The sequence below is a fragment of the Coregonus lavaretus genome (assembly GCF_964263955.1).
Source record: "Coregonus lavaretus genome assembly, contig: HAP1_SCAFFOLD_129, whole genome shotgun sequence".
NCBI classification, from domain to species: domain Eukaryota; kingdom Metazoa; phylum Chordata; class Actinopteri; order Salmoniformes; family Salmonidae; genus Coregonus; species Coregonus lavaretus.
The window spans coordinates 877589-1021767 of record NW_028156273.1 but is presented as its reverse complement, the minus strand read 5'-3'; the positions used below and the strand labels follow the sequence as shown (position 1 = coordinate 1021767).

General features: G+C 38.7%; 2 protein-coding genes across 3 annotated transcripts; both read right to left on the bottom strand.

Moving 5' to 3' along the window:
* Positions 1-55474: 55474 nt before the first annotated feature.
* On the bottom strand, positions 55475-63840 carry LOC311126525 (uncharacterized protein). Of its 2 annotated transcripts, none has more exons than XR_014613001.1 (2): positions 63271-63840; positions 55475-56565 (listed from the first exon to the last, which is right to left on the bottom strand). XR_014613001.1 is itself a non-coding variant. In XM_084200520.1 (2 exons), exons 1-2 carry the CDS (start codon positions 63606-63608, stop codon positions 55832-55834), a joined length of 1059 nt encoding a protein of 352 aa, XP_084056646.1. In that variant the 5' UTR covers positions 63609-63840; the 3' UTR covers positions 55475-55831. The 2 variants fall into 2 exon arrangements, 1 of the variants encoding a protein (XP_084056646.1); XM_084200520.1 differs by having other exon boundaries at positions 63284-63840.
* A 6040-nt stretch (positions 63841-69880) lies between these two features.
* Positions 69881-132781, bottom strand: LOC311126524 (uncharacterized protein). Its single transcript, XM_084200519.1, has 2 exons — positions 132210-132781; positions 69881-70721 (listed from the first exon to the last, which is right to left on the bottom strand). Exons 1-2 carry the CDS (start codon positions 132529-132531, stop codon positions 69955-69957), a joined length of 1089 nt encoding a protein of 362 aa, XP_084056645.1. The 5' UTR covers positions 132532-132781; the 3' UTR covers positions 69881-69954.
* Between the last annotated feature and the right edge of the window lie 11398 nt (positions 132782-144179).

Below are 144179 nucleotides of genomic sequence, written 5' to 3'. Positions count from 1 at the left end.
GATGGAGATCAATGTGTTATAGATGGAGATCAATGTGTTATAGATGTAGATCATCAATGTGTTATAGATGTAGATCATCAATGTATTATAGATGTAGATCATCAATGTGTTATAGATGTAGATCATCAATGTGTTATAGATGTAGATCAATGTGTTATAGATGTAGATCATCAATGTGTTATAGATGGAGATCAATGTGTTATAGATGTAGATCATCAATGTGTTATAGATGTAGATCATCAATGTGTTATAGATGTAGATCATCAATGTGTTATAGATGTAGATCATCAATGTGTTATAGATGTAGATCAATGTGTTATAGATGTAGATCATCAATGTGTTATAGATGGAGATCAATGTGTTATAGATGTAGATCAATGTGTTATAGATGTAGTTCATCAATGTGTTATAGAGGTAGATCATCAATGTGTTGTAGATGTAGATCATCAATGTGTTATAGATGTAGATCAAGGTGTTATAGATGTAGTTCATCAATGTGTTATAGATGTAGATCATCAATGTGTTGTAGATGTAGATCATCAATGTGTTATAGATGTAGATCAATGTGTTATAGATGTAGATCATCAATGTGTTATAGATGTAGATCAATGTGTTATAGATGTAGATCATCAATGTGTTATAGATGTAGATCATCAATGTGTTATAGATGTAGATCAATGTGTTATAGATGTAGATCAATGTGTTATAGATGTAGATCAAGGTGTTATAGATGTAGATCAATGTGTTATAGATGTAGATCAATGTGTTATAGATGTAGATCAATGTGTTATAGATGTAGATCAAGGTGTTATAGATGTAGATCAATGTGTTATAGATGGAGATCATCAAGGTGTTATAGATGGAGATCATCAATGTGTTATAGATGGAGATCAATGTGTTATAGATGTAGCTCATCAATGTGTTATAGATGTAGGTCATCAATGTGTTATAGATGTAGGTCATCAATGTGTTATAGATGTAGATCAATGTGTTATAGATGTAGATCATCAATGTGTTATAGATGTAGATCATCAATGTGTTATAGATGTAGATCATCAATGTGTTATAGATGTAGAACATCAATGTGTTATAGATGTAGATCATCAATGTGTTATAGATGTAGAACATCAATGTGTTATAGATGTAGAACATCAATGTGTTATAGATGTAGATCATCAATGTGTTATAGATGTAGGTCATCAATGTGTTATAGATGTATGTCATCAATGTGTTATAGATGTAGATCAATGTGTTAAAGATGGAGATCAATGTGTTATAGATGTAGATCATCAATGTGTTATAGATGTAGATCATCAATGTGTTATAGATGGAGATCAATGTGTTATAGATGGAGATCAATGTGTTATAGATGTAGATCATCAATGTGTTATAGATGTAGAACAATGTGTTATAGATATAGATCAATGTGTTATAGATGTAGATCAAGGTGTTATAGATGTAGATCAATGTGTTATAGATGGAGATCAATGTGTTATAGATGTAGATCATCAATGTGTTATAGATGTAGATCATCAATGTGTTATAGATGGAGATCAATGTGTTATAGATGGAGATCAATGTGTTATAGATGTAGATCATCAATGTGTTATAGATGGAGATCAATGTGTTATAGATGTAGATCATCAATGTGTTATAGATGTAGATCAATGTGTTATAGATGTAGATCATCAATGTGTTATAGATGTAGATCAATGTGTTATAGATGTAGATCATCAATGTGTTATAGATGTAGATCATCAATGTGTTGTAGATGGAGATCAATGTGTTATAGATGTAGATCATCAATGTGTTATAGATGTAGATCATCAATGTGTTGTAGATGTAGATCATCAATGTGTTATAGATGTAGATCATCAATGTGTTGTAGATGTAGATCAATGTGTTATAGATGTAGATCATCAATGTGTTATAGATGGAGATCAATGTGTTATAGATGTAGATCATCAATGTGTTATAGATGGAGATCATCAATGTGTTATAGATGTAGATCATCAATGTGTTATAGATGTAGATCAATGTGTTATAGATGTAGATCATCAATGTGTTATAGATGTAGATCATCAATGTGTTATAGATGTAGATCAATGTGTTATAGATGTAGATCAATGTGTTATAGATGTAGATCAATGTGTTATAATGTAGATCATCAATGTGTTATAGATGTAGATCATCAATGTGTTATAGATGTAGATCATCAATGTGTTATAGATGTAGATCATCAATGTGTTATAGATGTAGATCAATGTGTTATAGATGTAGATCAATGTGTTATAGATGTAGATCAATGTGTTATAGATGTAGATCAATGTGTTATAGATGTAGATCAATGTGTTATAGATGTAGATCAATGTGTTATAGATGTAGATCAATGTGTTATAGATGTAGATCATCAATGTGTTATAGATGTAGATCAATGTGTTATAGATGTAGATCAATGTGTTATAGATGTAGATCATCAATGTGTTATAGATGTAGATCATCAATGTGTTATTGATGTAGATCATCAATGTGTTATAGATGTAGATCAATGTGTTATAGATGTAGATCAATGTGTTATAGATGTAGATCATCAATGTGTTATAGATGTAGATCAATGTGTTATAGATGTAGATCATCAATGTGTTATAGATGGAGATCAATGTGTTATAGATGTAGATCATCAATGTGTTATAGATGGAGATCATCAATGTGTTATAGATGTAGATCATCAATGTGTTATAGATGTAGATCAATGTGTTATAGATGTAGATCATCAATGTGTTATAGATGTAGATCATCAATGTGTTATAGATGTAGATCAATGTGTTATAGATGTAGATCATCAATGTGTTATAGATGTAGATCAATGTGTTAGATGTAGATCAATGTGTTATAGATGTAGATCAATGTGTTATAGATGTAGTTCATCAATGTGATATAGATGTAGATCAATGTGTTATAGATGTAGATCAAGGTGTTATAGATGTAGATCAATGTGTTATAGATGGAGATCATCAATTTGTATAGATGGAGATCATCAATGTGTTATAGATGGAGATCAATGTGTTATAGATGTAGATCATCAATGTGTTATAGATGTAGGTCATCAATGTGTTATAGATGTAGATCATCAATGTGTTATAGATGTAGATCATCAATGTGTTATAGATGTAGATCATCAATGTGTTATAGATGTAGATCATCAATGTGTTATAGATGTAGATCAATGTGTTGTAGATGTAGATCAATGTGTTATAGATGTAGATCATCAATGTGTTATAGATGTAGATCAATGTGTTATAGATGTAGATCATCAATGTGTTATAGATGTAGATCATCAATGTGTTATAGATGTAGATCAATGTGTTATAGATGTAGATCAATGTGTTATAGATGTAGATCATCAATGTGTTATAGATGTAGATCAATGTGTTATAGATGTAGATCAATGTGTTATAGATGTAGATCAATGTGTTGTAGATGTAGATCAATGTGTTATAGATGTAGATCATCAATGTGTTATAGATGTAGATCATCAATGTGTTATAGATGGAGATCATCAATGTGTTATAGATGTAGATCAATGTGTTATAGATGTAGATCATCAATGTGTTATAGATGTAGATCAATGTGTTATAGATGTAGATCATCAATGTGTTATAGATGTAGATCATCAATGTGTTATAGATGTAGATCATCAATGTGTTATAGATGTAGGTCATCAATGTGTTATAGATGTAGGTCATCAATGTGTTATAGATGTAGATCAATGTGTTAAAGATGGAGATCAATGTGTTATAGATGTAGATCATCAATGTGTTTTAGATGTAGATCAATGTGTTATAGATGTAGATCATCAATGTGTTATATATGTAGATCAATGTGTTATAGACGTAGATCAATGTGTTATAGATGGAGATCAATGTGTTATAGATGTAGATCATCAATGTGTTATAGATGGAGATCAATGTGTTATAGATGGAGATCAATGTGTTATAGATGGAGATCAATGTGTTATAGATGTAGATCATCAATGTGTTATAGATGTAGAACAATGTGTTATAGATGTAGATCATCAATGTGTTATAGATGTAGATCATCAATGTGTTATAGATGTAGAACAATGTGTTATAGATGTAGATCATCAATGTGTTATAGATGTAGAACAATGTGTTATAGATGTAGATCATCAATGTGTTATAGATGTAGATCAATGTGTTATAGATGTAGATCATCAATGTGTTATAGATGTAGATCAATGTGTTATAGATGTAGATCATCAATGTGTTATAGAGGTAGATCATCAATGTGTTGTAGATGTAGATCATCAATGTGTTATAGATGTAGATCAAGGTGTTATAGATGTAGTTCATCAATGTGTTATAGATGTAGATCATCAATGTGTTGTAGATGTAGATCATCAATGTGTTATAGATGTAGATCAATGTGTTATAGATGTAGATCATCAATGTGTTATAGATGGAGATCAATGTGTTATAGATGTAGATCATCAATGTGTTATAGATGGAGATCAATGTGTTATAGATGGAGATCAATGTGTTATAGATGTAGATCATCAATGTGTTATAGATGTAGATCATCAATGTATTATAGATGTAGATCATCAATGTGTTATAGATGTAGATCATCAATGTGTTATAGATGTAGATCAATGTGTTATAGATGTAGATCATCAATGTGTTATAGATGGAGATCAATGTGTTATAGATGTAGATCATCAATGTGTTATAGATGTAGATCATCAATGTGTTATAGATGTAGATCATCAATGTGTTATAGATGTAGATCATCAATGTGTTATAGATGTAGATCAATGTGTTATAGATGTAGATCATCAATGTGTTATAGATGGAGATCAATGTGTTATAGATGTAGATCAATGTGTTATAGATGTAGTTCATCAATGTGTTATAGAGGTAGATCATCAATGTGTTGTAGATGTAGATCATCAATGTGTTATAGATGTAGATCAAGGTGTTATAGATGTAGTTCATCAATGTGTTATAGATGTAGATCATCAATGTGTTGTAGATGTAGATCATCAATGTGTTATAGATGTAGATCAATGTGTTATAGATGTAGATCATCAATGTGTTATAGATGTAGATCAATGTGTTATAGATGTAGATCATCAATGTGTTATAGATGTAGATCATCAATGTGTTATAGATGTAGATCAATGTGTTATAGATGTAGATCAATGTGTTATATATGTAGATCAAGGTGTTATAGATGTAGATCAATGTGTTATAGATGTAGATCAATGTGTTATAGATGTAGATCAATGTGTTATAGATGTAGATCAAGGTGTTATAGATGTAGATCAATGTGTTATAGATGGAGATCATCAAGGTGTTATAGATGGAGATCATCAATGTGTTATAGATGGAGATCAATGTGTTATAGATGTAGCTCATCAATGTGTTATAGATGTAGGTCATCAATGTGTTATAGATGTAGGTCATCAATGTGTTATAGATGTAGATCAATGTGTTATAGATGTAGATCATCAATGTGTTATAGATGTAGATCATCAATGTGTTATAGATGTAGATCATCAATGTGTTATAGATGTAGAAAATCAATGTGTTATAGATGTAGATCATCAATGTGTTATAGATGTAGGTCATCAATGTGTTATAGATGTATGTCATCAATGTGTTATAGATGTAGATCAATGTGTTAAAGATGGAGATCAATGTGTTATAGATGTAGATCATCAATGTGTTATAGATGTAGATCATCAATGTGTTATAGATGTAGATCATCAATGTGTTATAGATGTAGATCAATGTGTTATAGATGTAGATCAATGTGTTATAGATGGAGATCAATGTGTTATAGATGTAGATCATCAATGTGTTATAGATGGAGATCAATGTGTTATAGATGGAGATCAATGTGTTATAGATGGAGATCAATGTGTTATAGATGTAGATCATCAATGTGTTATAGATGTAGAACAATGTGTTATAGATATAGATCAATGTGTTATAGATGTAGATCAATGTGTTGTAGATGTAGATCAATGTGTTATAGATGTAGATCATCAATGTGTTATAGATGTAGATCAATGTGTTATAGATGTAGATCATCAATGTGTTATAGATGTAGATCATCAATGTGTTATAGATGTAGATCAATGTGTTATAGATGTAGATCAATGTGTTATAGATGTAGATCATCAATGTGTTATAGATGTAGATCAATGTGTTATAGATGTAGATCAATGTGTTATAGATGTAGATCAATGTGTTGTAGATGTAGATCAATGTGTTATAGATGTAGATCATCAATGTGTTATAGATGTAGATCATCAATGTGTTATAGATGGAGATCATCAATGTGTTATAGATGTAGATCAATGTGTTATAGATGTAGATCATCAATGTGTTATAGATGTAGATCAATGTGTTATAGATGTAGATCATCAATGTGTTATAGATGTAGATCATCAATGTGTTATAGATGTAGATCATCAATGTGTTATAGATGTAGGTCATCAATGTGTTATAGATGTAGGTCATCAATGTGTTATAGATGTAGATCAATGTGTTAAAGATGGAGATCAATGTGTTATAGATGTAGATCATCAATGTGTTTTAGATGTAGATCAATGTGTTATAGATGTAGATCATCAATGTGTTATAGATGTAGATCAATGTGTTATAGACGTAGATCAATGTGTTATAGATGGAGATCAATGTGTTATAGATGTAGATCATCAATGTGTTATAGATGGAGATCAATGTGTTATAGATGGAGATCAATGTGTTATAGATGGAGATCAATGTGTTATAGATGTAGATCATCAATGTGTTATAGCTGTAGAACAATGTGTTATAGATGTAGATCATCAATGTGTTATAGATGTAGATCATCAATGTGTTATAGATGTAGAACAATGTGTTATAGATGTAGATCATCAATGTGTTATAGATGTAGAACAATGTGTTATAGATGTAGATCATCAATGTGTTATAGATGTAGATCAATGTGTTATAGATGTAGATCATCAATGTGTTATAGATGTAGATCAATGTGTTATAGATGTAGATCATCAATGTGTTATAGAGGTAGATCATCAATGTGTTGTAGATGTAGATCATCAATGTGTTATAGATGTAGATCAAGGTGTTATAGATGTAGTTCATCAATGTGTTATAGATGTAGATCATCAATGTGTTGTAGATGTAGATCATCAATGTGTTATAGATGTAGATCAATGTGTTATAGATGTAGATCATCAATGTGTTATAGATGGAGATCAATGTGTTGTAGATGTAGATCATCAATGTGTTATAGATGGAGATCAATGTGTTATAGATGGAGATCAATGTGTTATAGATGTAGATCATCAATGTGTTATAGATGTAGATCATCAATGTATTATAGATGTAGATCATCAATGTGTTATAGATGTAGATCATCAATGTGTTATAGATGTAGATCAATGTGTTATAGATGTAGATCATCAATGTGTTATAGATGGAGATCAATGTGTTATAGATGTAGATCATCAATGTGTTATAGATGTAGATCATCAATGTGTTATAGATGTAGATCATCAATGTGTTATAGATGTAGATCATCAATGTGTTATAGATGTAGATCAATGTGTTATAGATGTAGATCATCAATGTGTTATAGATGGAGATCAATGTGTTATAGATGTAGATCAATGTGTTATAGATGTAGTTCATCAATGTGTTATAGAGGTAGATCATCAATGTGTTGTAGATGTAGATCATCAATGTGTTATAGATGTAGATCAAGGTGTTATAGATGTAGTTCATCAATGTGTTATAGATGTAGATCATCAATGTGTTGTAGATGTAGATCATCAATGTGTTATAGATGTAGATCAATGTGTTATAGATGTAGATCATCAATGTGTTATAGATGTAGATCAATGTGTTATAGATGTAGATCATCAATGTGTTATAGATGTAGATCATCAATGTGTTATAGATGTAGATCAATGTGTTATAGATGTAGATCAATGTGTTATAGATGTAGATCAAGGTGTTATAGATGTAGATCAATGTGTTATAGATGTAGATCAATGTGTTATAGATGTAGATCAATGTGTTATAGATGTAGATCAAGGTGTTATAGATGTAGATCAATGTGTTATAGATGGAGATCATCAAGGTGTTATAGATGGAGATCATCAATGTGTTATAGATGGAGATCAATGTGTTATAGATGTAGCTCATCAATGTGTTATAGATGTAGGTCATCAATGTGTTATAGATGTAGGTCATCAATGTGTTATAGATGTAGATCAATGTGTTATAGATGTAGATCATCAATGTGTTATAGATGTAGATCATCAATGTGTTATAGATGTAGATCATCAATGTGTTATAGATGTAGAACATCAATGTGTTATAGATGTAGATCATCAATGTGTTATAGATGTAGAACATCAATGTGTTATAGATGTAGAACATCAATGTGTTATAGATGTAGATCATCAATGTGTTATAGATGTAGGTCATCAATGTGTTATAGATGTATGTCATCAATGTGTTATAGATGTAGATCAATGTGTTAAAGATGGAGATCAATGTGTTATAGATGTAGATCATCAATGTGTTATAGATGTAGATCATCAATGTGTTATAGATGGAGATCAATGTGTTATAGATGGAGATCAATGTGTTATAGATGTAGATCATCAATGTGTTATAGATGTAGAACAATGTGTTATAGATATAGATCAATGTGTTATAGATGTAGATCAAGGTGTTATAGATGTAGATCAATGTGTTATAGATGGAGATCAATGTGTTATAGATGTAGATCATCAATGTGTTATAGATGTAGATCATCAATGTGTTATAGATGGAGATCAATGTGTTATAGATGGAGATCAATGTGTTATAGATGTAGATCATCAATGTGTTATAGATGGAGATCAATGTGTTATAGATGTAGATCATCAATGTGTTATAGATGTAGATCAATGTGTTATAGATGTAGATCATCAATGTGTTATAGATGTAGATCAATGTGTTATAGATGTAGATCATCAATGTGTTATAGATGTAGATCATCAATGTGTTGTAGATGGAGATCAATGTGTTATAGATGTAGATCATCAATGTGTTATAGATGTAGATCATCAATGTGTTGTAGATGTAGATCATCAATGTGTTATAGATGTAGATCATCAATGTGTTGTAGATGTAGATCAATGTGTTATAGATGTAGATCATCAATGTGTTATAGATGGAGATCAATGTGTTATAGATGTAGATCATCAATGTGTTATAGATGGAGATCATCAATGTGTTATAGATGTAGATCATCAATGTGTTATAGATGTAGATCAATGTGTTATAGATGTAGATCATCAATGTGTTATAGATGTAGATCATCAATGTGTTATAGATGTAGATCAATGTGTTATAGATGTAGATCAATGTGTTATAGATGTAGATCAATGTGTTATAATGTAGATCATCAATGTGTTATAGATGTAGATCATCAATGTGTTATAGATGTAGATCATCAATGTGTTATAGATGTAGATCATCAATGTGTTATAGATGTAGATCAATGTGTTATAGATGTAGATCAATGTGTTATAGATGTAGATCAATGTGTTATAGATGTAGATCAATGTGTTATAGATGTAGATCAATGTGTTATAGATGTAGATCAATGTGTTATAGATGTAGATCAATGTGTTATAGATGTAGATCATCAATGTGTTATAGATGTAGATCAATGTGTTATAGATGTAGATCAATGTGTTATAGATGTAGATCATCAATGTGTTATAGATGTAGATCATCAATGTGTTATTGATGTAGATCATCAATGTGTTATAGATGTAGATCAATGTGTTATAGATGTAGATCAATGTGTTATAGATGTAGATCATCAATGTGTTATAGATGTAGATCAATGTGTTATAGATGTAGATCATCAATGTGTTATAGATGGAGATCAATGTGTTATAGATGTAGATCATCAATGTGTTATAGATGGAGATCATCAATGTGTTATAGATGTAGATCATCAATGTGTTATAGATGTAGATCAATGTGTTATAGATGTAGATCATCAATGTGTTATAGATGTAGATCATCAATGTGTTATAGATGTAGATCAATGTGTTATAGATGTAGATCAATGTGTTATAGATGTAGATCAATGTGTTATAATGTAGATCATCAATGTGTTATAGATGTAGATCATCAATGTGTTATAGATGTAGATCATCAATGTGTTATAGATGTAGATCATCAATGTGTTATAGATGTAGATCAATGTGTTATAGATGTAGATCAATGTGTTATAGATGTAGATCAATGTGTTATAGATGTAGATCAATGTGTTATAGATGTAGATCAATGTGTTATAGATGTAGATCAATGTGTTATAGATGTAGATCAATGTGTTATAGATGTAGATCATCAATGTGTTATAGATGTAGATCATCAATGTGTTATAGATGTAGATCAATGTGTTATAGATGTAGATCAATGTGTTATAGATGTAGATCATCAATGTGTTATAGATGTAGATCATCAATGTGTTATTGATGTAGATCATCAATGTGTTATAGATGTAGATCAATGTGTTATAGATGTAGATCAATGTGTTATAGATGTAGATCATCAATGTGTTATAGATGTAGATCATCAATGTGTTATAGATGTAGATCAATGTGTTATAGATGTAGATCAATGTGTTATAGATGTAGATCATCAATGTGTTATAGATGTAGATCATCAATGTGTTATTGATGTAGATCATCAATGTGTTATAGATGTAGATCAATGTGTTATAGATGTAGATCAATGTGTTATAGATGTAGATCAATGTGTTATAATGTAGATCATCAATGTGTTATAGATGTAGATCAATGTGTTATAGATGTAGATCATCAATGTGTTATAGATGGAGATCAATGTGTTATAGATGTAGATCATCAATGTGTTATAGATGTAGATCAATGTGTTATAGATGTAGATCATCAATGTGTTATAGATGTAGATCAATGTGTTATAGATGGAGATCATCAATGTGTTATAGATGTAGATCATCAATGTGTTATAGATGTAGATCAATGTGTTATAGATGTAGATCATCAATGTGTTATAGATGTAGATCATCAATGTGTTATAGATGTAGATCAATGTGTTATAGATGTAGATCAATGTGTTATAGATGTAGATCAATGTGTTATAATGTAGATCATCAATGTGTTATAGATGTAGATCATCAATGTGTTATAGATGTAGATCATCAATGTGTTATAGATGTAGATCATCAATGTGTTATAGATGTAGATCAATGTGTTATAGATGTAGATCAATGTGTTATAGATGTAGATCAATGTGTTATAGATGTAGATCAATGTGTTATAGATGTAGATCAATGTGTTATAGATGTAGATCAATGTGTTATAGATGTAGATCAATGTGTTATAGATGTAGATCAATGTGTTATAGATGTAGATCATCAATGTGTTATAGATGTAGATCATCAATGTGTTATAGATGTAGATCAATGTGTTATAGATGTAGATCAATGTGTTATAGATGTAGATCATCAATGTGTTATAGATGTAGATCATCAATGTGTTATTGATGTAGATCATCAATGTGTTATAGATGTAGATCAATGTGTTATAGATGTAGATCAATGTGTTATAGATGTAGATCATCAATGTGTTATAGATGTAGATCATCAATGTGTTATAGATGTAGATCAATGTGTTATAGATGTAGATCAATGTGTTATAGATGTAGATCATCAATGTGTTATAGATGTAGATCATCAATGTGTTATTGATGTAGATCATCAATGTGTTATAGATGTAGATCAATGTGTTATAGATGTAGATCAATGTGTTATAGATGTAGATCAATGTGTTATAATGTAGATCATCAATGTGTTATAGATGTAGATCAATGTGTTATAGATGTAGATCATCAATGTGTTATAGATGGAGATCAATGTGTTATAGATGTAGATCATCAATGTGTTATAGATGTAGATCAATGTGTTATAGATGTAGATCATCAATGTGTTATAGATGTAGATCAATGTGTTATAGATGGAGATCATCAATGTGTTATAGATGTAGATCAATGTGTTATAGATGTAGATCATCAATGTGTTATAGATGTAGATCATCAATGTGTTATAGATGTAGATCAATGTGTTATAGATGTAGATCAATGTGTTATAGATGTAGATCAATGTGTTATAATGTAGATCATCAATGTGTTATAGATGTAGATCAATGTGTTATAGATGTAGATCATCAATGTGTTATAGATGGAGATCAATGTGTTATAGATGTAGATCATCAATGTGTTATAGATGTAGATCAATGTGTTATAGATGTAGATCATCAATGTGTTATAGATGTAGATCAATGTGTTATAGATGGAGATCATCAATGTGTTATAGATGTAGATCAATGTGTTATAGATGTAGATCATCAATGTGTTATAGATGTAGATCATCAATGTGTTATAGATGTAGATCAATGTGTTATAGATGTAGATCATCAATGTGTTATAGATGTAGATCATCAATGTGTTATAGATGTAGATCATCAATGTATTATAGATGTAGATCATCAATGTGTTATAGATGTAGATCATCAATGTGTTATAGATGTAGATCAATGTGTTATAGATGTAGATCATCAATGTGTTATTGATGTAGATCAATGTGTTATAGATGGAGATCATCAATGTGTTATAGATGGAGATCATCAATGTGTTATAGATGTAGATCATCAATGTGTTATAGATGTAGATCAATGTGTTATAGATGTAGATCATCAATGTGTTATAGATGTAGATCATCAATGTGTTATAGATGTAGATCATCAATGTGTTATAGATGTAGATCATCAATGTGTTATAGATGTAGATCAATGTGTTATAGATGTAGATCATCAATGTGTTATAGATGTAGATCAATGTGTTATAGATGTAGATCATCAATGTGTTATAGATGTAGATCATCAATGTGTTATAGATGTAGATCATCAATGTGTTATAGATGTAGATCAATGTGTTATAGATGGAGATCAATGTGTTATAGATGGAGATCAATGTGTTATAGATGTAGATCATCAATGTGTTATAGATGTAGATCAATGTGTTATAGATGTAGATCATCAATGTGTTATAGATGTAGATCAATGTGTTATAGATGGCGATCATCAATGTGTTATAGATGTAGATCATCAATGTATTATAGATGGAGATCAATGTGTTATAGATGTAGATCATCAATGTGTTATAGATGTAGATCAATGTGTTATAGATGTAGATCATCAATGTGTTATTGATGTAGATCAATGTGTTATAGATGGAGATCATCAATGTGTTATAGATGGAGATCATCAATGTGTTATAGATGTAGATCATCAATGTGTTATAGATGTAGATCAATGTGTTATAGATGTAGATCATCAATGTGTTATAGATGTAGATCATCAATGTGTTATAGATGTAGATCAATGTGTTATAGATGTAGATCATCAATGTGTTATAGATGTAGATCAATGTGTTATAGATGTAGATCAATGTGTTATAGATGTAGATCAATGTGTTATAGATGTAGATCATCAATGTGTTATAGATGGAGATCATCAATGTGTTATAGATGGAGATCATCAATGTGTTATAGATGGAGATCAATGTGTTATAGATGTAGATCATCAATGTGTTATAGATGGAGATCAATGTGTTATAGATGGAGATCAATGTGTTATAGATGGAGATCAATGTGTTATAGATGGAGATCAATGTGTTATAGATGTAGATCAATGTGTTATAGATGTAGATCATCAATGTGTTATAGATGTAGATCATCAATGTGTTATAGATGTAGATCATCAATGTGTTATAGATGTAGATCAATGTGTTATAGATGTAGATCATCAATGTGTTATAGATGTAGATCAATGTGTTATAGATGTAGATCAATGTGTTATAGATGTAGATCATCAATGTGTTATAGATGGAGATCAATGTGTTATAGATGGAGATCAATGTGTTATAGATGTAGATCAATGTGTTATAGATGTAGATCAATGTGTTATAGATGTAGATCAATGTGTTATAGATGTAGATCATCAATGTGTTATAGATGTAGATCATCAATGTGTTATAGATGTAGATCATCAATGTGTTATAGATGTAGATCATCAATGTGTTATAGATGTAGATCATCAATGTGTTATAGATGGAGATCATCAATGTGTTATAGATGTAGATCATCAATGTGTTATAGATGTAGATCATCAATGTGTTATAGATGTAGATCATCAATGTGTTATAGATGTAGATCAATGTGTTATAGATGTAGATCAATGTGTTATAGATGTATATCAATGTGTTATAGATGTAGATCAATGTGTTATAGATGTAGATCAATGTGTTATAGATGTAGATCATCAATGTGTTATAGATGTAGATCATCAATGTGTTATAGATGTAGATCATCAATGTGTTATAGATGTAGATCATCAATGTGTTATAGATGTAGATCAATGTGTTATAGATGTAGATCAATGTGTTATAGATGTAGATCAATGTGTTATAGATGTAGATCAATGTGTTATAGATGTAGATCATTAATTTGCTCCCTTTAAGGATCATCATTTGATTCCCCTGAATTTACAAGCTGTTAAAAAACTCTAAGGGTATTCGAGGCTATTGGAAATGAAACAAAACACTTCCTAAAGATCCTATTTTCAATGCAAACATCAAATCGTTAGCCAAATATATTTTTGCGAGACAAGATTTGGGTCATGGGAGTAAATGGGAATTCTTCTAATATAAAGTCTGAGTTTTAGCTATTAAACGTGCCAAAGAGCTGAAGCACCTTAGAGAAGAAGAAAACATATGAGCAATCTTGACAGTCTTCTAAAGAAAGACACTTTATCTGAAGAAGAAGAAGAGTCTGAACTTAAATCTTTACAACTTGAGTTAGAACAGTTTTACACGGATCAAATGTTGCTTCTGTCAGATCAAGAGCAAAAAGGATTGAAGAGGGGGGAAAGAAACACGCGTTAAGAGAAACTACAAAAGAAAATCTATAACGGCACTCAAAAAGAATGACGCATTATGCAAAGATCCCATTGAAATATCAACGTTTGTCAATTCCTTTTATGAAAACGTTTACAACTCACAATTTCAGGAAGATGGTTGTGAAAGCTACATTTGCCACATTCAGAACGACAGTATGTCCCTGTGATTGAGGATGAATTCGACTCAGTTTGCAAATAACAAAAGAGGCTTTGAATTCAATGAAAGGAGGGAAATCAGCTGGCCCTGATGGCCTGTCAGTTGAATTTTCTAGGCAGTTTGGGGAGTTACTAGAAGAGCCTATTTGTTCCGTCTAATCAGGGACTAATTCAGACCTGGGACACCAGGTGAGTGCAATTAACTACCAGGTAGAAACAAAAACCAGAAGTGTTTCGGCCCTCCAGGACTGACATTGGCCATCCCCGGTCTACCATAATGTTGTCCATGTGTTGTTGATTAATCTTTACATTTTTTGTACATTTTCAGAAACATATTTTTTTTGTAAACAAAGACAGAAGTATGAGAATTGCTGCCAGCTTACTGGATGAATATATCATAGATTTTCTGTGAACATAAGGCACATTAAATTATGATATTATTTGTTACCATCAGCTCCTGTATTCTATATACTCCAACCATACTAACACTAGTTGAAGGGGGAAGAGAGATTGAATATATCCCTGTGTTATACTTAACACAATATACTTTTGCTTGTAGATGTACAGTACCAGTCAAATGTTTGGACACACCTACTCATTCAAGGGTTTTTCTTTATTTTTTTACTATGTTCTACATTGTAGAATAATAGTGAAGACATCAAAACTATGAAATAACACATATGGAATCATGTAGTAACCAAAAATGTATTTTTATTACCAGTGTGTTATCCAATTACCAGAAGTGTAATAATAATCAATACAGATAGTTAATCAAAATGATACATTAGCTATTGCTTCCTTAATATATTGCCTGCAGGTATTGGTTAATCTACCGTGACATCATGAGCTGTAATGTTCAGCTCTATCACGCAGGACGAGACTGAACACAGCTCTCATTGCTGTAACATTACAGTACAAACGGTGCCATTTTGTAACCTTTTTTTTTTTACATCAAACAGTGTTTTTGAACATAACATTGATAGGTAGACTGGTATAAAGCAAGTGCTGGTATCCACATATCATTCAAAGCGTTCGTTAACATACACATAAACCATGTAGTATCAATGCCACGGTAGGGTCTACGTCTCTCTCTCTCGCTCTCTCTCTCGCTCCGTTGCCATGACAACAGTCGGTCAGCTGTGTTTGTTTCCTCTTTTAAATTTGAATTTAAAATCTTCAAAAAATATATAATATCCAACAACAACAAACAAAAAAGGTGGATAGTTCTCCATCCTCCTCTAATTCAGAAAATATTTTCATTGTCATGCCATGCTTGGTTCAATAGCTATTGATAAGAGAAAACTTAATATTTAGTTAAATAGAGACCTGATATTTTACTTTGATATTTTAGTCGTTTAGAAGATGCTCTAATGCAGAGTGCATCCATCAACAGTTAAGATTACATTCCCTGAAATCAGGCATTAGAATTATAAATGTTATGTTGATATCACTGGTTGTCATTTTTTTCAGACAGTTCCCCTCTGTGGAATAAACTTCGTAACCCTAACCCACTCCGATGGACGGCAGTGTCCTAACCCTAACCCACTCCGATGGACAGCAGTGTCCTAACCCTAACCCACGCTGATGGACGGCAGTGTCCTAACCCACTCTGATGGACAGCAGTGTCCTAACCCTAACCCACTCCGATGGACGGCAGTGTCCTAACCCTAACCCACTCCGATGGACAGCAGTGTCCTAACCCTAACCCACTCCGATGGACAGCAGTGTCCTAACCCTAACCCACTCCGATGGACGGCAGTGTCCTAACCCTAACCCACTCCGATGGACAGCAGTGTCCTAACCCTAACCCACGCTGATGGACGGCAGTGTCCTAACCCACTCTGATGGACAGCAGTGTCCTAACCCTAACCCACTCCGATGGACGGCAGTGTCCTAACCCTAACCCACTCCGATGGACAGCAGTGTCCTAACCCTAACCCACTCCGATGGACAGCAGTGTCCTAACCCTAACCCACTCCGATGGACAGCAGTGTCCTAACCCTAACCCACTCCGATGGACAGCAGTGTCCTAACCCTAACCCACTCTGATGGATGGCAGTCCTAACCCACTCCGATGACAGCAGTGTCCTAACCCACTCTGATGGATGGCAGTGTCCTAACCCACTCCGATGGACAGCAGTGTCCTAACCCACTCCGATGACAGCAGTGTCCTAACCCACTCTGATGGATGGCAGTGTCCTAACCCACGCTGATGGACGGCAGTGTCCTAACCCACTCCGATGGACAGCAGTGTCCTAACCCTAACCCACTCTGATGGATGGCAGTCCTAACCCACTCCGATGACAGCAGTGTCCTAACCCACTCTGATGGATGGCAGTCCTAACCCACTCCGATGACAGCAGTGTTCTAACCCACTCTGATGGATGGCAGTGTCCTAACCCACTCCGATGGACAGCAGTGTCCTAACCCACTCCGATGACAGCAGTGTCCTAACCCTAACCCACTCTGATGGATGGCAGTCCTAACCCACTCCGATGACAGCAGTGTCCTAACCCACTCTGATGGATGGCAGTGTCCTAACCCACTCCGATGGACAGCAGTGTCCTAATCCACTCCGATGACAGCAGTGTCCTAACCCACTCTGATGGATGGCAGTGTCCTAACCCACGCTGATGGACGGCAGTGTCCTAACCCACTCCGATGGACAGCAGTGTCCTAACCCTAACCCACTCTGATGGATGGCAGTGTCCTAACCCACTCCGATGACAGCAGTGTCCTAACCCACTCTGATGGACAGCAGTGTCCTAACCCTAACCCACTCCGATGGACAGCAGTGTCCTAACCCTAACCCACTCCGATGGACAGCAGTGTCCTAACCCACTCCGATGACAGCAGTGTCCTAACCCACTCTGATGGACAGCAATGTCCTAACCCACTCTGATGGACAGCAGTGTCCTAACCCTAACCCACTCCGATGGACAGCAGTGTCCTAACCCTAACCCACTCCGATGGATGGCAGTGTCCTAACCCACTCCGATGGATGGCAGTGTCCTAACCCACTCCGATGGACAGCAGTGTCCTAAACCACTCCGATGGACGGCATTGTCCTAACCCTAACCCACTCCGATGGCGTGAATCACCTAGTCAAGGGCTTGATGATTAGTTGACAAGTTGAATCAGGTGAGCTAGCTGTAGGATGGATCAAACACATGGAACGGTTGTGAAAAGAAACAAACGATAGCAATACAAACAAAGGAAAACGCACATGGTTTGCTGTCATTTTAGCTGCTTGGTGTGATTGTGTGTTAGCTTTAGTGTAGCTAGCTAGCTAAGGAGAAATAGCGTGCTTGGCAAACAACCATGCCAAAAAGAATGGACAACCAGAATCTCAGAACTAGCGACTGGTTTTTGCCCGGACTATAATGTACGGTGGTAGGATGAAATAAAACCCAGGTTAAAATAAAGTTCATGAAAAATGCTGTTCATCTTTTTTTAATATCTTGGCAACTGTTTTATACACAGAACAAAACTATAAAACGCAAACATGGAACAATTTCAAAGATTTTTACTAAGTTACAGTTCATATAAGGATATCAGTCTATTCAAATAAATAAATTAGGCCCTAATCTATGGATTTCACAACGAGTTGTTAATCGTTTCCTTGTTGTTAGCGTGGTTCATCTTAGGCCCACGATAGAGATGACAAGTTTCAAGATGATAGGCCACTGTGGAGTGGATTTACAGTGGTTTAAATGGACACTTAAAATATGATATGATATGATATGCCATTTAGCAGACGCTTTTATCCAAAGCGACTTACAGTCATGCGTGCATACATTTTTTGTATATGGGTGGTCCCGGGGATCGAATCCACTACCCTGGCGTTACAAGCGCCGTGCTCTACCAGTTGAGCTACAGAGGACCACCCCCCAAAAAAATCAACATTTTGTCAAATTTTTGAAGTATTAAAAAAGATATTTTAGCATATTAGCGTATGTGTTCATATGCGTCCACTGATATAGTGTGGCCATCTTTAAATGCATCAACGTGTCACGACATCCGCCGAGGCTGCCTCCCCTCCTTGTTCGGGCAGGTTTCGGCGTTCGGCGTCACCGGCTTACTAGCCACTGCCGATCCGTTTATCATCACTCCACTTGTCTTGTCTTCAAATCACACACACCTGGTTCTTATTCCCTCATTAGTCATGGTATAAGTGTTCTCTCTGCTTCCTTGTCTGTGTGGGTGATTGTTTATTGTGGAGGTTTGTGAAGCTCGGTGGAGCTCGTGTGTTGTGTATCGACAGGAGTATTTTCCCCGTGTGCCTTGTATTTTCCAGTGCGCCTGTTTTGTGCCCTGGAGTGTATTTGACGCATTTCTGCGTAAACCTGTATTTTGCGGATTAAAGCCTGTTATTCTGTGATTTTACCCTCCTGCGCCTGACTTCTTCAACACCACCTCATCACACAACGTTATTTTCTCAAACTCTTTAGGGACTGTTGTGATGAGTCCAAAGAACACATTGGGAGTGAATCTGACTTTCAGTCCAGGAGAAGAAAATGTGTTATGATTATGAAACCTTAGTGTTACATCACTAAGCCAAACTTAACCTGGTTCATCATGGTAATGTCTTTGACGACCCTAAAAAGTTTCAAGTTGATAGGCCATTGTGGAGTGGATATATAGGCCATTGTGGAGTGTGTGTCCATTTATTTAAATGGACACACAAAATCAGATTTCCTGATTTATCAATAACTCAGCCATCTCTCAAGCTAAGTTAGGAGATGTACCATGGGCCCACATACCGAATTTGGTGTTATTTGGATTTACGGTTTATGAGAAGAAGTCTTTCAAAGGTTTTCAAAAATGTCCCAAGACCATACTGTATTATGATATGATTCATTCATATTAATGACATGATTTGATTCTCATATATTTGATATGGCTCTGGCTGTGTTTACAGGAAAGCTCGACAAAAAGGAATACTAGCAAGTTCATTTTAGCTTGACGGGTGCCTGTTAGTAGTAAGATAGCAAAGTAGCTTTGTTTCCAAGTGTATGAGTGTCTAAAAGATCATAAGAACTAGCTGTCTTACAGTGGGTTTTGACCAGAGACGCCGCCTCCTCTTGACAACGCTTCGCTCCAACGCTCCAACGCTTCACTTCGAAGCTCCAACGCTTCACTCCGAAGCTCCAACGCTTATGAATATATTTTTGTATGTGTCAATTTCGAAAAGCCCACCCAACTAAAAAAGGATCCATCCCATCTGGCATTTTCCAGAACTGCCAGATGGCCAATCTGCCTCTGCATAGACATCTGTTTTCCAGAACTGCCAGATGGCCAATCTGCCTCAGCATAGACATCTGTTTTCCAGAACTGCCAGATGGCCAATCTGCCTCAGCATAGACATCTGTTTTCCAGAACTGCCAGATGGCCAATCTACCTCTGCATAGACATCTGTTTTCCAGAACTGCCAGATGGCCAATCTGCCTCTGCATAGACATCTGTTTTCCAGAACTGCCAGATGGCCAATCTGCCTCAGCATAGACATCTGTTTTCCAGAACTGCCAGATGGCCAATCTGCCTCTGCATAGACATCTGTTTTCCAGAACTGCCAGATGGCCAATCTGCCTCTGCATAGACACCTGAACCAATTTAGGATTTTTTCACACAATAGGGAAACACATTGCAAACCCTTTGGTTTTCTCATGAAGCACTTATACAAATGTATTTAAATATTAGATGTTTAAAAACAATTTCAAAAGCTCTTTCACGACGTGATTTAGAAACATAATTCCATTATTATATATTTTAAGACAAAACGTTTTTTTTTTTTTTTTTATTGAAGTGTGATATTATATGGAAACGTACAAAGAGAAGCATGTGTTGATTGATTAGTGCAGATTTTTCATGAGTGAGAATTTAAATAGTATCCTACTGCTCAGCTGGTAGAGCATGGCACATGCAATGGCAGGGTTGTGGGTTCGATTCCCACGGGGGACCAGTACGAATGAAAATGTATGTACTCACTACTGTAAGTCGCTCTGGATAAGAGCGTCTGCTAAATGACTCACTTTTTATTTTTATTTTTTACATCTGCATAAGCATTTAAGGCAATTTCATATTCATTCACTTAAACAGATATAAAAATGAACAGCTAGGTCTATACTCCTCTAGGTATATAGCGTAACAATATATATATGTATATAATGACCATCCACTAGTGGCTAACACAATTAAACTATATGAATATAATTTTTTATTCAGAAAAATATGTTGCATTAATGAAATCCTTTTTTACACTCATCAACAGTGTTTTTGCTGACATGGTGGAATAATACTGATGGGAACATTCAGTGTGAATGTTTTTCATGACAACATCTTATCAACGTTATCAGAACAAATGGAAATCAGATTGTCGGATTCCGCATTAAGGTATAAAACTGAAGCATCCATTTAAAACTTAGTCTCACCATCAGATATGGTGATTAGAGGAAGTCCAGTGGCAGGAAATGGGAGAAGATGGAGCTTGATGAAACATGGCGACATTCTGCTAATTTTCTCTCCGATTAAACATTCAATCTCAATACAGTTTTCTGTTCTCAAAAATACAATCTGTTACGAACAAGAGTGCACTAAGTTTTTGTAGAGTCCACCCTTTTCTAAATGTTTCTAAGAATGTCATTGTTAAGGAGTGCAAGGGGCGAATTGAGTTTTTGCACACTTCATAGAGTAGGCGTTCCCTAACGGAAATATGCAAATAAAATGCTAAAACGCGCTGATATTATGTTGCCAACTTGTGTTCGGGCTCTGCGCAACGGCTTGTTTGTTTTGCCCACTATGATTCATTTTCTCCCATTGGAAACGACGGCAATGATACATCTTGGGCTAGTAGTCATCAGCGGGCGCATTCAAGCGGATCACTTTTGTCAAGAAGTTGACCAACGTTAGTCACCGCCTTCAAAGTGTGTTGCATTATGGGTACAAAAAACATTAAAATATTCTACTTGCGACAATATAGCGAATGTTTTTATTGTATTTATCTGGATGTAATGTTGTGCCCCATGTTATAGCCTACAATGTTTATTGTCTGTAACGTTGTCACCAAACAAATTCAACCATTGTTGATTGGCTATTCATTTGAAGTGTGACTGAAATGTAATACAGTACCTATTGTAGGCTACACATGGGTTATTGCCAATTTTAGAGTCAAGAGGTTTATTCAGTAAAATTGTATTCTACAGCTCAACGTTAAATGAAATGTCCCTTTTAAATCAGTAATTTCACTTGAATGCATTAAATGGCATGCAGATATAAAATATAAAGGGCCAGTTTCCCAGACACAGAGCCTAGTCCAGACTAATGTTCTATAAAACATTAAGGGCCAGTTTCACAGACACAGAGCCTAGTCCAGACTAATGTTCTATGTAGAACATTAAGGGCCAGTTTCCCAGACACAGAGCCTAGTCCAGACTAATGTTCTATAAAACATTAAGGGCCAGTTTCCCAGACACAGAGCCTAGTCCAGACTAATGTTCTATAAAACATTAAGGGCCAGTTTCCCAGACACAGAGCCTAGTACAGACTAATGTTCTATAAAACATTAAGGGCCAGTTTCCCAGACACAGAGCCTAGTCCAGACTAATGTTCTATAAAACATTAAGGGCCAGTTTCCCAGACACAGAGCCTAGTCCAGACTAATGTTCTATAAAACATTAAGGGCCAGTTTCACAGACACAGAGCCTAGTCCAGACTAATGTTCTATAAAACATTAAGGGCCAGTTTCACAGACACAGAGCCTAGTCCAGACTAATGTTCTATAAAACATTAAGGGCCAGTTTCACAGACACAGAGCCTAGTCCAGACTAATGTTCTATAAAATATAAAGGGCCAGTTTCACAGACACAGAGCCTAGTCCAGACTAATGTTCTATAAAACATTAAGGGCCAGTTTCACAGACACAGAGCCTAGTCCAGACTAATGTTCTATAAAACATAAAGGGCCAGTTTCACAGACACAGAGCCTAGTCCAGACTAATGTTCTATAAAACATAAAGGGCCAGTTTCACAGACACAGAGCCTAGTCCAGACTAATGTTCTATAAAACATAAAGGGCCAGTTTCACAGACACAGAGCCTAGTCCAGACTAATGTTCTATAAAACATTAAGGGCCAGTTTCACAGACACAGAGCCTAGTCCAGACTAATGTTCTATGTAGAATTTCCATTAAGTTTGTTTTTAGGACAAGGCTTAATCAGTGTCAGGAAACCGCGTTTGACTGCTTGGCATATTGTTTACCCAGTAACTAATGTAAACTGATGTAGAGTCTAATCCTGTTCTGTACACTGAGGCATATTGTTTACCCAGTAACTAATGTGGACTGATGTACAGTCTAATCCTGTTCAATTAAAGCAATACACTGCTATCATATCCATCAATTAAAGAAATACACAGCTGTGATATCCCACCATTCTACCCAGACATACCCATTGGGTTACCTCCCACCATTCTACCCAGACATAGCCATTGGGTTACCTCCCACCATTATATACAGACATAGCCATTGGGTTACTTCCCACCATTCTATCCATTTTAAACTATTTGTTAATGATCATGTCTCAAGATGAAAAAACAAACAAAAAGCCTATTTTTGATGAAGTTTTCATATAAACAATTTGATTTCCTGTGGCATAAACAAAAACACAAATTCTCAGTCAAAAACATAAGTCAGAACACAGCCTCTCTATTCTCTCATGTGATTTCTGGTCCTCTGACTGGGAAAATGTCTTTCCACAATGAGAGCAGTGGAAAGGCTTCTCTCCTGAATGTGTTCTTTCATGTGATTTAAGGTTCTCCAACTGGTTAAAACAGTTTCCTTATTGGGAACAGTGGTAGTGCTTCTCTTCTAGGTGTGTCCACTCATGTGAATTCAGATTCCCTAACCAGGTAAAACTCTTTCCACATTAGGAGCAGTGGTACGGCTTTTCTCCTGTGTGTGTCCACTCATGCTTTTTTAGGTGCCCTAACTGAGTAAAACTCTTTCCACAATGGGAACATTGGAATGGCTTTTCTCCAGTGTGTATTCTCTCATGTCTTTTCAGGTTAGCTAAAACAGTAAAACTCTTTCCACACTGGGAACATTGGAAAGGCTTTTCTCCTGTGTGTGTTCTCTCATGAGCTTTTAGGTCCACTAATCGCGAAAATCTATTTTCACATTGGAAGCAGTGGTAAGGCTTTTCTACTGTGTGCGTCCACTCATGCTGTTTTAGGTTCCCTAACTGAGTAAAACTCTTTCCACAGTGGGAACAGTGATAAGGCTTTTCTCCAGAGTGTAGTTTCTCATGCCTTTTCAGGTTAACTAACACGGTAAAACTCTTTCCACACTGGGAACATTGGAAAGGCTTTTCTCCTGTGTGCGTCCTCTCATGCCGTTTTAGGTACCCTAACCAGCTAAAACTCTTTCCACAGTGGGAGCAGTGATGTTGTCTCGCTGGTTTGGACGTCTCTGGGTCTGGTTCCCCTGAAGGACTCTTCCCGCTGTCAGAGTGAGAGTCTGGTCTCTCTCCTGTCATAGACAGAGAATTTGGTTAAACAGAGACCTGAATGAAACCTCCACATGATAAAACTGTCTTCCTATTAGGTTTAATCCAGACTAGATCCCTCAATAAAAGAGCAGAGCACATCATCACAGAATGGCTGTAGAAATAAATCAATTTGAATTCAATCACTTTTTGACAGCATCACATTTGATTCAATATATTTACAGTGAGGGAAAAAAGTATTTGATCCCCTGCTGATTTTGTACGTTTGCCCACTGACAAAGACATGATCAGTCTATAATTTTAATGGTAGGTTTATTTGAACAGTGAGAGACAGAATAACAACAAAAAAATCCAGAAAAACGCATGTCAAAAATGTTATAAATTGATTTGCATTTTAATGAGGGAAATAAGTATTTGAACCCTCTGCAAAACATGACTTAGTACTTGGTGGCAAAACCCTTGTTGGCAATCACAGAGGTCAGACGTTTCTTGTAGTTGGCCACCAGGTTTGCACACATCTCAGGAGGGATTTTGTCCCACTCCTCTTTGCAGATCTTCTCCAAGTCATTAAGGTTTCGAGGCCGACGTTTGGCAACTCGAACCTTAAGCTCCCTCCACAGATTTTCTATGGGAATAAGGTCTGGAGACTGGCTAGGCCACTCCAGGACCTTCATGTGCTTCTTCTTGAGCCACTCCTTTGTTGCCTAGGCCATGTGTTTTGGGTCATTGTCATGCTGGAATACCCATGCACGACCCATTTTCAACGCCCTGGCTGAGGGAAGGAGGTTCTCACCCAAGATTTGACGGTACATGGCCCCGTCCATCGTCCCTTTGATGCGGTGAAGTTGTCCTGTCCCCTTAGCAGAAAAACACCCTCAAAGCATAATGTTTCCACCTCCATGTTTGTAGGTGGGGATGGTGTTCTTGGGGTCATAGGCAGCATTCCTCCTCCTCCAAACACGGCGAATTGAGTTGATGCCAAAGAGCTCGATTTTGGTCTCATCTGACCACAACACTTTCACCCAGTTCTCCTCTGAATCATTCAGATGTTCATTGGCAAATTTCAGACGGGCCTGTATATGTGCTTTCTTGAGCAGGGGGACCTTGCGGGCGCTGCAGGATTTAAGTCCTTCAGGCGTAGTGTGTTACCAATTGTTTTCTTGGTGACTATGGTCCCAGCTGCCTTGATATCATTGACAAGATCCTCCCGTGTAGTTCTGGGCTGATTCCTCACTGTTCTCATGACCATTGCAACTCCACGAGGTGAGATCTTGCATGGAGCCCCAGGCCGAGGGAGATTGACAGTTATTTTGTGTTTCTTCCATTTGCGAATAATCGCACCAACTGTTGTCACCTTCTCACCAAGCTGCTTGGCGATGGTCTTGTAGCCCATTCCAGCCTTGTGTAGGTCTACAATCTTGTCCCTGACATCCTTGGAGAGCTCTTTGGTCTTGGCCATGGTGGAGAGTTTGGAATCTGATTGATTGATTGCTTCTGTGGACAGGTGTATTTTATACAGGTAACAAGCTGAGATTAAGGCACTCCCTTCTCTGGATTATTTTGTTGTTATTCTGTCTCTCACTGTTCAAATAAACCTACCATTAAAATTATAGACTAATCATTTCTTTGTGAGTGGGCAAACGTACAAAATCAGCAGGGGATCAAATACTTTTTTCCCTCACTGTATATATGTTTTACTTTCCATACATGTTTGGCCATGGAAGAAGTGATGGGAAAGTTACTTTTTGGACCGGAATGCCAAAACATTCAGGAGATAAAAGATGCTCAAACTTTTTGCATACCCAACCATACCATGAAACCATCCATGTCTTCATCACTGGAAAATATAAACGGTTTCAGTTTGATATCATTTAAAATCTTCCAAAACAGTGATGTCAAACTATTTCATTATCTCTTGAAAAAAATGTTTTTTTAATTAAAAGTATGTTGCTTTGCTGCCTCTGGTACTGGGGGACCTTGAACATGGGCAAGACATCGTGAAAACAGCAGATTATCAGGTCCAATGTTCAACCCAGTGTCCAAAAACTGGGTCTCCAAACACACATAAAAAAAGCACCCAGGAAATGGTTAAGAAGAGATGCTGGACTGGAGTCACCAGCGAAGAGTCCAGATCAGAAACATAAAAAAACCTAATGGCGAGAGCTGAAAACAGCAGTTGGTGGACGGCACCAATGTTCCCTCTAAGAATTATTTCCTCACTGAGCAAATTTGAATGTTTAAAAAAATTCTGTGCAACTTCCGGCGCGCGTTTACTGTGAACACTGAGGCTGTACCCGCTTTAAGTTACAGTTTTAACAGTGGCCCAGTAGGCTTCTGTGGCTATTTGATCATAATGTAGGCATACCAGAGTGGCCTACTATCAAAAACAATGGAGAAAATGCATCCCATAACATTTTAACATAGAAATAGCTGTTCTATCATTCAGCCTACAGTAGCAGCCAATGTGTGGTGTTCAATGTAGGCCTACATTCCATGAGACTTTTGAAAAAAACATGCAGGGCTTGACATTAACCTGTTTATCCACTTGTCCTTCAGACAAGGAGGTTGTTGTTGTTGTGTTGTTTGATGCAAGAAACCACTTTACAAAATAAATCTATATATATCAGTAAAAAGACTATAACTGATTGATAGGTCTACCTTGTAACTTCTGTGAACTTTGCTCATGAGTTTTTGGTCATGGACTTTCAAGGCACAAGGCAATGTTTCTTGAAGTGCAACATGACATCTTATTAAAAGCGATTCATATACACCCCCAGAAGAATATTACACTTTCTGTTTTACAATTTGACAAGCGAGCACTTAGATATGGCCATTTTCACGTTTGTAAAAATTCTTAGAATGTTTGGGAATTACCTATACTAAGGCATTGGTGAAAATTCTATAGCAATATAGAGTGGGGAAGCGGCCAAGCGTTTGGACAATTAATAGACACTGCAGTAAATAAAACCTAGCATCTGTCTCCCACAGGACCGGAGTCTACACAGACCAGTGCGCCATAGCCAATCAGAGCTACAGTAGGCCTTTATGCAAACAAGCCATTTGCCACACAGGGCCTGCCATCATTCACTTTGAACTGGACTGTGTGTTTACAGGCAGTTGCAACAGCACAACTTTAGATCATTAGAACGCATTTGGGCAAAAGCCACAAAATACACCTGAATGGATTTCTGTAAATATGTAAATACCACGGGAGCCCTCTTCCATTTGGGAACTATACAGTCCTATTGATCAAACAACCATGAAAAGCTAGGCTATATTTCCCTAAACATGCACAACAACAACATCAACAAGATCAACAACTAATGCTAGTCTGATTGTATTGACATTCCCAGCCTTAGTTACATTCGTCCGTTTTTGTCCAGAATATTGAGTCATTGAAACTGAAACAGGGCATCCCAAATGGGGGCAGCAAACAACGTACCAGGCCAGCTGTGATTTACAACCTGAGAGCAATATGTTTTGGACTACCAAGAAATGTATTGGTGAATTATATTAGTCATGCATTGAACTGCATCCATCAGGGCTCTTAACATTATGTTTTGATGTATTTCTGATACCTTTTAAGGGATCTTAACATTATATTTTGATGTATTTCTGATACCGTTTAAGGGGTCTTAGATGTTAATAAGACCCCTTTTTCATCCGTTTGACAAGAAATCAAAGCCTTTTGCTTATTTCTAATTTATAGGATGGAAAATGGTTGAAAGATGTATATATTGCCTTAATTTCTTAGCTTTCATTTGACACGAACTTCACACTGGTGCTCATGGGTCCATTTACAAGGAAATTACCATATCGGTTTTACCATTTAGAAATTAAAGCACTATATGTATCTAGTCCCCCCCCATTTAAAGGTGTCATAAGTATTTGGACAAATTCACTTAGGCCTGTATGTGTATTAAAGTAGTCAAACGTGTAGTATTTGGTCCCATATTCATAGCACACGATGACTACATCAAGTTTGTGACACTACAAACTTGTTGGATGCATTCGCAAATTTGTTTTGGTTGTGCTTCAGATTAGGTTGTTCCCAATAGAAATGAATAGTAAATAATGTATTGTGTCATTTTGGGAGTCACTTTTACTGTAAATAAAGAACAGTATATGTTTCTGAACACTTCTATATTCATATGGATGCTACTGTGATTACGGATAATCATGAGTGAATCATGAATAATGATGAATTGAGAAAGTTAGAGGCATACAGTGAGGGGGAAAAAAGTATTTGATCCCCTGCTGATTTTGTACGTTTGCCCACTGACAAAGAAATGATCAGTCTATAATTTTAATGGTAGGTTTATTTGAACAGTGAGAGACAGAATAACAACAAAAAAATCCAGAAAAACGCATGTCAAAAATGTTATAAATTGATTAGCATTTTAATGAGGGTAATAAGTATTTGACCCCCTCTCAATCAGAAAGATTTCTGGCTCCCAGGTGTCTTTTATACAGGTAACGAGCTGAGATTAGGAGCACACTCTTAAAGGGAGTGCTGCTAATCTCAGCTTGTTACCTGTATAAAAGACACCTGTCCACATAAGCAATCAATCAATCAGATTCCAAACTCTCCACCATGGCCAAGACCAAAGAGCTCTCCAAGGATGACAAGATTGTAGATCTACACAAGGCTGGAATGGGCTACAAGACCATCGTCAAGCAGCTTGGTGAGAAGGTGACAACAGTTGGTGCGATTATTCGCAAATGGAAGAAACACAAAAGAACTGTCAATCTCCCTCTGCCTGGGGCTCCATGCAAGATCTCACCTCGTGGAGTTGCAATGATCATGAGAACGGTGAGGAATCAGCCCAGAACTACACAGGAGGATCTTGTCAATGATCTCAAGGCAGCTGGGACCATAGTCACCAAGAAAACAATTGGTAACACACTACACCGTGATGGACTGAAATTCTGCAGCGCCCGCAAGGTCCCCCTGCTCAAGAAAGTACATATACAGGCCCGTCTGAAGTTTGCCAATAAACATCTGAATGATTCAGAGGAGAACTGGGTGAAAGTGTTGTGGTCAGATGAGACCAAAATCAAGCTCTTTGGCATCAACTCAACTCGCCATGTTTGGAGGAGGAGGAATGCTGCCTATGACCCCAAGAACCTCATCCCCACTGTCAAACATGGAGGTGGAAACATTATGCTTTGGGGGTGTTTTTCTGCTAAGGAGACAGGACAACTTCACCGCATCAAAGGGACGATGGACGGGGCCATGTACCGTCAAATCTTGGGTGAGAACCTCCTTCCCTCAGCCAGGGCATTGAAAATGGGTCGTGGATGGGTATTCCAGCATGACAATGACCCAAAACACACAGCCAAGGCAACAAAGGAGTGGCTCAAGAAGAAGCATATTAAGGTCCTGGAGTGGCCTAGCCAGTCTCCAGACCTTAATCCCATAGAAAATCTGTGGAGGGAGCTGAAGGTTTGAGTTGCCAAACGTCAGCCTTGAAACCTTAATGACTTGGAGAAGATCTGCAAAGAAGAGTGGGACAAAATCCCTCCTGAGATGTGTGCAAACCTGGTGGCCAACTACAAGAAACGTCTGACCTCTGTGATTGCCAACAAGGGTTTTGCCACCAAGTACTAAGTCATGTTTTGCAAATGCAAATCAATTTATAACATTTTTGACATGCGTTTCTCTGGATTTTTTTGTTGTTATTCTGTCTCTCACTGTTCAAATAAACCTACCATTAAAATTATAGACTGATCATGTCTTTGTCAGTGGACAAACGTACAAAATCAGCAGGGGATCAAATACTTTTTTCCCTCACTGTAAATATCATACCACCCCAAAATACTAACCTCCCCTGTTATTGGTAATGGTGAGTGGTTAGCATGTCTTAGTGGTCTGATGTTTATGCCTCTGTAATGGGGAAAGGTTAGCATGTTTTAGGGGTATGAGGTTTATGCCTCTGTAATGGGGAAAGGTTAGCATGTTTTAGGGGTATGAGGTTTATTCCTCTGTAATGGTGAGAGGTTAGCATGTTTTAGGGGTATGAGGTTTATTCCTCTGTAATGGTGAGAGGTTAGCATGTCTTAGGGGTATGAGGTTTATTCCTCTGTAATGGTGAGAGGTTAGCATGTCTTAGGGGTATGAGGTTTATTCCTCTGTAATGGTGAGAGGTTAGCATGTTTTAGGGGTATGAGGTTTATTCCTCTGTAATGGTGAGAGGTTAGCATGTCTTAGGGGTATGAGGTTTATTCCTCTGTAATGGTGAGAGGTTAGCATGTCTTAGGGGTATGAGGTGTATTCCTCTGTAATGGGGAGAGGTTAGCATGTTTTAGGGGTATGAGGTTTATTCCTCTGTAATGGTGAGAGGTTAGCATGTTTTAGGGGTATGAGGTTTATTCCTGTAACCTTCTTACTCATCATTATTCAGGATTCATTCGTGATAATCCATAACCATGGTAGCATCCACATTCATGTAGAAACATGTCATATGTTTACAATAATAAATACCCTTACATAAAAGGTGACATGTACAAATTACCTCGACTAACCTGTACCTCCGCACATTGACTCGGTCGTTTTTTGGGGGGGAATCTACACTTAACTATTTATATTTTTGACAACTTTTACTCCACTACATTCCTAAAGAAAATAATGTACTTTTTACTCCATACATTTTCCCTGACAACCAAAAGTACTCGTTACATTTCGAATGCTTAGCAGGACAGGAGCTTAAAATAAGCTTATAGTTTGGGTTCTGGTGAGGTGAGACAGTTTAACTAAGCTCATTGGGCATTTATAAAGTTATATTCTCCAAGAATCAATGGCTAGGCCTCTATACCATTACTTTAAAAGTCCAAACATGTATGTACTAATCGCAGATTGCCCCTTTAACAATTCCTACAGTACTGAACAACATATTTAAAATTGTAAAACTTCGGTGAAATGCCCCTTTGTGGCTTTAAAACCACACATTAGTTCAACAATTGCAGAGTTTGTGCCCGGGTTTTTTAAGACAGTACTCACTAGTGTCAATCAGATCTTCAGTCTCCTCTTCCTCCTCCTCTTTCACTCCCAAAACGTCGTCGTCCTCCTCTTTTATTGAGATAGCCTCCTCTTCCTCTTTCACTCTTAAATGTTCTTTCTCTTCTTTCACTGTATAATCCTCCTCTTCTTCTTTCAGTGTGATAGACTCCTCTTTCACTCTAAAATCTTCTTTCATTGTATAATCCTCCTCTTCTTCTTTCAGTGTGATAGACTCCTCTTTCACTCTAAAATCTTCTTTCATTGTATAATCCTCCTCTTCTTCTTTCAACGTGAAAGCCTCTTCCTCTCCTTTCACTGTAATATACTCCTCTTCTTCTTTCACGACAATGTTCAGCCCCAGAGCTTCTTTCTCCGTCCAGCAGACCTCCTCTTCTTTAACACGGGGGGAGTATCTTCGTGAGTTCATCATGGTCGGGCTAGCTAATATTAGCATTAGCCTAGTATAATCAATCTTAACAAATGTGTAAATTTAACAAGCGAATTACGTTTAAATTAACTAGTAAACAGCATTGTGTTAAAAACACCGAGCTCCATATACACAAAAAAAAATTCTAAAGAGCTTCAACGTATTTGGTTTTATGTTGGATACCAAGGTGTCTGAATAAACCATTAACCGTGTTGTTGTTGAAGCAGCGTCCGGTGTCATGTGGTCCACTAGATTCTTCTTCTTCTTCTACGGGTTTATTGGCGAACTGCACTCAAAAAGGTGTATTGTCGCCACCAACTGGACGGGGCTGAAAACATTCACTAAAGACAAGTAAATTCCACTGTGGGGAAGAGAACATTAACACGAATCCACACAAACTACGAAATAATATTCCAGCTCCTTCAGTCATTCGGAGCATCAAATCCCCTGATCAGGCTGTGGATCCTGAGAGGATGGGACAGCACAAATCAGTCATCCACGTAGCTCCTCAAATGTTACATATTTTTAATCTCAGAAATATCTCAGCTGCAGAAACAATGATGTCAATCTTTCTTGACGTTTAAAAAAAAAACGTGCGCAGTGCCGTTTATCACCATCGCTATAACTGACACAAAGTCCACGTTCTTCACTTTACGCAGGTCTGGATCCTGCTGGTGACCGTCAGGCCTCGGTGCACGTTGCTGTATATCTCTCCATCAGGCCTCGGTGCACGTTGCTGTATATCTCTCCTCTAATTCACTACCGTCAGGCCTCAGTGCACGTTGCTGTATATCTCTCCATCAGGCCTCGGTGCACGTTGCTGTATATCTCTCCTCTAATTCACTACCATCAGGCCTCGGTGCACGTTGCTGTATATCTCTCCATCAGGCCTCGGTGCACGTTGCTGTATATCTCTCCTCTAATTCACTACCATCAGGCCTCGGTGCACGTTGCTGTATATCTCTCCATCAGGCCTCGGTGCACGTTGCTGTATATCTCTCCTCTTATTCACTACCATCAGGCCTCGGTGCACGTTGCTGTATATCTCTCCATCAGGCCTCGGTGCACGTTGCTGTATATCTCTCCTCTAATTCACTACCGTCAGGCCTCGGTGCACGTTGCTGTATATCTCTCCTCTAATTCACTACCGTCAGGCCTCGGTGCACGTTGCTGTATATCTCTCCTCTTATTCACTACCATCAGGCCTCGGTGCACGTTGCTGTATATCTCTCCTCTAATTCACTACCATCAGGCCTCGGTGCACGTTGCTGTATATCTCTCCTCTAATTCACTACCGTCAGGCCTCGGTGCACGTTGCTGTATATCTCTCCTCTAATTCACTACCATCAGGCCTCGGTGCACGTTGCTGTATATCTCTCCTCTAATTCACTACCGTCAGGCCTCGGTGCACGTTGCTGTATATCTCTCCTCTAATTCACTACCGTCAGGCCTCGGTGCACGTTGCTGTATATCTCTCCTCTAATTCACTACCATCAGGCCTCGGTGCACGTTGCTGTATATCTCTCCTCTAATTCACTACCATCAGGCCTCGGTGCACGTTGCTGTATATCTCTCCTCTAATTCACTACCATCAGGCCTCGGTGCACGTTGCTGTATATCTCTCCTCTAATTCACTACCGTCAGGCCTCGGTGCACGTTGCTGTATATCTCTCCTCTAATTCACTACCGTCAGGCCTCGGTGCACGTTGCTGTATATCTCTCCTCTAATTCACTACCATCAGGCCTCGGTGCACGTTGCTGTATATCTCTCCTCTAATTCACTACCATCAGGCCTCGGTGCACGTTGCTGTATATCTCTCCTCTAATTCACTACCATCAGGCCTCGGTGCACGTTGCTGTATATCTCTCCTCTAATTCACTACCATCAGGCCTCGGTGCACGTTGCTGTATATCTCTCCTCTAATTCACTACCGTCAGGCCTCGGTGCACGTTGCTGTATATCTCTCCACTAATTCACTACCATCAGGCCTCGGTGCACGTTGCTGTATATCTCTCCTCTAATTCACTACCGTCAGGCCTCGGTGCACGTTGCTGTATATCTCTCCTCTAATTCACTACCATCAGGCCTCGGTGCACGTTGCTGTATATCTCTCCTCTAATTCACTACCATCAGGCCTCGGTGCACGTTGCTGTATATCTCTCCTCTAATTCACTACCGTCAGGCCTCGGTGCACGTTGCTGTATATCTCCCCTCTAATTCACTACCATCAGGCCTCGGTGCACGTTGCTGTATATCTCTCCTCTAATTCACTACCGTCAGGCCTCGGTGCACGTTGCTGTATATCTCTCCTCTAATTCACTACCATCAGGCCTCGGTGCACGTTGCTGTATATCTCTCCTCTTATTCACTACCGTCAGGCCTCGGTGCACGTTGCTGTATATCTCTCCTCTAATTCACTACCGTCAGGCCTCGGTGCACGTTGCTGTATATCTCTCCTCTAATTCACTACCATCAGGCCTCGGTGCACGTTGCTGTATATCTCTCCTCTAATTCACTACCGTCAGGCCACGGTGCAAGTTGCTGTATATCTCTCCGTCAGGCCACGGTGCAAGTTGCTGTATATCTCTCCGTCAGGCCTCGGTGCACGTTGCTGTATATCTCTCCTCTAATTCACTACCGTCAGGCCACGGTGCACGTTGCTGTATATCTCTCCTCTAATTCACTACCATCAGGCCTCGGTGCACGTTGCTGTATATCTCTCCTCTAATTCACTACCATCAGGCCTCGGTGCACGTTGCTGTATATCTCTCCATCAGGCCTCGGTGCACGTTGCTGTATACAGTGGGGAGAACAAGTATTTGATACACTGCCGATTTTGCAGGTTTTCCTACTTACAAAGCATGTAGAGGTCTGTAATTTTTACCATAGGTACACTTCAACTATGAGAGACGGAATCTAAAACAAAAATCCAGAAAATCACATTTTATGATTTTTAAGTAATTAATTTGCATTTTATTGCATGACATAAGTATTTGATACATCAGAAAAGCAGAACTTAATATTTGGTACAGAAACCTTTGTTTGCAATTACAGAGATCATACATTTCCTGTAGGTCTTGACCAGGTTTGCACACACTGCAGCAGGGATTTTGGCCCACTCCTCCATACAGACCTTCTCCAGATCCTTCAGGTTTCGGGGCTGTCGCTGGGCAATACGGACTTTCAGCTCCCTCCAAAGATTTTCTATTGGGTTCAGGTATGGAGACTGGCTAGGCCACTCCAGGACCTTGAGATGCTTCTTACGGAGCGACTCCTTAGTTGCCCTGGCTGTGTGTTTTGATTCGTTGTCATGCTGGAAGACCCAGCCACGACCCATCTTCAATGCTCTTACTGAGGGAAGGAGGTTATTGGCCAAGATCTCGCGATACATGGCCCCATCCTCCCCTCAATACGGTGCAGTCGTCCTGTCCCCTTTGCAGAAAAGCATCCCCAAAGAATGATGTTTCCACCTCCATGATTCACGGTTGGGTTGGTGTTCTTGGGGTTGTACTCATCCTTCTTCTTCCTCCAAACACGGCGAATGGAGTTTAGACCAAAAAGCTCTATTTTTGTCTCATCAGACCACATGACCTTCTCCCATTCCTCCTCTGGATCATCCAGATGGTCATTGGCAAACTTCAGATGGGCCTGGACATGCGCTGGCTTGAGCAGGGGGACCTTGCGTGCGCTGCAGGATTTTAATCCATGACGGCGTAGTGTGTTACTAATGGATTTCTTTGAGACTGTGGTCCCAGCTCTCTTCAGGTCATTGACCAGGTCCTGCCGTGTAGTTCTGGGATGATCCCTCACCTTCCTCATGATCATTGATGCCCCACGAGGTGAGATCTTGCATGGAGCCCCAGACCGAGGGTGATTGACCGTCATCTTGAACTTCTTCCATTTTCTAATAATTGCGCCAACAGTTGTTGCCTTCTCACCAAGCTGCTTGCCTATTGTCCTGTAGCCCATCCCAGCCTTGTGCAGGTCTACAATTTTATCCCTGATGTCCTTACACAGCTCTCTGGTCTTGGCCATTGTGGAGAGGTTGGAGTCTGTTTGATTGAGTGTGTGGACAGGTGTCTTTTATACAGGTAACGAGTTCAAACAGGTGCAGTTAATACAGGTAATGAGTGGAGAACAGGAGGGCTTCTTAAAGAAAAACTAACAGGTCTGTGAGAGCCGGAATTCTTACTGGTTGGTAGGTGATCAAATACTTATGTCATGCAATAAAATGCAAATTAATTACTTAAAAATCATACAATGTGATTTTCTGGATTTTTTTTTTTTTTTTTAGATTCCGTCTCTCACAGTTGAAGTGTACCTATGATAAAAATTACAGACCTCTACATGCTTTGTAAGTAGGAAAACCTGCAAAATCGGCAGTGTATCAAATACTTGTTCTCCCCACTGTATCTCTCCTCTAATTCACTACCGTCAGGCCTCGGTGCACGTTGCTGTATATCTCTCTGTACAGTCCCAAGCTGTACAGCAACATGCACCTCCACTGTGCCTTCTTCAGGGTGATACCCAAACGTTGGTGGTGTGGTGTCGAGAAAACGTTGCTAATTATGCTGTGAAAACAAGGAAATCCGCTGACGCTGTACTTTGATTATAAAGGTTTATTTATATCAAAGGGTTCCAGCATCAATTTACAGATATCTGCAGATATCTGGAGAACAACGACCGAAATCTGTAATATGTTGTTCTCCCCGTCCTTTGTTCAAAACATGGTATTTATATCCTATGTAACATAATATGGCGTGATTTTAATAGACCAATCCCCGGCCTCTACATAGCAGACTCTCCTCTGTTTTAGGGGGCCCCTATAATAATGTTTTCCAGATGTTTCCGCAAGCAGAGCCAAGTTCCTCTAACACACCATTTGCAAACGTCAGCAAAATCATAAACTGTTTAGATACTACAGTGGTTTAGCCAATAAATTACCAGGAGCTTGTAAATGTTGGTGGTTTAGCCAATAAATTACCAGGAGCTTGTATATAGAGCGTGCGACTCTCTATTTAATTTGTAGAGCCTACAGTTTACTCACTACTAACTCATGCTTTTTATTAGACTCCACCACAGTTACAACACTTCATTCCTTTGCAATTGTCTTCCGGCATAATCTCCATCAAAGTGATTATCCCCACACGTGGGCTCATCCCGTCTGCAGACAGAGCAGCAGTAGAACTCATCCCGTCTGCGGACAGAGCAGCAGTATAACTCATCCCGTCTGCGGACAGAGCAGCAGTATAACTCATCCCGTCTGCGGACAGAGCAGCAGTATAACTCATCCCGTCTGCGGACAGAGCAGCAGTATAACTCATCCCGTCTGCGGACAGAGCAGCAGTATAACTCATCCCGTCTGCGGACAGAGCAGCAGTATAACTCATCCCGTCTGCGGACAGAGCAGCAGTATAACTCATCCCGTCTGCGGACAGAGCAGCAGTATAACTCATCCCGTCTGCGGACAGAGCAGCAGTATAACTCATCCCGTCTGCGGACAGAGCAGCAGTATAACTCATCCCGTCTGCGGACAGAGCAGCAGTATAACTCATCCCGTCTGCGGACAGAGCAGCAGTATAACTCATCCCGTCTGCGGACAGAGCAGCAGTATAACTCATCCCGTCTGCGGACAGAGCAGCAGTATAACTCATCCCGTCTGCGGACAGAGCAGCAGTATAACTCATCCCGTCTGCGGACAGAGCAGCAGTATAACTCATCCCGTCTGCGGACAGAGCAGCAGTATAACTCTGAGGAAGATGAAGGCTGTACAGAGCACCTGGACGTCCTGTTGAAAGAGCCAGACTTCTCGGAGTGAGGGATGTGTACTGCTCAGCTTTGACAGCTAGGGGAGCCCTCGAATGGATGTTGAGCTGGATGTCCCGTTGAAAGGGAAGAGAGGGGTTTGTACCGCTATCATTGACCACTAGGGGAGCCCTAGAGTGGATGTTGAGCGGGACATCCCGTTGAAAGAGCGAGAAGTCTTGGGGAGAGAGGGGTTTGTACCGCTATCATTGACCGCTGGGGGAGCCCTAGAGTGGATGTTGAGCGGGACATCCCGTTGAAAGAGCGAGACGTCTTGGGGAGAGAGGGGTTTGTACCGCTATCGTTGACCACTAGGGGAGCCCTAGAGTGGATGTTGAGAGGGACATCCCGTTGAAAGAGTGAGACGTTTTGGGGAGAGAGGGATGTCTACTTTTGTGGATGCAAGGATGTCTCCGTCAAGGAAAGCCACTACGTTTCATAATAATTGTTTGTTTTCTAACAGGCTTATATGTTGTTTTGGACTGTTTAAGACATTAAGATTAGACTCGGCTGTTATTGTTGCAAACAATTATTTCTGATGTAGCAGTCGGGCTAACTAGCATGCTAGCTAACCATCATAATGGGTTTCGTTAGCTAGCCAATATAGCTAACTTGTGTCGTCAACCAGATTAGCATCTGAAATCAAATTATTTTGAGTGTAATGTAGTTGATTGGTGACAATGGTTTGAACATACACTGAGTGTACAAAACATTAGGAAGACCTTCCTAATATTGAGTTGCAGCCCCTTTTGCCCTCAGAACAGCCTCAATTCATCAGGGCATGGACTCTACAAGGTGTCGAAAGCGTTCCACAGGGATGCTGGCCCATGTTGACTCCAACGCTTCCCACAGTTGTGTCAAGTTGGCTGGATGTCCTTTGGGTGGTGGACCGTTCTTGATACACACGGGAAAATGTTGAGCGTGGAAAAACCCAGCAGCGTTGCTGTAGTAACATCTAAAAATAACGAGGTTCTAGCTTCAGCATGTTTACTAGCCTAGTCTGCGCATGTCATACATAGGTACGGATCCCCAGAAGGGCCATCCTACTACAGTTGCAGTTCTTGACACACTCAAACCGGTGCGCCTGGCACCTCCTACCATATCCCGTTCAAAGGCACTTAAATATTTTGTCTTGCCCATTCACTCGCTGAATGGGCACACATATACAATCCCTCAATTGTCTCAAGGCTTGAAAATAATTGAACCTGTCTCCTCCCCTTCATCTACACTGATTGACGTGGATTTAACAAGTGACATCAATAGCTTTCAACTGGATTCACCAGTCAGTCTATGTCATGGAAAGAGCAGGTGTTCCTAATGTTTTGTACATTCAGCATTATATGAGTTTTATAACATGATTATAACCCAAAATAAATGTGGAATAGCATGTATATTTAGACTTCAGTTGTGCTCATGGAAACGCCTTTCTGGGAGTTGCAATGCAGTCTGGGAGTTGTATAGTATAACTGGTTATATTCTAAAGTGGTGGAATCTTCTATGTAATATTTTACACGACCTCAGAACGCAGTTAGCTGTGCTTGTATGATATCAACTCTGTGTTGGCATTGTAATTGGTAGGCTTCCCAGCTGGCACCAGGGATAGGGCCGCAAATTTAGTTTTGAGCAAATGTAGGTTTTAGAACATTGACTTGTTTGTTCGCAGAATTTGGTCAGCAAGCTCGTTTTGATGAATGGATAAAAAACATAAAGCTAATTAAACCCAACGTTAGCTGGCTGACAGTGGAACTAAACCAGCTAACAAGTCTTACGTTAAGGTTAGCTGGCTGACAGTGGAACTAAACCAGCTAACAAGTCTTACGTTAAGGTTAGCTGGCTGACAGTGGAACTAAACCAGCTAACAAGTCGTACGTTAAGGTTAGCTGGCTGACAGTGGAACTAAACCAGCTAACAAGTCTTACGTTAAGGTTAGCTGGCTGACAGTGGAACTAAACCAGCTAACAAGTCTTACGTTAAGGTTAGCTGGCTGACAGTGGAACTAAACCACCTAACAAGTCTTACGTTAAGGTTAGCTGGCTGACAGTGGAACTAAACCAGCTAACAAGTCGTACGTTAATGTTAGCTGGCTGACAGTGGAACTAAACCAGCTAACAAGTCGTACGTTAAGGTTAGCTGGCTGACAGTGGAACTAAACCAGCTAACAAGTCTTACGTTAAGGTTAGCTGGCTGACAGTGGAACTAAACCACCTAACAAGTCTTACGTTAAGGTTAGCTGGCTGACAGTGGAACTAAACCAGCTAACAAGTCGTACGTTAATGTTAGCTGGCTGACAGTGGAACTAAACCAGCTAACAAGTCGTACGTTAAGGTTAGCTGGCTGACAGTGGAACTAAACCAGCTAACAAGTCTTACGTTAAGGTTAGCTGGCTGACAGTGGAACTAAACCAGCTAACAAGTCTTACGTTAAGGTTAGCTGGCTGACAGTGGAACTAAACCAGCTAACAAGTCTTACGTTAAGGTTAGCTGGCTGACAGTGGAACTAAACCAGCTAACAAGTCTTACGTTAAGGTTAGCTGGCTGACAGATATATACATATAGTGAACAAATCATGACAGCTGTGATGGAAACAGGAAGTTTTGGTACAATTTTATACATGCCAACAGATCATTTGTTCATTTGACATGACAGTATCTTTTTGTGTTGGTAAAATTAGTTATGCGAGAAATGCAATAATTTGTTCATTTGACAAATCTGTTGAAATCACACTGGATGTATTAGACTTTAGAATTGCATTGGGGGGGGGGCGAACCTATTTCACTGCACAGCCTTACCTATGGATTGTGGATCAATGACATGGGGGTATCGGTCTACTCCACGGGGGTATCGGTCTACTCCATGGGGGGTATCGGTCTACTCCATGGGGGTATCGGTCTACTCCATGGGGGGTATCGGTCTACTCCATGGGGGTATCGGTCTACTCCATGGGGGGTATCGGTCTACTCCATGGGGGGTATCGGTCTACTCCATGGGGGGTATCGGTCTACTCCATGGGGGGTATCGGTCTACTCCATGGGGGTATCGGTCTACTCCATGGGGGTATCGGTCTACTCCATGGGGGGTATCGGTCTACTCCATGGGGGTATCGGTCTACTCCATGGGGGGTATCGGTCTACTCCATGGGGGTATCGGTCTACTCCATGGGGGGTATCGGTCTACTCCATGGGGGGTATCGGTCTACTCCATGGGGGTATCGGTCTACTCCATGGGGGGTATCGGTCTACTCCATGGGGGGTATCGGTCTACTCCATGGGGGTATCGGTCTACTCCGTGGGGGTATCGGTCTACTCCGTGGGGGTATCGGTCTACTCTGTGGGGGGTATCGGTCTACTCCGTGGGGGTATCGGTCTACTCCATGGGGGGTATCGGTCTACTCCATGGGGGGTATCGGTCTACTCCATGGGGGGTATCGGTCTACTCCATGGGGGGTATCGGTCTACTCCATGGGGGGTATCGGTCTACTCCATGGGGGGTATCGGTCTACTCCATGGGGGTATCGGTCTACTCCATGGGGGGTATCGGTCTACTCCATGGGGGTATCGGTCTACTCCATGGGGGGTATCGGTCTACTCCATGGGGGGTATCGGTCTACTCCATGGGGGTATCGGTCTACTCCGTGGGGGTATCGGTCTACTCCGTGGGGGTATCGGTCTACTCTGTGGGGGGTATCGGTCTACTCCGTGGGGGTATCGGTCTACTCCATGGGGGGTATCGGTCTACTCCATGGGGGGTATCGGTCTACTCCATGGGGGGTATCGGTCTACTCCATGGGGGGTATCGGTCTACTCCATGGGGGGTATCGGTCTACTCCATGGGGGGTATCGGTCTACTCCATGGGGGGTATCGGTCTACTCCATGGGGGGTATCGGTCTACTCAGTGACACCCAGAGAACATGAGCTCTTATTGCGGGACTCTGAAACTGTTGTGGAAAATAACCACTATACTTTATTACAAATAAGGTCTTACAGAGTTTTTTGTTGCATCAAGAAAATGACTTTATTAAAGTTTTCAACAAAGCCGATACCAGTCTGCAGAGTGGCCACACCCCCTTACAGTCTCCCTCCGTCTTATATAGTCCTCTTCAGATTTTCCCGCTCTTTTATTGCTCCGCCCACTTCCTTTGTCTCTGAGAGCGGCTAAACTCAACTTTCATTAAGTTCAGAGTACTACAATCAATCCATAAACACTCGTGTTTAGTTTAAACTCTGTTCAACCCTGGCTCTTTTCACCGTGTTTGAAGACAGAAACAAACGGGCCCAAGCCAGTTTCAGTCTTTGATACGATAAGACAACCATGGATCTAAGTAAGAGCAAACAATCTGACCCTAGGGCAGGTTCCCTCTCTACTCAAACACACACAGTGAAATTAAATAACCCAATAGAATTCGTTGTTACTGGGCCAGGAATTGTAACTTTATGCTCTTGATTAACTCAGTTCTCCCTCATAGTCCATTAAGCTCTACAGTTCATTAATAATAATTCACCACAAAACCACTGTGAATTGAGCCACATTTATTGTGCCAGTCACCCTACTACGTGTATTGAACACTATTCCAGAGGGAAAAAAACAATACAACCGGGATGTTCTGTAGTCTGATAACTCTGAGGAGGACGTTGGGGGGGGGGGGGGAAAGCTATTGGGTACTGAGTAGACTGATATCCCATTTCATTGATCCCCAATCCTTAGGTAAGGCTGTACAGTGCAATATGAATTTCAATACGTACAATAGGCTGACTGCGGAGGTGATTAGCCACAGTCAAAGTCCCTCAATAAGAGCTACGACGCTAATATTTGTGTAAACTCTACACAGTTGTGTTCTGTGGGTGTCACCGAGTAGAATTCATTGCTCCAACACTCCAACCTTGTTTAACATTATCTAGTCTAAATATGGCATGATTACACCAATTGTAACCTCGTGAGTCACTTTCAAATAGGGACTTTTATTTTGAAGGCGAACCGCAAATTCCACTATTGTGGCTACCTAGCTAATACTTACTCACATGGATTCCTAAGAATATTGAAAAAGACTTTCTACTGGTTATTGTTTCAGGCTGGTTGCATTGGTGCTAGCTAGGTACCAAGCTAAAGCTAGCTAGCTACCCCAGAAGTTGCTAATAACATCTGTATCAAAATATATTTGCAAACGTTTTTAATCCTGCTCATTTGATCCTGAACTTATTTCAAATGCTCCCACGGACGTTTTCCCATTCTTCAGAACAAATAATAAAATAAAAAAGTTCACATTTTTTCGGCATAATGTTGTGCTTGGAGGACAGCTGTGATGGTGCTCGAATCGGGATCAAATCCTCTGTTCTCAACGAGAGAGATTACCATCTCTTCAAAAGTATCTATCCCATCTCCTCAAAAGTATCTCTGGTGTCGGGCTCTCTTTCCACTTTCCCCTGAAAACTGGAACATATGGTAGTTGGGGACTCGGCAGAGGCTACTTTCAGCCATAATAAACAACAACTTCATTAAATGTGAGAATTAAAGTTTATTCAACAATTTGTGTTAAAATTTTCAACAAACGACTTTCATATGAATGTTAAATTCGACCATTGGGGCATGCAACGGTAGTGTGTGCTTTCGACATCGGCCGACTAGCCAAGCTAGCTAACCTTGGACAATACCAATAGCTAGCAGGCAATCTCGTCAGCTGTTAAGATGAACAACCAGTTAAATAGAAGTTAAGTAGTTCATTCAGCAATGTGTCAATTATGAAGAACCGAGCAGTTTTAAAATCCTATTTCTTGGTCTTGTAGTGCTTGGAACCTGTGGTGTGGTACAGTTCGGATGTCCCTATTTCTTGGTATTGCTGCATATTGAACTTGACTGTGCCTTCTCTGGTATTCCTGCAGTGCTTCAGTTTAAGCTGGATCCTTGCTGTCAATAGGTGGTTGTCTGACCAGCGTCCTCTCCCCTCTGACGTCCAGCGGTGAGCGCCCAGCGTCCTCTCCTCTCTTCACTCTGACCTCCAGCAGTGAGCGCCCAGCGTCCTCTCCCCTCTCCCCTCTGACGTCCAGCGGTGAGCGCCCAGCGTCCTCTCCTCTCTTCACTCTGACGTCCAGCAGTGAGCGCCCAGCGTCCTCTCCCCTCTCCCCTCTGACGTCCAGCGGTGAGCGCCCAGCGTCCTCTCCCCTCTGACGTCCAGCAGTGAGCGCCCAGCGTCCTCTCCCCTCTGATGTCCAGCAGTGAGCGCCCAGCGTCCTCTCCTCTCCCCTCTGACGTCCAGCAGTGAGCGCCCAGCGTCCTCTCCTCTCTTCACTCTGACGTCCAGCAGTGAGCGCCCAGCGTCCTCTCCTCTCTCCCCTCTGACGTCCAGCAGTGAGCGCCCAGCGTCCTCTCCTCTCTTCACTCTGACGTCCAGCGGTGAGCGCCCAGCGTCCTCTCTTCACTCTGACGTCCAGCAGTGAGCGCCCAGCGTCCTCTCCTCTCTTCACTCTGACCTCCAGCAGTGAGCACCCAGCGTCCTCTCCTCTCTTCACTCTGACGTCCAGTAGTGAGCGCCCAGCGTCCTCTCCCCTCTGACGTCCAGCAGTGAGCGCCCAGCGTCCTCTCCTCTCTTCACTCTGACGTCCAGCGGTGAGCGCCCAGCGTCCTCTCCTCTCTGACGTCCAGCGGTGAGCGCCCAGCATCCTCTCCTCTCTTCACTCTGACGTCCAGCAGTGAGCGCCCAGCGTCCTCTCTCCTCTCCCCTCTGACCTCCAGCAGTGAGCGCCCAGCATCCTCTCCTCTCTTCACTCTGACCTCCAGCAGTGAGCGCCCAGCGTCCTCTCCTCTCTTCACTCTGACCTCCAGCAGTGAGCGCCCAGCGTCCTCTCCCCTCTGACCTCCAGCAGTGAGCGCCCAGCGTCCTCTCCTCTCTTCACTCTGACGTCCAGCAGTGAGCGCCCAGCGTCCTCTCCTCTCTTCACTCTGACCTCCAGCAGTGAGCGCCCAGCGTCCTCTCCCCTCTCCCCTCTGACGTCCAGCGGAGAGCGCCCAGCGTCCTCTCCCCTCTGACGTCCAGCAGTGAGCGCCCAGCGTCCTCTCCCCTGTGACGTCCAGCGGTGAGCGTCAAGCGTCCTCTCCTCTCTTCACTCTGACGTCCAGCGGTGAGCGCCCAGCGTCCTCTCTTCACTCTGACGTCCAGCAGTGAGCGCCCAGCGTCCTCTCCTCTCTTCACTCTGACCTCCAGCAGTGAGCGCCCAGCGTCCTCTCCTCTCTTCACTCTGACGTCCAGCAGTGAGCGCCCAGCGTCCTCTCCTCTCTTCACTCTGACCTCCAGCAGTGAGCGCCCAGCGTCCTCTCCCCTCTCCCCTCTGACGTCCAGCGGAGAGCGCCCAGCGTCCTCTCCCCTCTGACGTCCAGCAGTGAGCGCCCAGCGTCTTCTCCCCTCTGACGTCCAGCGGTGAGCGCCAAGCGTCCTCTCCTCTCTTCACTCTGACGTCCAGCAGTGAGCGCCCAGCGTCCTCTCCCCTCTCCCCTCTGACCTCCAGCAGTGAGCACCCAGCATCCTCTCCTCTCTTCACTCTGACCTCCAGCAGTGAGCGCCCAGCGTCCTCTCCTCTCTTCACTCTGACCTCCAGCAGTGAGCGCCCAGCGTCCTCTCCCCTCTGACCTCCAGCAGTGAGCGCCCAGCGTCCTCTCCTCTCTTCACTCTGACGTCCAGCAGTGAGCGCCCAGCGTCCTCTCCTCTCTTCACTGACCTCCAGCAGTGAGCGCCCAGCGTCCTCTCCTCTCTTCACTCTGACCTCCAGCAGTGAGCGCCCAGCGTCCTCTCTTCACTCTGACCTCCAGCAGTGAGCGCCCAGCGTCCTCTCCTCTCTTCACTCTGACCTCCAGCAGTGAGCGCCCAGCGTCCTCTCCTCTCTTCACTCTGACGTCCAGCGGTGAGCGCCCAGCGTCCTCTCCCCTCTGACCTCCAGCAGTGAGCTCCCAGCGTCCTCTCCTCTCTTCACTCTGACGTCCAGCGGTGAGCGCCCAGCGTCCTCTCCCCTCTCATCTCTGACGTCCAGCAGTGAGCGCCCAGTGTCCTCTCCCCTCTCCTCTCTGACGTCCAGCAGTGAGCGCCCAGCGTCCTCTCCCCTCTGACGTCCAGCAGTGAGCGCCCTGCGTCCTCTCCTCTCTTCACTCTGACCTCCAGCAGTGAGCGCCCAGCGTCCTCTCCTCTCTTCACTCTGACCTCCAGCAGTGAGCACCCAGCGTCCTCTCCTCTCTCCACTCTGACGTCCAGCGGTGAGCGCCCAGCGTCCTCTCCTCTCTTCACTCTGACGTCCAGCGGTGAGCGCCCAGCGCCCTCTCCCCTCTGACCTCCAGCAGTGAGCGCCCAGCGTCCCTTCCTCTCTTCACTCTGACGTCCAGCGGTGAGCACCCAGCGTCCTCTCCCCTCTGACGTCCAGCAGTGAGCGCCCAGCGTCCTCTCCCCTCTGACCTCCAGCGGTGAGCGCCCAGCGTCCTCTCCTCTCTTCACTCTGACGTCCAGCGGTGAGCGCCCAGGGTCCTCTCCCCTCTGACCTCCAGCGGTGAGCGCCCAGCGTCCTCTCCTCTCTGACGTCCAGCGGTGAGCGCCCAGCGTCCTCTCCTCTCTTCACTCTGACCTCCAGCGGTGAGCGCCCAGTGTCCTCTCCCCTCTGACGTCCAGCAGTGAGCGCCCAGCGTCCTCTCCTCTCTTCACTCTGACCTCCAGCAGTGAGCGCCCAGCGTCCTCTCCTCTCTTCACTCTGACGTCCAGCAGTGAGCGCCCAGCGTCCTCTCCTCTCTTCACTCTGACCTCCAGCAGTGAGCGCCCAGCGTCCTCTCCCCTCTGACGTCCAGCAGTGAGCGCCCAGCGTCCTCTCCCCTCTTCACTCTGACCTCCAGCAGTGAGCGCCCAGCGTCCTCTCCCCTCTCCCCTCTGACCTCCAGCGGTGAGCGCCCAGCGTCCTCTCCTCTCTTCACTCTGACGTCCAGCGGTGAGCGCCCAGCGTCCTCTCCTCTCTTCACTCTGACCTCCAGCGGTGAGCGCCCAGTGTCCTCTCCCCTCTGACGTCCAGCAGTGAGCGCCCAGCGTCCTCTCCTCTCTTCACTCTGACGTCCAGCAGTGAGCGCCCAGCGTCCTCTCCTCTCTTCACTCTGACCTCCAGCAGTGAGCGCCCAGCGTCCTCTCCCCTCTCCCCTCTGACCTCCAGCGGTGAGCGCCCAGCGTCCTCTCCTCTCTTCACTCTGACGTCCAGCGGTGAGCGCCCAGCGTCCTCTCCCCTCTGACCTCCAGCAGTGAGCGCCCAGCGTCCTCTCCTCTCTCCCCTCTGACGTCCAGCAGTGAGCGCCCAGCGTCCTCTCCTCTCTCCCCTCTGACGTCCAGCAGTGAGCGCCCAGGATCCTCTCCTCTCTTCACTCTGACCTCCAGCAGTGAGCGCCCAGCGTCCTCTCCTCTCTTCACTCTGACCTCCAGCGGTGAGCGCCCAGCGTCCTCTCCCCTCTCCCCTCGGACCTCCAGCGGTGAGCGCCCAGCGTCCTCTCCCCTCTGACGTCCAGCGGTGAGCGCCCAGCATCCTCTCCTCTCTTCACTCTGACCTCCAGCAGTGAGCGCCCAGCGTCCTCTCCTCTCTTCACTCTGACCTCCAGCGGTGAGCGCCCAGCGTCCTCTCCCCTCTCCCCTCGGACCTCCAGCGGTGAGCGCCCAGCGTCCTCTCCCCTCTGACGTCCAGCGGTGAGCGCCCAGCGTCCTCTCCTCTCTTCACTCTGACGTCCAGCAGTGAGCGCCCAGCGTCCTCTCTTCACTCTGACCTCCAGCAGTGAGCGCCCAGCGTCCTCTCCTCTCTTCACTCTGACGTCCAGCAGTGAGCGCCCAGCGTCCTCTCCTCTCTTCACTCTGACCTCCAGCAGTGAGCGCCCAGCGTCCGTTACAGCCTTATTCTAAAATGGATTAAATTGTTTTTTTCCCCTCATCGGTCTACACACACCCCATAATGACAAAGCAAAAAAAGGTTTTTAGAAATTGTTGCAAATGTATAAAAAAAAGAACTGAAATATCACATTTACCCTTTACTCAGTACTTTGTTGAAGCACCTTTGGCAGCGATTACAGCCTCGATTATTCTTGGGTATGATGCTACAAGTTTGGCACACCTGTATTTGGGGAGTTTCTCCCATTTTTCTCTGCAGATCCTCTCAAGCTCTGCCAGGTTGGATGGGGAGCGTCGCTGCACAGCTATTTTCAGATCTCTTCAGAGATGTTCGATTGGGTTCGAGTCCGGGCTCTGGCTGGGCCACTCAAGGACATTCAGAGACTTGTCTCGAAGCCACTCCTGCGTTGTCTTGGCTGTGTGCTTAGGGTCGTTGTCCTGTTGGAAGGTGAACCTTCGCCCCAGTCTGAGGTCCTGAGCGCTCTGGAGCAGGTTTTCATCAAGGATCTCTCTGTACTTTGCTCCGTTGATCTTTCCCTTGATCCTGACTAGTCTCCCAGTCCCTGCCACCACAGCATAATGCTGCCACCACCATGCTTCACTGTAGGGATGGTGCCAGGTTTCCTCCAGACGTGATGTTTTGCATTCAGGCCAAAGAGTTCAATCTTGGTTTCATCAGACCAGAGAATCTTGTTTAGGTGCCAGAGGAACTCTGGAGCTCTGTCAGAGTGACCATCAGGTTCTTGGTCACCTCCCTGCCCAAGGCCCTTCTCCCCCGATTGCTCAGTTTGGCCGGGCGGCCAGCTCTAGGAAGAGTCTTGGTGTTCCAAACTTCTTCCATTTAAGAATGATGGAGGCCACTGTGTTCTTGGGGACCTTCAATGCTGCAGAAATGTTTTGGTAACCTTCCCCAGATCTGTGCCGACACAATGCTGTCTCGGAGCTCTACGGAAAATTCCTTCGACCTCATGGCTTGGTTTTTGCTCTGACATCCACTGTCAACTGTGAGACCTTATATAGACAGGGGTGTGCCTTTCCGAATCATGTCCAATCAATTGAATTTACTACAGGTGGACTCCAATCAAGTTGTAGAATCATCTCATGGATGATCAATGGAAATAGGATGCACCTGAGCTCAATTTCGAGTCTCATAGCAAAGGGTCTGAATACTTATGTAAATAAGGTATTTCTGTTTTTATTTTCAATACATTTGCAAAAATGTCTAAACCTGTTTTCGCTTTGTCATTATGGGGTATTGTGTGTAGATTGATGAAGGTAACAAACAATTTAAGCCATTTTAGAATAAGGCTGTAATGTAACAGTACCCATGTTCCCCACCACCAGCTATAATAACCTTAAGGCGCGTCATTGGAAGTCCTTTCCCTCAGCAGGGCGGTTTCGATCCCATCTGCCCAGCAAAGTGCTACGTGTCATCAGCATCTGGCTTCGAGGAGCATTCCTCGGAGACCAGGCCATACCCCAAACTATTTAAGAAAATTCCATATTGCATTTTGTCTCTGTTGTTCATACAGTTAAGCCTGTACTCAATTTAACTCATAATCAAGCTTTGATTATTTTGAATCGGCTGTGTAATGAAGTAAAAATATATATAAACTGGAAGAGGGTGTTACGGTAAAATAAGAGGAGGAAGAGGGTGTTACGGTAAAATAAGAGGAGGAAGAGGGTGTTACGGTAAAATAAGAGGAGGAAGAGGGTGTTACGGTAAAATAAGAGGAGGAAGAGGGTGTTACGGTAAAATATGAGGAGGAAGAGGGTGTTACGGTAAAACTAAGAGGAGGAAGAGGGTGTTACGGTAAAATAAGAGGAGGAAGAGGGTGTTACGGTAAAATAAGAGGAGGAAGAGGGTGTTACGGTAAAATATGAGGAGGAAGAGGGTGTTACGGTAAAATAAGAGGAGGAAGAGGGTGTTACAGTAAAATATGAGGAGGAAGAGGGTGTTACGGTAAAACTAAGAGGAGGAAGAGGGTGTTACGGTAAAATAAGAGGAGGAAGAGGGTGTTACGGTAAAATAAGAGGAGGAAGAGGGTGTTACGGTAAAATATGAGGAGGAAGAGGGTGTTACGGTAAAATAAGAGGAGGAAGAGGGTGTTACAGTAAAACTAAGAGGAGGAAGAGTGGATGCGGGTGCGTTTGCACGCTCGGCCCATTTCTTCCCCAGTCAACCATGTGGTGTGCATTTTTGTGTTTGAAAAGGTGCGGCGTTAAGTGAGTGAGAGGGGAAATGGTTGCATATCCCAGAGCCGACCGGGGGTCTATGAGCAGGGGTACTGAGAGAGAGCTTTCAATTTTGTGTAGATGAGGGATATACATTTTTAAATATAGTATACATCTAATCTAATTTTTCATTGTCCTATCATGGTGGAAAGATCCCTAACCCTATAACCTGGACACCCACCTGAGCGACCCATACACCAAAGAGAAGTTCCCATCTCTTTTATGGACCTGCTGTGAATATGCACCCTAAACAGAGAAATAAATGCGGTCAGAGACCTACTTGAGCAGCACCGCCCCCTCAAGATTCTGAGCCTGCCTGGCAGGGTTGGTCCTACAAAGCCACAGCCCCCTGATGGGAGAGCATAATATACAAGGAAATTCTCAAAGCTGCTAATGAGAACCTTGACGACCTTTTACCTAGCCGGTGGGGATTCCGGTGGGGTACGCCCACCCAGGTAGTGGCAGTGCTGGCAACACTGGCTGCAGTAAACCATGGGGAGGGGGTCACACTCGGACAATCAGAGAGGGGGTTTATCATTGTAGCCCAGGTGGCACAAAATAATCAAAGGTCTGACCGCATGGAGATGCTTGGGAAAATGGTTACAACAGGGGATCAGAGTGTTTGTGTCTCAGGTGAAGAGGGTGGATCTGATCTCCATCATCTAGGACTTGACATAGATTAAGTAGATTAATCAAATCTCACATTGTTATCAATTTCTACTCAATTTGCATGCTTTCTCAGTCAGTTTTAACTGTATGTGCACTCGTAAATCAAGTTATTTCTCGAGTTGGGCTCTGGGATATAACAGCTGTTGAGTATCTGTTTTTATGGTGGACTGTGGAGGAGGGGGGTTGAGTGTGTTGGAGTATGTGAGTATGTGCTTGTCTGGCATCTGTTGTGGGGGGGTGGGGATGTTGGGGGGGAGGGAATGGGATGGACCACGGAAATGATTTGCTAGGATAATAATTGCTTGTCAATGAATTAAATGTAATACAATGGCAATCCGGGTTATATGTTAGAATCCTACACGTGAACTGCCGACATTATCACGCATATTAATTGATAATGATGGAAAATAGGATATGCATAATTAAAAAAAAAATAGTTATATAGATATAGAGGTGAAAGCATTGGAAATGCTTTTGGCGGTTAATCTGCTTCTGTTTTGTGGGTGGCACTGTGTGCTGTTTTCGATGGATGGGTCCTGGCCTCTCGTGGCCTTGGGGATCCGGAGGGACGTGGGTGGGATGCCGATCACTGGGATGGCAGCTCAACTTGGGATGGGGAGGGGCTTTAGCGGGGGAATTAGTGGAGAACAATTGAAGGGTTACTCCGTAGCAATGCAAATATCACGGTACAGCTATATGGACACTCAATCATTACGCTATTTTTTATTGGTAAATTTACAAACATATATAATGATAAATAGACTTGAAACTTGTATCTCATTATGGTGTATGGTGAAATAAGTATAGCCAGTTATAATTGTAATGGCTTAGCTGATAATAACAAAAGAAGAACAATATTTACATGGCTCAAAGAGAAGGAATATAATATCTATTGTATACAGGAAACTCATTCAACAATTCGAGATGAAGTAGCGTGGAAAAAAGAATGGGGGGGGGGGGGGAAATATACTTCTCCCATGGGCAAAGAAATTCAAAAGGGGTGATGATATTAATTAATAGTAATTTCGATCCGAATGTGCAAATTGTACAAATAGATACACAAGGTAGATGGATTATTTTAAATATGTTATTGGACCAGAAACAGATATGGCTCATTAACCTTTACGGACCAAATAATGATGATCCACAATTCTTTGACAATATATATAATACATTATCAATCAATCAATCAATCAATTTTATTTTATATAGCCCTTCTTACATCAGCTAATATCTCGAAGTGCTGTACAGAAACCCAGCCTAAAACCCCAAACAGCTAGTAATGCAGGTGTAGAAGCACGGTGGCTAGGAAAAACTCCCTAGAAAGGCGAAAACCTAGGAAGAAACCTAGAGAGGAACCAGGCTATGAGGGGTGGCCAGTCCTCTTCTGGCTGTGCCGGGTGAAGATTATAACAGAACCATGCCAAGATGTTCAAAAATGTTCATAAGTGACAAGCATGGTCAAATAATAATCAGGAATAAATCTCAGTTGGCTTTTCATAGCCGATCATAGCCTGCAAGCAACTCAAGACAATATTATTATGGTGGGGGATTATAATACTGTTTTAAATAGCTCAATGGACCGTAAAGGAAATCACACCACAAACAATCACCCACATGCTCTTAAGGAAATTGTGAATGTCATGGATACATTAGAACTAGTAGATATATGGAGGCTTAAATATACTGATCTAGTGAGATATACATGGCGGAGACTGAATCAAGCTAGTCGTCTTGACTTCTTTCTTATCTCATTCTCGTTGGCACCAAAAGTAAAAAAAAAAGTGTTGATAGGGGACAGAATGCGGTCGGACCATCATATAATAGGCATATACATTACTCTTACTGAATTTCCACGTGGGCGAGGATATTGGAAATTTAATCAAAGCCTATTGGATGATAATTTATTTATAATTAGAACAAAGGAATTTATAACTGACTTTTTCCAACATAACATAGGTACAGCGAATCCCCTTATTGTATGGGACACCTTTAAATGTGCCTTTAGAGGCCATGCAATTCAGTACTCATCTCGAAAACAAAAGCAATTTAGGTCAAAAGAGTTTATACTAAGAAAGGAAATAGAAAGTCTAACAGAACAGATAGATGGCAATAAAAACTGTAACATAGAGGCTCAGAATAAATTAGAGGAAAAACAAAAAGAAATGGAGAAACTTATTCAAGAAAGATCAAGTGTAATATATTATAAAAATAAAGCAAACTGGATGGAATATGGGGAAAAATGCACAAAATTCTTTTTTAATCTTCAACATAGGAATGCTACCAAAAAGAACTTAATGAAACTGGTTACAATTGACGGAGTCACCCATAATTCACCAAATGATATTTTGAAGGAAGAAACAAAGTACTTTAAGCATATGTTTTCTTTTCAGTCGCCTCCATCTCCTCTAACTGAAGCTAATTGTAGAGATTTTTTTTCTATTGATAATGTCAAATTACAGAAAGACTCATGTGAAGGTGAAATTACAGAGGAGGAACTTCTGGATGCAATTAAAGACTTTAAGTCTGGGAAAACTCCAGGGTTGGATGGCATACCAGTCGAGGTATACCAAACCTTTTTTGATATACTAAGAGGACCGTTATTAGCATGTTTTAACCACTCCTATGTAAATGGTAGATTATCTGACACTCAAGAAGAAGGTCTGATCTCATTATTACTGAAACAGGATACAAGTGGAAAATATAAAGATCCAGTCCATTTAAAAAAAATTGGAGGCCCCTTACACTTCAGTGTTGTGATGCAAAAATTCTAGCAAAATGTGTAGCGCGCATAGAATTAAAAAGGTATTGTCGGACATTATTCATTATAATTTTTTACATGGGCGAGACATTGGAGATAATATAAGGCAAGTACTGGAAACAATAGAATACTATGAAAAATCTGGGAAACCAGCCCTGGTATTCATAGCAGACTTCGAAAAGGCATTTGATAAAGTACAACTGGGGTTTATATATAAATGACTGGAGCATTTCAATTTTGGACAATCTCTTATAAATTGGGTTAAAATCATGTATAGTAACCCTAGGTGTAAAATAGTCAATAATGGTTACTTCTCAGAAAGTATTAAACTGTCAAGAGGAGTAAAACAAGGTTGTCCATTATCGGCATATCTATTTATTATGCCCATTGAAATGTTAGCTGTTAAAATCAGATCCAACAATAATATTAAGGGATTAGAAATCCAGGGCTTAAAAACAAAGGTGTCATTGTACGCTGATGATTCATGTTTTCTTTTAAATCCACAACTTGAATCCCTCCACAGCCTCATAGAGGATCTAGATACATTTTCTAACCTCTCTGGGTTACAACCAAATTATGATAAATGTACTATATTACGTATTGGATCACTAAAAAATACAATTTTTACATTACCATGTAGTTTACCAATAAAATGGTCTGATGGTGATGTGGATATACTCGGAATTCATATCCCAAATGAAATAAATGATCTCACTCCAATACATTTTAATAGAAAGTTAGCAAAAATAGATAAGATCTTGCTACCATGGAAAGGTAAATACCTGTCAATTTGTGGAAAAATCACCCTGATTAACTCTTTAGTATTATCCCAGTTTGCCTATTTGCTTATGGTCTTGCCTACGCCTAGCGAACAGTTTTTTAAATTATATGAGAAAAAAATATTAAATTTTATTTGGAACGGCAAGCCAGACAAAATTAAACGGGCCTATTTATATAATGAATATGAATTCGGAGGACAGAAATTATTCAATATTAAAAGCATTAGACCTATCACTAAAAGCTTCAGTCATACGAAAGTTATACTTAAATCCGAACTGGTTCACTAGCAAATTAGTAAGATTGTCTCACCCAATGTTCAAGAATGGCCTTTTTCCCTTTTATTCAGATTACAACCTCTCACTTTAAGTTATTTGAAAAGGAAATAATCTCCCAAATATCACTATTTCTAAAACAAGCCATAGAAAATTGGTTGCAATTTCAATTTAATCCTCCAGAAACGACAGAACAAATAATGCAACAAATATTGTGGTTAAACTCAAATATACGAATTGATAAAACAAACTATTTTTTTGGACAAAATATTTTAAAAAATGTATAATCTTCGTAAATGATATTATTAGTAGGACTGGTGGAGTTATGTCGCACATGCAGCTAACAAAAACATATGGAAATGTCTGCTCTACCCAAAATTAAACCAAATAATTGCAGCCTTACCGCAAAAATGGAAAAGGAAAGTGGAAGGGGGAGAAAGTAAGGGACTTGTCTGTCGGCCTTGCATTAAAGAACATAATTGGTTAAAGAAAATTGTGATAAATGTCAAAATATACCAGTTTCATTTAAGGACCAAAGGATTGACAGCTTTCCGTGGCATATCATAGTGTTTATGAACTGACACGCAAAACGAAGCTGGATTCAAAACTTAGAATTTTTCAATTTAAATTATTATATAAAATTCTTGCTACCAATAGAATGTTATTTATATGGGGGATACAATCTTCCCAGCTCTGCAGATTTTGCTGCGAAGAGACAGAATCATTAGATCATTTGTTTTGGTACTGTCCATTTGTAGCTTGTTTTTGGACACAGGTCCAGGAATGGCTAAAGGATTGCAATATTTACCTGGAGCTAACCCTGCAGATAGCACTACTGGGTGATCTGAAAAGTCATAGTCAAATCGATCAATAATATAATAATACTTTTAGCAAAAATGTTTATTTTCAATTTACGATCTGTAGAAACAATGAGAATAGAAAGGTCAGAACTTTTGTAAAACATCACATGAAGGATGGGACTAATAACAACAACTAATAACAACAAGATAACTAATGTAAACTGTGTCCATAATAAGTATATAGGTTATAGGTTGAGAGCTTTTGTGAAAGAGCAAAGTTAGGAAAATATGGCATATAGAAGCAAACCAGATGGACATCATGAAAATGATCGGAGGAAGTTCAGGAGTAAAAACAAAAAATATATAATTATTGTAAAATTGACTGTGTCCATAAAATGTATATAGTAAGTATAAGCTGGAAGTAGAGGCCTAAGCGTTGTTGTTCACTAGTTTACTCCAATTAGGGAAGGGGTGGTGGGGTTGGAAAGTAATAAAGGGAAATATAATTTTAAAAAGGATATATATGTATGTATATTCAGACGGGCCTGTATATGTGCTTTCTTGAGCAGTGGGACCTTGCGGGCGCTGCAGGATTTCAGTCCTTCACGGCGTAGTGTGTTACCAATTGTTTTCTTGGTGACTATGGTCCCAGCTGCCTTGAGATCATTGACAAGATCCTCCCGCGTAGTTCTGGGCTGATTCCTCACCGTTCTCATGATCATTGCAACTCCACGAGGTGAGATCTTGCATAGAGCCCCAGGCCGAGGGAGACTGACAGTTATTTTGTGTTTCTTCCATTTGCGAATAATCGCACCAACTATTGTCACACAATATTGACAGTGGTGAGGCTTCTCTCCTGTGTGTATTATTATATGTTCTTTCAGATTCCCTAACCGGGTAAAACCCTTTCCACACTGGGAGCATTGGAAGGGCTTTTCTTCTTTGTGTGTCCTCTCATGTTTTTTTAAGTCCTGTGATCGTGAAAATCTTTTTTCACACTGGGAGCATTGAAAAGGCTTTTCTCCTTTGTGCGTCCTCTCATGCTGTTTTAGGTTCTGTAACTTGGTAAAACGCTTTCCACAGTGGGAGCAGTGGTGTCGTCTCACTGGTTTGGGCGTCTCTGGGTCTGGTTCCGCTGTAGGACTCTTCCCGCTGTCAGAGTGAGAGTCTGGTCTCTCTCCTGCCAAAGACAAAGTATTTAGTTAAACAGAGTTAAACAGAGACCTGAATAAAACCTCCACATGATAAAACTATCTTCCTATTAGGTTTAATCCAGACTAGATCCCTCAATAACCTGAGGTCATTTTTCAGAAAATGTCCATAATTTCAAAAACACTTATGAGGAGGCTGAAAGAGACAGTTGTATGGAACCATTATACATCCAGCGTAAGCGAAAAATAGTTTTGGTATCTCAGATTGCTCTGGCAATTCTCACATGTAAACTTAATTGTAATGAAGTATGTTTGGCATGCTCATTACATTTGTATCACAAATAATTTGCGATAATCACAATGAAGGCGACCATTTTAGGCCCTTTTTAGACCTATACATGCCTCCTGTAAGATCCTATGATCTGTGAACCGTCCATGATCCAGACAACATATTGGTGTCATTGTACTCCTCATAGTGTTCTCTACAATAATGTGTACTGATGTACTTGTAGAGTATATTGTTCCAAACAATAAGCTAAATAAAAAAAAGGGTACTTTTAGAGAGAGATAATGATATTGTAATATTGAATGAATGAACGTGAATGTGTATTTCAGAATCTAGACAGACTCTATGTTTTAGAGTACACTATGAGGGGTATAATGACATCAACATGTCTGGATCATGTAAACTTATGTTTATAATTGTGTTTAAGAAAATAAAGACAAAAGGGCATAGACAACATTATTGGAACCCTGGAGCCGGTATTTGGAACCCTGGGGCCGGTATTTGGAACCCTGGAGCTGGTATTTGGAACCCTGGAGCCGGTATTTGGAACCCTGGAGCCGGTATTTGGAACCCTGGAGCCGGTATTTGGAACCCTGGAGCTAGTATTTAGAACCCTGGAGCAAGTATTTGGAACCCTGGAGCTAGTATTTGGAACCCTGGAGCTAGTATTTGGAACACTGGAGCTAGTATTTGGAACCCTGGAGCTGGTATTTGGAACCCTGGAGCTGGTATTTGGAACCCTGGAGCTGGTATTTGGAACCCTGGAGCTAGTATTTGGAACCCTGGAGTGAGTATTTGGAACCCTGGAGCTAGTATTTGGTTGCCTTTGGCCAAGATAACTGTAGCCCAACCGTCTACCCAGAGAGACTGTTCCGCTACAGTAGCATCCAGGGGACACAGCACCCACAGGTCCCATCCAACAGAACTACAACACCCACAGGTCCCATCCAACAGAACTACAACACCCACAGGTCCCATCCAACAGAACTACAACACCCACAGGTCCCATCCAACAGAACTACAACACCCACAGGTCCCATCCAACAGAACTACAACACCCACAGGTCCCATCCAACAGAACTACAACACCCACAGGTCCCATCCAACAGAACTACAACACCCATAGGTCCCATCCAACAGAACTACAACACCCACAGGTCCCATCCAACAGAACTACAACAGAGCTCCAAAAACAGTCAGCTGAGAGAATCCCAGGAGCTCAGCCAGAGAGCTGAGATAGCACACAGGCCAGATAAGACACCTCCTGAACATCATCTGCAGTCGAGTGATGCATTCATTTAGTTTGATTCATTTGATTGTTATCATTTAAATCATGTCTAGTCCAGATAGAATAACAGATACTAAAGGCTTAAAAATTAAACATGGAAACATTCGTAGCCTTCTACCCAAAATAGGCTCAGAGACATGGGTAGAAACTCATGAGCCTTCCATATTAACAATTTCAGAGACATGGTTGAACTAAACATTTCATTACGCCCCAACAGATCCACAGATGGCACAATCTGAATTGCAGTCCACACGGCCCTCTCCCACTTGGACAAAAGGGAAAAATAACTAAATGTGAGAATGCTGTTCAGACTACAGTTCAGCGTTCCAACACCATAGTCACCTCCAAGCTCATAAAGCTCGGGACCCTGGGACTGAACCCCTCCCTCTGCAACTGGACATCCTGACGGGCCCCCAGGGGGTTATGGTAGGCAAAAACACCTCCGCCACGCTGACTATAAACACAGGGGCCCCTCAGGGGTGTGTGCTTAGTCCCCTCCTGTACTCTCTGTTCACGCCACGACATCAGTAAGACCAAGGAGCTGATGGTGGACTACAGGAGGAAGAGGGGAGACCACGCCTCCATCCACATCGACGGGGCTGTAGTGGAGCGGGTCGAGAGCTTTAAGTTCCTTGGCGTCCACATCACTAAGGACTCAACATGGTCCACACACACACGCACAGTCGTGAACAGGGAACGGCAGCGCCTCTTCCCCCTCAGCAGGCCGAAAATATTTGGTATGGGCCCTCGGATCCTCAAAAATGTTATACAGCTGCACCATCGAGAGCATCTTGACTGGCTGCATCACCGCTTAGTATGGCAAATACAACACCCTCGACCCGCAAAGCGCTACAGAGTGTGGTGCGGACAGCCCAGTACATCTCTGGGGCCGAGCTCCCTGCCATCCAGGACCTGCAGATCAGGTGGTGCCAAACACTCCAGCCAACCAAGCAAAAAAGACTGTTCACCCTGTTACCGTCCGGCAAACGGTACAGGAGCATCGGCTCTCGGACCAACAGGCTCCGAGACAGCTTCTAACACCAAGCCATACGACTGCTAAATAGTCAATTAAATGGTACCCGAACTATCTACACTGACTCCATCTTGCACTGACCCTATGCACACTCACTAGACTACATACAGTGGGGGAAAAAAGTATTTAGTCAGCCACCAATTGTGCAAGTTCTCCCACTTAAAAAGATGAGAGAGGCCTGCAATTTTCATCATAGGTACACGTCAACTATGACAGACAAATTGAGAAGAAAAAAATCCAGAAAATCACATTGTAGGATTTTTTTATGAATTTATTTGCAAATTATGGTGGAAAATAAGTATTTGGTCAATTTTCCCCACTGTATATACACACACACACACACACACAACATTGACAGTCCCACACAAAACACACACATTCACTGCATACGCACACATACACATTACACACACACACACACTTACGCACACTTTTACACTCAATCTGCTGCTGCTACTCTTATTATTATTATATATTATTATATTATTATTATTATATTATTATTATATTATTATATATTATTATTATATTATTATTATAATATTATTATTATATTATATATTATTATTATATTATTATATTATTACTATTATTATTATATTATTATTATATTATTGATGCCTAGTTACCTTGCCTTCATGAATATACAGTGAGGGAAAAAAGTATTTGATCCCCTGCTGATTTTGTACGTTTGCCCACTGACAAAGACATGATCAGTCTATAATTTTAATGGTAGGTTTATTTGAACAGTGAGAGACAGAATAACAACAACAAAAATCCAGAAAAACACATGTCAAAAATGTTATAAATTGATTTGCATTTTAATGAGGGAAATAAGTATTTGACCCCTCTGCAAAACATGACTTAGTACTTGGTGGCAAAACCCTTAAATAGTTTTTTGTATATATATATATATATTTTTTAATAACATTCCAAAAATGTCTAAACACCTGTTTTCGCTTTGTCATAATGGGGTATTGAATATAGATTGATGATTAAAAAAATATTTTCATCCACTTTAGAATAAGGCTGTAACGTAACAAAATGTGGAAACAGTCAAGGGGTCTGAATACTTTCCTAATACACTGTACCTACCTGAAATACCTCGCATCTCTGCACATTGATCTGATACTCCCTGTATGTATATAGCTCCAGTCTTGTGTATTTTATTTTATTCCTCATTAGTATTTTATTTTTTAAACTGCATCGTTGGGAAGGGCTCATAAGGGTTCGTAAGCATTTCACGGTAAAGTCTATAACAATCAGGGGTTCCATATGATATATAGTTTAAAGTCTACACCAATCAGGAGTTACATATTATATATAGTTTAAAGTCTACACCAATCAGGGGTTACATATTATATATAGTTTAAAGTCTACACCAATCAGGGGTTACATATTATATATAGTTTAAAGTCTACACCAATCAGGGGTTACATATGATATATAGTTTAAAGTCTACACCAATCAGGGGTTACATATGATATATAGTTTAAAGTCTACACCAATCAGGGGTTACATATGATATATAGTTTAAAGGTGGAGGTGGGGGAGTAGCAACCTGTCCTTGATAAATTACTGTCTATGAAGAGTTCACCTGAGATTATTTGTTAAGATAAACTGAACAAAAATATAAACGGAACACGCAACAATTTCTAAGATTTGACTGAGTTACAGTTCATATAAGGAAATCAGCCAATTGATATAAATAAATTAGGCCCTAATCTATGGATTTCACATGACTGGGGATACAGATATGCATGTGTTGCTCACAGATAACTTGACAAAAAAAAAAAGTAGGGGCGTGGTTCAGAAAACTATTCAGTATCTGGTGTGACCACCATTTGCCCAATCGTACACGTCGATCCAGAGCATCCCAAACATGTTCAATGGGTGACATGTCTGGTGAATATTGATGATTTAATTGATGACTTTGATATTCATAAAACTGGCAGATTCCAACAGCCCAAAACGCATGGGATTAACCTTCTCACTGAATTGACAAGGTGCATGATAAACTTGGAGAACAGTGAAAGTTAAGGGCCGTCACCTGCACTGGGTTTAGCTGACGTAATACATCCTGTTGAGAGAACAACCCGGGCTAAGTACCATAGAAACAAAAGATCCAACTGATTGGGAGTCCTATAGAACATTAAGAAGATTCACGTGTGAGAGAGGTCCACGCACAATCTATACATACGTGCCAAAAGTATGTGGACACCTGCTCGTCAAACATCTCATTCCAAAATCATGGGTGTTAATATGGAGTTGGTCCCCCCTTTACTGCTATAACAGCCTCCACTCTTCTATTGGAAAGCCTGTGGAAGGCTTTCCAATAGATGTTGGAACATTGCTGCTGGGACTTGCTTCCATTTAGCCACAATAGCATTAGTGAGGTCGGACACTGATGTTGGGCGATTAGGCCTGGCTCGCAGTCGGCGTTCCAATTCATCCCAAAAGGTGTTTGATGGGGTTGAGGTCAGCGCTCTGTGCAGGCCAGTCAAGTTCTTCCACACCGATCTCGACAAACAATTTCGAAATGGACCTCGCTTTGTGCACAGTGGCATTGTCATGCTGAAACAGGAATGTGCCTTCCCCAAACTGTTGCCATAAAGTTGGAAGCACAGAATCGTCTAGAATGTCATTGTATGCTGTAGCGTTAAGATTTCCCTTCACTGGAACTAAGGGCCTTGCCCTACCATGAAAAACAGCCCCAGACCATTATTTCTCCTCTACCAAACTTCACAGTTGGCACTATGCATTGGGGCAGGTAGCGTTCTCTTGATTCATCACTCCAGAGAAAGCGTTTCCACTGCTCCAGAGTCCAATGGCGGCAAGGTTTACAACACTCCAGCCGACGCTTGGCATTGCGCATGGTGATCTTAGGCTTGTGTGTGGCTGCTCGGCCACGGAAACCCATTTAATGAAGCTCCCGACGAACAGTTCTTGTGTTGACGTTACTTCCAGAGGCAGTTTGGAACTCGGTAGTGAGTGTTGCAACCGAGGACAGATGATTTTGTGGCACTTTGTGGTCCCGTTCTGTGAGCTTGTGTGGCCTACCACTTCGCGGTTCAGCCGTTGTTACTCCTATACGTTTCCATTTCACAATAACAGCACATACAGTTGACCGGGGCAGCTCTAGCAGGGCAGAAATTTTACAAACTGACTTGTTGGAAAGGTGGCATCCTATGACGGTGCCACGTTGAAAGTCACTGAGCTCTTCAGTAAGACCATTCTACTGCCAATGTTTGTCTATGGAGGTTGCATGGCTGTGTGCTCGATTTTATACACCTGTCGGCAACGGGTGGAGCATGTTACTGTACAGGCACTGCGTTCCAATTGAGGCTTTTATAATTGAGGCTTTTATCAATGACAAAACCTGCCATTTTCAACCCATTTATGGGATGACAGGCGCTGTGAATGGAAAGGTCTACTTCTCTTATCCGCACTTTTTAAAATAAGGATAAGAGATTTAAATGCCTTTTTTTATGATTTGATGAATTTCTATCAAATCAATGGTTGACTTTTTTTCCCCCATATCAAAGGTTGTGAAAGGAGGCAATTTTAGAATAATCAGCACTTGTTTGGGTGTATGAGTATCCATATACACAAGAACTGGTCCTCTGTAGCTCAGCTGGTAGAGCACGGCGCTTGTAACGCCAAGGTAGTGGGTTCGATCCCGGGACCACCCATACGTAAAAATTTATGCACGCATGACTGTAAGTCGCTTTGGATAAAAGCGTCTGCTAAATGGCTTATTATTATTATTATTATTATGAAAAAGTTTTTGCGAACAAGAGATTTCAATACATTTATATGATTTCGTAATTTCTATTAAATCACCACTTTACTTTTGATGCAAATCAAAGATAAAAAAAAATAGGCCAGATGTTTGTTGCTAAATGACTTAAATGTAAATGTTAACATTTTTGCTTGATGTTTCTATGACAATCCATGAAAAACGTTATTGCAGATGAGATTTAAATGCATTTTTTTATGACTTTATGTATTTCTATCAAATCAACACGTCGATGCAAATCAAAGGTTGTAAAAGTAGGCAAGGCTTGTTTTGAATAATTTAATATAATGTGAATATATTATAACGTTGGATATAAAACCAACTTTACCTCGGTTACTTACTGGTGTTAATCAGATCTCCCGTCTCCTCCTCCTCTTCTTTCAACGTGACAGTTATCTCCCCCTCCACTCCAAAAACTGTCTCCTCTTTTTCTACATTACAGATATACAAATATTTGGTAACATCCTCCTCTTCTTTCACTCTGAACTCTCCTTCTTTCTCTTCTTCTTTCACTGTAACAGCCTCAACCTCAAATTCTTTTTTAACTGTAACATCCTCCTCTTCCTCCTCCTCCTCTTTCACGACAATGTTCAGCCCCAGAGCTTCTTTCTCCGTCCAGCAGACCTCCTCTTCTTTAGTACGGGGTGAGTATCTTAGTGAGCTCATGGTCGGGGAAGTTAGCTAGTTAGCATTAGCCACTAGCCTAGTGTTAAGCTAACTTAACCAGCCAGCTAGCTAGCTAACAACGTAAATATGAAATTAAATTGGGTAACTTGTAGACGTGTTTTTAAAACACAAATGGCTAATATACACCGAAACATTGTAAAGACATTGAACATTTCGGCGAGGTGGCTAACTAACTAGCTGCTGCTGCTGCGGTTGTTGAAGTCCCGTCCACTAAGATCTACGTCACGCTACAAGTATCGCCTGAAAGACGAACATCGCCAACTGCTGACTAAAGTGGGGTAACACAGTTAAGGAAAATATTTTATTTTCATTTATTTAATTGATGTGCAATATTATGTTGACACGTACAAAGAGAAGCATGTGTTGATTCATTAGTGCAGATTTTTATTTTTAACATACTATACTACTGCATATCTGCATTTAAGATAATTTCATATTCATCCAATTAAACAGATTATATTAAAATTAACAACTAGGTCTATACTGCTCCTACATGGTGTAACAATACATCATATAGATGTATATAATGAACAGACTAGGTCTATACTGGTCCTACATGGTGTAACAATACATCATATAGATGTATATAATGAACAGACTAGCTCTATACTGCTCCTACATGGTGTAACAATACATCATATAGATGTATATAATGTCCACCCACTGATGACCTTCCATGGTTTATTTATAGTCAGACCAAAATATTTGTGCATTAATAAAATCCTTTCAACAATCATCATCAGTGTTTTCTCTGACATGGGTGAAATAATATAGTGATGGGACTATTTATGAGGTTGTGAATGTTTTTCATGAAAACATCTTATCAACGTTATCAGAACAACGTCATCACATTGTCATTGACTTTTAGCACAGACAAAAGGGGAAACCCAGACACATCACTGGGGTTAGAAATCTGAAAGATCCTTAAAAAACTTAAGCTGTGTTCAAATACTCATACTTTAACCGTACTATTTGTGACCTAAATTGAGTATATAGTATGCTTACAGTATCCCAGAAGTGGACACTAATTCCGTGCTTTTAGGGCCCATAATGCAATTGTTGAGAAAATGGGCGTGACTTCACATCGTTTTCAGATTGGAAGAAAATGGCGGAAAATATGCAGCCGAGAGCGGATACAAATTCATTGCTGTAACTAATTTGGAGAAATGAAAAGAAAATGTTGAGCAATGTAATAAAGTAATGCCTTTTCAAATAAGTTACCTTACACGTTATGTTGGCTGACAATTTGTTAGTTACGCTACCCTTATGAACCGCACAGCATATCATTACATCAGTATGTACCGGTATGTTAGCTAGCTACCTAACGTTAGTTGGCGTCAATCTTGCCAGTATATTAACTATATGCTAACTATCTAACTACCCAACGGTTATTGACTTGATTATTCCCGTCATTCTTAGTTTAGCTAAGTGGTATAGTCGTCGTGCGTTCTTAATGGCCATTCGGTCCTCTGTAGCTCAGCTGGTAGAGCACGGCGCTTGTAACGCCAAGGTAGTGGGTTCGATCCCCGGGACCACCCATACACAAAAAAAAAAAAAAAAAATGTATGCACGCATGACTGTAAGTCGCTTTGGATAAAAGCGTCTGCTAAATGGCATATTATATTATTATTATTATAATTCGGTCGCTTTCATAAATTCGCTCTGGCTGTCTACTCCGATTTCAGAGCACCCTCGTCTCGTCTGAGTGTCCCAGACCAGAGCGCAGAATAACTGATGAATCTACGAACGCTCAACACCAGTTGAATATGGCCGGTGTCAGTAAACGTCGTTAAAAACGCGTAATTAAATTGTTGCCAGCAGTTACAGTCACAGTAATATGAAAACTGCCTAACCAGCTCTGCTAGGGCGAGTAAAGTGGTCAGAGTGAGATGTTCTCTAATGTGTCTGGAAGTAACTAGCCAAGTTAGCCAGTTAGCTTGGGTGCTTGACTGCCGTTGTGAAGTCAGAACGGATCACCGCTACTCCTCGACCAGAGCGTCCAGTGTCCGCTCTGAATTTACAAACGGACGATCTGACAACGCTATGAATTTACAAACGGACGATCTGACAACGCTCTGAATTTACAAACGGACGATCTGACAACGCTATGAATTTACAAACGCCCAGAGCGCACTCAGGTAATCCAGATTGAATTTAAGAACACAATGTCTAGCTAGTAATTTGTTATGCTAACAAGCTAGCAAGATGTTGCATAGCAACAGCATCAACTTCCGGTAGACAGGGGAAGCGCTAGTATGCTCAACAGAAAGGAGACCGTTCGTTTACAGTATACTAAAATGAACTAACAGTATGTAGTATATACTCATTAAGTATGTAGTATGTTAGCATGATGGAGCTTGATGAAACTTGGCTGACATTCTGCTAATTTTCTCATCGATGAAACATTCAATCTCAATAAAGTTCTGTTCCCAAAAATAAAACCTGTTACGAACAGAGTGCACAACATTTTTGTAGACTTGACCCTTTCTAAAAGGTATTTTTTTAATGCCATTGTTTAGGAGTGCAAGTGCGTTATTGCACACCGTAAACTTCAGAGTAGGCGTTCCCTAACGCTAAAAAGAGCCAATAGAATCTTGCTAGCTCGTGATTGGCTGTGCCCATCTTCTTGTTTGTTCCGCTCACTATGCTTCATTTGCTCCCATTGGAGAAAACGACGCCAACGATACATCTTGGGTTAGTTATCAGTACCTCCGCCTTTAGCTTGTTGACTAGTACACAAATTAACTCAATGAAACAAAAGACCTCGATTCAAGAGGTTTCAAGGTTAGAATAAAATAAAATAAAAAACAGTCTATTAATCTAATCATTTACATTCGAGAATATCCAAATCATTTGGATGAACATCTAAAGGTTCATACTTGCGTTCAATCAATCAAAAATCTATAATCGAAATAAAAGACACATTTGAAAATGTCAATCTGATTTTAGACATTATTGTACGAAGCTCCTCCCACCCCTGCTCCTTATTGGTTGCCACACCTCAGTCAACCTCATCAACCTGAAAGGGGAGGGGCTAGCCCTTTAAATGCCCCCACCTGCAGTCATTAGTCCTCTTTCAGCCAAACCAGCATGGAACCCTAGAGATGCCTTATTGACTGTGAATATTGCATGAATGTGGTGGCCAAGGTACACACATATATATATATATATGAAGTATGTGACCACCCCTTCAAATTAGTGGATTCGGCTATTTCAGCCACACCTGTATAAAATCAAGCACACTGCCTTAAGTAGAATGGCCTTACTGAAGAGCTCAATCTTTCAACGTGGCACCGTCATAGGATGGGTTTCCATGGCCGAGCAGCCGCACACAAGCATAAAATCACCATGCGCAATGCCAAGCATCGGCTGGAGTGGTGTAAAGCTCGCCGCCATTGGACTCTGGAGCAGTGGAAACGCGTTCTCTGGAGTGATTAATCACGCTTCACCATCTGGCAGTCCGACGGACTAATCTGGGTTTGGCGGATGCCAGGAGAACACTACCTGCCCCAATGTATAGTGCTAACTGTAAAGTTTGGTGGAGGAGGAATAATGGTCTGGGGCTGTTTTTCATGGTTTGGGCTAGGCCCCTTAGTTCCAGTGAAGGGAAATCTTAACGCTACAGCATATAATGACATTCTAGACGATTCCGTGCTTCCAACTTTATGGCAACAGTTTGCGGAAGGCCCTTTCCTGTTTCAGCATGACCATGCACAAAGCGAGGTCCATACAGAAATGGTTTGTCGAGATCGGTGTGGAAGAACTTGACTGGCCTGCACAGAGCCCTGACCTCAACCTCATTGAACACCTTTGCGATAAATTGGAACGGCGACCGAGGGCCTAATCGCCCAACATCAGTGTCCGACCTCACTAATAATCGTGGCTGAATGGGAGCAAGTCCCAGCAGCAGTGTTCCAACATCTAGTGCAAAGCCTTCCCAGAAGAGTGGAGGCTGTTTATAGCAGTAAAAGGGGGACCAATTCCATATTAATGCCCATGATTCCATATTAATGCCCATGATTCCATATTAATGCCCATGATTCCATATTAATGCCCATGATTTTGGAATGAGATGTTTGACAACAGTTGTCCACATACTTTTGGTCATAGTGTATCTCTTCAGTATTGTTATAGTACATTTATATTGTTTGTAGTTACCTCTGATTTAAGAGCTCTAAATAATATTCAAAGCCTGCTTATTGCTAGAAACCTTACCAAGTGTTGATTCATATTGTGTGTATAAATAGATTTGGGACTTTGTTGAAGTGTATTTAATTTACTGCCGATGTAGATATGCCTTGTTTGACTCTGTTTCCCTTCGATAACCATCCTTTCATCTACAATCATCTATCCACCAATGAAGCCAAACCTGTTTTAATAAAAAGGTCAAAAGGCTACCTACCAATTGTGTTACCTCCCAACCATCCATTCTGCCCAGACATACCATTGTGTTACCTCCCACCCATCCATTCTACCCAGACATACCCATTGGGTTACCTCCCACCCATCCATTCTACCCAGACATACCCATTGGGTTACCTCCCACCCATCCATTCTGCCCAGACATACCCATTGTGTTACCTCCCACCCATCCATTCTACCCAGACATACCCATTGGGTTACCTCCCACCCATCCATTCTACCCAGACATACCCATTGGGTTACCTCCCACCCATCCATTCTACCCAGACATACCCATTGGGTTACCTCCCACCCATCCATTCTACCCAGACATACCCATTGGGTTACCTACCACCCATCCATTCTACCCAGACATACCCATTGGGTTACCTCCCACCCATCCATTCTACCCAGACATACCCATTGGGTTACCTCCCACCCATCCATTCTACCCAGACATACCCATTGGGTTACCTCCCACCCATCCATTCTACCCAGACATACCCATTGGGTTACCTCCCACCCATCCATTCTACCCAGACATACCCATTGGGTTACCTCCCACCCATCCATTCTGCCCAGACATACCCATTGTGTTACCTCCCACCCATCCATTCTACCCAGACATACCCATTGGGTTACCTCCCACCCATCCATTCTACCCAGACATACCCATTGGGTTACCTCCCACCCACCCATCCTCCCCAGACATACCCATTGGGTTACCTCCCACCCATCCATTCTACCCAGACATACCCATTGGGTTACCTCCCACCCATCCATTCTACCCAGACATACCCATTGGGTTACCTCCCACCCATCCATTCTACCCAGACATACCCATTGGGTTACCTCCCACCCATCCATTCTACCCAGACATACCCATTGGGTTACCTCCCACCCATCCATTCTACCCAGACATACCCATTGGGTTACCTCCCACCCATCCATTCTGCCCAGACATACCCATTGGGTTACCTCCCACCCATCCATTCTACCCAGACATACCCATTGGGTTACCTCCCACCCATCCATTCTACCCAGACATACCCATTGGGTTACCTCCCACCCATCCATTCTACCCAGACATACCCATTGGGTTACCTCCCACCCATCCATTCTACCCAGACATACCCATTGGGTTACCTCCCACCCATCCATTCTACCCAGACATACCCATTGGGTTACCTCCCACCCATCCATTCTACCCAGACATACCCATTGGGTTACCTCCCACCCATCCATTCTACCCAGACATACCCATTGGGTTACCTCCCACCCATCCATTCTACCCAGACATACCCATTGGGTTACCTCCCACCCATCCATTCTACCCAGACATACCCATTGGGTTACCTCCCACCCATCCATTCTACCCAGACATACCCATTGGGTTACCTCCCACCCATCCAACCTACCCAGACATACCCATTGGGTTACCTCCCACCCATCCATTCTACCCAGACATACCCATTGGGTTACCTCCCACCCATCCATTCTACCCAGACATACCCATTGGGTTACCTCCCACCCATCCATTCTACCCAGACATACCCATTGGGTTACCTCCCACCCATCCAACCTACCCAGACATACCCATTGGGTTACCTCCCACCCATCCATTCTACCCAGACATACCCATTGGGTTACCTCCCACCCATCCATTCTACCCAGACATACCCATTGGGTTACCTCCCACCCATCCATTCTACCCAGACATACCCATTGGGTTACCTCCCACCCATCCATTCTACCCAGACATACCCATTGGGTTACCTCCCAACCATCCATTCTACCCAGACATACCCATTGGGTTACCTCCCACCCATCCATTCTACCCATTGGGTTACCTTTATATTTGTGAGTCGGGTTTCATATAAACAATGTGATTTCCTGTGGCATGAACAAAAACACACATTTCCAGTCAAAAACACAAGTCAGAACACAGCCTCTCTATTCTCTCATGTGATTTCAGGTCCTCTGACTGGGAAAATGTCTTTCCGCAATGAGAGCAGTGGAAAGGCTTCTCTCCTGAATGTGTTCTTTCGTGTGATTTCAGGTGCTCTAATTGGTTAAAACGCTTTCCACATTGGGAGCAGTGGTAAGGCAACTCTCCTCTGTGTGTCCACTCATGCGAATTTAGACTCCCTAACCAGGGAAACCGCTTTCCACATTGGGAGCAGTGGTAAGGCTTCTCTCCAGAGTGTATTCTGTTATGTATTTTCAGGTTCCCTAACTGGGTGAAACTCTTCCCACACTGAGGACATTGGTAAGGCTTTTCTCCTGTGTGTGTCCTCTCATGACCTTTTAGGTCCCCTGATCTTGAAAAGCTCTTTTCACATTGGAAGCAGTGATAAGGCTTTTCTCCTGTGTGTGTCCTCTCGTGCTCTTTTAGGTGCCCTAACCGGGTAAAACTTTTTCCACACTGGGAACATTGGAATGGCTTTTCTCCAGAGTGTAGTTTCTCATGCCTTTTCAGGTTAACTAACACGGTAAAACTCTTTCCACACTGGGAACATTGGAAAGGCTTTTCTCCTGTGTGCGTCCTCTCATGCCGTTTTAGGAACCCTAACCAGCTAAAACTCTTTCCACAGTGGGAGCAGTGATGTTGTTTTGCTGGTTTGGGCGTCTCCAAGTCTGGTTCCCCTGAAGGACTCTTCCTGCTGTCAGAATGAGAATCTGGTCTCTCTCCTGCCAAAGACAGAGTATTCTGTTAAACAGAGACCTGAATGAAACCTCCACATGATAAAAACTGTCTTCCTGTTTGGGTTGCAAAAAAATGGTAGCTTTCCGAAAATCCCCAGGTTTTTCAGAAATCCTGATTGGAGGAATTCCTGCTTATTCCCTCCTGATTCTGGGCAACTTGCAAACGGGTTTTCTGGAAAACCAGGGAAATTGGGGAAAGTGACCAGATATTTATAATCCTGCTTCCTACGAGGTTAAATCCAGACTAGATCCCTGAATAACCCAAGGTCAGAACATTTGAGGTCAGGATTTCAGAACATTTCCAATTTCCGTCATAATAAATATAGCTGCAAGCAGCAATGTAACAGGATGCTGTCTTATGAGCAGGCTGCATGGAAGCATTATCCATCCTCCCTTGTGGACAATTCAAAACACTTTATGGGTAAGTTTCAAGTTGATAAAGCAAAGAGAAGTGGAGTTATTAGGGTTTAATTTAAGACACTTAAAGATTTTTTAAAAACAAATACGCATTCTCATCTTTTGACATCATTTAGCTTTTCTCAAATATACTAGAGACAGACATGATTAACATACTACTACTACTACTACTACTAGTGACAGACATGATTAACAGACTACTACTACTAGAGACAGACATGATTAACAGACTACTACTACTAGAGACATACATGATTAACAGACTACTACTACTACTAGAGACATACATGATTAACAGACTACTACTACTACTACTACTAGAGACATACATGATTAACAGACTACTACTACTACTAGAGACATACATGATTAACAGACTACTACTACTACTAGAGACAGACATGATTAACAGACTACTACTACTACTACTACTACTAGAGACAGACATGATTAACAGACTACTACTACTAGAGACAGACATGATTAACAGACTACTACTACTAGAGACAGACATGATTAACAGACTACTACTACTAGAGACAGACATGATTAACAGACTACTACTACTAGAGACAGACATGATTAACAGACTACTACTACTAGAGACAGACATGATTAACAGACTACTACTACTAGAGACAGACATTAACAGACTACTACTACTAGAGACAGACATGATTAACAGACTACTACTACTAGAGACAGACATGATTAACATACTACTACTACTAGAGACAGACATGATTAACAGACTACTACTAGAGACAGACATGATTAACAGACTACTACTACTACTACTACTACTACTACTACTAGAGACAGACATGATTAACAGACTACTACTACTACTAGAGACAGACGTGATTAACAGACTACTACTACTACTAGAGACAGACATGATTAACAGACTACTACTACTAGAGACAGACATGATTAACAGACTACTACTACTACTACTAGAGACAGACATGATTAACAGTCTACTACTACTACTAGAGACAGACATGATTAACAGACTACTACTACTACTAGAGACAGACATGATTAACAGACTACTACTACTACTACTAGAGACAGACATGATTAACAGACTACTACTACTACTAGAGACAGACATGATTAACAGTCTACTACTACTAGAGACAGACATGATTAACAGACTACTACTACTACTAGAGACAGACATGATTAACATACTACTACTACTATTAGAGACAGACATGATTAACAGACTACTACTACTAGAGACATACATGATTAACAGACTACTACTACTAGAGACAGACATGATTAACAGACTACTACTACTACTAGAGACAGACATGATTAACAGACTACTACTACTAGAGACAGACATGATTAACAGACTACTACTACTACTAGAGACAGACATGATTAACAGACTACTACTACTAGAGACAGACATGATTAACAGACTACTACTACTACTAGAGACAGACATGATTAACAGACTACTACTACTACTAGAGACAGACATGATTAACAGACTACTACTACTAGAGACAGAAATGATTAACAGACTACTACTACTACTACTAGAGACAGACATGATTAACAGACTACTACTACTAGAGACAGACATGATTAACAGACTACTACTACTAGAGACAGACATGATTAACAGACTACTACTACTACTAGAGACAGACATGATTAACAGACTACTACTACTACTAGAGACAGACATGATTAACAGACTACTACTACTATAGACAGAAATGATTAACAGACTACTACTACTACTACTAGAGACAGACATGATTAACAGACTACTACTACTACTAGAGACATACATGATTAACAGACTACTACTACTAGAGACAGACATGATTAACAGACTACTACTACTACTAGAGACAGACATGATTAACAGACTATCACTACTAGAGACAGACATGATTAACAGACTACTACTACTAGAGACAGACATGATTAACAGACTACTACTACTACTAGAGCCAGACATGATTAACAGACTACTACTACTACTAGACACAGACATGATTAACAGACTACTACTACTACTAGACACAGACATGATTAACAGACTACTACTACTAGAGACAGACATGATTAACAGACTACTACTACTACTACTAGAGACAGACATGATTAACAGTCTACTACTACTACTAGAGACAGACATGATTAACAGACTACTACTACTACTAGAGACAGACATGATTAACAGACTACTACTACTACTACTAGAGACAGACATGATTAACAGACTACTACTACTACTAGAGACAGACATGATTAACAGTCTACTACTACTAGAGACAGACATGATTAACAGACTACTACTACTACTACTAGAGACAGACATGATTAACAGACTACTACTACTATTAGAGACAGACATGATTAACAGACTACTACTACTAGAGACATACATGATTAACAGACTACTACTACTAGAGACAGACATGATTAACAGACTACTACTACTACTAGAGACAGACATGATTAACAGACTACTACTACTAGAGACAGACATGATTAACAGACTACTACTACTACTAGAGACAGACATGATTAACAGACTACTACTACTAGAGACAGACATGATTAACAGACTACTACTACTACTAGAGACAGACATGATTAACAGACTACTACTACTACTAGAGACAGACATGATTAACAGACTACTACTACTAGAGACAGAAATGATTAACAGACTACTACTACTACTACTAGAGACAGACATGATTAACAGACTACTACTACTAGAGACAGACATGATTAACAGACTACTACTACTAGAGACAGACATGATTAACAGACTACTACTAGAGACAGACATGATTAACAGACTACTACTACTACTAGAGACAGACATGATTAACAGACTACTACTACTATAGACAGAAATGATTAACAGACTACTACTACTACTACTAGAGACAGACATGATTAACAGACTACTACTACTACTAGAGACATACATGATTAACAGACTACTACTACTAGAGACAGACATGATTAACAGACTACTACTACTACTAGAGACAGACATGATTAACAGACTATCACTACTAGAGACAGACATGATTAACAGACTACTACTACTAGAGACAGACATGATTAACAGACTACTACTACTACTAGAGCCAGACATGATTAACAGACTACTACTACTACTAGACACAGACATGATTAACAGACTACTACTACTACTAGACACAGACATGATTAACAGACTACTACTACTACTAGAGACAGACATGATTAACAGACTACTACTACTACTAGAGACAGACATGATTAACAGACTACTACTACTACTAGAGACAGACATGATTAACAGACTACTACTACTACTAGAGACAGACATGATTAACAGACTACTACTACTACTAGAGACAGACATGATTAACAGACTACTACTACTAGAGACAGACATGATTAACAGACTACTACTACTACTACTACTACTACTAGAGACAGACATGATTAACAGACTACTACTACTACTAGAGACAGACATGATTAACAGACTACTACTACTACTAGAGACAGACATGATTAACAGACTACTACTACTACTAGAGACAGACATGATTAACAGACTACTACTACTACTAGAGACAGACATGATTAACAGACTACTACTACTACTACTAGAGACAGACATGATTAACAGACTCCTAATACTACTAGAGACAGACATGATTAACAGACTACTACTACTAGAGACAGACATGATTAACAGACTACTACTACTAGAGACAGACATGATTAACAGACTACTACTACTAGAGACAGACATGATTAACAGACTACTACTACTAGAGACAGACATGATTAACAGACTACTACTACTAGATACAGACATGATAAACAGACTACTACTACTAGAGACAGACATGATTAACAGACTACTAGAGACAGACATCATTAACAGACTACTACTACTAGATACAGACATGATTAACAGACTACTACTACTAGAGACAGACATGATTAACAGACTACTACTACTACTAGAGACAGACATGATTAACAGACTACTACTACTACTAGAGACAGACATGATTAACAGACTACTACTACTACTAGAGACAGACATGATTAACAGACTACTACTACTACTAGAGACAGACATGATTAACAGACTACTACTACTACTAGAGACAGACATGATTAACAGACTCCTAATACTACTAGAGACAGACATGATTAACAGACTACTACTACTACTACTAGAGACAGACATGATTAACAGTCTACTACTACTACTAGAGACAGACATGATTAACAGTCTACTACTACTACTAGAGACAGACATGATTAACAGACTACTACTACTACTAGAGACAGACATGATTAACAGTCTACTACTACTACTAGAGACAGACATGATTAACAGACTCCTAATACTACTAGAGACAGACATGATTAACAGACTACTACTACTACTAGAGACAGACATGATTAACAGACTCCTAATACTACTAGAGACAGACATGATTAACAGACTACTACTACTACTAGAGACAGACATGATTAACAGACTACTACTACTACTAGAGACAGACATGATTAACAGACTACTACTACTAGAGACAGAAATGATTAACAGACTACTACTACTACTACTAGAGACAGACATGATTAACAGACTACTACTACTAGAGACAGACATGATTAACAGACTACTACTACTAGAGACAGACATGATTAACAGACTACTACTACTACTAGAGACAGACATGATTAACAGACTACTACTACTACTAGAGACAGACATGATTAACAGACTACTACTACTATAGACAGAAATGATTAACAGACTACTACTACTACTACTAGAGACAGACATGATTAACAGACTACTACTACTACTAGAGACATACATGATTAACAGACTACTACTACTAGAGACAGACATGATTAACAGACTACTACTACTACTAGAGACAGACATGATTAACAGACTATCACTACTAGAGACAGACATGATTAACAGACTACTACTACTAGAGACAGACATGATTAACAGACTACTACTACTACTAGAGCCAGACATGATTAACAGACTACTACTACTACTAGACACAGACATGATTAACAGACTACTACTACTACTAGACACAGACATGATTAACAGACTACTACTACTAGAGACAGACATGATTAACAGACTACTACTACTACTACTAGAGACAGACATGATTAACAGACTACTACTACTATTAGAGACAGACATGATTAACAGACTACTACTACTAGAGACATACATGATTAACAGACTACTACTACTAGAGACAGACATGATTAACAGACTACTACTACTACTAGAGACAGACATGATTAACAGACTACTACTACTAGAGACAGACATGATTAACAGACTACTACTACTACTAGAGACAGACATGATTAACAGACTACTACTACTAGAGACAGACATGATTAACAGACTACTACTACTACTAGAGACAGACATGATTAACAGACTACTACTACTACTAGAGACAGACATGATTAACAGACTACTACTACTAGAGACAGAAATGATTAACAGACTACTACTACTACTACTAGAGACAGACATGATTAACAGACTACTACTACTAGAGACAGACATGATTAACAGACTACTACTACTAGAGACAGACATGATTAACAGACTACTACTACTACTAGAGACAGACATGATTAACAGACTACTACTACTACTAGAGACAGACATGATTAACAGACTACTACTACTATAGACAGAAATGATTAACAGACTACTACTACTACTACTACTAGAGACAGACATGATTAACAGACTACTACTACTACTAGAGACATACATGATTAACAGACTACTACTACTAGAGACAGACATGATTAACAGACTACTACTACTACTAGAGACAGACATGATTAACAGACTATCACTACTAGAGACAGACATGATTAACAGACTACTACTACTAGAGACAGACATGATTAACAGACTACTACTACTACTAGAGCCAGACATGATTAACAGACTACTACTACTACTAGACACAGACATGATTAACAGACTACTACTACTACTAGACACAGACATGATTAACAGACTACTACTACTACTAGAGACAGACATGATTAACAGACTACTACTACTACTAGAGACAGACATGATTAACAGACTACTACTACTACTAGAGACAGACATGATTAACAGACTACTACTACTACTAGAGACAGACATGATTAACAGACTACTACTACTACTAGAGACAGACATGATTAACAGACTACTACTACTAGAGACAGACATGATTAACAGACTACTACTACTACTACTACTACTACTAGAGACAGACATGATTAACAGACTACTACTACTACTAGAGACAGACATGATTAACAGACTACTACTACTACTAGAGACAGACATGATTAACAGACTACTACTACTACTAGAGACAGACATGATTAACAGACTACTACTACTACTACTACTAGAGACAGACATGATTAACAGACTCCTAATACTACTAGAGACAGACATGATTAACAGACTACTACTACTAGAGACAGACATGATTAACAGACTACTACTACTAGAGACAGACATGATTAACAGACTACTACTACTAGAGACAGACATGATTAACAGACTACTACTACTAGAGACAGACATGATTAACAGACTACTACTACTAGATACAGACATGATAAACAGACTACTACTACTAGAGACAGACATGATTAACAGACTACTAGAGACAGACATCATTAACAGACTACTACTACTAGATACAGACATGATTAACAGACTACTACTACTAGAGACAGACATGATTAACAGACTACTACTACTACTAGAGACAGACATGATTAACAGACTACTACTACTACTAGAGACAGACATGATTAACAGACTACTACTACTACTAGAGACAGACATGATTAACAGACTACTACTACTACTAGAGACAGACATGATTAACAGACTACTACTACTACTAGAGACAGACATGATTAACAGACTACTACTACTACTAGAGACAGACATGATTAACAGACTCCTAATACTACTAGAGACAGACATGATTAACAGACTACTACTACTACTACTAGAGACAGACATGATTAACAGTCTACTACTACTACTAGAGACAGACATGATTAACAGTCTACTACTACTACTAGAGACAGACATGATTAACAGACTACTACTACTACTACTACTAGAGACAGACATGATTAACAGTCTACTACTACTACTAGAGACAGACATGATTAACAGTCTACTACTACTACTAGAGACAGACATGATTAACAGACTCCTAATACTACTAGAGACAGACATGATTAACAGACTACTACTACTAGAGACAGACATGATTAACAGACTACTACTACTCGAGACAGACATGATTAACAGACTACTACTACTAGAGACAGACATGATTAACAGACTACTACTACTAGAGACAGACATGATTAACAGACTACTACTACTAGATACAGACATGATAAACAGACTACTACTACTAGAGACAGACATGATTAACAGACAACTAGAGACAGACATCATTAACAGACTACTACTACTAGATACAGACATGATTAACAGACTACTACTACTAGAGACAGACATGAATAACAGACTACTACTACTAGAGACAGACATGATTAACAGATTACTACTACTAGAGACAGACATGATTAACAGACTACTACTACTACTAGAGACTGACATGATTAACAGACTACTACTTAATAGAGACAGAAATGATTAACAGACTACTACTAGAGACAGACATGATTAACAGACTACTACTACTTCTAGAGACAGACATGATTAACAGACTACTATTACTACTACTACTAGAGACAGACATGATTAACAGACTACTACTACTACTACTAGAGACAGACATGATTAACAGACTACTACTACTACTACTACTAGAGACAGACATGATTAACAGACTACTACTACTAGAGACAGACATGATTAACAGACTACTACTACTACTAGAGACAGACATGATTAACAGACTACTACTACTACTAGAGACAGACATGATTAACAGACTACTACTACTATAGACAGAAATGATTAACAGACTACTACTACTACTACTAGAGACAGACATGATTAACAGACTACTACTACTACTAGAGACAGACATGATTAACAGACTACTACTACTACTAGAGACAGACATGATTAACAGACTACTACTACTACTAGAGACAGACATGATTAACAGACTATCACTACTAGAGACAGACATGATTAACAGACTACTACTACTAGAGACAGACATGATTAACAGACTACTACTACTACTAGAGCCAGACATGATTAACAGACTACTACTACTACTAGACACAGACATGATTAACAGACTACTACTACTACTAGACACAGACATGATTAACAGACTACTACTACTACTAGAGACAGACATGATTAACAGACTACTACTACTACTAGAGACAGACATGATTAACAGACTACTACTACTACTAGAGACAGACATGATTAACAGACTACTACTACTACTAGAGACAGACATGATTAACAGACTACTACTACTACTAGAGACAGACATGATTAACAGACTACTACTACTACTAGAGACAGACATGATTAACAGACTACTACTACTAGAGACAGACATGATTAACAGACTACTACTACTACTACTAGAGACAGACATGATTAACAGACTACTACTACTACTAGAGACAGACATGATTAACAGACTACTACTACTACTAGAGACAGACATGATTAACAGACTACTACTACTACTAGAGACAGACATGATTAACAGACTACTACTACTACTAGAGACAGACATGATTAACAGACTACTACTACTACTACTACTAGAGACAGACATGATTAACAGACTCCTAATACTACTAGAGACAGACATGATTAACAGACTACTACTACTAGAGACAGACATGATTAACAGACTACTACTACTAGAGACAGACATGATTAACAGACTACTACTACTAGATACAGACATGATAAACAGACTACTACTACTAGAGACAGACATGATTAACAGACTACTAGAGACAGACATCATTAACAGACTACTACTACTAGATACAGACATGATTAACAGACTACTACTACTAGAGACAGACATGATTAACAGACTACTACTACTACTAGAGACAGACATGATTAACAGACTACTACTACTACTAGAGACAGACATGATTAACAGACTACTACTACTACTAGAGACAGACATGATTAACAGACTACTACTACTACTAGAGACAGACATGATTAACAGACTACTACTACTACTAGAGACAGACATGATTAACAGACTCCTAATACTACTAGAGACAGACATGATTAACAGACTACTACTACTACTACTAGAGACAGACATGATTAACAGTCTACTACTACTACTAGAGACAGACATGATTAACAGTCTACTACTACTACTAGAGACAGACATGATTAACAGACTACTACTACTAGAGACAGACATGATTAACAGACTACTACTACTAGAGACAGACATGATTAACAGACTACTACTACTAGAGACAGACATGATTAACAGACTACTACTACTACTACTAGAGACAGACATGATTAACAGTCTACTACTACTACTAGAGACAGACATGATTAACAGTCTACTACTACTACTAGAGACAGACATGATTAACAGACTCCTAATACTACTAGAGACAGACATGATTAACAGACTACTACTACTAGAGACAGACATGATTAACAGACTACTACTACTCGAGACAGACATGATTAACAGACTACTACTACTACTAGAGACAGACATGATTAACAGACTACTACTACTAGAGACAGACATGATTAAAAGACTACTACTACTAGATACAGAAATGATAAACCGACTACTACTACTAGAGACAGACATGATTAACAGACAACTAGAGACAGACATCATTAACAGACTACTACTACTAGATACAGACATGATTAACAGACTACTACTACTAGAGACAGACATGAATAACAGATTACTACTACTAGAGACAGACATGATTAACAGACTACTACTACTACTAGAGACAGACATGATTAACAGACTACTACTTACTAGAGACAGAAATGATTAACAGACTACTACTAGAGACAGACATGATTAACAGACTACTACTACTTCTAGAGACAGACATGATTAACAGACTACTATTACTACTACTACTAGAGACAGACATGATTAACAGACTACTACTACTACTACTAGAGACAGACATGATTAACAGACTACTACTACTACTACTACTACTACTACTACTAGAGACAGACATGATTAACAGACTACTACTACTAGAGACAGACATGATTAACAGACTACTACTACTACTAGAGACAGACATGATTAACAGACTACTACTACTAGAGACAGACATGATTAACAGACTACTACTACTACTAGAGACAGACATGATTAACAGACTACTACTACTAGAGACAGACATGATTAACAGACTACTACTACTACTAGAGACAGACATGATTAACAGACTACTACTACTACTAGAGACAGACATGATTAACAGACTACTACTACTACTACTAGAGACAGACATGATTAACAGACTACTGCTACTACTACTAGAGACAGCATTCATTAACAGACTACTACTACTACTAGTGACAGACATGATTAACAGACTACTAGTACTACTAGAGACAGACATGATTAACAGTCTACTACTACTAGAGACAGACATGATTAACAGACTACTACTACTACTAGAGACAGACATGATTAACAGACTACTACTACTAGAGACAGACATGATTAACAGACTACTACTACTACTACTACTAGTGACAGACATGATTAACAGACTACTACTACTAGAGACAGACATGATTAACAGACTACTACTAGAGACAGACATGATTAACAGACTACTACTACTACTAGAGACAGACATGATTAACAGACTACTACTACTACTAGAGACAGACATGATTAACAGACTACTACTACTACTACTAGAGACAGACATGATTAACAAACTACTACTACTAGAGACAGACATGATTAACAGACTACTACTACTACTAGTGACAGACATGATTAACAGACTACTAATACTACTAGAGACAGACATGATTAACAGTCTACTACTACTACTAGAGACAGACATGATTAACAGACTACTACTACTAGAGACAGACATGATTAACAGACTACTACTACTAGAGACAGACATGATTAACAGTCTACTACTACTACTAGAGACAGACATGATTAACAGACTCCTAATACTACTAGAGACAGACATGATTAACAGACTACTACTACTAGAGACAGACATGATTAACAGACTACTACTACTAGAGACAGACATGATTAACAGACTACTACTACTAGAGACAGACATGATTAACAGACTACTACTACTAGAGACAGACATGATTAACAGACTACTACTACTAGATACAGACATGATAAACAGACTACTACTACTAGAGACAGACATGATTAACAGACAACTAGAGACAGACATCATTAACAGACTACTACTACTAGATACAGACATGATTAACAGACTACTACTACTAGAGACAGACATGAATAACAGACTACTACTACTAGAGACAGACATGATTAACAGATTACTACTACTAGAGACAGACATGATTAACAGACTACTACTACTACTAGAGACAGACATGATTAACAGACTACTACTTACTAGAGACAGAAATGATTAACAGACTACTACTAGAGACAGACATGATTAACAGACTACTACTACTTCTAGAGACAGACATGATTAACATACTACTACTACTAGAGACAGACATGATTAACAGACTACTATTACTACTACTACTACTACTAGAGACAGACATGATTAACAGACTACTACTACTACTACTAGAGACAGACATGATTAACAGACTACTACTACTACTACTACTACTACTAGAGACAGACATGATTAACAGACTACTACTACTAGAGACATACATGATTAACAGACTACTACTACTACTAGAGACAGACATGATTAACAGACTACTACTACTAGAGACAGACATGATTAACAGACTACTACTACTACTAGAGACAGACATGATTAACAGACTACTACTACTAGAGACAGACATGATTAACAGACTACTACTACTAGAGACAGACATGATTAACAGACTACTACTACTACTAGAGACAGACATGATTAACAGACTACTACTACTACTAGAGACAGACATGATTAACAGACTACTACTACTACTACTAGAGACAGACATGATTAACAGACTACTACTACTACTACTTTAGACAGCATTGATTAACAGACTACTACTACTACTAGTGACAGACATGATTAACAGACTACTAGTACTACTAGAGACAGACATGATTAACAGACTACTACTACTACTAGAGACAGACATGATTAACAGACTACTACTACTACTAGAGACAGACATGATTAACAGACTACTACTACTACTACTACTAGAGACAGACATGATTAACAAACTACTACTACTAGAGACAGACATGATTAACAGACTACTACTACTACTAGTGACAGACATGATTAACAGACTACTACTACTACTAGAGACAGACATGATTAACAGTCTACTACTACTACTAGAGACAGACATGATTAACAGACTACTACTACTAGAGACAGACATGATTAACAGACTACTACTACTACTACTAGAGACAGACATGATTAACAGACTACTACTACTAGAGACAGACATGATTAACAGACTACTACTACTAGAGACAGACATGATTAACAGACTACTACTACTACTAGAGACAGACATGATTAACAGACTACTACTACTAGAGACAGAAATGATTAACAGACTACTACTACTACTACTAGAGACAGACATGATTAACAGACTACTACTACTAGAGACAGACATGATTAACAGACTACTACTACTAGAGACAGACATGATTAACAGACTACTACTACTACTAGAGACAGACATGATTAACAGACTACTACTACTACTAGAGACAGACATGATTAACAGACTACTACTACTAGAGACAGAAATGATTAACAGACTACTACTACTACTACTAGAGACAGACATGATTAACAGACTACTACTACTACTAGAGACATACATGATTAACAGACTACTACTACTAGAGACAGACATGATTAACAGACTATCACTACTAGAGACAGACATGATTAACAGACTACTACTACTAGAGACAGACATGATTAACAGACTATCACTACTAGAGACAGACATGATTAACAGACTACTACTACTAGAGACAGACATGATTAACAGACTACTACTACTACTAGAGCCAGACATGATTAACAGACTACTACTACTACTAGACACAGACATGATTAACAGACTACTACTAGACACAGACATGATTAACAGACTACTACTACTACTAGAGACAGACATGATTAACAGACTACTACTACTACTAGAGACAGACATGATTAACAGACTACTACTACTACTAGAGACAGACATGATTAACAGACTACTACTACTACTAGAGACAGACATGATTAACAAACTACTACTACTACTAGAGACAAACATGATTAACAGACTACTACTACTAGAGAAAGACATGATTAACAGACTACTACTACTACTACTACTACTACTACTAGAGACAGACATGATTAACAGACTACTACTACTAGAGACAGACATGATTAACAGACTACTACTAGAGACAGACATGATTAACAGACTACTACTACTACTACTACTAGAGACAGAAATGATTAACAGACTACTACTACTACTAGAGACAGACATGATTAACAGACTACTACTACTAGAGACAGACATGATTAACAGACTACTACTACTACTAGAGACAGACATGATTAACAGACTACTACTACTACTAGAGACAGACATGATTAACAGACTACTACTACTACTAGAGACAGACATGATTAACAGACTACTACTACTACTAGAGACAGACATGATTAACAGACTACTACTACTACTAGAGACAGACATGATTAACAGACTACTACTACTACTACTAGAGACAGACATGATTAACAGACTCCTAATACTACTAGAGACAGACATGATTAACAGACTACTACTACTAGAGACAGACATGATTAACAGACTACTACTACTAGAGACAGACATGATTAACAGACTACTACTACTAGAGACAGACATGATTAACAGACTACTACTACTAGAGACAGACATGATTAACAGACTACTACTACTACTAGAGACAGACATGATTAACAGACTACTACTACTACTAGAGACAGACATGATTAACAGACTACTACTACTACTAGAGACAGACATGATTAACAGACTACTACTACTACTAGAGACAGACATGATTAACAGACTACTACTACTACTAGAGACAGACATGATTAACAGACTCCTAATACTACTAGAGACAGACATGATTAACAGACTACTACTACTACTACTAGAGACATACATGATTAACAGTCTACTACTACTACTAGAGACAGACATGATTAACAGTCTACTACTACTACTAGAGACAGACATGATTAACAGACTACTACTACTACTACTAGAGACAGACATGATTAACAGACTACTACTACTACTAGAGACAGACATGATTAACAGACTCCTAATACTACTAGAGACAGACATGATTAACAGACTACTACTACTAGAGACAGACATGATTAACAGACTACTACTACTAGAGACAGACATGATTAACAGACTACTACTACTAGAGACAGACATGATTAACAGACTACTACTACTAGAGACAGACATGATTAACAGACTACTACTACTAGAGACAGACATGATTAACAGACTACTACTACTAGAGACAGACATGATTAACAGACTACTACTACTAGAGACAGACATGATAAACAGACTACTACTACTAGAGACAGACATGATTAACAGACAACTAGAGACAGACATCATTAACAGACTACTACTACTAGATACAGACATGATTAACAGACTACTACTACTAGAGACAGACATGAATAACAGACTACTACTACTAGAGACAGACATGATTAACAGATTACTACTACTAGAGACAGACATGATTAACAGACTACTACTACTACTAGAGACAGACATGATTAACAGACTACTACTTACTAGAGACAGAAATGATTAACAGACTACTACTAGAGACAGACATGATTAACAGACTACTACTACTTCTAGAGACAGACATGATTAACAGACTACTATTACTACTACTACTACTACTAGAGACAGACATGATTAACAGACTACTACTACTACTACTACTAGAGACAGACATGATTAACAGACTACTACTACTACTACTACTAGAGACAGACATGATTAACAGACTACTACTACTACTAGAGACAGACATGATTAACAGACTACTACTACTACTAGAGTAGCCTTTCTAGGGAGTTTTTCCTAGCCACCGTGCTTCTACACCTGCGTTACTAGCTGTTTGGGGTTTTAGGCTGGGTTTCTGTACAGCACTTCGAGATATCAGCTGATGTACGAAGGGCTATATAAAATAAAATTGATTGATTGATAGAGACAGACATGATTAACAGACTACTACTACTAGAGACAGACATGATTAACAGACTACTACTACTACTAGAGACAGACATGATTAACAGACTACTACTACTAGAGACAGACATGATTAACAGACTACTACTACTACTAGAGACAGACATGATTAACAGACTACTACTACTACTACTAGAGACAGACATGATTAACAGACTACTACTACTACTACTAGAGACAGACATGATTAACAGACTACTACTACTACTAGAGACAGCATTGATTAACAGACTACTACTACTACTAGTGACAGACATGATTAACAGACTACTAGTACTACTAGAGACAGACATGATTAACAGTCTACTACTACTAGAGACAGACATGATTAACAGACTACTACTACTACTAGAGACAGACATGATTAACAGACTACTACTACTAGAGACAGACATGATTAACAGACTACTACTACTAGAGACAGACATGATTAACAGACTACTACTACTAGAGACAGACATGATTAACAGACTACTACTACTAGAGACAGACATGATTAACAGACTACTACTACTACTAGTGACAGACATGATTAACAGACTACTACTACTAGAGACAGACATGATTAACAAACTACTACTACTAGAGACAGACATGATTAACAGACTACTACTACTACTAGAGACAGACATGATTAACAGACTACTACTACTAGAGACAGACATGATTAACAGACTACTACTACTACTAGAGCCAGACATGATTAACAGACTACTACTACTACTAGACACAGACATGATTAACAGACTACTACTACTACTAGACACAGACATGATTAACAGACTACTACTACTACTAGAGACAGACATGATTAACAGACTACTACTACTACTAGAGACAGACATGATTAACAGACTACTACTACTACTAGAGACAGACATGATTAACAGACTACTACTACTACTAGAGACAGACATGATTAACAAACTACTACTACTACTAGAGACAGACATGATTAACAGACTACTACTACTAGAGACAGACATGATTAACAGACTACTACTACTACTACTACTACTACTAGAGACAGACATGATTAACAGACTACTACTACTAGAGACAGACATGATTAACAGACTACTACTAGAGACAGACATGATTAACAGACTACTACTACTACTACTACTAGAGACAGAAATGATTAACAGACTACTACTACTACTAGAGACAGACATGATTAACAGACTACTACTACTAGAGACAGACATGATTAACAGACTACTACTACTACTAGAGACAGACATGATTAACAGACTACTACTACTACTAGAGACAGACATGATTAACAGACTACTACTACTACTAGAGTAGCCTTTCTAGGGAGTTTTTCCTAGCCACCGTGCTTCTACACCTGCGTTACTAGCTGTTTGGGGTTTTAGGCTGGGTTTCTGTACAGCACTTCGAGATATCAGCTGATGTACGAAGGGCTATATAAAATAAAATTGATTGATTGATAGAGACAGACATGATTAACAGACTACTACTACTAGAGACAGACATGATTAACAGACTACTACTAGAGACAGACATGATTAACAGACTACTACTACTAGAGACAGACATGATTAACAGACTACTACTACTACTAGAGACAGACATGATTAACAGACTACTACTACTACTACTAGAGACAGACATGATTAACAGACTACTACTACTACTACTAGAGACAGACATGATTAACAGACTACTACTACTACTACTAGAGACAGCATTGATTAACAGACTACTACTACTACTAGTGACAGACATGATTAACAGACTACTAGTACTACTAGAGACAGACATGATTAACAGTCTACTACTACTAGAGACAGACATGATTAACAGACTACTACTACTACTAGAGACAGACATGATTAACAGACTACTACTACTAGAGACAGACATGATTAACAGACTACTACTACTAGAGACAGACATGATTAACAGACTACTACTACTAGAGACAGACATGATTAACAGACTACTACTACTAGAGACAGACATGATTAACAGACTACTACTACTAGAGACAGACATGATTAACAGACTACTACTACTACTACTACTAGTGACAGACATGATTAACAGACTACTACTACTAGAGACAGACATGATTAACAAACTACTACTACTAGAGACAGACATGATTAACAGACTACTACTACTACTAGAGACAGACATGATTAACAGACTACTACTACTAGAGACAGACATGATTAACAGACTACTACTACTACTAGAGCCAGACATGATTAACAGACTACTACTACTACTAGACACAGACATGATTAACAGACTACTACTACTACTAGAGACAGACATGATTAACAGACTACTACTACTACTAGAGACAGACATGATTAACAGACTACTACTACTACTAGAGACAGACATGATTAACAAACTACTACTACTACTAGAGACAGACATGATTAACAGACTACTACTACTAGAGACAGACATGATTAACAGACTACTACTACTACTACTACTACTACTAGAGACAGACATGATTAACAGACTACTACTACTAGAGACAGACATGATTAACAGACTACTACTAGAGACAGACATGATTAACAGACTACTACTACTACTACTACTAGAGACAGAAATGATTAACAGACTACTACTACTACTAGAGACAGACATGATTAACAGACTACTACTACTAGAGACAGACATGATTAACAGACTACTACTACTACTAGAGACAGACATGATTAACAGACTACTACTACTACTAGAGACAGACATGATTAACAGACTACTACTACTACTAGAGACAGACATGATTAACAGACTACTACTACTACTAGAGACAGACATGATTAACAGACTACTACTAGAGACAGACATGATTAACAGACTACTACTACTACTACTAGAGACAGACATGATTAACAGACTCCTAATACTACTAGAGACAGACATGATTAACAGACTACTACTACTAGAGACAGACATGATTAACAGACTACTACTACTAGAGACAGACATGATTAACAGACTACTACTACTAGAGACAGACATGATTAACAGACTACTACTACTAGAGACAGACATGATTAACAGACTACTACTACTACTAGAGACAGACATGATTAACAGACTACTACTACTACTAGAGACAGACATGATTAACAGACTACTACTACTACTAGAGACAGACATGATTAACAGACTACTACTACTACTAGAGACAGACATGATTAACAGACTACTACTACTACTAGAGACAGACATGATTAACAGACTCCTAATACTACTAGAGACAGACATGATTAACAGACTACTACTACTACTACTAGAGACATACATGATTAACAGTCTACTACTACTACTAGAGACAGACATGATTAACAGTCTACTACTACTACTAGAGACAGACATGATTAACAGTCTACTACTACTACTAGAGACAGACATGATTAACAGTCTACTACTACTACTAGAGACAGACATGATTAACAGTCTACTACTACTACTAGAGACAGACATGATTAACAGACTCCTAATACTACTAGAGACAGACATGATTAACAGACTCCTAATACTACTAGAGACAGACATGATTAACAGACTACTACTACTAGAGACAGACATGATTAACAGACTACTACTACTAGAGACAGACATGATTAACAGACTACTACTACTAGAGACAGACATGATTAACAGACTACTACTACTAGATACAGACATGATAAACAGACTACTACTACTAGAGACAGACATGATTAACAGACAACTAGAGACAGACATCATTAACAGACTACTACTACTAGATACAGACATGATTAACAGACTACTACTACTAGAGACAGACATGAATAACAGACTACTACTACTAGAGACAGACATGATTAACAGATTACTACTACTAGAGACAGACATGATTAACAGACTACTACTACTACTAGAGACAGACATGATTAACAGACTACTACTTACTAGAGACAGAAATGATTAACAGACTACTACTAGAGACAGACATGATTAACAGACTACTACTACTTCTAGAGACAGACATGATTAACAGACTACTATTACTACTACTACTACTACTAGAGACAGACATGATTAACAGACTACTACTACTACTACTACTACTAGAGACAGACATGATTAACAGACTACTACTACTACTACTACTAGAGACAGACATGATTAACAGACTACTACTACTAGAGACAGACATGACTAACAGACTACTACTACTACTAGAGACAGACATGATTAACAGACTACTACTACTACTAGAGACAGACATGATTAACAGACTACTACTACTACTACTCCTACTAGAGACAGACATGATTAACAGACTACTACCAGAGACAGACATGATTAACAGACTACTACTACTACCAGAGACATACATGATTAACAGACTACTACTACTACTACTAGAGACAGACATGATTAACAGACTACTACTACTACTACTACTACTACTACTACTAGAGACAGACATGATTAACAGAATACTACTACTACTACTAGAGACAGACATGATTAACAGACTACTACTACTACTAGAGACAGACATGATTAACAGACTACTACTACTACTACTAGAGACAGACATGATTAACAAACTACTACTACTAGAGACAGACATGATTAACAGACTACTACTACTACTAGTGACAGACATGATTAACAGACTACTACTACTACTAGAGACAGACATGATTAACAGTCTACTACTACTACTAGAGAAAGACATGATTAACAGACTACTACTACTAGAGACAGACATGATTAACAGACTACTACTAGAGACAGACATGATTAACAGACTACTACTACTAGAGACAGACATGATTAACAGACTACTACTACTAGAGACAGACATGATTAACAGACTACTACTACTACTACTACTAGTGACAGACATGATTAACAGACTACTACTACTAGAGACAGACATGATTAACAGACTACTACTACTACTAGAGACAGACATGATTAACAGACTACTACTACTACTAGAGTGAGACATGATTAACAGACTACTACTACTAGAGACAGACATGATTAACAGACTACTACTAGAGACAGACATGATTAACAGACTACTACTACTACTAGTGACCGACATGATTAACAGACTACTACTACTACTACTACTACTAGAGACAGACATGATTAACAGAATACTACTACTACTAGAGACAGACATGATTAACAGACTACTACTACTACTAGAGACAGACATGATTAACAGACTACTACTACTAGAGACAGACATGATTAACAGACTACTACTACTACTAGAGACAGACATGATTAACAGACTACTACTACTACTACTACTAGAGACAGACATGATTAACATACTACTACTACTACTACTAGAGACAGACATGATTAACAGACTACTACTACTACTAGAGACAGACATGATTAACAGACTACTACTACTACTAGAGACAGACATGATTAACAGACTACTACTAGTGACAGACATGATTAACAGACTACTACAACTAGAGACAGACATGACTAACAGACTACTACTACTACTAGAGACAGACATGATTAACAGACTACTACTACTACTAGTGACAGACATGATTAACAGACTACTACTACTAGAGACAGACATGATTAACAGACTACTACTACTAGAGACAGACATGACTAACAGACTACTACTACTAGAGACAGACATGATTAACAGACTACTACTACTAGAGACAGACATGACTAACAGACTACTACTACTACTAGAGACAGACATGATTAACAGACTACTACTACTACTAGAGACAGACATGATTAACAGACTACTACTACTACTACTCCTACTAGAGACAGACATGATTAACAGACTACTACCAGAGACAGACATGATTAACAGACTACTACTACTACCAGAGACATACATGATTAACAGACTACTACTACTACTACTAGAGACAGACATGATTAACAGACTACTACTACTACTACTACTACTAGAGACAGACATGATTAACAGAATACTACTACTACTACTAGAGACAGACATGATTAACAGACTACTACTACTACTAGAGACAGACATGATTAACAGACTACTACTACTAGAGACAGACATGATTAACAGACTACTACTACTACTAGAGACAGACATGATTAACAGACTACTACTACTACTACTACTAGAGACAGACATGATTAACAGACTACTACTACTACTACTACTAGAGACAGACATGATTAACATACTACTACTACTACTACTACTACTACTAGAGACAGACATGATTAACAGACTACTAGAGACAGACATGATTAACAGACTACTACTACTACTAGAGACAGACATGATTAACAGACTACTACTACTAGAGACAGACATGATTAACAGACTACTATTACTAGAGACAGACATGATTAACAGACTACTACTACTACTAGAGACAGACATGATTAACAGACTACTACTACTATTAGAGACAGACATGATTAACAGACTACTACTACTACTACTCCTACTAGAGACAGACATGATTAACAGACTACTACCAGAGACAGACATGATTAACAGACTACTACTACTACCACCAGAGACAGACATGATTAACAGATTACTACTACTACTACTAGAGACAGACATGATTAACAGACTACTACTACTACTACTACTACTACTACTACTAGAGACAGACATGATTAACAGAATACTACTACTACTACTACTAGAGACAGACATGATTAACAGACTACTACTACTACTAGAGACAGACATGATTAACAGACTACTACTACTACTAGAGACAGACATGATTAACAGACTACTACTACTATTAGAGACAGACATGATTAACAGACTACTACTACTACTACTCCTACTAGAGACAGACATGATTAACAGACTACTACCAGAGACAGACATGATTAACAGACTACTACTACTACCACCAGAGACAGACATGATTAACAGATTACTACTACTACTACTAGAGACAGACATGATTAACAGACTACTACTACTACTACTACTACTACTACTACTAGAGACAGACATGATTAACAGAATACTACTACTACTACTACTAGAGACAGACATGATTAACAGACTACTACTACTACTAGAGACAGACATGATTAACAGACTACTACTACTAGAGACAGACATGATTAACAGACTACTACTACTACTAGAGACAGACATGATTAACAGACTACTACTACTACTACTACTAGAGACAGACATGATTAACAGACTACTACTACTACTACTACTACTACTAGAGACAGACATGATTAACATACTACTACTACTACTACTACTACTACTACTAGAGACAGACATGATTAACAGACTACTAGAGACAGACATGATTAACAGACTACTACTACTACTAGAGACAGACATGATTAACAGACTACTACTACTACTAGAGACAGACATGATTAACAGACTACTATTACTAGAGACAGACATGATTAACAGACTACTACTACTACTAGAGACAGACATGATTAACAGACTACTACTACTACTACTACTAGAGACAGACATGATTAACAGACTACTACTACTACTACTACTAGAGACAGACATGATTAACATACTACTACTACTACTACTACTACTAGAGACAGACATGATTAACAGACTACTACTACTACTAGAGACAGACATGATTAACAGACTACTACTACTTCTAGAGACAGACATGATTAACAGACTACTATTACTACTACTACTACTACTAGAGACAGACATGATTAACAGACTACTACTACTACTACTAGAGACAGACATGATTAACAGACTACTACTACTACTACTACTACTACTACTAGTGACAGACATGATTAACAGACTACTACTACTAGAGACAGACATGATTAACAGACTACTACTACTACTACTCCTACTAGAGACAGACATGATTAACAGACTACTACCAGAGACAGACATGATTAACAGACTACTACTACTACCACCAGAGACAGACATGATTAACAGATTACTACTACTACTACTAGAGACAGACATGATTAACAGACTACTACTACTACTACTACTACTACTACTACTAGAGACAGACATGATTAACAGAATACTACTACTACTACTACTAGAGACAGACATGATTAACAGACTACTACTACTACTAGAGACAGACATGATTAACAGACTACTACTACTAGAGACAGACATGATTAACAGACTACTACTACTATTAGAGACAGACATGATTAACAGACTACTACTACTACTACTCCTACTAGAGACAGACATGATTAACAGACTACTACCAGAGACAGACATGATTAACAGACTACTACTACTACCACCAGAGACAGACATGATTAACAGATTACTACTACTACTACTAGAGACAGACATGATTAACAGACTACTACTACTACTACTACTACTACTACTACTAGAGACAGACATGATTAACAGAATACTACTACTACTACTACTAGAGACAGACATGATTAACAGACTACTACTACTACTAGAGACAGACATGATTAACAGACTACTACTACTAGAGACAGACATGATTAACAGACTACTACTACTACTAGAGACAGACATGATTAACAGACTACTACTACTACTACTACTAGAGACAGACATGATTAACAGACTACTACTACTACTACTACTACTACTAGAGACAGACATGATTAACATACTACTACTACTACTACTACTACTACTACTAGAGACAGACATGATTAACAGACTACTAGAGACAGACATGATTAACAGACTACTACTACTACTAGAGACAGACATGATTAACAGACTACTACTACTACTAGAGACAGACATGATTAACAGACTACTATTACTAGAGACAGACATGATTAACAGACTACTACTACTACTAGAGACAGACATGATTAACAGACTACTACTACTACTACTACTAGAGACAGACATGATTAACAGACTACTACTACTACTACTACTAGAGACAGACATGATTAACATACTACTACTACTACTACTACTACTAGAGACAGACATGATTAACAGACTACTACTACTACTACTAGAGACAGACATGATTAACAGACTACTACTACTTCTAGAGACAGACATGATTAACAGACTACTATTACTACTACTACTACTACTAGAGACAGACATGATTAACAGACTACTACTACTACTACTAGAGACAGACATGATTAACAGACTACTACTACTACTACTACTACTACTACTAGAGACAGACATGATTAACAGACTACTACTACTAGAGACATACATGATTAACAGACTACTACTACTACTAGAGACAGACTTGATTAACAGACTACTACTACTAGAGACAGACATGATTAACAGACTACTACTACTACTAGAGACAGACATGATTAACAGACTACTACTACTAGAGACATACATGATTAACAGACTACTACTACTAGAGACAGACATGATTAACAGACTACTACTACTACTAGAGACAGACATGATTAACAGACTACTACTACTACTAGAGACAGACATGATTAACAGACTACTACTACTACTACTAGAGACAGACATGATTAACAGACTACTACTACTACTACTAGAGACAGCATTGATTAACAGACTACTACTACTACTAGTGACAGACATGATTAACAGACTACTAGTACTACTAGAGACAGACATGATTAACAGTCTACTACTACTAGAGACAGACATGATTGACAGACTACTACTACTACTAGAGACAGACATGATTAACAGACTACTACTACTAGAGACAGACATGATTAACAGACTACTACTACTAGAGACAGACATGATTAACAGACTACTACTACTAGAGACAGACATGATTAACAGACTACTACTACTAGAGACAGACATGATTAACATACTACTACTACTACTACTACTACTACTACTAGAGACAGACATGATTAACAGACTACTAGAGACAGACATGATTAACAGACTACTACTACTACTAGAGACAGACATGATTAACAGACTACTACTACTACTAGAGACAGACATGATTAACAGACTACTATTACTAGAGACAGACATGATTAACAGACTACTACTACTACTAGAGACAGACATGATTAACAGACTACTACTACTACTACTACTAGAGACAGACATGATTAACAGACTACTACTACTACTACTACTAGAGACAGACATGATTAACATACTACTACTACTACTACTACTACTAGAGACAGACATGATTAACAGACTACTACTACTACTAGAGACAGACATGATTAACAGACTACTACTACTTCTAGAGACATACATGATTAACAGACTACTATTACTACTACTACTACTACTAGAGACAGACATGATTAACAGACTACTACTACTACTACTAGAGACAGACATGATTAACAGACTACTACTACTACTACTACTACTACTACTAGAGACAGACATGATTAACAGACTACTACTACTAGAGACATACATGATTAACAGACTACTACTACTACTAGAGACAGACTTGATTAACAGACTACTACTACTAGAGACAGACATGATTAACAGACTACTACTACTACTAGAGACAGACATGATTAACAGACTACTACTACTAGAGACAGACATGATTAACAGACTACTACTACTAGAGACAGACATGATTAACAGACTACTACTACTACTAGAGACAGACATGATTAACAGACTACTACTACTACTAGAGACAGACATGATTAACAGACTACTACTACTACTACTAGAGACAGACATGATTAACAGACTACTACTACTACTACTAGAGACAGCATTGATTAACAGACTACTACTACTACTAGTGACAGACATGATTAACAGACTACTAGTACTACTAGAGACAGACATGATTAACAGTCTACTACTACTAGAGACAGACATGATTGACAGACTACTACTACTACTAGAGACAGACATGATTAACAGACTACTACTACTAGAGACAGACATGATTAACAGACTACTACTACTAGAGACAGACATGATTAACAGACTACTACTACTAGAGACAGACATGATTAACAGACTACTACTACTAGAGACAGACATGATTAACAGACTACTACTACTACTACTACTACTAGTGACAGACATGATTAACAGACTACTACTACTAGAGACAGACATGATTAACAAACTACTACTACTAGAGACAGACATGATTAACAGACTACTACTACTAGAGACAGACATGATTAACAGACTACTACTACTACTAGAGACAGACATGATTAACAGACTACTACTACTACTAGAGACAGACATGATTAACAGACTACTACTACTACTACTAGAGACAGACATGATTAACAAACTACTACTACTAGAGACAGACATGATTAACAGACTACTACTACTACTAGTGACAGACATGATTAACAGACTACTACTACTACTAGAGACAGACATGATTAACAGTCTACTACTACTACTACTAGAGACAGACATGATTAACAGACTACTACTACTAGAGACAGACATGATTAACAGACTACTACTAGAGACAGACATGATTAACAGACTACTACTACTAGAGACAGACATGATTAACAGACTACTACTACTAGAGACAGACATGATTAACAGACTACTACTACTACTACTACTACTACTAGTGACAGACATGATTAACAGACTACTACTACTAGAGACAGACATGATTAACAGACTACTACTACTAGAGACAGACATGATTAACAGACTACTACTACTACTAGAGACAGACATGATTAACAGACTACTACTACTACTAGAGTGAGACATGATTAACAGACTACTACTACTAGAGACAGACATGATTAACAGACTACTACTAGAGACAGACATGATTAACAGACTACTACTACTACTAGTGACCGACATGATTAACAGACTACTACTACTACTACTACTACTACTAGAGACAGACATGATTAACAGAATACTACTACTACTAGAGACAGACATGATTAACAGACTACTACTACTACTAGAGACAGACATGATTAACAGACTACTACTACTAGAGACAGACATGATTAACAGACTACTACTACTACTAGTGACAGACATGATTAACAGACTACTACTACTACTACTAGAGACAGACATGATTAACAGACTACTACTACTACTACTACTAGAGACAGACATGATTAACATACTACTACTACTACTACTAGAGACAGACATGATTAACAGACTACTACTAGAGACAGACATGATTAACAGACTACTACTACTACTAGAGACAGACATGATTAACAGACTACTACTAGTGACAGACATGATTAACAGACTACTACAACTAGAGACAGACATGACTAACAGACTACTACTACTACTAGAGACAGACATGATTAACAGACTACTACTACTACTAGTGACAGACATGATTAACAGACTACTACTACTAGAGACAGACATGATTAACAGACTACTACTACTAGAGACAGACATGACTAACAGACTACTACTACTACTAGAGACAGACATGATTAACAGACTACTACTACTACTAGAGACAGACATGATTAACAGACTACTACTACTACTACTCCTACTAGAGACAGACATGATTAACAGACTACTACCAGAGACAGACATGATTAACAGACTACTACTACTACCAGAGACAGACATGATTAACAGACTACTACTACTACTACTAGAGACAGACATGATTAACAGACTACTACTACTACTACTACTACTAGAGACAGACATGATTAACAGAATACTACTACTACTACTAGAGACAGACATGATTAACAGACTACTACTACTACTACTAGAGACAGACATGATTAACAGACTACTACTACTAGAGACAGACATGATTAACAGACTACTACTACTACTAGAGACAGACATGATTAACAGACTACTACTACTACTACTACTAGAGACAGACATGATTAACAGACTACTACTACTACTACTACTAGAGACAGACATGATTAACATACTACTACTACTACTACTACTACTAGAGACAGACATGATTAACAGACTACTAGAGACAGACATGATTAACAGACTACTACTACTACTAGAGACAGACATGATTAACAGACTACTACTACTAGAGACAGACATGATTAACAGACTACTATTACTAGAGACAGACATGATTAACAGACTACTACTACTACTAGAGACAGACATGATTAACAGACTACTACTACTACTAGAGACAGACATGATTAACAGACTACTACTACTACTACTCCTACTAGAGACAGACATGATTAACAGACTACTACCAGAGACAGACATGATTAACAGACTACTACTACTACCAGAGACAGACATGATTAACAGTCTACTACTACTACTACTACTAGAGACAGACATGATTAACAGACTACTACTACTACTACTACTAGAGACAGACATGATTAACAGACTACTACTACTACTAGAGACAGACATGATTAACAGACTACTACTACTAGAGACAGACATGATTAACAGACTACTACTACTAGAGACAGACATGATTAACAGACTACTACTACTACTAGAGACAGACATGATTAACAGACTACTACTACTACTACTACTAGAGACAGACATGATTAACAGACTACTACTACTACTACTACTAGAGACAGACATGATTAACAGACTACTACTACTACTACTACTAGAGACAGACATGATTAACAGACTACTACTACTACTACTACTAGAGACAGACATGATTAACATACTACTACTACTACTACTACTACTACTAGAGACAGACATGATTAACAGACTACTAGAGACAGACATGATTAACAGACTACTACTACTACTAGAGACAGACATGATTAACAGACTACTACTACTAGAGACAGACATGATTAACAGACTACTATTACTAGAGACAGACATGATTAACAGACTACTACTACTACTAGAGACAGACATGATTAACAGACTACTACTACTACTACTACTAGAGACAGACATGATTAACAGACTACTACTACTACTACTACTAGAGACAGACATGATTAACATACTACTACTACTACTACTACTACTAGAGACAGACATGATTAACAGACTACTACTACTACTAGAGACAGACATGATTAACAGACTACTACTACTACTAGAGACAGACATGATTAACAGACTACTACTACTAGAGACAGACATGATTAACAGACTACTACTACTACTACTAGAGACAGACATGATTAACAGACTACTACTACTACTAGACACAGACATGATTAACAGACTACTACTACTACTAGAGACAGACATGATTAACAGACTACTACTACTACTAGAGACAGACATGATTAACAGACTACTACTACTACTAGAGACAGACATGATTAACAGACTACTACTACTACTAGAGACAGACATGATTAACAAACTACTACTACTACTAGAGACAGACATGATTAACAGACTACTACTACTAGAGACAGACATGATTAACAGACTACTACTACTACTACTACTACTAGAGACAGACATGATTAACAGACTACTACTACTAGAGACAGACATGATTAACAGACTACTACTAGAGACAGACATGATTAACAGACTACTACTACTACTACTACTAGAGACAGAAATGATTAACAGACTACTACTACTACTAGAGACAGACATGATTAACAGACTACTACTACTAGAGACAGACATGATTAACAGACTACTACTACTACTAGAGACAGACATGATTAACAGACTACTACTACTACTAGAGACAGACATGATTAACAGACTACTACTACTACTAGAGTAGCCTTTCTAGGGAGTTTTTCCTAGCCACCGTGCTTCTACACCTGCGTTACTAGCTGTTTGGGGTTTTAGGCTGGGTTTCTGTACAGCACTTCGAGATATCAGCTGATGTACGAAGGGCTATATAAAATAAAATTGATTGATTGATAGAGACAGACATGATTAACAGACTACTACTACTAGAGACAGACATGATTAACAGACTACTACTACTACTAGAGACAGACATGATTAACAGACTACTACTACTAGAGACAGACATGATTAACAGACTACTACTACTACTAGAGACAGACATGATTAACAGACTACTACTACTACTACTAGAGACAGACATGATTAACAGACTACTACTACTACTACTAGAGACAGACATGATTAACAGACTACTACTACTACTACTAGAGACAGCATTGATTAACAGACTACTACTACTACTAGTGACAGACATGATTAACAGACTACTAGTACTACTAGAGACAGACATGATTAACAGTCTACTACTACTAGAGACAGACATGATTAACAGACTACTACTACTACTAGAGACAGACATGATTAACAGACTACTACTACTAGAGACAGACATGATTAACAGACTACTACTACTAGAGACAGACATGATTAACAGACTACTACTACTAGAGACAGACATGATTAACAGACTACTACTACTACTACTACTAGTGACAGACATGATTAACAGACTACTACTACTAGAGACAGACATGATTAACAAACTACTACTACTAGAGACAGACATGATTAACAGACTACTACTACTACTAGAGACAGACATGATTAACAGACTACTACTACTAGAGACAGACATGATTAACAGACTACTACTACTACTAGAGCCAGACATGATTAACAGACTACTACTACTACTAGACACAGACATGATTAACAGACTACTACTACTACTAGACACAGACATGATTAACAGACTACTACTACTACTAGAGACAGACATGATTAACAGACTACTACTACTACTAGAGACAGACATGATTAACAGACTACTACTACTACTAGAGACAGACATGATTAACAAACTACTACTACTACTAGAGACAGACATGATTAACAGACTACTACTACTAGAGACAGACATGATTAACAGACTACTACTACTACTACTACTACTAGAGACAGACATGATAAACAGACTACTACTACTAGAGACAGACATGATTAACAGACTACTACTAGAGACAGACATGATTAACAGACTACTACTACTACTACTACTAGAGACAGAAATGATTAACAGACTACTACTACTACTAGAGACAGACATGATTAACAGACTACTACTACTAGAGACAGACATGATTAACAGACTACTACTACTACTAGAGACAGACATGATTAACAGACTACTACTACTACTAGAGACAGACATGATTAACAGACTACTACTACTACTAGAGACAGACATGATTAACAGACTACTACTACTACTAGAGACAGACATGATTAACAGACTACTACTAGAGACACACATGATTAACAGACTACTACTACTACTACTAGAGACAGACATGATTAACAGACTCCTAATACTACTAGAGACAGACATGATTAACAGACTACTACTACTAGAGACAGACATGATTAACAGACTACTACTACTAGAGACAGACATGATTAACAGACTACTACTACTAGAGACAGACATGATTAACAGACTACTACTACTAGAGACAGACATGATTAACAGACTACTACTACTACTAGAGACAGACATGATTAACAGACTACTACTACTACTAGAGACAGACATGATTAACAGACTACTACTACTACTAGAGACAGACATGATTAACAGACTACTACTACTACTAGAGACAGACATGATTAACAGACTACTACTACTACTAGAGACAGACATGATTAACAGACTCCTAATACTACTAGAGACAGACATGATTAACAGACTACTACTACTACTACTAGAGACATACATGATTAACATTCTACTACTACTACTAGAGACAGACATGATTAACAGTCTACTACTACTACTAGAGACAGACATGATTAACAGACTACTACTACTACTACTAGAGACAGACATGATTAACAGTCTACTACTACTACTAGAGACAGACATGATTAACAGTCTACTACTACTACTAGAGACAGACATGATTAACAGACTCCTAATACTACTAGAGACAGACATGATTAACAGACTACTACTACTAGAGACAGACATGATTAACAGACTACTACTACTAGAGACAGACATGATTAACAGACTACTACTACTAGAGACAGACATGATTAACAGACTACTACTACTAGAGACAGACATGATTAACAGACTACTACTACTAGATACAGACATGATAAACAGACTACTACTACTAGAGACAGACATGATTAACAGACAACTAGAGACAGACATCATTAACAGACTACTACTACTAGATACAGACATGATTAACAGACTACTACTACTAGAGACAGACATGAATAACAGACTACTACTACTAGAGACAGACATGATTAACAGATTACTACTACTAGAGACAGACATGATTAACAGACTACTACTACTACTAGAGACAGACATGATTAACAGACTACTACTTACTAGAGACAGAAATGATTAACAGACTACTACTAGAGACAGACATGATTAACAGACTACTACTACTTCTAGAGACAGACATGATTAACAGACTACTATTACTACTACTACTACTACTAGAGACAGACATGATTAACAGACTACTACTACTACTACTACTAGAGACAGACATGATTAACAGACTACTACTACTACTACTACTAGAGACAGACATGATTAACAGACTACTACTACTACTAGAGACAGACATGATTAACAGACTACTACTACTACTAGAGTAGCCTTTCTAGGGAGTTTTTCCTAGCCACCGTGCTTCTACACCTGCGTTACTAGCTGTTTGGGGTTTTAGGCTGGGTTTCTGTACAGCACTTCGAGATATCAGCTGATGTACGAAGGGCTATATAAAATAAAATTGATTGATTGATAGAGACAGACATGATTAACAGACTACTACTACTAGAGACAGACATGATTAACAGACTACTACTACTACTAGAGACAGACATGATTAACAGACTACTACTACTAGAGACAGACATGATTAACAGACTACTACTACTACTAGAGACAGACATGATTAACAGACTACTACTACTACTACTAGAGACAGACATGATTAACAGACTACTACTACTACTACTAGAGACAGACATGATTAACAGACTACTACTACTACTACTAGAGACAGCATTGATTAACAGACTACTACTACTACTAGTGACAGACATGATTAACAGACTACTAGTACTACTAGAGACAGACATGATTAACAGTCTACTACTACTAGAGACAGACATGATTAACAGACTACTACTACTACTAGAGACAGACATGATTAACAGACTACTACTACTAGAGACAGACATGATTAACAGACTACTACTACTAGAGACAGACATGATTAACAGACTACTACTACTAGAGACAGACATGATTAACAGACTACTACTACTAGAGACAGACATGATTAACAGACTACTACTACTAGAGACAGACATGATTAACAGACTACTACTACTAGAGACAGACATGATTAACAGACTACTACTACTACTACTAGTGACAGACATGATTAACAGACTACTACTACTAGAGACAGACATGATTAACAAACTACTACTACTAGAGACAGACATGATTAACAGACTACTACTACTACTAGAGACAGACATGATTAACAGACTACTACTACTACTAGAGACAGACATGATTAACAGACTACTACTACTACTACTAGAGACAGACATGATTAACAAACTACTACTACTAGAGACAGACATGATTAACAGACTACTACTACTACTAGTGACAGACATGATTAACAGACTCCTAATACTACTAGAGACAGACATGATTAACAGACTACTACTACTAGAGACAGACATGATTAACAGACTACTACTACTAGAGACAGACATGATTAACAGACTACTACTACTAGAGACAGACATGATTAACAGACTACTACTACTAGAGACAGACATGATTAACAGACTACTACTACTAGATACAGACATGATAAACAGACTACTACTACTAGAGACAGACATGATTAACAGACAACTAGAGACAGACATCATTAACAGACTACTACTACTAGATACAGACATGATTAACAGACTACTACTACTAGAGACAGACATGAATAACAGACTACTACTACTAGAGACAGACATGATTAACAGATTACTACTACTAGAGACAGAAATGATTAACAGACTACTACTAGAGACAGACATGATTAACAGACTACTACTACTTCTAGAGACAGACATGATTAACAGACTACTATTACTACTACTACTACTACTAGAGACAGACATGATTAACAGACTACTACTACTACTACTACTAGAGACAGACATGATTAACAGACTACTACTACTACTACTACTAGAGACAGACATGATTAACAGACTACTACTACTACTAGAGACAGACATGATTAACAGACTACTACTACTACTAGAGTAGCCTTTCTAGGGAGTTTTTCCTAGCCACCGTGCTTCTACACCTGCGTTACTAGCTGTTTGGGGTTTTAGGCTGGGTTTCTGTACAGCACTTCGAGATATCAGCTGATGTACGAAGGGCTATATAAAATAAAATTGATTGATTGATAGAGACAGACATGATTAACAGACTACTACTACTAGAGACAGACATGATTAACAGACTACTACTACTACTAGAGACAGACATGATTAACAGACTACTACTACTAGAGACAGACATGATTAACAGACTACTACTACTACTAGAGACAGACATGATTAACAGACTACTACTACTACTACTAGAGACAGACATGATTAACAGACTACTACTACTACTACTAGAGACAGACATGATTAACATACTACTACTACTACTACTAGAGACAGCATTGATTAACAGACTACTACTACTACTAGTGACAGACATGATTAACAGACTACTAGTACTACTAGAGACAGACATGATTAACAGTCTACTACTACTAGAGACAGACATGATTAACAGACTACTACTACTACTAGAGACAGACATGATTAACAGACTACTACTACTAGAGACAGACATGATTAACAGACTACTACTACTAGAGACAGACATGATTAACAGACTACTACTACTAGAGACAGACATGATTAACAGACTACTACTACTAGAGACAGACATGATTAACAGACTACTACTACTAGAGACAGACATGATTAACAGACTACTACTACTAGAGACAGACATGATTAACAGACTACTACTACTACTACTACTACTAGTGACAGACATGATTAACAGACTACTACTACTAGAGACAGACATGATTAACAAACTACTACTACTAGAGACAGACATGATTAACAGACTACTACTACTACTAGAGACAGACATGATTAACAGACTACTACTACTACTAGAGACAGACATGATTAACAGACTACTACTACTACTACTAGAGACAGACATGATTAACAAACTACTACTACTAGAGACAGACATGATTAACAGACTACTACTACTACTAGTGACAGACATGATTAACAGACTCCTAATACTACTAGAGACAGACATGATTAACAGACTACTACTACTAGAGACAGACATGATTAACAGACTACTACTACTAGAGACAGACATGATTAACAGACTACTACTACTAGAGACAGACATGATTAACAGACTACTACTACTAGAGACAGACATGATTAACAGACTACTACTACTAGATACAGACATGATAAACAGACTACTACTACTAGAGACAGACATGATTAACAGACAACTAGAGACAGACATCATTAACAGACTACTACTACTAGATACAGACATGATTAACAGACTACTACTACTAGAGACAGACATGAATAACAGACTACTACTACTAGAGACAGACATGATTAACAGATTACTACTACTAGAGACAGACATGATTAACAGACTACTACTACTACTAGAGACAGACATGATTAACAGACTACTACTTACTAGAGACAGAAATGATTAACAGACTACTACTAGAGACAGACATGATTAACAGACTACTACTACTTCTAGAGACAGACATGATTAACAGACTACTATTACTACTACTACTACTACTAGAGACAGACATGATTAACAGACTACTACTACTACTACTAGAGACAGACATGATTAACAGACTACTACTACTACTACTACTACTAGTGACAGACATGATTAACAAACTACTACTACTAGAGACAGACATGATTAACAGACTACTACTACTACTAGAGACAGACATGATTAACAGACTACTACTACTACTAGAGACAGACATGATTAACAGACTACTACTACTACTACTAGAGACAGACATGATTAACAAACTACTACTACTAGAGACAGACATGATTAACAGACTACTACTACTACTAGTGACAGACATGATTAACAGACTCCTAATACTACTAGAGACAGACATGATTAACAGACTACTACTACTAGAGACAGACATGATTAACAGACTACTACTACTAGAGACAGACATGATTAACAGACTACTACTACTAGAGACAGACATGATTAACAGACTACTACTACTAGATACAGACATGATAAACAGACTACTACTACTAGAGACAGACATGATTAACAGACAACTAGAGACAGACATCATTAACAGACTACTACTACTAGATACAGACATGATTAACAGACTACTACTACTAGAGACAGACATGAATAACAGACTACTACTACTAGAGACAGACATGATTAACAGATTACTACTACTAGAGACAGAAATGATTAACAGACTACTACTAGAGACAGACATGATTAACAGACTACTACTACTTCTAGAGACAGACATGATTAACAGACTACTATTACTACTACTACTACTACTAGAGACAGACATGATTAACAGACTACTACTACTACTACTACTAGAGACAGACATGATTAACAGACTACTACTACTACTACTACTAGAGACAGACATGATTAACAGACTACTACTACTACTAGAGACAGACATGATTAACAGACTACTACTACTACTAGAGTAGCCTTTCTAGGGAGTTTTTCCTAGCCACCGTGCTTCTACACCTGCGTTACTAGCTGTTTGGGGTTTTAGGCTGGGTTTCTGTACAGCACTTCGAGATATCAGCTGATGTACGAAGGGCTATATAAAATAAAATTGATTGATTGATAGAGACAGACATGATTAACAGACTACTACTACTAGAGACAGACATGATTAACAGACTACTACTACTACTAGAGACAGACATGATTAACAGACTACTACTACTAGAGACAGACATGATTAACAGACTACTACTACTACTAGAGACAGACATGATTAACAGACTACTACTACTACTACTAGAGACAGACATGATTAACAGACTACTACTACTACTACTAGAGACAGACATGATTAACATACTACTACTACTACTACTAGAGACAGCATTGATTAACAGACTACTACTACTACTAGTGACAGACATGATTAACAGACTACTAGTACTACTAGAGACAGACATGATTAACAGTCTACTACTACTAGAGACAGACATGATTAACAGACTACTGCTACTACTAGAGACAGACATGATTAACAGACTACTACTACTAGAGACAGACATGATTAACAGACTACTACTACTAGAGACAGACATGATTAACAGACTACTACTACTAGAGACAGACATGATTAACAGACTACTACTACTAGAGACAGACATGATTAACAGACTACTACTACTAGAGACAGACATGATTAACAGACTACTACTACTAGAGACAGACATGATTAACAGACTACTACTACTACTACTACTACTAGTGACAGACATGATTAACAGACTACTACTACTAGAGACAGACATGATTAACAAACTAATACTACTAGAGACAGACATGATTAACAGACTACTACTACTACTAGAGACAGACATGATTAACAGACTACTACTACTACTAGAGACAGACATGATTAACAGACTACTACTACTACTACTAGAGACAGACATGATTAACAAACTACTACTACTAGAGACATACATGATTAACAGACTACTACTACTACTTGTGACAGACATGATTAACAGACTCCTAATACTACTAGAGACAGACATGATTAACAGACTACTACTACTAGAGACAGACATGATTAACAGACTACTACTACTAGAGACAGACATGATTAACAGACTACTACTACTAGAGACAGACATGATTAACAGACTACTACTACTAGAGACAGACATGATTAACAGACTACTACTACTAGATACAGACATGATAAACAGACTACTACTACTAGAGACAGACATGATTAACAGACAACTAGAGACAGACATCATTAACAGACTACTACTACTAGATACAGACATGATTAACAGACTACTACTACTAGAGACAGACATGAATAACAGACTACTACTACTAGAGACAGACATGATTAACAGATTACTACTACTAGAGACAGACATGATTAACAGACTACTACTACTACTAGAGACAGACATGATTAACAGACTACTACTTACTAGAGACAGAAATGATTAACAGACTACTACTAGAGACAGACATGATTAACAGACTACTACTACTTCTAGAGACAGACATGATTAACAGACTACTATTACTACTACTACTACTACTAGAGACAGACATGATTAACAGACTACTACTACTACTACTAGAGACAGACATGATTAACAGACTACTACTACTACTACTACTACTACTACTAGAGACAGACATGATTAACAGTCTACTACTACTAGAGACAGACATGATTAACAGACTACTACTACTACTAGAGACAGACATGATTAACAGACTACTACTACTAGAGACAGACATGATTAACAGACTACTACTACTAGAGACAGACATGATTAACAGACTACTACTACTAGAGACAGACATGATTAACAGACTACTACTACTAGAGACAGACATGATTAACAGACTACTACTACTAGAGAAAGACATGATTAACAGACTACTACTACTACTACTACTACTAGTGACAGACATGATTAACAGACTACTACTACTAGAGACAGACATGATTAACAAACTACTACTACTAGAGACAGACATGATTAACAGACTACTACTACTACTAGAGACAGACATGATTAACAGACTACTACTACTACTAGAGACAGACATGATTAACAGACTACTACTACTACTACTAGAGACAGACATGATTAACAAACTACTACTACTAGAGACATACATGATTAACAGACTACTACTACTACTAGTGACAGACATGATTAACAGACTCCTAATACTACTAGAGACAGACATGATTAACAGACTACTACTACTAGAGACAGACATGATTAACAGACTACTACTACTAGAGACAGACATGATTAACAGACTACTACTACTAGAGACAGACATGATTAACAGACTACTACTACTAGAGACAGACATGATTAACAGACTACTACTACTAGATACAGACATGATAAACAGACTACTACTACTAGAGACAGACATGATTAACAGACAACTAGAGACAGACATCATTAACAGACTACTACTACTAGATACAGACATGATTAACAGACTACTACTACTAGAGACAGACATGAATAACAGACTACTACTACTAGAGACAGACATGATTAACAGATTACTACTACTAGAGACAGACATGATTAACAGACTACTACTACTACTAGAGACAGACATGATTAACAGACTACTACTTACTAGAGACAGAAATGATTAACAGACTACTACTAGAGACAGACATGATTAACAGACTACTACTACTTCTAGAGACAGACATGATTAACAGACTACTATTACTACTACTACTACTACTAGAGACAGACATGATTAACAGACTACTACTACTACTACTAGAGACAGACATGATTAACAGACTACTACTACTACTACTACTACTACTACTAGAGACAGACATGATTAACAGACTACTACTACTAGAGACAGACATGATTAACAGACTACTACTACTACTAGAGACAGACATGATTAACAGACTACTACTACTAGAGACAGACATGATTAACAGACTACTACTACTACTAGAGACAGACATGATTAACAGACTACTACTACTAGAGACAGACATGATTAACAGACTACTACTACTAGAGACAGACATGATTAACAGACTACTACTACTACTAGAGACAGACATGATTAACAGACTACTACTACTACTAGAGACAGACATGATTAACAGACTACTACTACTACTACTAGAGACAGACATGATTAACAGACTACTACTACTACTACTACTAGAGACAGCATTGATTAACAGACTACTACTACTACTAGTGACAGACATGATTAACAGACTACTAGTACTACTAGAGACAGACATGATTAACAGTCTACTACTACTAGAGACAGACATGATTGACAGACTACTACTACTACTAGAGACAGACATGATTAACAGACTACTACTACTAGAGACAGACATGATTAACAGACTACTACTACTAGAGACAGACATGATTAACAGACTACTACTACTAGAGACAGACATGATTAACAGACTACTACTACTAAAGACAGACATGATTAACAGACTACTACTACTAGAGACAGACATGATTAACAGACTACTACTACTAGAGACAGACATGATTAACAGACTACTACTACTACTACTACTACTAGTGACAGACATGATTAACAGACTACTACTACTAGAGACAGACATGATTAACAGAACTACTACTACTAGAGACAGACATGATTAACAGACTACTACTACTAGAGACAGACATGATTAACAGACTACTACTACTACTAGAGACAGACATGATTAACAGACTACTACTACTACTAGAGACAGACATGATTAACAGACTACTACTACTACTACTAGAGACAGACATGATTAACAGACTACTACTACTAGAGACAGACATGATTAACAGACTACTACTACTACTAGTGACAGACATGATTAACAGACTACTACTACTACTAGAGACAGACATGATTAACAGTCTACTACTACTACTAGAGAAAGACATGATTAACAGACTACTACTACTAGAGACAGACATGATTAACAGACTACTACTAGAGACAGACATGATTAACAGACTACTACTACTACTAGTGACCGACATGATTAACAGACTACTACTACTACTACTACTACTAGAGACAGACATGATTAACAGAATACTACTACTACTAGAGACAGACATGATTAACAGACTACTACTACTACTAGAGACAGACATGATTAACAGACTACTACTACTAGAGACAGACATGATTAACAGACTACTACTACTACTAGAGACAGACATGATTAACAGACTACTACTACTACTACTACTAGAGACAGACATGATTAACATACTACTACTACTACTACTAGAGACAGACATGATTAACAGACTACTACTACTACTAGAGACAGACATGATTAACAGACTACTACTAGTGACAGACATGATTAACAGACTACTACAACTAGAGACAGACATGACTAACAGACTACTACTACTACTAGAGACAGACATGATTAACAGACTACTACTACTACTAGTGACAGACATGATTAACAGACTACTACTACTAGAGACAGACATGATTAACAGACTACTACTACTAGAGACAGACATGACTAACAGACTACTACTACTAGAGACAGACATGATTAACAGACTACTACTACTAGAGACAGACATGACTAACAGACTACTACTACTACTAGAGACAGACATGATTAACAGACTACTACTACTACTAGAGACAGACATGATTAACAGACTACTACTACTACTACTCCTACTAGAGACAGACATGATTAACAGACTACTACCAGAGACAGACATGATTAACAGACTACTACTACTACCAGAGACATACATGATTAACAGACTACTACTACTACTACTACTAGAGACAGACATGATTAACAGACTACTACTACTACTACTACTACTACTACTAGAGACAGACATGATTAACAGAATACTACTACTACTACTAGAGACAGACATGATTAACAGACTACTACTACTACTAGAGACAGACATGATTAACAGACTACTACTACTAGAGACAGACATGATTAACAGACTACTACTACTACTAGAGACAGACATGATTAACAGACTACTACTACTACTACTACTAGAGACAGACATGATTAACAGACTACTACTACTACTACTACTAGAGACAGACATGATTAACATACTACTACTACTACTACTACTACTACTAGAGACAGACATGATTAACAGACTACTAGAGACAGACATGATTAACAGACTACTACTACTACTAGAGACAGACATGATTAACAGACTACTACTACTAGAGACAGACATGATTAACAGACTACTATTACTAGAGACAGACATGATTAACAGACTACTACTACTACTAGAGACAGACATGATTAACAGACTACTACTACTATTAGAGACAGACATGATTAACAGACTACTACTACTACTACTCCTACTAGAGACAGACATGATTAACAGACTACTACCAGAGACAGACATGATTAACAGACTACTACTACTACCAGAGACAGACATGATTAACAGACTACTACTACTACTACTAGAGACAGACATGATTAACAGACTACTACTACTACTACTACTACTACTACTACTAGAGACAGACATGATTAACAGAATACTACTACTACTAGAGACAGACATGATTAACAGACTACTACTACTACTAGAGACAGACATGATTAACAGACTACTACTACTAGAGACAGACATGATTAACAGACTACTACTACTACTAGAGACAGACATGATTAACAGACTACTACTACTACTACTAGAGACAGACATGATTAACAGACTACTACTACTACTACTACTACTAGAGACAGACATGATTAACATACTACTACTACTACTACTACTACTACTACTAGAGACAGACATGATTAACAGACTACTAGAGACAGACATGATTAACAGACTACTACTACTACTAGAGACAGACATGATTAACAGACTACTACTACTACTAGAGACAGACATGATTAACAGACTACTATTACTAGAGACAGACATGATTAACAGACTACTACTACTACTAGAGACAGACATGATTAACAGACTACTACTACTACTACTACTAGAGACAGACATGATTAACAGACTACTACTACTACTACTACTAGAGACAGACATGATTAACATACTACTACTACTACTACTACTACTACTACTAGAGACAGACATGATTAACAGACTACTACTACTACTAGAGACAGACATGATTAACAGACTACTACTACTTCTAGAGACAGACATGATTAACAGACTACTATTACTACTACTACTACTACTAGAGACAGACATGATTAACAGACTACTACTACTACTACTAGAGACAGACATGATTAACAGACTACTACTACTACTACTACTACTACTAGAGACAGACATGATTAACAGACTACTACTACTAGAGACATACATGATTAACAGACTACTACTACTACTAGAGACAGACATGATTAACAGACTACTACTACTAGAGACAGACATGATTAACAGACTACTACTACTACTAGAGACAGACATGATTAACAGACTACTACTACTAGAGACAGACATGATTAACAGACTACTACTACTAGAGACAGACATGATTAACAGACTACTACTACTACTAGAGACAGACATGATTAACAGACTACTACTACTACTAGAGACAGACATGATTAACAGACTACTACTACTACTACTAGAGACAGACATGATTAACAGACTACTACTACTACTACTAGAGACAGCATTGATTAACAGACTACTACTACTACTAGTGACAGACATGATTAACAGACTACTAGTACTACTAGAGACAGACATGATTGACAGACTACTACTACTACTAGAGACAGACATGATTAACAGACTACTACTACTAGAGACAGACATGATTAACAGACTACTACTACTAGAGACAGACATGATTAACAGACTACTACTACTAGAGACAGACATGATTAACAGACTACTACTACTAGAGACAGACATGATTAACAGACTACTACTACTAGAGACAGACATGATTAACAGACTACTACTACTAGAGACAGACATGATTAACAGAATACTACTACTACTACTACTAGTGACAGACATGATTAACAGACTACTACTACTACTAGAGACAGACATGATTAACAGACTACTACTACTAGAGACAGACATGATTAACAGACTACTACTACTACTAGAGACAGACATGATTAACAGACTACTACTACTACTACTACTACTAGAGACAGACATGATTAACAGACTACTACTACTACTACTACTACTAGAGACAGACATGATTAACATACTACTACTACTACTACTACTACTACTACTAGAGACAGACATGATTAACAGACTACTAGAGACAGACATGATTAACAGACTACTACTACTACTAGAGACAGACATGATTAACAGACTACTACTACTACTAGAGACAGACATGATTAACAGACTACTATTACTAGAGACAGACATGATTAACAGACTACTACTACTACTAGAGACAGACATGATTAACAGACTACTACTACTACTACTACTAGAGACAGACATGATTAACAGACTACTACTACTACTACTACTAGAGACAGACATGATTAACATACTACTACTACTACTACTACTACTACTAGAGACAGACATGATTAACAGACTACTACTACTACTAGAGACAGACATGATTAACAGACTACTACTACTTCTAGAGACAGACATGATTAACAGACTACTATTACTACTACTACTACTACTAGAGACAGACATGATTAACAGACTACTACTACTACTACTAGAGACAGACATGATTAACAGACTACTACTACTACTACTACTACTACTAGAGACAGACATGATTAACAGACTACTACTACTAGAGACATACATGATTAACAGACTACTACTACTACTAGAGACAGACATGATTAACAGACTACTACTACTAGAGACAGACATGATTAACAGACTACTACTACTACTAGAGACAGACATGATTAACAGACTACTACTACTAGAGACAGACATGATTAACAGACTACTACTACTAGAGACAGACATGATTAACAGACTACTACTACTACTAGAGACAGACATGATTAACAGACTACTACTACTACTAGAGACAGACATGATTAACAGACTACTACTACTACTACTAGAGACAGACATGATTAACAGACTACTACTACTACTACTAGAGACAGCATTGATTAACAGACTACTACTACTACTAGTGACAGACATGATTAACAGACTACTAGTACTACTAGAGACAGACATGATTAACAGTCTACTACTACTAGAGACAGACATGATTGACAGACTACTACTACTACTAGAGACAGACATGATTAACAGACTACTACTACTAGAGACAGACATGATTAACAGACTACTACTACTAGAGACAGACATGATTAACAGACTACTACTACTAGAGACAGACATGATTAACAGACTACTACTACTAGAGACAGACATGATTAACAGACTACTACTACTAGAGACAGACATGATTAACAGACTACTACTACTAGAGACAGACATGATTAACAGACTACTACTACTACTACTACTACTACTAGTGACAGACATGATTAACAGACTACTACTACTAGAGACAGACATGATTAACAAACTACTACTACTAGAGACAGACATGATTAACAGACTACTACTACTAGAGACAGACATGATTAACAGACTACTACTACTACTAGAGACATACATGATTAACAGACTACTACTACTACTAGAGACAGACATGATTAACAGACTACTACTACTACTACTAGAGACAGACATGATTAACAAACTACTACTACTAGAGACAGACATGATTAACAGACTACTACTACTACTAGTGACAGACATGATTAACAGACTACTACTACTACTAGAGACAGACATGATTAACAGTCTACTACTACTACTACTAGAGACAGACATGATTAACAGACTACTACTACTAGAGACAGACATGATTAACAGACTACTACTAGAGACAGACATGATTAACAGACTACTACTACTAGAGATAGACATGATTAACAGACTACTACTACTAGAGACAGACATGATTAACAGACTACTACTACTACTACTACTAGTGACAGACATGATTAACAGACTACTACTACTAGAGACAGACATGATTAACAGACTACTACTACTAGAGACAGACATGATTAACAGAATACTACTACTACTACTAGAGACAGACATGATTAACAGACTACTACTACTACTAGAGACAGACATGATTAACAGACTACTACTACTAGAGACAGACATGATTAACAGACTACTACTACTACTAGAGACAGACATGATTAACAGACTACTACTACTACTACTACTAGAGACAGACATGATTAACAGACTACTACTACTACTACTACTAGAGACAGACATGATTAACATACTACTACTACTACTACTACTAGAGACAGACATGATTAACAGACTACTAGAGACAGACATGATTAACAGACTACTACTACTACTAGAGACAGACATGATTAACAGACTACTACTACTAGAGACAGACATGATTAACAGACTACTATTACTAGAGACAGACATGATTAACAGACTACTACTACTACTAGAGACAGACATGATTAACAGACTACTACTACTACTAGAGACAGACATGATTAACAGACTACTACTACTACTACTCCTACTAGAGACAGACATGATTAACAGACTACTACCAGAGACAGACATGATTAACAGTCTACTACTACTACTACTACTAGAGACAGACATGATTAACAGACTACTACTACTACTACTACTAGAGACAGACATGATTAACAGACTACTACTACTACTAGAGACAGACATGATTAACAGACTACTACTACTAGAGACAGACATGATTAACAGACTACTACTACTAGAGACAGACATGATTAACAGACTACTACTACTACTAGAGACAGACATGATTAACAGACTACTACTACTACTACTACTAGAGACAGACATGATTAACAGACTACTACTACTACTACTACTAGAGACAGACATGATTAACAGACTACTACTACTACTACTACTAGAGACAGACATGATTAACAGACTACTACTACTACTACTACTAGAGACAGACATGATTAACATACTACTACTACTACTACTACTACTACTAGAGACAGACATGATTAACAGACTACTAGAGACAGACATGATTAACAGACTACTACTACTACTAGAGACAGACATGATTAACAGACTACTACTACTAGAGACAGACATGATTAACAGACTACTATTACTAGAGACAGACATGATTAACAGACTACTACTACTACTAGAGACAGACATGATTAACAGACTACTACTACTACTACTACTAGAGACAGACATGATTAACAGACTACTACTACTACTACTACTAGAGACAGACATGATTAACATACTACTACTACTACTACTACTACTACTAGAGACAGACATGATTAACAGACTACTACTACTACTAGAGACAGACATGATTAACAGACTACTACTACTACTAGAGACAGACATGATTAACAGACTACTACTACTAGAGACAGACATGATTAACAGACTACTACTACTACTAGAGACAGACATGATTAACATACTACTACTACTAGAGACAGACATGATTAACAGACTACTACTACTACTAGTGACAGACATGATTAACAGACTACTACTACTAGAGACAGACATGACTAACAGACTACTACTACTACTACTACTAGAGACAGACATGATTAACAGACTACTACTACTACTAGTGACAGACATGATTAACAGACTACTACTACTAGAGACAGACATGATTAACAGACTACTACTACTAGAGACAGACATGACTAACAGACTACTACTAGAGACAGACATGATTAACACACTACTACTACTAGAGACAGACATGACTAACAGACTACTACTACTACTAGAGACAGATATGATTAACAGACTACTACTACTACTAGAGACAGACATGATTAACAGACTACTACTACTACTACTACTACTAGAGACAGACATGATTAACAGACTACTACTACTACCAGAGACAGACATGATTAACAGACTACTACTACTACTAGAGACAGATATGATTAACAGACTACTACTACTACTAGAGACAGACATGATTAACAGACTACTACTACTACTACTACTACTACTACTACTACTAGAGACAGACATGATTAACAGACTACTACTACTACCAGAGACAGACATGATTAACAGACTACTACTACTAGAGACAGACATGATTAACATACTACTACTACTAGAGACAGACATGATTAACATACTACTACTTCTACTAGAGACAGACATGATTAACAGACTACTACTACTACTAGAGACAGACATGATTAACAGACTACTACTACTACTACTACTACTAGAGACAGACATGATTAACAGACTACTACTTCTACTAGAGACAGACATGATTAACAGACTACTACTACTACTAGAGACAGACATGATTAACAGACTACTACTACTACTACTAGAGACAGACATGATTAACAGACTACTACTACTACTACTACTACTAGAGACAGACATGATTAACAGACTACTACTACTAGAGACAGACATGATTAACATACTACTACTTCTACTAGAGACAGACATGATTAACAGACTACTACTACTACTACTAGAGACAGACATGATTAACAGACTACTATGACTACTACTAGAGACAGACATGATTAACAGACAACTACTACTAGTACTACTAGAGACAGACATGATTAACAGACTACTACTACTACTAGAGACAGACATGATTAACAGACTACTACTACTACTAGAGACAGACATGATTAACAGACTACTACTACTACTAGAGACAGACATGATTAACAGACTACTACTACTAGAGACAGACATGATTAACAGACTACTACTACTAGAGACAGACATGATTAACAGACTACTACTACTACTACTACTAGAGACAGACATGATTAACAGACTACTACTACTACTACTAGAGACAGACATGATTAACAGACTACTACTACTACTAGAGACATACAAGATTAACAGACTACTACTACTAGAGACAGACATGATTAACAGACTACTACTACTAGAGACATATATGATTAACAGACTACTACTACTACTAGAGACAGACATGATTAACAGACTACTACTACTAGAGACAGACATGATTAACAGACTACTACTACTAGAGACAGACATGATTAACAGACTACTACTACTACTAGAGACAGACATGATTAACAGACTACTACTACTACTAGAGACAGACATGATTAACAGACTACTACTACTACTACTACTACTACTACTAGAGACAGACATGATTAACAGACTACTACTAGAGACAGACATGATTAACAGACTACTACTACTACTACTAGAGACAGACATGATTAACATACTACTACTACTAGAGACAGACATGATTAACAGACTACTACTACTACTACTAGAGACAGACATGATTAACAGACTACTACTACTAGAGACAGACATGATTAACAGACTACTACTACTACTAGAGACAGACATGATTAACAGACTACTACTACTAGAGACAGACATGATTAACAGACTACTACTACTACTACTACTAGAGACAGACATGATTAACAGACTACTACTACTAGAGACAGACATGATTAACAGACTACTACTACTAGAGACAGACATGATTAACAGACTACTACTACTACTAGAGACAGACATGATTAACAGACTACTACTACTAGAGACAGACATGATTAACAGACTACTACTACTAGAGACAGACATGATTAACAGACTACTACTACTACTAGAGACAGACATGATTAACAGACTACTACTACTAGAGACAGACATGATTAACAGACTACTACTACTACTACTAGAGACAGATATGATTAACAGACTACTACTACTAGAGACAGACATGATTAACAGACTACTACTACTAGAGACAGACATGACTAACAGACTACTACTAGAGACAGACATGATTAACAGACTACTACTTCTACTAGAGACAGACATGATTAACAGACTACTACTACTACTAGAGACAGACATGATTAACATACTACTACTACTACTACTACTAGAGACAGACATGATTAACAGACTACTAGAGACAGACATGATTAACAGACTACTACTACTACTAGAGACAGACATGATTAACAGACTACTACTACTAGAGACAGACATGATTAACAGACTACTATTACTAGAGACAGACATGATTAACAGACTACTACTACTACTAGAGACAGACATGATTAACAGACTACTACTACTACTACTACTAGAGACAGACATGATTAACAGACTACTACTACTACTACTACTACTAGAGACAGACATGATTAACATACTACTACTACTACTACTACTACTACTAGAGACAGACATGATTAACAGACTACTACTACTACTAGAGACAGACATGATTAACAGACTACTACTACTACTAGAGACAGACATGATTAACAGACTACTACTACTAGAGACAGACATGATTAACAGACTACTACTACTACTAGAGACAGACATGATTAACATACTACTACTACTAGAGACAGACATGATTAACAGACTACTACTACTACTAGTGACAGACATGATTAACAGACTACTACTACTAGAGACAGACATGACTAACAGACTACTACTACTACTACTACTAGAGACAGACATGATTAACAGACTACTACTACTACTAGTGACAGACATGATTAACAGACTACTACTACTAGAGACAGACATGATTAACAGACTACTACTACTAGAGACAGACATGACTAACAGACTACTACTAGAGACAGACATGATTAACAGACTACTACTACTACTACTAGAGACAGACATGACTAACAGACTACTACTACTACTAGAGACAGATATGATTAACAGACTACTACTACTACTAGAGACAGACATGATTAACAGACTACTACTACTACTACTACTACTACTACTACTACTACTAGAGACAGACATGATTAACAGACTACTACTACTACCAGAGACAGACATGATTAACAGACTACTACTACTACTAGAGACAGATATGATTAACAGACTACTACTACTACTAGAGACAGACATGATTAACAGACTACTACTACTACTACTACTACTACTACTACTACTACTACTAGAGACAGACATGATTAACAGACTACTACTACTACCAGAGACAGACATTATTAACAGACTACTACTACTACTACTAGAGACAGACATGATTAACATACTACTACTACTAGAGACAGACATGATTAACATACTACTACTTCTACTAGAGACAGACATGATTAACAGACTACTACTACTACTAGAGACAGACATGATTAACAGACTACTACTACTACTACTACTAGAGACAGACATGATTAACAGACTACTACTTCTACTAGAGACAGACATGATTAACAGACTACTACTACTACTAGAGACAGACATGATTAACAGACTACTACTACTACTACTAGAGACAGACATGATTAACAGACTACTACTACTACTACTACTACTACTACTAGAGACAGACATGATTAACAGACTACTACTACTAGAGACAGACATGATTAACAGACTACTACTTCTACTAGAGACAGACATGATTAACAGACTACTACTACTACTACTAGAGACAGACATGATTAACAGACTACTATGACTACTACTAGAGACAGACATGATTAACAGACAACTACTACTAGTACTACTAGAGACAGACATGATTAACAGACTACTACTACTACTACTAGAGACAGACATGATTAACAGACTACTACTACTACTAGAGACAGACATGATTAACAGACTACTACTACTACTAGAGACAGACATGATTAACAGACTACTACTACTACTACTAGAGACAGACATGATTAACAGACTACTACTACTACTACTACTACTACTACTAGAGACAGACATGATTAACAGACTACTAGAGACAGACATGATTAACAGACTACTACTACTACTAGAGACAGACATGATTAACAGACTACTACTACTAGAGACAGACATGATTAACAGACTACTATTACTAGAGACAGACATGATTAACAGACTACTACTACTACTAGAGACAGACATGATTAACAGACTACTACTACTAGAGACAGACATGATTAACAGACTACTACTACTACTACTACTAGAGACAGACATGATTAACATACTACTACTACTACTACTACTACTAGAGACAGACATGATTAACAGACTACTACTACTACTAGAGACAGACATGATTAACAGACTACTACTACTACTAGAGACAGACATGATTAACAGACTACTACTACTAGAGACAGACATGATTAACAGACTACTACTACTACTAGAGACAGACATGATTAACATACTACTACTACTAGAGACAGACATGATTAACAGACTACTACTACTACTAGTGACAGACATGATTAACAGACTACTACTACTAGAGACAGACATGACTAACAGACTACTACTACTACTACTACTAGAGACAGACATGATTAACAGACTACTACTACTACTAGTGACAGACATGATTAACAGACTACTACTACTAGAGACAGACATGATTAACAGACTACTACTACTAGAGACAGACATGACTAACAGACTACTACTAGAGACAGACATGATTAACACACTACTACTACTAGAGACAGACATGACTAACAGACTACTACTACTACTAGAGACAGATATGATTAACAGACTACTACTACTACTAGAGACAGACATGATTAACAGACTACTACTACTACTACTACTACTACTACTACTAGAGACAGACATGATTAACAGACTACTACTACTACCAGAGACAGACATGATTAACAGACTACTACTACTACTAGAGACAGATATGATTAACAGACTACTACTACTACTAGAGACAGACATGATTAACAGACTACTACTACTACTACTACTACTACTACTACTACTACTACTAGAGACAGACATGATTAACAGACTACTACTACTACCAGAGACAGACATGATTAACAGACTACTACTACTAGAGACAGACATGATTAACATACTACTACTACTAGAGACAGACATGATTAACATACTACTACTTCTACTAGAGACAGACATGATTAACAGACTACTACTACTACTAGAGACAGACATGATTAACAGACTACTACTACTACTACTACTACTAGAGACAGACATGATTAACAGACTACTACTTCTACTAGAGACAGACATGATTAACAGACTACTACTACTACTAGAGACAGACATGATTAACAGACTACTACTACTACTACTAGAGACAGACATGATTAACAGACTACTACTACTACTACTACTACTAGAGACAGACATGATTAACAGACTACTACTACTAGAGACAGACATGATTAACATACTACTACTTCTACTAGAGACAGACATGATTAACAGACTACTACTACTACTACTAGAGACAGACATGATTAACAGACTACTATGACTACTACTAGAGACAGACATGATTAACAGACAACTACTACTAGTACTACTAGAGACAGACATGATTAACAGACTACTACTACTACTAGAGACAGACATGATTAACAGACTACTACTACTACTAGAGACAGACATGATTAACAGACTACTACTACTACTACTACTACTACTAGAGACAGACATAATTAACAGACTACTACTACTAGAGACAGACATGATTAACAGACTACTACTACTACTAGAGACAGACATGATTAACAGACTACTACTACTACTAGAGACAGACATGATTAACAGACTACTACTACTACTAGAGACAGACATGATTAACAGACTACTACTACTACTAGAGACAGACATGATTAACAGACTACTACTACTAGAGACAGACATGATTAACAGACTACTACTACTAGAGACAGACATGATTAACAGACTACTACTACTACTACTACTAGAGACAGACATGATTAACAGACTACTACTACTACTACTAGAGACAGACATGATTAACAGACTACTACTACTACTAGAGACATACAAGATTAACAGACTACTACTACTAGAGACAGACATGATTAACAGACTACTACTACTAGAGACATATATGATTAACAGACTACTACTACTACTAGAGACAGACATGATTAACAGACTACTACTACTAGAGACAGACATGATTAACAGACTACTACTACTAGAGACAGACATGATTAACAGACTACTACTACTACTAGAGACAGACATGATTAACAGACTACTACTACTACTAGAGACAGACATGATTAACAGACTACTACTACTACTACTACTACTACTACTAGAGACAGACATGATTAACAGACTACTACTAGAGACAGACATGATTAACAGACTACTACTACTACTACTAGAGACAGACATGATTAACATACTACTACTACTAGAGACAGACATGATTAACAGACTACTACTACTACTACTAGAGACAGACATGATTAACAGACTACTACTACTAGAGACAGACATGATTAACAGACTACTACTACTACTAGAGACAGACATGATTAACAGACTACTACTACTAGAGACAGACATGATTAACAGACTACTACTACTACTACTACTAGAGACAGACATGATTAACAGACTACTACTACTAGAGACAGACATGATTAACAGACTACTACTACTAGAGACAGACATGATTAACAGACTACTACTACTACTACTACTAGAGACAGACATGATTAACAGACTACTACTACTAGAGACAGACATGATTAACAGACTACTACTACTAGAGACAGACATGATTAACAGACTACTACTACTACTAGAGACAGACATGATTAACAGACTACTACTACTAGAGACAGACATGATTAACAGACTACTACTACTACTACTAGAGACAGATATGATTAACAGACTACTACTACTAGAGACAGACATGATTAACAGACTACTACTACTAGAGACAGACATGACTAACAGACTACTACTAGAGACAGACATGATTAACAGACTACTACTTCTACTAGAGACAGACATGATTAACAGACTACTACTACTACTAGAGACAGACATGATTAACATACTACTACTACTACTACTACTAGAGACAGACATGATTAACAGACTACTAGAGACAGACATGATTAACAGACTACTACTACTACTAGAGACAGACATGATTAACAGACTACTACTACTAGAGACAGACATGATTAACAGACTACTATTACTAGAGACAGACATGATTAACAGACTACTACTACTACTAGAGACAGACATGATTAACAGACTACTACTACTACTACTACTAGAGACAGACATGATTAACAGACTACTACTACTACTACTACTACTAGAGACAGACATGATTAACATACTACTACTACTACTACTACTACTACTAGAGACAGACATGATTAACAGACTACTACTACTACTAGAGACAGACATGATTAACAGACTACTACTACTACTAGAGACAGACATGATTAACAGACTACTACTACTAGAGACAGACATGATTAACAGACTACTACTACTACTAGAGACAGACATGATTAACATACTACTACTACTAGAGACAGACATGATTAACAGACTACTACTACTACTAGTGACAGACATGATTAACAGACTACTACTACTAGAGACAGACATGACTAACAGACTACTACTACTACTACTACTAGAGACAGACATGATTAACAGACTACTACTACTACTAGTGACAGACATGATTAACAGACTACTACTACTAGAGACAGACATGATTAACAGACTACTACTACTAGAGACAGACATGACTAACAGACTACTACTAGAGACAGACATGATTAACAGACTACTACTACTACTAGAGACAGACATGACTAACAGACTACTACTACTACTAGAGACAGATATGATTAACAGACTACTACTACTACTAGAGACAGACATGATTAACAGACTACTACTACTACTACTACTACTACTACTACTACTACTAGAGACAGACATGATTAACAGACTACTACTACTACCAGAGACAGACATGATTAACAGACTACTACTACTACTAGAGACAGATATGATTAACAGACTACTACTACTACTAGAGACAGACATGATTAACAGACTACTACTACTACTACTACTACTACTACTACTACTACTACTACTACTAGAGACAGACATGATTAACAGACTACTACTACTACCAGAGACAGACATTATTAACAGACTACTACTACTACTACTAGAGACAGACATGATTAACATACTACTACTACTAGAGACAGACATGATTAACATACTACTACTTCTACTAGAGACAGACATGATTAACAGACTACTACTACTACTAGAGACAGACATGATTAACAGACTACTACTACTACTACTACTAGAGACAGACATGATTAACAGACTACTACTTCTACTAGAGACAGACATGATTAACAGACTACTACTACTACTAGAGACAGACATGATTAACAGACTACTACTACTACTACTAGAGACAGACATGATTAACAGACTACTACTACTACTACTACTACTACTAGAGACAGACATGATTAACAGACTACTACTACTAGAGACAGACATGATTAACAGACTACTACTTCTACTAGAGACAGACATGATTAACAGACTACTACTACTACTACTAGAGACAGACATGATTAACAGACTACTATGACTACTACTAGAGACAGACATGATTAACAGACAACTACTACTAGTACTACTAGAGACAGACATGATTAACAGACTACTACTACTACTAGAGACAGACATGATTAACAGACTACTACTACTACTAGAGACAGACATGATTAACAGACTACTACTACTACTAGAGACAGACATGATTAACAGACTACTACTACTACTACTAGAGACAGACATGATTAACAGACTACTACTACTACTACTACTACTACTACTACTAGAGACAGACATAATTAACAGACTACTACTACTAGAGACAGACATGATTAACAGACTACTACTACTACTAGAGACAGACATGATTAACAGACTACTACTACTACTAGAGACAGACATGATTAACAGACTACTACTACTACTAGAGACAGACATGATTAACAGACTACTACTACTACTAGAGACAGACATGATTAACAGACTACTACTACTACTACTAGAGACAGACATGATTAACAGACTACTACTACTAGAGACAGACATGATTAACAGACTACTACTACTACTAGAGACAGACATGATTAACAGACTACTACTACTACTACTAGAGACAGACATGATTAACAGACTACTACTACTACTAGAGACATACAAGATTAACAGACTACTACTACTAGAGACAGACATGATTAACAGACTACTACTACTAGAGACAGACATGATTAACAGACTACTACTACTAGAGACAGACATGATTAACAGACTACTACTACTACTAGAGACAGACATGATTAACAGACTACTACTACTACTAGAGACAGACATGATTAACAGACTACTACTACTACTACTAGAAACAGACATGATTAACATACTACTACTACTAGAGACAGACATGATTAACAGACTACTACTACTACTACTAGAGACAGACATGATTAACAGACTACTACTACTAGAGACAGACATGATTAACAGACTACTACTACTACTAGAGACAGACATGATTAACAGACTACTACTACTAGAGACAGACATGATTAACAGACTACTACTTCTACTACTACTAGAGACAGACATGATTAACAGACTACTACTACTAGAGACAGACATGATTAACAGACTACTACTACTAGAGACAGACATGATTAACAGACTACTACTACTACTAGAGACAGACATGATTAACAGACTACTACTACTAGAGACAGACATGATTAACAGACTACTACTACTACTACTAGAGACAGACATGATTAACAGACTACTACTACTACTACTACTACTAGAGACAGACATGATTAACAGACTACTACTACTAGAGACAGACATGATTAACAGACTACTACTTCTACTAGAGACAGACATGATTAACAGACTACTACTACTACTAGAGACAGACATGATTAACAGACTACTATGACTACTACTAGAGACAGACATGATTAACAGACAACTACTACTAGTACTACTAGAGACAGACATGATTAACAGACTACTACTACTACTAGAGACAGACATGATTAACAGACTACTACTACTACTAGAGACAGACATGATTAACAGACTACTACTACTACTACTACTACTACTACTACTAGAGACAGACATAATTAACAGACTACTACTACTAGAGACAGACATGATTAACAGACTACTACTACTACTAGAGACAGACATGATTAACAGACTACTACTACTACTACTACTAGAGACAGACATGATTAACAGACTACTACTACTACTAGAGACAGACATGATTAACAGACTACTACTACTACTAGAGACAGACATGATTAACAGACTACTACTACTACTACTAGAGACAGACATGATTAACAGACTACTACTACTAGAGACAGACATGATTAACAGACTACTACTACTACTACTACTAGAGACAGACATGATTAACAGACTACTACTACTACTAGAGACAGACATGATTAACAGACTACTACTACTACTAGAGACATACAAGATTAACAGACTACTACTACTAGAGACAGACATGATTAACAGACTACTACTACTAGAGACATATATGATTAACAGACTACTACTACTAGAGACAGACATGATTAACAGACTACTACTACTACTAGAGACAGACATGATTAACAGACTACTACTACTACTACTACTACTACTACTAGAGACAGACATGATTAACAGACTACTACTAGAGACAGACATGATTAACAGACTACTACTACTACTACTAGAGACAGACATGATTAACATACTACTACTACTAGAGACAGACATGATTAACAGACTACTACTACTACTACTACTAGAGACAGACATGATTAACAGACTACTACTACTAGAGACAGACATGATTAACAGACTACTACTACTACTAGAGACAGACATGATTAACAGACTACTACTACTAGAGACAGACATGATTAACAGACTACTACTACTACTACTACTAGAGACAGACATGATTAACAGACTACTACTACTAGAGACAGACATGATTAACAGACTACTACTACTAGAGACAGACATGATTAACAGACTACTACTACTACTAGAGACAGACATGATTAACAGACTACTACTACTAGAGACAGACATGATTAACAGACAACTACTAGTAGAGACAGACATGATTAACAGACTACTATTACTAGAGACAGACATGATTAACAGACTACTACTACTACTACTGTATCTCCCAAGTGGCACAGTGGTCTAAGGCACTGCATCGCAGTGCTAGCTGTGCCACTAGAGATCCTGGTTCGAATCCATGTTTATAGGCTGAGCAGAGCTCTATAATAATAGATAATATCATGTTTTTAGGCTGAGCAGAGCTCTATAATAATAGATCATGTTTTTAGGCTTATCAGAGCTCTATAATAATAGATAATGTCATGTTTATAGGCTGATCAGAGCTCTATAATAATAGATAATGTCATGTTTATAGGCTGATCAGAGCTCTATAATAATAGATAATGTCATGTTTATAGGCTGATCAGAGCTCTATAATAATAGATCATGTTTATAGGCTGATCAGAGCTCTATAATAATAGATAATGTCATGTTTATAGGCTGATCAGAGCTCTATAATAATAGATCATGTCATGTTTATAGGCTGATCAGAGCTCTATAATAATAGATCATGTCATGTTTATAGGCTGATCAGAGCTCTATAATAATAGATAATGTCATGTGTATAGGCTGATTAGAGCTCTATAATAATAGATAATGTCATGTTTATAGGCTGATCAGAGCTCTATAATAATAGATAATGTCATGTTTATAGGCTGAGCAGAGCTCTATAATAATATATAATGTCATGTTTATAGGCTGATCAGAGCTCTATAATAATAGATAATGTCATGTTTATAGGCTGATCAGAGCTCTATAATAATAGATAATGTCATGTTTATAGGCTGATCAGAGCTCTATAATAATAGATAATGTCATGTTTATAGGCTGAGCAGAGCTCTATAATAATAGATAATGTCATGTTTATAGGCTTTTCAGAGCTCTATAATAATAGATAATGTCATGTTTATAGGCTGATCAGAGCTCTATAATAATAGATAATGTCATGTTTTTAGGCTGATCAGAGCTCTATAATAATAGATAATGTCATGTTTATAGGCTGATCAGAGCTCTATAATAATAGATAATGTCATGTTTATAGGCTGAGCAGAGCTCTATAATAATAGATAATGTCATGTTTATAGGCTTTTCAGAGCTCTATAATAATAGATAATGTCATGTTTATAGGCTGAGCAGAGCTCTATAATAATAGATAGTGAGGACTACAGTATTTAAATCCATTTCATTCATTTTAATGCATTAGATTAATTGTTAACGTTTTGTTGGTGGCCTGCTCTTTAATGGTATACAAAACCTTACATTGTAGTTTTAACAATTCCTACAGTAAAGAACAACATATTAAAGTATAAAACTACCTTGAAAACCACACATCAGTTCAACAACTGCAGAATAGTGCCCCTGTTTTTAAGACAGTACTTACTAGTGTTAATCACATCTCCCGTCTCCTTCTCCTCCTCTTTCAATGTGACAGTTATCTCTCCTTCCCTCTTTACTCCAAGAACGGCATCCTCTTCTTTCACGGTAATAACATTCTCTTCCTTTTTCACTCTTAACGCGCCTTCCTCTTCTTTCACGGTAACTCCCTCCTCTTCTTTCACGGTAACAGCATCACCCTCTACTTTTACTGTGACACCCTCCTCTTCCTCCTCCTCTTTCACGACAATGTTCAGCCACAGACCCTCTTTCTCCGTCCAGCAGACCTCCTCTTCTTTAGCAGGAGAAGAGTAGCTTAGTGAGCTCATGGTCGGGGATGTTACCTCGCTAACGTAGCTAGTTAGCTAGCTAGTGCTAGCCTAATTTAACCAGCCAGCTGACTAACAACGTAACTATGAAATGAAATGGGGTAACTAGATACGACTGAAATGTATTCAAAGCAGAGTGGTTGTAATGCACCGAAAGTGTCTAAAGAGCTTGACTGTTTCGGGTATTTTGGCTAGCAAGATAACAAGCTGGATACCTAGCTGTTCTTATCGAAGAACCGTCCCGTCCACTAGATTATGCGTCACACTGAAAGCATCGCCTTAAAGACACCACGCCATCTGTTGACTGGAGTGGGTAACGCAGTTGAGAATAACGTGTATTTTATATTACACTGAACAAAACTATAAACGCAACATGCAAAAACAGTTCATATAAGGAAATCAGTCAATTGAAATAAATAAATTAGGCCCTAACCTATGGATTTCACATGACTGGGCAGGGGCTCAGCCATGGGTGGGCCTAGGAGGGCATTGGCCCACCCACATGGGAGCCAGGCCCACCCATTGGGGAGCCAGGCCCAGCCAATCAGAATGAGTTTTTCTCCACAAAAGGGCTTTATTACAGAAATAAATACTCCTCAGTTTCATCAGCTGTCACAAAACTGCACATTTTAGAGTGGCCTTTTGTTGTCACCAGCACAAGGTGCATCTGTGTAATGATCATGCGGTTTAATCAGCTTATTGATATGCCACACCAGTCAGGTGGATGGATTATCTTGGCAAAGGAGAAATGCTCACTAACAGGGATGTAAACAAATGTGTACACACAATTTGAGAGAAATACGTTTTTTGTGCGTATGGAACATTTCTGGGATCTTGTATTTCGGCTGATGAAACATTGGACCAACATTTTACATGTTGCGTTTATATTGTCATTGAGTATAGATGTATATAATAAACAGACTAGATCTATACTGCTCCTACGTGGTTTAACAATAAATCACATAATACCAGTCAAAAGTTTGGACACACCTACACATTCAAGGGTTTTTCTTCATTTTTTACTATTTTTTACATGTACATTGTAGAATAATAGTGAAGACATCAAAACTATGAAATAACACATATGGAATCATGTAGTAACCAAAAAAATGTTAAACAAATGAAAATATATTTTATATTTGAGATTCTTCAAATAGCCACCCTTTGCCTTGATGACAGCTTTGTGCACTCTTGGCATTCTCTCAACCAGCTTCATGAGGTATTCACCTGGAAATCATTTCAATTAACAGGTGTGCCTTGTTAAAAGTTAATTTGTGGAATTTATTTCCTTCTTAATGTGTTTGAGCCAATCAGTTGTGTTGTGACAAGGTAGGGGTGGTGTACAGAAGATAGCCCTATTTGGAAAAAGACAAAGTCCATATTATGGCAAGAACAGCTCAAATAAGCAAAGAGAAATGACAGTACATCATTACTTTAAGACAAAATTTGAAAGTTTCTTCAAGTGCAGTCACAAAAACCATCAAGCGCTATAATAAAACTGGCTCTCATGAGGACCACCACAGGAATGGAAGACCCAGAGTTAGCTCTGCTGCAGAGGATACATTCATTAGAGTTACCAGCCTCAGAAATTGCAGCCCAAATAAATGCTTCACAGAGTTCAAGTCACGGACACATCAACATCAACTGTTCAGAGAAGACTGTGTGAATCAGGCCTTCATGGTCGAATTGCTGCAAAGACTCCACTACTAAAGGACACCAATAAGGAGAAGAGACTTCTCCAAGGGAACCTGGAGGGCGATAAATGACAAGGATGTTAAGCTTGAATTGGCTAGTGACTGTGACAGCATGGAATTCAAATGAGGAGATAGACAGATGGGTCAGGGGAAAAAGAGAGAATGTCCACTTGGGAGAGATGAGGATTCCTGTGCCACCACCCCGCTGACCAGATGCTCTCGGGGTATGCGAGAACACATGGTCAGACGAGGAGAGAGCAGTAGGAGTAGCAGTGTTTTCAGTGGTAATCCATGTTTCCGTCAGCGCCAAGAAGTCGAGGGGACTGGAGGGTAGCATAGACTGAGATGAACTCTGCCTTGTTGGCCGCAGAACGGCAGTTCCAGAGGCTGCCGGAGACCTGGAACTCCACGTGGGTCGTGCGTGCAGGGACCACCAGGTTAGAGAGTCAGCAGCCATGCAGTGTGAGGCGTTTGTATAGCCTGTGCGGAGAGGAGAGAACAGGGATAGACAGAGGCATAGTTGACAGGCTACAGAAAATGGCTACAATAATGCAAAGGAGATCTGAATGAAATGAACTAAACATCTGGGAAAGCGAGAGAGCGGGGCCTCCCACACTTACGTTTCACTGAAACACCCAAATATAACTCTCCCAACTTCCACCTCAGAAACTATAATTGTTGTAAACTACAGCGGTTCAATGTTTTCTAGGAATAGACTAACTTAGTTTATTCAGCTAGCTAACTTGGTACAGTATTCTTCAGTGAAAACCATCCAGGGCACCTAGTCCTATGACGCCACAGCCAACTAGCATGCCAGCTTCCAACAACACGGTTTAGCACCAATACTCGGCCACAACAAACCACCAGTGTGTCGACACGCCAAGCAGATCATTTGTGTCCGTGTCTAACGTTGTGGGTTAGTCCCGACAGCTTGAGTGAGTTCGTCGTCAACTTATTCAGCCAGTTAGTTAGCTAGAATAGTTAGCATATTAGCTAGCCATTGCTCTCTGTCAACGAACCAACCCCTCCTCCCACGGCACGAACACACAGAGAGAGCCAAGCTAACGTTAACTAGTTACCCATGTCCCGAATTCCCTTGAACGATTCTGGCTACCAGTATGTAAAAACAAAACACAAATGTAGGTTTTAACTTAGCCCTAGCAGCTACTGTTAGCTAGCCAAGTGCAAAGCTAGCCACTGAATCGACTCAGCCAGTTCGCGTCTGTTCGCTAGGTCATTCCAGCTATTGTTTAGTTAGCTATCCAGGTAGCAACAAGCTAGCTAAACTGTTGATACTGTTTTTGTTGCACTTCTCCGGTTTCTTTTTATTCTGTCAATAGTATACAAATATAAAATGTGAAATGCAAATATGATAACTGTACCTGTAACCCCCTTCGGAAAAATTGTTGGTCACAAAAATGTTTAACAATCCTATGGGATTTTTCCGATGCGAATCCAATGGGAATTTTTCATGAGGGTTCTACGTCTATGCATAGGAAAATATTATTTGCAATACATAAGAGAAAATAAATTATTTTTACTTTGCCAATATAAACAATGTAGTTAATATTGTTTCCAAACTGCGTTACCCACTCCAGTCAGCTGATGGCGATGTGCGTCTTTCAGGTGATGATTCTTGCGTGACGTATAATGGACTGGACGGGACACTTCTTCAGCAACAACCACACGGCTACTCTTTCAACCACCTCGGTAGCTTGCTAGCCAACATAATATCGAAACATTGACGCTTTAGACCATGTTTATGTACATTAGCTAATCTAAGTGTTTAAAACACAATTCTGTTTACGTATCAACTGGTTAACTTTAACCTAATTCGCAAACTTGTTAAGATTGATACTGAGCCTAGCACTAGGCTAGTCGATAATGCTAGCTAGCTAACATCCCCGACCATGAGTTCACTGAGCTACTCCCCCCGTTTTAAAGAAGAGGAGGTCTGCTGGACGGAGAAAGAAGCTCTGGGGCTGAACATTGTCGTTAAAGAAGAAGAGGAGTATATTAACGTGAAAGGAGAGGAAGAAGCTTTCAGAATGAAAAAGGAGGAAGAGGAGGATGTTATAGTGAAAGAAGAGAAAGAACCTTTTGGAGTGAAAGAGGAAGAGGGGATAGAGTCTGTCAAAGTAGAAGAGGAGGAGGTAGAAGCTTTCAGAATGATAAAGGAGGAAGAGGAGGCTATCACATTGAAAGAAGAAGAGGGTGTTATAGTGAAAGAAGAGAAAGAACCGTTTGGAGTGAAAGAGGAACAGGGGATAGAGGCTATCACAGTAAAAGAGGAGGTAGATGCTTTCAGAATGAAAAAGGAGGAAGAGGAGGCTATCACGCTGAAAGAAGAGGAGGAGGATGTTATAGTGAAAGAAGAGAAAGAACCTTATAGCATGGAAGAGGATGCTATCTCAATAAAAGAGGAGGAAGAGGAGACTGAAGATCTGATTAACACCGGTGAGTACCGTCTTAAAAACAGAGGCAAGCTATGCAGTTGTTTAACTAATGTGTGGTTTTAAAGGGGCATTCTACTGAAGTTCTAAACTTGATTATGTTGTTCTGTAATGAAGGAATCTGTGATTGGTCCATAATTTTTATTTATTTTTAACTTTTAAATTAGTTATATAGAGGCCTGGCCATTAATTTTTGGAGAATATAGCCTAACTTATAAATGCCCAATGAGCTTAGTTCGACTGTCGTACCCCAATGATTTATATACATACACTAGCTGACCGATAGGGGGCGCTGTGTTGAAGCCGCCGTGCCTCCATCTTGTTACCGCCGTTGTAGAACATATTTTGGAAGCTTTAGAAATGCATTTATTAATGTCTACATTCGTTTTTGCCACGGTGATTCTATTACATACACCTTCATGCATACTTTGGAAATATGTGAGCGAAATATACAAATGAGAAGAAAAAAATCAATAAACATTTTCCTTAAAGTATACTTTTTTTTATTTTTAGAGATGGCTGTTACTATACCACTACAACAATAACATACTTAAATACATTTCAAGATCTGAATATAAAGTTGGCATACTTGACTTGAAAGTGTGCACATTCATGTTTTCGTATGTATTTTACTTTTTGATAAATACATTTCCAAGATAGGAAGAAGCCTAGATAAATAGTTTGATATATATATATATATATATATATATATATATATATATATATAGATAGATAGATAGATAGATAGATAGATGTGACTACTCTTCTTCTTGTATATTGTCAAAAAGTTAATCAATAACAAGCCATCTATATCTGGCTTTCAAACTGTAGACCTACTCACCACAAGACGGAGTCATTCTGTCCAAAATAAGTCTTGACAGAATGACTCATGGGGGGGGGGGGGGGGGGGGGGTCATCAATCAAACAAAAGTTGACAGAAGCCACGGGACACTTCTTCATACAATTCATTTCTGTCCTTGAAACATTTAATTGAAATACTGTAGAATTCCATTAATTCCATGAAGGACTGCTCAGATAGCTCTTACTGGGGAGTGTCAATATGGCCGACTAGTGGTTCCAAAGCCTGTCATTGGCCAATCCAGGGGTTTATAGACATCATTGGTCGTACCACATCAAAAACAAAAAACCCAAATATAAACTTGTTTTTACTTCATTGTTTGTAACCAATGTAGGCCTAACTGTAAACAAACATGGTTAAAACTATCGTTTTTTTTTTAGTCTCATGCAGGTCGGTCCGTTCATTCCGCAACTCTGCCTGTGAATATGAGCGGTTCCATTTCTCCAACCCTGTCCATCAGCTTTATACCATTACATGGACGAGTCAGTGGAGGATATCATTTAATTTATCCATTAGGTCTAATACATGGATCCTATACTGACTAGTCTATTTATCCATTAGGGCTAATACATGGATCCTATACTGACTAGTCTATTTATCCATTAGGTCTAATACATGGATCCTATACTGACTAGTCTATTTATCCATTAGGTCTAATACATGTATCCTATACTGACTAGTCTATTTATCCATTAGGTCTAATACATGGATCCTATACTGACTAGTCTATTTATCCATTAGGTCTAATACATGGATCCTATACTGACTAGTCTATTTATCCATTAGGTCTAATAAATGTATCCTATACTGACTAGTCTATTTATCCATTAGGGCTAATACATGGATCCTATACTGACTAGTCTATTTATCCATTAGGTCTAATACATGGATCCTATACTGACTAGTCTATTTATCCATTAGGTCTAATACATGGATCCTATACTGACTAGTCTATTTATCCATTAGGTCTAATACATGGATCCTATACTGACTAGTCTATTTATCCATTAGGTCTAATACATGGATCCTATACTGACTAGTCTATTTATCCATTAGGTCTAATAAATGGATCCTATACTGACTAGTCTATTTATCCATTAGGTCTAATACATGTATCCTATACTGACTAGTCTATTTATCCATTAGGTCTAATAAATGTATCCTATACTGACTAGTCTATTTATCCATTAGGTCTAATAAATGTATCCTATACTGACTAGTCTATTTATCCATTAGGTCTAATACATGGATCCTATACTGACTAGTCTATTTATCCATTAGGTCTAATACATGTATCCTATACTGACTAGTCTATTTATCCATTAGGTCTAATACATGTATCCTATACTGACTAGTCTATTTATCCATTAGGTCTAATAAATGTATCCTATACTGACTAGTCTATTTATCCATTAGGTCTAATACATGGATCCTATACTGACTAGTCTATTTATCCATTAGGTCTAATAAATGGATCCTATACTGACTAGTCTATTTATCCATTAGGTCTAATACATGTATCCTATACTGACTAGTCTATTTATCCATTAGGTCTAATAAATGTATCCTATACTGACTAGTCTATTTATCCATTAGGTCTAATACATGTATCCTATACTGACTAGTCTATTTATCCATTAGGTCTAATACATGTATCCTATACTGACTAGTCTATTTATCCATTAGGTCTAATAAATGTATCCTATACTGACTAGTCTATTTATCCATTAGGTCTAATAAATGTATCCTATACTGACTAGTCTATTTATCCATTAGGTATAATAAATGTATCCTATACTGACTAGTCTATTTATCCATTAGGTCTAATAAATGTATCCTATACTGACTAGTCTATTTATCCATTAGGTATAATAAATGTATCCTATACTGACTAGTCTATTTATCCATTAGGTCTAATAAATGTATCCTATACTGACTAGTCTATTTATCCATTAGGTCTAATAAATGCATCCTATACTGACTAGTCTATTTATCCATTAGGTCTAATACATGTATCCTATACTGACTAGTCTATTTATCCATTAGGTCTAATACATGTATCCTATACTGACTAGTCTATTTATCCATTAGGTCTAATAAATGTATCCTATACTGACTAGTCTATTTATCCATTAGGTCTAATACATGTATCCTATACTGACCAGTCTATTTATCCATTAGGTCTAATAAATGTATCCTATACTGACTAGTCTATTTATCCATTAGGTCTAATAAATGTATCCTATTCTGACAAGTCTATTTATCCATTAGGTCTAATAAATGTATCCTATACTGACTAGTCTATTTATCCATTAGGTCTAATAAATGTATCCTATACTGACTAGTCTATTTATCCATTAGGTCTAATAAATGCATCCTATACTGACTAGTCTATTTATCCATTAGGTCTAATACATGTATCCTATACTGACTAGTCTATTTATCCATTAGGTCTAATACATGTATCCTATACTGACTAGTCTATTTATCCATTAGGTCTAATAAATGTATCCTATACTGACTAGTCTATTTATCCATTAGGTCTAATACATGTATCCTATACTGACTAGTCTATTTATCCATTAGGTCTAATAAATGTATCCTATTCTGACAAGTCTATTTATCCATTAGGTCTAATAAATGTATCCTATACTGACTAGTCTATTTATCCATTAGGTCTAATAAATGTATCCTATACTGACTAGTCTATTTATCCATTAGGTCTAATAAATGTATCCTATACTGACTAGTCTATTTATCCATTAGGTCTAATACATGTATCCTATACTGACTAGTCTATTTATCCATTAGGTCTAATACATGTATCCTATACTGACTAGTCTATTTATCCATTAGGTCTAATAAATGTATCCTATACTGACTAGTCTATTTATCCATTAGGTCTAATAAATGTATCCTATACTGACTAGTCTATTTATCCATTAGGTCTAATAAATGTATCCTATACTGACTAGTCTATTTATCCATTAGGACTAATAAATGTATCCTATACTGACTAGTCTATTTATCCATTAGGTCTAATAAATGTATCCTATACTGACTAGTCTATTTATCCATTAGGTCTAATAAATGTATCCTATACTGACTAGTCTATTTATCCATTAGGTCTAATAAATGTATCCTATACTGACTAGTCTATTTATCCATTAGGTCTAATAAATGTATCCTATACTGACTAGTCTATTTATCCATTAGGTCTAATAAATGTATCCTATACTGACTAGTCTATTTATCCATTAGGTCTAATACATGTATCCTATACTGACTAGTCTATTTATCCATTAGGTCTAATAAATGTATCCTATACTGACTAGTCTATTTATCCATTAGGTCTAATAAATTCATAACAACACAAAGTTTACTAGTGTTTTTATTAGCCTACGAAGCACTACAGCCACTCTGCTCTTTTTATTGAGGAATATTGTCTGGATTAAACCTCATAGGAAGACAATTTTACTATGTGGGGGTTTAGTCTGGTCTCTGTTTAACCAAATACTCTGTTTTTCTTTGACAGGAGAGAGACCAGACTCTCACTCTGACAGTGGGAAGAGTCCTTCAGGGGAACCAGACCCAGAGACATCCAAACCAGCAAGACCACACCACTGCGGAAAGAGATTTATCCAGTTAGGACACCTGAAAGAACATAAGAAAACACACACAGGGAAGAAGCAGTACCACTGCTCCCATTGTGGAAAGGGGTTTGGACAGTCAGGGAATCTAAAAGTGCATGAAAGAATACACACTGGAGAGAAGCCATATCAATGCTCCCAGTGTGGAAAGGGTTTTTACTCAGCAGGGGACCAGAAAAAACATGAGAGAATACACACAGGTGAGAAGCCATATCAATGCTCTCAGTGTGGAAAGGGTTTTTACTCAGCAGGGGACCTAAAAAAACATGAGAGAACACACACAGGGGAGAAGCCATATCAATGCTCCCATTGTGGAAAGGGTTTTTACTCAGCAGGGGGCCTTAAAATACATGAGAGAATACACACAGGTGAGAAGCCATATCAATGCTCCCAGTGTGGAAAGGGTTTTTACTCAGCAGGGCACCTGAAAATACACGAGAGAACACACACTGTTGAGAAGCCATATCAATGCTCTCAGTGTGGAAAGGGTTTTTACTCAGCAGGGGACCTGAAAATACATGAGAGAACACACACAGGTGAGAAGCCATATCAATGCTCTCAGTGTGGAAAGGGTTTTTACTCAGCAGGGGGCATGAAAAAACATGAGAGAACACACTTAGTAGAGAGGCCTTTCCAATGCTCTCAGTGTGGAAAGAGATTTATTCAGTCATGGCGTCTGAAAAATCACAAGCGAACACACACAGGAGAACAACCATTCCAATGCCTTCAGTGTGGAAAAAGCTTTTCCCGTTTAGGGAACTTGAAAACGCATGGGATGACACACACAGGAGAGAAGCCTTTCCACTGCTCCCTGTGTGGAAATAGTTTTACCCATTTAAAGACCTTGAAAATGCATGCGATGACACACACAGGAGAGAAGCCTTACCACTGCTCCCAGTGTGGAAAGGGTTTTAGACTATCAAGTAAACTAAAAGTGCATGAAAGAATACACACCGGCGAGAAGCCATATCAATGCTCCCAGTGTGAAAATAGATTTGTCTCATCAGGGGACCTGAAATCACATGAGATAACACACTTAGTAGAGAGGCCTTTCCAGTGCTCTCAGTGTGCAAAGAGTTTTACCCGGAGGAGGAGCCTGAAAAAACATTTGAGAAGACACACAGGGGAGAAGCCCTAACACTGCTCAGACTGTGGAAAGAGATTTAGCGAGCTTAGGGACCTGAAAAAGCATGAGATGACACACAGGATAGAAGCCTTTCCAATAATCTTAGTGTGGAAAGACATTTTCCCGGTCAGAGGACATGAAATCACATAAGAGATTAGAGGCTGTGTTCTGTGGTCCTCTGTAGCTCAGCTGGTAGAGCACGGCGCTTGTAACGCCAGGGTAGTGGGTTCGATCCCCACTTGACTGTAAGTCGCTTTGGATAAACGCGTCTGCTAAATGGCATATTATTATTCTGATTTATAGTGTTGACAAAGTATGAAAATCAAACTGTGTATGAAAAAATAGGCCTACTTTTTTTTAAATATATATTCTAAAATTAGAATATATTTTACATGTATTTGATTTTAATTTTGATTATGAATTTTGATTGATTGTATAAACCCTTATGTGTTCATTATATGATTTGGATATTGTTATTTAAAAACGTAAATTATTTAATGATTCATGTTCTTGATTCTAACCTTGGAACCTCTTGAATTTAGACGTTGTGTTTCATTGAGTTCATTTTTGTAGTAGTCATCAAGCTAAAGGTGTATGATAATTTGATGACATTGTTCTGATAACAACAGTTGTTGACATTAAAAACATTCACTACCTCATGAATGTTCCCATCAGTATTATTTCGTCAGAGAAAACACAGGTGCTGATTTGTAAAAATTATTTGATTATTGCAACATTTTTAGCTGAATAAATGTACAATTATTTATTATTGTGGAGGTCACTGGTGGACATTCATTACATACATCTACATGATGTATTGTTACACCATGTAGGAGCAGTATAGACCTAGTCTGTTCATTATATACTGTACCAGTCAAAGGTTTGGACACCTACTCATTCCATTTTATTATTTGTATTAGTTTAATATTTTCTACATTGTAGAATAATAGTGAAGACATCAAAACTATGAAATAACACATATGGAATCATGTAGTAACCAAAAAAGTGTGAATCAAATCTATCTAGATCTATATTTGAGATCCTTCAAATAGCCACCCTTTGCCTTGATGACAGCTTTGCACACTCTTGGCATTCTCTCAACCAGCTTCACCTGGAATGCTCTTCCAACATTCTTGAAGAAGTTCCCACATATGCTGAGCACTTGTTGGCTGCTTTTCCTTCACTCTGCAGTCCGACTCTTCCCAAACCATCTCAATTGGGTTGAGGTCGGGGGTTTGTGGAGGCCAGGTCATCTGCTGCAGCACTCCATCGCTCTCCTTCTTGGTCAAATAGCACTTACACAGCCTGGAGGTGTGTTGGGTCATTGTCCTGTTGAAAAACATTTACATTTACATTTACGTCATTTATCTTTTTTTTTTTTGGGGGGGGGGGGGGGGGGGGGGGTAGAAGGATTACTTTATCCTATCCCAGGTATTCCTTAAAGAGGTGGGGTTTCAAATGTCTCCGGAAGGTGGTGAGTGACTCCGCTGTCCTGGCGTCGTGAGGGAGCTTGTTCCACCATTGGGGTGCCAGAGCAGCGAACAGTTTTGACTGGGCTGAGCGGGAACTATGCTTCCGCAGAGGAAGGGGAGCCAGCAGGCCAGAGGTGGATGAACGCAATGCCCTCGTTTGGGTGTAGGGACTGATCAGAGCCTGAAGGTACGGAGGTGCCGTTCCCCTCACTGCTCCTAGGCAAGCACCATGGTCTTGTAACGGATGCGAGCTTCAACTGGAAGCCAGTGGAGTGTGCGGAGGAGGGGGGTGACGTGAGAGAACTTGGGAAGGTTGAACACCAGACGGGCTGCGGCATTCTGGATGAGTTGTAGGGGTTTAATGGCACAGGCAGGGAGCCCAGCCAACAGCGAG

Coding starts and splice junctions, on each gene's coding strand:
- LOC311126525 (XM_084200520.1), bottom strand. CDS start 63,608: ATGAGCTCACTAAGATACTCACCCCGTACTAAAGAAGAGGAGGTCTGC. Junction 56,566..63,283: donor GGGAGATCTGATTAACACCA/GTAAGTAACCGA, acceptor TGTCTTTGGCAG/GAGAGAGACCAGACTCTCAC.
- LOC311126524 (XM_084200519.1), bottom strand. CDS start 132,531: ATGAGCTCACTAAGCTACTCTTCTCCTGCTAAAGAAGAGGAGGTCTGC. Junction 70,722..132,209: donor GGGAGATGTGATTAACACTA/GTAAGTACTGTC, acceptor TGTCTTTGGCAG/GAGAGAGACCAGATTCTCAT.